The sequence below is a fragment of the Astyanax mexicanus genome, chromosome 2, assembly GCF_023375975.1.
Source record: "Astyanax mexicanus isolate ESR-SI-001 chromosome 2, AstMex3_surface, whole genome shotgun sequence".
Classification (NCBI taxonomy): Eukaryota; Metazoa; Chordata; class Actinopteri; order Characiformes; family Acestrorhamphidae; genus Astyanax; species Astyanax mexicanus.
In genome coordinates this window covers 35,686,049-35,815,188 of record NC_064409.1, presented here as the reverse complement: position 1 = coordinate 35,815,188, position 129,140 = coordinate 35,686,049, and the positions used below count along the sequence as shown (strand labels likewise).

Genomic DNA, 129,140 nt, shown 5'->3' with positions numbered 1-129,140 from the left:
CCTTATTTTTTCCAAGAGTAGGTTTAGGAGAAAGATTTCAAAAAAACAGTTAAATTTTACTTAAACACTGTTAAGATCTGATGTATATTTCTTCAGGCAAAGAACAAAAAAAGATTATCTCATTTGAGCTACTCAGTGCTTTTAGGTCTGCCACACAAACCAGTACCAGAGACAAACACATTACAGACATTACAAACAGTGCTGTCTGATTACCCAAAACATTGCCCCAGACATAAATGAATCCCAAAGACCTTTTTTTACTTTTTCTATGTGTTATAGAATTCCCTTTCACACCTATTTACACCTCAACGAGAAAACCTACAAAACAAGAACAACAACATTCTTCAGAGAAACATGGAGTATGCAGGCCTAAATGGGTGTATCAACAGCTTACGCAGTAAATCTTACATTTCATTACTACCTACACACACTATGAGTAGTGTTTTAATACTTACAGATTTACTGTGTACCAATACTTGTAGCCTACCTATATTTTTGAGAGTAACTGATTTTTCCCAAAAGGAAGATATGGTTGAAATATGATACTTTGAAAAGGCTCAATTGTCACACCACTGAATCCTAATAAAAAATACTGTTTTTTTATATAGAAAGTGCAAACAATTATTTTATTATACACCATCAGATTTAACCCATACAAGGTTACCTGTAAATTAACTTTTGTTTCAGCTAGTACTTGATCAAAATGAGCAGCATTGCCATACTGCAAACAAACTAGAGCAGTTTGTCTTAATGGTTTAGTTACACTCCGCTTTATTTTCTTATTCACTTCTTCGTGGTCAGGGTTACAGTGGGTCCGATTCCTAACACCTTTCACTCACGCCTTTGGGCAATTAAAAGTGTAGTAGGTAATTTGTCTCAAATTACATCCTGGTACAAATTTTAATCCCTTTCCAGACTCAGTTGCAAATTTTCTCCCAAATTCCAAATAAAAATTTTGTCATTTCGCACATTTATTTGCAGAAAAAGAGAAATAGTCAAAATAACAAAAAAGATGCAATGCCTTCAGACCTTAAATAATTAAAAAAAAAGAAGTTCATATGCATTTAAAATCACCAATACTAAAACTCAGGAGTTTCAACATTCGATTCAGCTTAGTTCAGCTTTGTTTGATGACTTGTGGCCATCCATCTTCCCCCTAATTACATACCAGTGGATTTCAATACGGTTCAGGTCTAGAGATTAGAGATACATGAATATGAACTTGTTTTTATATATATATATTAGTGAGAACCACGCCCTCGTTTGATGAAAGTCCCGGAAGGACACGCCCCCCGGTGAGCTGTCAGTATTGGGAGTCCACGCCCCCTCCAGACTCTGAGTGCTGCATAGCTCCGGTAGCTCTGTGTGTCGTGGCAGATGTTTTCACTCAGCTCAGTGAGGTCAGTCATTTCTCCATCTCTCTTTATTAACTAACTGTGTTTTTAAAGCGCTCTTATCTGAGTTTCGAGTTTTATTGCTGTTTCTTACCTGTTTATCGGTAGCTAGCGAGTTAGCAAGCGAGCTAACGTTAGCTAACTACGTTTAGCTGAAGCGGGTCGTTTTAGTAACGTGTCGTTTATCTGAGTTACTCAGCTGAATCTGGACCTGTTAGATAACCGGGTAATATAACTGTTTACAGGCGTCTTTGTGTGGCTAGCGTTCATACACCTGTATAAATATTCTAGAAATTAGTCATTATTGTAGACCGACAGTTAGCATAACTAGCTGTGTTACACTAAAGCTAGCTGTGTTAACGTTATACCCAGGTGCTGCGCCGAATTCAGCACCCTCCCTCAAGAGGAACTGCAGATGAAGTTTCTTTTTTATTTTCTCTTATGAGTCAGCGTAGTTTAGAACAACATCTTGGGCATCTTATTACCGTTTTTGGCGCGTTTTTCTAAGTAAAGTTTAGACCAATAAACTGCACGGGGTTCTGAATTCGGCACAACACCGGCACATCGGATAGCAGGCTAGACCAGTTCGACAGTCCTGAGGCAGATCGATTATCAGCCGTCCCCCCGAAGACCCCAACCCCAGATATCGCTAGTTTCAGCTGCTGCTCTGAATACGATTTTTAGGGGAGGTAGTTATCAATTTATTTAAATTGATAAATAAATTCAATAAATTGATGCAGATACTTCGTATTGTAAACTGCTTAACACTTAAACACTTGCAAGTTGTTATTAATTAATTGTTACCTAATAAAATCACTAGAAATATGTTAAGAAACGTAAAAGTCTACCATGATTCACGGTTCTAACGGGATAAAAACTTCTCTCATCCAAAGCGGGTCTTATTCGCTTTATTCTCTTGGAGTATATCGAATTAAACCTCCTGTTTTCCATGATAATAAACCAAAAGTACAAATAGTATAAACTTTCCTAATAGCGTTCATTTCCACCCGACCAAAAACACTGGAACTCATGTAAAGTCGTAATTACGACCTAAAACTCGTAACTAGGAATTTCCGAGGAGGCTGTGAGCGGGTTATCCTGTACTGGTTGGACTGGAGCCACTGGTACTTCTCTACCTACAGAGACGGAGTGACGGGGCGCTTCTGTTAAATAACCGGACAACCCAGCCTAGCTAATTAACTCTAGTTATCTAAGATATATTAACTAACGCTTACTAACTTGATTTGAGACTTCACTGTGTAACATTTATAATCTGGCCAGCCCCGCTCTGTCCAGCCCCGCTCTGAGTATCAGCATCAATTAAAGTAACAGTAGTTTATTATCAGATTAAATAGTTCAGTGTGCAGGTAAGATACTGGGAGTGATTAAGTGCTGGCAGGTTAAGCAAATTAATTAAATTATTCAAATTACTGCGGTAATACGATGGGAATAAAATGGGATAATTTAGTTTGTACACATTTACATAGTTATAGAAGCTGACAGATCTCAGGAGATACACATCTGCTTCTGACAGAAACCTGTAAATAACTTTGTATTGATTTCATATTTTACACTTCCTAAACTGAAATTTGAATAAATAAATAAAACGAAATAAATAAAGCTAAATAATACATTTAAAACTACATGTAAAAAAAAATATTTTAATGATGCAGTTTTTTTAGAAATTAAAAAAAAAAACTAATTTGCTATGTAAGAATCACTCTTATATTTGAAAAAAAAAAATAAAGATTTTTTTAACACTCTCACCCAGCCTTGGTATGACTATTAGGTTAACTACCTGCTCTTGTAACTAAACCCATTATGCTAATTTGTTTTTTTTTTGTGTGTGTGTTTTAGGTGCTGAAGTCTTGTTTACGCAGTCAAATACGTGTGCACAAAAATGATGAGAACAGGAGGTTAGTTTTGTTTTAGATTTATCAGGTCTCTGACCGGCTGGTTAAGTGTAAAGTGGGATTTTAAGTTGTTGGTTTATCTTTGACTCAGCATGCTTATGTTCTTTTCTAGGTATTTTAAAATTGGCAGCTTTGGTTTCTGTCTTCGTCTTGGCTCTGTTCTTGGCCTTTGAGCTACTGGAAATAAACCTGAATTTTAAGTTGCCACAAGTTTTTGGTAAATATAAATTATTCATAATTATTTTGTCCTTTTGTTTTCCATGTGTATGTTGCAAGCTTGTATTATTTTATTTTCTATGACAGATTAGCTACATACTTCAAGAATTGTGAATAAATATCAATGATTATAAGGAATTAGTTAGATATAATCTTTTTTTTCCATTTTATCTAATGCTTGTCTGATTAAATAATTCTCTTTTTCTCTGCAGAAAGATCTGTACCAGAGGAAACTTGTGAGTAAATTTAACCCACATCAGTGCAAGTTTATTATATTCATACACCTACCATATGCAGGATTTTAAGGAAAACTACCTTCAGTAGGCCATAATTAAAAATAATAATAATAATAACTATGAAAATAAATTAAACCAATGATATTTTTTGAAACCATTAATCAGTGGGTTGTGGAAAGGTGAAGAAAATGTGAACACACAGTCTAAATATAATATAGCTTTGGTAGTCATGAAATATATTTCACAACCACCAACTGATTCATGCTGAGATGAAAAAAACAGTTGTTTGTGGAGTATATAGAAGATACAGAATGTGTAGGTTTTATGTTGATTTGTAGTTTTCACACCAGGATACATCAAGGATAAAAGTCAGTCATGCAAATAGAAAATTTTCTTCTGGAGCTGTAAGTGGGCATATTGCAAAATAGGTGTTAACAGGATCTTGGTATGATGACTATGCAGTTGGTGTAAGGTGTGGTTTGTCGTGTTTGCTTTGTAATGTGTATTAGGTCTTGATGATTTTGGATTGTATTCTTTCAGGGAAAAGAGGTTAGTGTTAATAGACCTATTGAGTTCGGTAATTAGTACATCGTGTTTGACAACATAGTAGTGTTTTTCAGGCTTAGTTGTATGTACAGTTCAGTGATTGACCTGCACTCACTTGCTTGTTTAATTAAACATATTAATTCACCAGTGTGTTGCATTTGAACAGTTGTGATACTACCAACAAAACATAAAACTGGATATAGCACTAGCGCTCTGTGAGCAAATTTGAGGAACAGTTATAAATGATGATTAATTGGAAAAGTAAATGCATAAACTGTGCATATTTGTCTAAAAGTGTAATAAAGGTAAGCCTATTCATTCTCCATAGCTACAAAGCAAACACGGTATAAATGTGGCCTGTCGAAGCCCTGCCCTGCAGACCATTTCTTCTTCAAAATGGCCAGCGGAGCTGCAAGTGTAGTTGGCCCCAAAATCTGTCTGGAAGACAATATGTAAGTACATTTTTTTTCTGCTTTTAATTTATTACTTCTAGCTATGCTGTAGGTTTTGTGTTCATTTTGGATTAAGCTGTTTGTTTTTGAATTAGAATTAAACATTTAAACATGAAAATTTTTGTTTCCGTATAAAAACATGAAAACCATGCATTATCATTTTTAAATTTTTTACTATTAAATTGAAATGTTGCAATAAATTTGTTGACAGATTAAGGTCTGGGGGAATTATAGGCAGGTTGAGAGATGTTGTTTCAAGTCATACTCCAATTCCAACCTTATTCACAAGTTGACCCTTAATGTTGGTAGTACAGTTGTGTATTCACTTACTTCCTCCCTTTTGCAAACATGCACCATGTAGTGGAGCACAGTTAAATATATGTAAGCAGGCTTGTAGACTTGTGGCGAGCACTGCAAAATCGAGGGAGGAGCTAGTATTAGAACATTTAATGCTCTTATATGTTTGGCTGTGGATTCTTTTAGCATTGTTGGGACTTGGATCTTGTCTCCCAGTAGTGATTACCTGAAAATTATCAAGTGTACCAGCATTAACTGTATGTGTGACTTTAAGGAAAGAATGTACACTGTTTATTCTTTTTCTGAACACCCCTGGAAATGAATACATCCAGCTACTTAAGGTTGCAACCATGGGGGACACAGATGTGCTGAGGAACTCACAACTCTGTAGAAAAGTAATGTTGATAAAATTGGACTCTATGGAGCAGATAAACATTAACCAGTTGGCACCCTACCTAATGCCAGGTATGGTCTATAGGGATACAGAGTCCCCAGCATTAAAATGTAAAGCAGGAGAAGAACTTTCTCTGAAGTAATTTTGGTCCATCCAGTAGTTTTGAGATGGGGTGGTGATCGTCCAACATCCTGGTCTCACTCACATTCTTGTGACTAAATGCAATAAATCCTCATGCCAATGCCGGATTTTAGTAAAAAGCTTTTTGTAGACAGTAGAGACAGTCCAACAAGAGTAGGAATAAATGTGTTTATTAATGCTTGTGATTTAGAAAGAAACAATAAATTAGCAAATGTTCCAGTAGAGAATTTCTTTATGACTTTTATTTCTTTCACAGTTTTGTAATTTTACATTTACTCTTTATGTCCACAGATTGATGAGTGGGGTGAAGAACAATGTAGGAAGGGGCATGAACATTGCACTAGTCAATGGTAGAACTCTGCTTATTTGTTACAAAGTTCTGATTTTGCGTGAGTGGCCATCACTTAGTTGTATTGAATTTAATTTGTTTTTGTTGAAGGAAAAACTGGTGAGGTCGTCAAGACTGAGTTTTTTGACCTGTGGGCTGGTGGTAAGTATTTGCTTCCTTTATTATAACTCTAATTACCTTATCTTTACTTTCTGTGTTTAGCGTGTGCTTTAGCATTGTTTTATTTTGTTGAAAAATGCATGTCCCTGAAAGTACTGTCCTATAGACAGCTCATGCTTAGTACACTTTTTCTGTCACAGATTTACATTTACGTTTACATTTAAGGTATTTAGCAGACACCCTTATCCAGAGCGACTTACCACAGTGCTTTGTTGTTACTTCAAATTATCCATAGTTAGTTTGTAGACTAGGATACACAGAAGAGATACACATAGCTTGATCATGTTTAGAACTCCCCTGGAAGTTTTTTTTTATAGATTAGTTTAAGAACTCTTTGAAAAGGTCCTGGGCTTTTTTCTGGCTATCACAGCCTTTTTCTGGTTCTCGGATCAAATGCAGCAAATACGGAAATATCAGATTCACTTTCTTAGTATCCTTCTGCTCATTTATGCACAATTAAACCAGAATAAACAGAGAATTAGAACTAAGCTGAGTTGGACAACTAAAAGAGAGTGAGGCAGAGTTACTGCTAAGATTACCAGATTGATTCACTTTAAGGCCACAACACTTTTTAGTACTTTTTAAAGTATTTTGTATGTGTAAGGTGCACTTAGATGTTCACTCAAGAAATTTCCAGAATTTGCGGACTATTACTTTATGCTATTTTGTAAGAAGGCAGGATTACACTAGAGAAAGAAATGATTTGACAGTCTTAGGCAAAACAGGCCGCTCATTACATGAGGTATTGGAGTTGTAGTCTAGTTCTATGCAGTTTTTTGTTTATGCACTAATTCATTGCAGTTTTATGCTAAATGCTAACAGTGGCTACTCATGGTGCTGTGTTCCTTTCTACTATTCTATTCACATCTGCTAAGCAAGTGCTTGTAAATGCATAGTCTGAAGAAAAACCTTATTGCATTTTATAGTCATCCAGTAGAGCTTTGCAGAAATTGTGTATTAAAAAGGACTGTAGCTGCTGGAATATTAGCCTTTTACCTTAATGGATTTTGAAGCCTTTTTCTAATATTTCATGTTGTGTCTTTCCCCATTTTTCTCTCTCTAGATGTCAACACACTTATCCAGTTCCTAAAGTCCATAGAAGATGGAACAGTTGTTATGATGGCCACATTTGATGACTCAGCTTCAAAGTGAGTGTTTTTTCTTATTCCTTTTAGCCACGCTTAGAATTGATTATAAATACTGGGGAGACAAAAAGTTGATCCGATTCTCTAACTAATCTAGCTTTAAATCATCCCTGATTGTTTAAAGTTCTTTCTGTAATTTTACATTTAAAACTATGTGAGGCTGAATTTAAAAGAAATCAAATAAGGTGAAGAGGTAAAGTTGGTAAGACAATAATTCATTTTATTTTATAACGTTTCAGAATGTGAACCTATTTTAAATTAAGTTTAATATTTTCATGTTTCCTTTCTAATCAAAAGGCTTAATGATGAAGCAAGGAAGCTAATATCAGACTTCGGCAGTTCACAAATCGAGTCACTGGGCTTCAGAGACAACTGGATCTTTGTTGGAGGAAAGGGGATCAAAACAAAAAGTCCTTTTGAACAGGTAAATTTGTAGAATCAATCATTACATTTTTATTACAGGAAGATGTGGCTAAGACGTGTGTTTATGCGGGTTTTAAAATTATCAGTTCCTTGAGACCCGAGACCTTTAATGGAAGTGTTATTTACGTTGTTGGCAGTTTGATATATGAAAGTTTCATTAAATTAAATTAAAAACCTGTTTAATGTCCTCAGTACATCAAGAACAATGCAGAGACCAACAAGTATGAAGGCTGGCCAGAAGTTCTGGAAATGGAGGGGTGTATTCCTAGAAGACAAAGCTGAACAAGTTCTAATTCTAGCCATCTTGGACCAAGTGACCTACAGTCTGTGTCTGCAGTTAATTGAAGCTAAGAAAAAAAACAGTAAGCTTTTATTTTTGTTACTGTTAAGCTTTCTCTTCTGTGTGAAAGTAGTTTTTATATTTCTAAATTGATATAGGCAGTAGTTTAAAACTGCTGATTAATCAGTCTACATGATTCAAAGTTTGGATTTTTAATTGTGCAATTAAGTACCCACAGTGCTGAAATGTAATTTTCTTTTTTTTTGTGAACCTGCTACCTTATTATTGGCTAAGTGTATTTTTGCAACATTTCCCACTAGTTGAGTGTGCTGAGAAACCAAAAAAAAGGTCTTTAATGTATTTGCCAGGTGTTTTAATCTCAGTGTGACATTGCTATCTGTTTTACGTTTCTGTTCCTTTCATCTTTATTGTAAAAGTAGGCCTATTTTCATATTTCAGTAACAGTAACATATTTCATGTTTTGGTAACTTTGCAGTCATGTCTTTTTATGCAATGTTGTGAAATGGAGATGGTTTAAGGAAGACAAGGATAAGGAGTATTACATGCAGGGCGTGGTGTGGGTCTCATTGCAGTGAGCCAGGTTCATTGAATGGCTCTATGCCAGGCAAACTGTGCAAAAAGTGGATAATGCAATCGGCTACATTGCAATCATCAGGTAGGCTTCTCCCTTTATTGGTGTTTTGTTGAATTGAGCCAGGACACTGCCAGGGCATCCCAGATCTACCCATCTGCAAGCTCACTTCACAGACCCATAACTTAACCAACATCATACATACAGAACCTCGCTGTCCTAACTGATGATTTAGGGCGTTTTCACTCCTGTAGTTCAATTCTCTGGTCCGAATCAGTTAATGAGTTTGTTTACTTGGAGCGTTTTATCGCTCTGTTCGGTCTGGTTTCACATAAATGTAAACGCACCACAATGCGCATCAATAAACCACGCGAACAGCCTGTGTCATCTGATTGGTCAGAGCTGTCTGACACCGGAGTACTTTAAATATAAATATACGAAAAAAGCAAATACAGCAAAAAGATTTTGTGTTCCAGCGCAAATATCTATGCTTTAACACTGAACGCTGAAACGCTGCACTTTAAAACACAGTGTTTCTATGTGCAGCGTAGATTTATACATAATAAACAGAGTCACGTATTGGTTTGATGTGAAAGTTCATGATGTATTTTGAAATTGGCACTCCTTGGCTTTTGTTTTAACAGAAGCTGCTGCTTTTTTGCTGGGATTTATTGCAGGTTGGTTAGTTACTAATTTGTTTTGTACCTTTCGCAACATTAAGGCTGCTTGACATTGACTTTTTACACATCAGCTGTATCTTAAGCTGGTCCACCACATTCTCCACCCCCTGTTCTCACATGCTTGAAAGTCAGTTCAGTACATGTTCTTTCTATTAGTGTTCAGAGCACGTGGGAGGAAATGTCCACTTTGATCTAAAACCTTGCTCCTCAAGTGGTTGGTCCTTAACACAGTGACCTACTGCAGATCACCAGCTGTGTGATGGTTGTTCAAGTCCTTCTCTAACTGCTTGCAATGTTTGACCAGTGTCGTGACTCCAACTTTAACTGTGATGGCATACATAGAGTATGTGAAAACAGGCGCATATTGGCTGTATTACTAGGCCCCAATCCCATTTCTCTTTTTTGTACCTCGACTCCTTGTTTTCGAATGTAACTCTGTTCCCAGGGGAGAAAAGGGAGAAATCCCCTCCCTCAAGAATTGAGAAAAACCTTTAAGTATCCAATACAGATATACAGCTGTGGAGCAATAAAGTTCTAGTAACTTTATGTTTCTGTTCCACCTTAAATTATGGTAATATAGTGGTTATCATAATCTGTAATTGACAACAATACTTGATTATTTGTGGGTTTCTTTGGTCGTTTGTGATGCCATCTTGCTAGTGATTCTCACAGCCCTCTGTTTTGAATGTGCCTCTGAACAATTCTCAGTTTGAAGGTTCATGTAGCCCTAAGACTTCGCTCTCCTTCTAGAATTAGGAACAGAGGGGTGAAATGGGATTGGGCCCAAATCTTGCCTATGCACCACAATAATACCATGATAATGTCAACTATTGTCTGCAGAAAACATTTATGCTTTGTTTACTGCATTTGGTTGCACTTATAAGTAGTGCTCATGTCTCTGTCTTGCTGTTTTCTCATATTAACTGCTCTAAATAACTATGCACACCACTGTGATGCCGTACAGATCTTTTTACAGTGGTGTGAGAAAGTGTTTGCTCCCTTCATTATTTCCCTTTTTTTGACATCGTAAATGTTTCAGATCATCAAACAAATTTAAAATTAGTCGAAGACAACACAAAATGCAGTTTTTAAATGAAGGTTATTATTAAGAGAGAAAAAAAATCCAAACCTACATGGTCTTGTGTGAAAGTGATTGCCCCCTAAACCTTATAAATGGTTGGGCCACCCTTAGCAGCAACAACTGCAACCAAGCGTTTGCGGTAACTTGCAATGAGTCTTTCACAGCTCTGTGATGGTATATTGGCTGCACTCTTCTTTACAGAATTGGAGGGTTTTCTATCATGAACCACCTTTTTAAGTCATTCAGTCATTCAAAGGTGGACTTGCTGGCGAGTTTTGTATCAATGTTCTGCTGCACAACGCAAGTTTGTTTCAGCTTGATATCACGAAGAAATGGCCGGACATTTTCAACTTTTGTCTCATCGGGCTGATCAAGCCTTAATGTTCTTTTTGCTCAGCAGTGTTTTTTTCGTCTTGGCAATGCAGGCAATTTTTGCCCAGTCACTTTCTGATGGTGTAATAATGAACAGTGACCTTAACTGAGGCAAGTGAGGCCTGCAGTTTTTTGGATGTTGTTGTAGGGTCTTTTGTGACCTCTTGGATGAGTCCTCGATGCACTCTTGGGGGGGTAATTTTGGTTAGCTGGCCACACCTGGGAAGGTTCCCCACCATTCCATGTTTTCACCATTTGTGGGTTTAACAGTTTATGACACAGGGGCATGTGGGTTTGGATTTATTTCTCTCTTAATAATGAAAAACTTAATTTAAAAAAATGCATTTTGTTTTTCAATTATGTTGTCTTGGACTAATATTTAACTTTGTTTAATGTCTAATCTAAAACATTGAAGAGTCATATATAAACAAAACATTTTTTTGAAAAGAACTCATGATGGGGGCAGAACTTGTTCACACCAGTGTACACATGAACAAAGGAAATAAGTTAAAGGAAAGAGTATGAAGAGATTAATTTCATAATGTTTTTTAATATTTTGGGAGGGGGGATGGGAGTTGTATGTTATTGTTTGTAAAGTTTGACAATCTTTTTTTGATGTTAGGTGTTTTTATTAGTTTTGGCTGAAGGCTTCTGTAATGAGTATATAGTCGTTGTCACCCAAAAACCTTGCATCTGAAAAATGAAAAATATGTAAGAAAATCTTTAGCACAGTGAGCAACAACACTGCCTCTGCTGTGGCACACTGGCTGGGGAAGCACTCCACGCTACACCAATAAGAGTCCCTAGGCAAGACTTCTAACACTGCAATCGGCTAGCTCTGTAGCATGATTTAAATATCAGATAGAGAGTCAGAGTCAAATACAGTAAATATACATGAATAAAATGTTTTTATTGTCAAATCCGTTTAGAATGTTTGTACTGGTCCACATTTTAGGAAACTTTTGAAACATGGTGTGGGTGATGTTACCCTTTGATATTGGCACAATATTTCAGGGTATTTTATTAGCATTATTATTGGCAATATGAAAAACACATTAATTTAATGAATAATCCTCTGTAACAAAGTAAATGTTAAAGTTCTATACAGTATACACAGTTTTAAACATGCATCAGAAACAAAAAATACATTTTCCAAAAAATATTAAGTGCAGATATTTCCATACTACTTTGTGACACAGTATATTGTGTGTGTGATCTGGTATGACACCCACCCCTATTTAACACAATGTCCAGATTAAAAATGAAAAAATAAAAAAGGATGCAGAAGGTTTTTGAGTGACCGTGACAATATGCATTAATCATCCACTGTTCTATTTATTTATTTATATTTATTAGATTTGCTTAGGTTAATAGTTCCAGTGCAAGTGTAGTGTATACCACTGTATTACTACAGAAACATTAAGAGCATGCTGTAGTAACGGGTGATGTGATGGTTTATTCCTCTCACACCTGAATGTGAGAAAAAGTTTGCCCGGTCTGTGTACACATGCAAACTAACTCCAATATTGGCTTATAGGAAAAATCTGTCTGGGTAGTACTATGCAAGCAAACTACAGGAACGGAACTCTTCCATAGTTGTTCTCAAGCACAGTCTCTGGAAACCCATGCACTGCACACTGTTTCTTCCCATGCATGGGGTCTTCTATACTGTAATTGAGAAGATCCACTCTCCTATAAACATTTAAACTTTTTGAATCACTGTAGAATTGTTATCTGAAAATGCTGTATGTCCTCTTAGTTTTACAGCCCTGCTGCCAAATGCAGTTATTTTTTTAATTAATGTGAGTGATCTGTTTGCTCTCTGTAGTATTTTAATGATTAGATGTGTAATTTAAAGAATTATCTGTCTAAATGCTGTTTTTTTTCAAGTGTTTTCTTTTTAATTCAAATCAGAGTTTGGGCTTTGACTGTGGATCACATGATCAGTAGAACTGTTCATGTATAATGATTTATTTGATCATTTGATAATGAAGAAGGGTAAACTGTTTTTGTAGCTAATGTTCCTGTGCTGTGATATTGCAGTGTCTCCATTCAAGCTCTGTGGCAAGTTTGTTAAGTGTAATCTCAAAACTTGTATCATGTCCAATTTTGTGCCTTCTGTTAAAGCCACTTTTTTGGTACATCAGTAGAATATAACACATGGAAATCTGATTTGCATTTAGTTGATGGAAAATTTGATTTGATTCTTAATTCTAATGAGAGAACCAGTGATGTGCCTTGTTTCACCTTAAACCAGGGTGTAGATTCAAATACGTGGCTGCAGGTTTTCTTTCCATACAGGTAAAAACGCTTTTGTTTCCTCACTGATCATGTGAGCTCTGGTAGCCACCCCTGCGGCAGACGAAGAATATAGGGTCAGACAGAAGCTGCATTTCAGTCCTCACTCAAGTCAGTTACTTTTTTAGGGAATATTGACTTGTAACCCAAATGATTTGTTGTGAAACCTTTTGTCTTCATTAAATATTTGTATCAACTTCTGTTGTTGATTCTGTTGTTTTAAATGCTAGAATAATTACTATGACAGAAATGAGCACATGGTTTACATAGAAATTCCCATTGTTCTGTGTAAGTCTATCAGTTAAATTTTCTGAGAATTTAAAGCTAAATTCAAACATTTTTAGAATAAGCAGGTTAGTTTATACATCAGGTTTTTGTTACAAGATGCAAAAATGGAAAAATCTAAAAATCATGTAGAGCTCATTTTCTTTCCACCCTTCCTTGTTTTTCCTGAAGTTCAGATTGTGAGGAGCACAAATATTTAAAAAAATGTCGGCTCAAACAATTAAACTGAAAATCAAACTGATACAGTGGCTTGCAAAACTATTTATACCCCTTGAACTTTTTCATATTTTGTCATCTTACAACCACAAACTTAAATGTATTTTATTTACATTAGAGACAATAGCAAATAATTTTCGTTCCACTTCATAATTATACATAGATAAAAAAATTTAATCAAATAAAAATCTGAAACGTGTGATGTGTAAAAGTTCACCCCCCCCCCCCCCCCCCCAATATCAATACTTTGTAGAGCCACCTTTTACTGCAAATACAGCTGCAAGTCTTTTGTAGTATATCTCTACCAGCTTTGCGCATCTAAAGACTGAGATTTTTGCTCATTCTTCTTTACAAAACAGCTCAAGCTCATCCAGGTTGGAAGGCAGGGTCGTGCAGAGACCTTTGGAGGGGCAGGGGCTCAAAGTCAAAAGGGGGCACATCCAGCACAAATTTGAAACACTATACAGAAACACACCTTACATTATAACTGGTTGATTTGTGGTCTTACTGTGGTGTTACTCTTATCTACAAATGAACAGAAGTCACGTAGAACAGTGTTTCTAAACCCCGTTCCTGCATATTCCCACTATTATTCATATTCTACAGCTTTCTCTGCTTTAAAGGCACTTTAATAAAGTACGTGGTGGTATGATGTATTTAATACACTGCTGGATATACATAATGATTGATCTATGAGCCACAGGGGGCTAAGAGATTTTAACAGGTAAACTCAATAAAGAATTGATAATTAGCTGATTTAAACTACCAACATAAAGTATTGTAACTTACTAAATTCTAGCTATCCTCTACATCCAGCTTCTAGCAAACTAGTTTGATAAATTGATTTTCATTTATTATAGCTGACAGCAAGTCCTGCAATCCTAAATTAATAAACCCAATTTGAAAAAATTAAATAGTTATTGGCTGGACAGGCAAATCAGGGCAAGTTAAACATTACATTTATATATTTCTCTCAAATCTTGACTACCTATATAAACTAGCTAATTCCAAATTTAATTCCTAACTGACTAGATACAAGCTGCAATGTATTATACACACAGTGAGTTTGATCCGTGTCTTTTTAGGCAGATATCAGAAACAATGTCATCACAGTTTATAAGGTTAGCCTACCGTTACCTTTCTTTTAGGAAAATTGCTGTATATCCAGATTAGTTTTAACGTCAGCTGCTGCTGCACCCGCTGCCTAAACTCACACTGTGGGGGGTTTCCCCACTCACACTTACTCTCCTCCATAAAACCTGTTTTTCCTGAAAGGCGGGACTTTATCCTTGATCCTTGAAATGAATGGGAAAATACTAATACACATAGACGGCGGGGAAGAGGGGTAAAATATGGATGTAGAGCGTTTAATTTTTATGTCTTGCCACACATGCCTAATGTGATTTAAGACTGGGCCATTCTAACACATAAATATCCTTTGTTTTAAACCATTCCACTGTAGCTCTGGCTGTATGTTTAGGGTCATTGTCTTAAATCTCCTTCCCAGTCTCAAGTCTTTCGGTCTCTACCAGGTTTTCTTCCAGGATTGCCCTGTATTTAGCCCCATCCATCTTTGCATAATCTCTGACCAGCTGCCCTGTTCCTGCTGAAGAAAAGCATCCCCACAGCATGATACTTCCACCACCATGTTTCACAGTGGGGACGGTGTGTTCAGGATGATGAGCAGTGTTACTCTTCTGCCACACAAAGCACTTTGTATTTAGGCCAAAAAGTTTCTGCAGCTCTTCCAGAGTGACCGTGAGCCTCTTGGCCTCCACAACTTTATCTCCGACCTGTCTGGTGAGTTGCTTGGTCTCCATGATGCTGTTTGTTCACTAGTGTTCTCTAACAAACCCCTGAGGTCTTCACAGAAAAGCTGTATACTGTATACTATACTGAGACTAAATTACACACAGCTGGACTCTATTAACTTATTAAATAAGTAACTTCTGAAAGCAGTTGATTGCACTGGATTTTATTTAGGGGGTTCAGAGTAAAGGGGGCTGAATACTTTTCAGATTTTTGCTATCTGAAGAATAAGGAGGTATTTGAGATTCTGTGAGAAACATTCATGGATTGTGATGTCAGTGTTCTATAAGGTTTTGTTTTCATGTCGGAGAGCATTTTCAATAAACTTCATTTTCAATGGGCAAAAACCCTGAGTAAAGAAAAGCCCACATTCTTGTGAATGGGACATCAGCTTGGTTTAGGAAAACTTTAGTGAAGTGAAAGGAATTATGGCTGAAACTGAGGACTACAGAAAAAGACACGTGCCTTTTCTTGAAACTATAGGCCTACACTTCACCTAATGTGATATATAGGCCTACAGTTGCAAGAAAAAGTATGTGAACCCTTTGGAATTACTTGGATTCCTGCATAAATTGGTAATTAAATGAGTTCTGATCTTCTTCCAAGTCACAACAATAGACAAACACAGTCTGCTTAAACTAATACCACACACAAAATATATATGTTTGCATATATCACACCTCCCTGAACTTATTTTTTGCAACTTGGGATGTCCGAGTTAGCTATATTTTACCAGCAAATAAGATGTTCCCAGTCATTAGGGTAAACTGCACTGCAAAGTTTTAAATTAAAGGGGGAAATTAGCCTCCATGTATTGCTAATGCTACTTGTACCTGAGTGTAAATTGTCCCACTCTTCAATTCTTTTAATCAACAAAAAACAAGTCTATCCTTGGTTGAAGCAACAGTGTTGAAGAAGGCAAGCACCACAGAAATGTGCAGGAATGAGAATCCCAGGGTTGGGTAAATTCTGCCTCTCTTTAGCTGATCAACAAGCTGTTTACTTTAAATGTGGTTATAGTGGCCCAGAGTCAGTCAGCAGTTTTTGCTTATTTCTCTGCTCCACCACCCCCACCAAACCTGCCAGTTAACAAGCGAGTAAGAAGCAAAAGAACAAAAACTGCAGGAAACCGGTCCTCCGGGTTTAGAGTGAAGCCTACTTTGCTTAAGATCATGCTCTATATGGACCAAAGTACTGTCATTTCCGGGATAATGAGTGCATCTGACTGTAAGCCGCACCCACTTATTTCAAAAAGAAGAAATAATTTTTGTAAATATATTGGCCAAACCTGACTATAAGTCGCAGTTGTCCACATTATCATATTTATATATACTGACAAAAAGATGTTCCACAGCAACCTTTAATTAAAAAGCCTCTGTACACAAATAACATTACATACTGCAAACAGTGCCTTGACATGGCAGGTTTTAAAAAGTGCCTACAAATCACAAAATTAAATTCGTAATATTACAAGAGTAAAGTCATAATATAATAAGAATAATGTAACATTACGAGAGTAAAGTCGTAATATTAAAATGAAAAAGGAGAATTATTATTTGGGCAGCCAGTTTAAGAAGCTCTGAGGGGCTCATGATCTGTTACAAGGCTGCTGTGATTACTATTAGTTAGCTACATTTATAACCTGCTGCTTATTAATTAAACTACAGTCCAAGCAGTTAGCCTTCTTTTTCTATTTAATATTACAACTTTATATTCACAATATTACGACTTCAAACTCTAAGTCAACTTTTTTTTTTTTTTTTAAAGAGTGGCCCTAAAACGCTGGCATAGTCTCAGTGTCACGTTCGTCTCCAGGCAAATTCTCATTTGAGCTTGTGCTGTCCAGCCTTTTAAACCCTGTTGCTGATAGTGGATTTTTTGACACTGCTTCACGCTGTCAGAATCCACTGACAGTCTCGAGCAAAAGTTGCTCTTCCCATGCGGCTGCTTTTCATCTTAGCCTTACAGTTAGCTCGGAGCGCCACTTTAGCTGCATAGTTCACGCTAATGTCAAGTAGCTGCAAATACTTTGTTGTCCTGACGAGCCCTGGATTAATCTACACACTTATCTCTCCTGAAAACTGTTTATTTCATCTGATGTCAATAGGTTCATGGTTGTGTTCCAGAAAAATCCTTTTTCTCTTTTCCTATTTTGTGCTTTGTGAATTTCAGTGCATGAATAAATGTTTTTATAAAGAAGAACATGATTCCTGTGGTTTATGATGTACAGAGTGAAAGAGAGAAGAACAGGATACAGAGGGCGGATGCCACCTGACACTAGGCAGCATGTAAATAGGACCTGATGACACTGCAGATGCAAATTAGTAATAAGATGGTTACTTAAGCTGGCTATGACCCTCTGTTGTTCATGTGACAGGCTGTTCACCCCTAAGAAAATGTATAATAGGACCAGTGCACCCCTAGAATTAGAATCCACTGTGTGCTCTGTCTCTTTCTGCTAATGTAAAACCGAATGGACACTTCCTAAGTTTGGTATCTCATTACTCCGAGAAGATACAGTAATTTCACTTAATAGTTATATCACTAATTCTATGGAATATGTTATTTACAGATTTCATGGTTTTATTTGATAATTCTTTGAGTTCTTGGTTGTATAAGCCTTAACTGTTGGACGACAATCTTATAAATTCTGCTTTGTGGTACACCCCTCAGGTCATCCTGAGCAAACTAGTATGACCAGGCCTGACTATGCTGGTCAACCAGCATGACCAGTAGCACCAAATTAGTCGACCAGCATGATCAACTATGACCAAAATCAAATGCAACAAACTGGTCAGGAGCTGGGGGTTATTCCACAAAGCAAAATATCTTTAGCTATGTGAATAAACCCTGCTGTATGATTTGATTTGCTTAAATTCAGTTGCACAAAAGATGCTAAACTTAAGCACCACTCTGTTACAAAGGCAACAGACAAACCTGTGCTGCACCGGGCAAAAATTGAGGCCTAGCTCAATAAACTTGGCAATTTAAAAAATATATACACACCTAATTTTACGCTACTTTCTCCTCAATTTGGAAGGCCAATAGCACAATCCACCTTTGTTTTAATTTCCCATCATTCTGCATATCTGGCCCATTTTAATATGACACGTTAAAGACTACACAATTACTGGACAATAAGCTTCCAACAGGATTTTGGAGGCCTTATTACTAGCCAATCATCATGAAAATTGACCATTAGGTGTCATTATTTAACAAACAAGTATGTCCCAGAAATGTTATCTCAGTAAAAATAAATAAATAAATACTTCAACAATTAATAAAAATTTAACCGAAACATATTTTACAAAACGTAAAGATTCTCTAGAGTTCTCTGTAGCCTACATGCAATTATAGATGTGTCATCGGGTTTTAACACAGTAGAAAATTATTACACTAAAAATTTCTAAAATTAAACTGTGGCATAACTAAAGGTTGTAGTATGTTTATCCCATGCGTCACTGTAGATCTTGTCATACAGCAGCAATTTAGTGGTTATAATAATGTGTTGTTTATAATGCATGTTTATAATGTGTGAAGTGCTAAAAAATTTAGGAAGTTATTAGCCAATCATTGACTTTCACATCTCTGTTTATAAGTGTCAAGTCCTTATATTGAACAGCTCTGTAAACGTTTTATATCCATACTTTAACAGAGTCCCTGATCGTCTTTGCCCCACTTTAGTGATTCTGGTTGTTTTCATTAATTGCACTTTGAGAAATGGAAAGATCTTTGAGAAACTTTATTTTGTTCTCGGATCCTTCATTTTTAGGAAATGAGAATGACTTGCCTTAGTTTGTTTTTTTTATAACTTTGCTTTCATATTGACGTGTTTTACGTTGGGGAGGTGGAGTCCAAGTTCTCCCAAAAATGCCAAGTGGGCCTCAGGAGTAATAATTTAAATACTTCTTAACCATGGAGAACCAAAATTTTATACTACATAATACGATGAAAAATTTCATTAGAAAGACTGACTTGCAAATCACAGCTTGATTGGTACACAAGCTTATGTAATGTAAGAGGGATTTATCACAGGCCATTTTCCTGGCAGGAGGGGTTTTATTAGATACTGTCAACTGATAGGAGCTTAATCAGTGTTCCAATTAATACACAACCAATCACAAACTTTAGCTCCAAACCCAAGTAACCCAATGACGATCTCATGATTGCCTTAAAGAATCCATGCCAGACTGAATGAGATGGGTGTTTTTTGTTCTGGTGGGAAAGCCTGCAAGAAGAGGAGCTGCTGGTCACTGTGGAAACGTGCAGGACTAACTGCAATATGGCTGCAACGATTAGTCGACATTACCTGCAAATTAGATTACAAAAAAATATATTGCCCCAGTGTTGACTATAAGTGCACTACACAAAGTGCTGGGGACTGGAACACATTGGAGAAGGGTTAAGGGCTGCTCACAGATTACATACTCCCTAACTTAATATCAACACATTTCATTTTTAAACAACTTCTGGGCAATTAAAAGGAATTTCAGCTGTTTCTATTCTATTTTGAAGTGATATCCACAGAAAATGGAGATGGCGAGCATGGAAGAATTAATCACTGATTAATTTACTAATCAGAAAAATAATCATCATCAGCATAGCTAACTACCAAATTAAATATTTGTTGCAGCTCTACTTTTAAATACTCCAAGATTTGTGTTTTTCATTTTAATAGTGTGAGATCCGGTTGGGCAAGACATGCTGGGCCCAAAAGACAAAGCCTTAACTTCTGACGGACAGCAAATTCAACTCTCATTATGACAGATTTATTCCATTTCTGATATTGAACAATCTTTTCAAACAAATCTGAAAAAATATCTAGCAAAATATAGATACAGTTACAGTTAACACTGCCATGTATAGACCCAGTCTATACACAAATGAAATATGCCTTTATTCTTTCTTTTGAATTCTTTTTTTTTCATGTTTGCAAATATAATCAATCAGAATTTGTGGCTTTGGGAATAATGTGCATCTTCAGCCTCAACCTGGTACTTTCTCATTTGTCTCGGTTCTTTTCTTCTTAAAAATTAACTCAGGGTGTTCTCAGGGTCATTAAAACATCCTGCTGTAGCTGGAAAATAAAATAAGTACTATTAAGATGACTCTAGGGTAGAGACCATTACAATCCTCATTACGTCATTTCAGAAATATGCATGGTCTATACTTGTACAATAATCTTAAAGCATAGAAGAAATGACAAAACAGTAGAATACTAAAAGCTGTCCACAACAGAAATTTGAATTTTAACAATACTTCCCTTCTCAGTATTACTCATGCACTCAACTTGTTAACTGCAATGCTGGTGCCAGAACTACAGGTCTGAAGGAGCTTTACACTGAGCAAAATAATGAATTACCCAGTGATGATTACACACTTATGGCACTGGTTCCTAATCCTGGTCTTGAAATGACCCTGGCCTGATTTAGTGTTTAACATTCTCAAACATTAACCACACACAGCATTTTTTGTTGTGGCAAACACATTACAGTGTTCAGGGTTGTGCTATTACAGGACCAGGAAAGAGAAACACTGATCAAGGTTATAAACAATTCAGTTCACAACCTTTGCTGCATCAGGACTTCAGATTAAAAAAAGAAATTAAGAAGCTAATTGAAACTAATTTACTGCCACCGTCCAGAGAAATTCATGACCTGCTACAATTCAGAGAAAAAAAAAAGTCTTCTTTTATAGATTAGCACACGGGGGTAAAGCCTGTGTTGCGAAGACTATTATAATGGTCTAAAAAAAATCTACACACAGAACCAGTCCAGACACAGGAACAAAATTGAACAGTTGAAAGCAGTATTTTGGTTGCTGAAGATCACATAAATTAGAATCTCTACAATATGTAAAATAATGTTGGTTAAAGTGAAAAATAAGATTCTTTAGAACAGTATACAGAAAAAGAAAAGAAGGCATCACATACTTTTGGCTTTGGAAATCAACCTATTGAAAATGTCAGATATAGAAAGCAGAGTCGACTGAGGCTTCATACGCCCGAGGCAGAGAACTTGAGAACTTACAATGACTGTTACACTGCATTAAAGGTGCACAGGTTTCAACATTAACACACCTTGTTAAGTGCATAAATAAATAATGCAAAATCCCTATTCTGTATTCCAACAGATTTGGTACCATCTTAAAACAAAGTTGTGATATGATGAACCAAAACAGACCAAATGTTCCAGAAATAAATGATGGTGATGGCCACGGTGAAGCACTGACAAATGAGCGTACTATAGCGATAGACAAACTGTAAGGAGACAATCAAATGAGCAATTGCTTTAACACCAGTCTGTGCTTAGGGGACCAAGCATTGTCCTTGCAAAGATCAAGGACAGTATAACATACTTCCAACTGTCTTGCACGTGCTTGTGGTATACAAAATAGCTCTAGTTGAAATGTGTACTTTGCTGTGAACATACAGGAAGAATGAACAATTTATTTACATAAAGAAAGACTGTAAGTAGGGCAACTTCTTTCCTTCCTATGATTGTGATGATTGATTTAGAAAGAGTTGCAACTTAAGGCTGATGTAATAAACATGTGTATCTCAAAAAAGTGCTTTTTAGGAGACGTGCCAATCTGTTAAACATTTAGAGAAAATACATACAGGCAGAAAGTCTGCCAATTTAGGGGGGGTGGTGGAAAGACAATTCAGTGTTAGCGGACAGCCTACAAAAGATGCCAAAAGAAACCAGATGTTTGTTATATGCTTGATTTATAATGCTCTGCATGCAAAAAAAAAAAAAGTACGCTCCACTATCAATGCTAGATTATCAAATGGATCAAAATTTAAATAAAACAGCAAAATTTTCATTATTGCACACAATGAGGAGAAGCAGTGACAATTTCAGATTTGGAATATTAACCCAGAACCCCCTCTTAAAAAAAAAAAAAAGAAAAACACCCCAAAGCACTTGAAAACACTCAAATATCTGTTGGATTCTGCTAGATTATTTGATTCGTTTTTAGAGAGGGGAAATAGGTTTTAATTAAAAAATTATCAAGGAAATTATTGGGGCACTATTTTATAAGGACAAAGATTTAAATAATACTTTTGAGTTGTGCTTAGATACAGTGAATGCTTGCATAAGTGCTCATTAAGCAATGTTTTGAACTTGATTCAGAACCTGTTGAGGCATAATTACTGAAGAATTTAAGAAACCTGTGCATTCCTATGTGAGCGCCTTTATATCCCAGTTTCAACGGTCTGCTTGCACGTGAAAGCTCACAAATGAATAAAGAGGGGGAAAAAATTAAATTCATAGAACAATCCTTAATGATCCAGTAACTGAAAGATCACTGCTACATTAAAACTGTGCATATTTCATACAAAGTTAAAAGGATTAAAAAGACTAACTCCTCTGAGCACTGTTCTGGTTACTGGTTGTGTTACGTGCCCCTCGCCTCCTCTTCCTGCAATGGCGGGTGCTGATTGGCAGTATCCAGGTCCAATAAACATGGCAGCATCATTTATTTTTAACACCAAAAGTGGTATTGAGGTTTTGGGGGTTAAGAATGGAAGCGGCAAAAGTGGGTTTGACCAGGCTTTTGTCTGGCTTTAAAATAACAGCCTTCAGATCGGTCCATTAGGTGTGATTTCAGAGGGCGCATCAACTCTGCAAAAGAAAAAACAAAAAAAGACAATGTATATAAAAAAGAAAAATTACACTCCTTCCCAAACATTAATATGGCCCACAACAAAATTCTATTCTATGGCCCGAACAAAATTAAACGTTTTTTGCAGGTTTCCATTAATTAATAGCCTACATACATCTTATTAAAGACAATGGTATACATACGTCTTATTAAAAAAATATTTGTTTAAAATGCATTTTAAAATTTTAACATCCTAGCAGATTTACTAACAAAAGCACAATATTGTTCCTGATCATTTAGTCTTTTTAGGCTGAATACTCATTTTTGGCTGAATAATTTAGGTTGTGGCATTTAGATCTTTTAGGTCTAATTGACAGAGGTTTACATTTGTACAGCATGAGTAAATAATGAAATTTTGGAAATATCTTTTTACAGAGTATCATGTTTATAGAATATATAGACTAATACCTCTTGTCTGTCACAGTGGTGTTTTCTGAATCTCCTTTGGGTGCCTCAGCCTCTGTAGTTGTTGCAGACTCTGTGATCTTCGGAGACCCATCTGTAATAGTGAGCTTCTCCATAGATTCAGAAGGTGCCTCACTAGAAGGACACAAAACAGCAAATTAATATCAAAGACTAACAATTAGTTGCCGAAATCAGCAGGATCAGTTTTAAAATATAAAATGCTTACAATGCACCAGTATACAATGTACCTCTGGGTTACAGCTTTCTGACTGGTAGGGGCCTTGGGAGAGCCCTCAGTCTTGTCATTTCCTGCCTCTTCTTCACTGTCGGAGCCCCCAGAGGAGCTGCTGTCTGAAGCTACAAGAGGAGCCTTTCGACCTTCCCATTCCCCTGTGCCTGGAGAGGGGAGATGCATTAATTTACAATAACTGGCAAACATCATTTACAAAGATCTATGAAAAGGGAAGGAGGGGGGGCTTACCTTTTTTCTCTTGGTTTTGCTCTGGACGACTTTCCGAATTAGTGGACTCTGTGCTGCTGTAACAGAAGTCACAAAAAAAAAAGTGTACTCAGGGATTAGTTCTGATAAGATTAGCATTTCTGAGCAAAATAGCAGAAGACAACAACTACAGGCAAAAAAAAAAGAAAAGAAAATATAAACATTGCCACATTAACGTGGAAGCACCCAAACAGGTTTCACACTGTACAGCCAGACTCAGTTTACCTGCAGAAAGGCTGAAACTCAGTGAAGTTGGCCCAACCAGTGCCCCGCTGCTCCTCATTACCCTGCTCAGGGGCAGAGGCCCAGGAACCAGAGGAGCCATCCTCTGCCTCACCAAAGCTTGCTGTCCAGCCAGGACCTAAACCAAACAGACAAAAAACAAAGAATTTCAGCATTTTGTTTTGTTTTTAGATCTGAGCAAATGTAACCTAAGGTCTAAAATTGCCCCTGATGTTGCAGTAGCAAATCACACTTCATAATTATAGGCATTTGGTGAGAAAAGGTTTTAAGCGATACATACTCTGTTGTGTCTGTGGTGACCCTGTTTTCTTGCTAGTTGCTGTTTGTGTGGAGGGCTGAACTGCTCCTTCCTCTTCTTCCTCTTCCTCCGAGGCCGACCCGCGGCCCCGCTGCCCATTCCTCACAGGACCCTTAGGTGAGCCGTCTGAAGACAAAGACACCCCAAACCTGAGAAAGTGTAGAAAAAAGGATTAGCTATATACATCCTGGGTACACATATCGTCTAATAGATAAATAATTAGCAAAAGTAATATTAAAAGTTTATTGTTGAATCATAAATAAACTTTTGTTTTAAAGCAATAACAAAATACCTAGACCGGGATTTCACTTGAGTTGCATAGTTTATCTCTTTATCCTCCCAAATGTCTTCTTCCTCTTCACAGTCATCAAACTGCTGTATTTTCTCTTTACAACATGCCTCAAAGGCAGCAGCATTGGCCTACAATTACAATTGCATTTTTAGGCACACTAATTACAACATCATCAAGAATTGAATACAAACATATGTTTGACATGGGCACAGAAACTTACACTGTTATCATCTGCATCAATATTAAAGTTAATCTCAGCAATACGATCAAAAGTGGCACTGAAAAACAAGAACATATAATGTGTTGAAATTTACATTTTAACTATTAACATATGTGGGCACAGCTAAAAAGTGGATTCAGACTTATTTATTCTTAATGCAGGAAATCAAAACCTTGCACAGAGATGCATCAGAATCTTGAATAGAGATCTTGCATTTAGTTTGACATTCAGCCTGGATTAATTAATATATATATATATATATATATATATATTTTTTTTTTTACACGTGTCAAATTTTTAAAATATTACCAGAATAGCTGAGCATGTAATCGTTGTAAAGCAAAATGTTTTCCCTATTAATGCCTAAAGTTTAACTTACTTGATGTTTTCATCATGTTCACTGAATTCCTCATCATTAAAGCCAAACTGATCGACAAAGTTGGCAGTCATTTGTTGGATCTGATAATCAGAGAATGCCTGTAAGAGAAACATGAACTATGAATGAAGAACAGGAAACAAAGAGCTTAAATGGTCAGCTCCCAGTATCACGAGATATATTGATCAGAAACTTAATTCTTGTAAAACACTCACTGACTGGTTTACCTGTTGGATAGACAGATCATTGGGGAAGGGGCTCTCCATGTCATCATCTTCACTGGAAGAATGCATGTTATGCGTGCTCACCTGTAACCATACATGACAATGTTTAAAATTAAGGCTTGTGGAGCCAGTCGGTATTTTTTTTTGCTACAATTTACTTTGCAAGCAGATTGTTGTGTATTTCAATTAGAACAAGTGCTTAAAGGCTTATCCTGGGCAAAGATGTGACAAATACAAATCAATTACAGAAAGCTTTGATTTGAGCAAAAAAAAAAAAATCTTAAATAATATGACTTGTAAAGTGAAAACATGCTGGTTCTGTACCAGATCCACAGTGTTTCTCCTGTTCGTTTCTCTCAGGGTTTCCCCAACAAAACTCTCCCAACGCCCTCTGCAGTCCTCAGGCAGTTCTGCAAATAATCAAGAATAAAGCATACTGTGACTACTGTAACACATGTAAAAAAAACTTACTGATATGACTAAAGTGCAGACTTTCAGGTATTATTCCACAGGTGGGTGGGGGTGTTCATATTGCATGAACTAATATATAGAGGTGACAATAAGTGCACGTTAATTAGTTGTAAAACAGCGCTTGCTGGCTTAGTTCAGTAGTTAGCTAACTACCATGGAATTGTGACTGTAAATCAGACAGATATTGTGTCACATCATATTAAAAAGCCCTTTTAAAGGCTGTTCTTCAATATGAAACTAATTTACAGTAATAGGCCATCTGACTGGTGAGTTTTGATGTACTTAATGTTTTGGCTGCCCTGTTGTACTTTGGTCATACAAATGAGGTGGTTTGCAGAAAGGGTACCCTCTATATTCACTGCATGCCACTGATATACATACATATACATACATACATACATATATACATACACATATATATTTATACATATATATATATATACATACATATATACACATACATACATACACACACACACTTGTACAATCAAACACTTTTGTCTTCAACAGTCGTCCAGGTGATCTGACATTGCTGAGCTCCTTCATTTCTGGACACTCCTTAAGTTATCTCTCTAATGGGTTTGCTTAGTTTTTGTTACTTAATGATGACCTGCTTCAATTGCTTTGTCACCTCTGTGGCCTGCTTGACCTTCCATGAACAGAAGCAGAAGACTGAAAAATACTTAACTGCAGACCTTGTATGTCCTGTAATAAGTGGACAGGCCATGCTAGACCATGAAACTGCTAATCAGTCAACTGAGGGGGGGCTGGGAGCCATTCCAAAAATATCTATATAATATATATATATATAGATACAGATATAGATATAGATAATCTATATAAGTCTCTAAGTTGAATGTCTACACTTCAATCTGTCATGACAGATGGATTGTTTCATTTTAAATCCACGTCGGTGTTTCACAGGGAAAAACTATATATTTGTGTCCCTGTTCATAAAGTTGAGGCAGAAACTGTGTAAAAGCTACAAAGATAATGAACTTTTGCACACACTTCTGTGAACATACCTTTAATTAGATCACTAATTTGGGACTGCACCTGTCCTTTCTCCAGGTTCTGAACCACAGTGTTGGCAATTCTTGTCAGATGCCCCATGTTACCTCTTCTGGTGCCACCATCAATCCTACAGACAAGATTAACAGTTAATACATAACAGGAAAAAAATGGATCACCCAATACAGACATCTACACTGACTTATGTAAGAGATTTATGAAACTCGTACTGAATTCTGTCGTTCTCCTCCCAGGCATCCAGGATCCTTTGCACCAAGCGGCACTGCTGGAAAAGCTGCAGAATGTATAGATTTTATTTTATTAAACCTAATATAAAAATACAAAGGCAAAAATACAAATAGACGTAAATTGTTTAAATTAAAGTTTTTATTCTTATTTACTGCTACAAACCATGTACAAATATCAATATCTGACTTTATGCTTTAGTGAAATATTTTACAAGTTTAAGAGGCTAAAGACTAATTAAACAGCGCACAGTGTCCCACAGTAAACACAGCAGAAACTTACATTGACCACCAAGGCATCTTGGATGGATGTGTGTGCTGGGTCTGTGCTGCTATTCTGGACTGAAGTCCCCTCCTCTTTCTGGCCATCTGACCCTGGATCGTGATTCTGAAGAGTTGGGGTCTGGAGACCAGTGTGAGCAGAGTGGTTCAGAATTGATGCCACACACAGCTCCACTTGGAAGTGCAAGAAGTTATTCCAGGTGTATTTAAAGAATAAATCCTGTAAGCAGAAATGTAAAAAGTCAGTACTTTATAAATAGTGTTTTATTTTCAAAAGGAAGTCTTGCCAACACCACAGCCTAATTCCAAAAGGAGACATGCATCTTTTATACATTAGGTAAAAGAGAACAGCAAATAATGTGTGGAAGGAGTACCATGGGACAAATACAAAAGAAAAAAAAGACATGGAAGGAAGTCTGCAGCAGGCATAACAAATATAAAACAAGATCTTGTACTGTGGAGTGTGTGTGTGAAAGAAATGCTTAACCCTCACCAGCAGCAGGTCCATGGTGTTGAGCCTGCAGAGCTCCTGGCAGATGCTGTGGTCACTGGTCTGCAGCAGGGAGGCCACCAGTCTGGCCACATGAAGGCGGGCGTTCCCCAGCGGTTGCTCCAGAACGCCAACGGTTGTGAGTATTGCACTTTTCTGCTCCATGCCACACAGGAAACAAGCAGAAATAAATTGGATGTACTTTGAGGAGGTTTAAACACTGGACAGTCCAAAAGGAGCCACACTTTCATGAAGCCAATACACGATGTAAATATAAAGCTCCTTAGTTCTATATATTAAAAATAATTTTCTTATGAAAATTCTATTATGTGAGCAATGAATGGGTGTCTGTTTTTCCTACTTGTACCTAACTTGCATTAAGGTTTACTAGTACGCCCCACACCCTTGAGGACCATCACCCAAAATTTAATTATAGCTTTAGTTAAATATCTAAAACACCTTAGGAGGGTCCAGAAGGAGTTGCTGGAAGTCTTTCAGATGAGGCTCAATAGCACGTAGAATACTGCCACTGACAGTGTAAGACCTTTCACATCCCTGAGAATACAATTCCATTAGACCCTCCAGCCTGAAATAGAACAACAAAGTCCACATTATTTCCAATTAGTAGTGCGTGTGTGTGTGTGTTATATATATATATATATATATATATATATATATATATATGAGAGCTGATGTGAATAAAATGAGAAGAAAGGGAGAGGTGCTTGTAGTGTAATGTGGACCAACACCAGCTGTTCCACTCACCCTGACCTCCTCGTCTCCAGTAATGTAAGAAGCACTTGAGTTCCATTGACAACAGAAGCTTCGCTCTTCTCCCCCTCAAACATGGTTTTCAAAAGCTGCGCCACATTCTCCTCTCTATTAAAAGAAGAAAAAAGTTCATTGAGAATTTTTATGATAAAAAAAATATATATACAGACATCTTTTTGGACATTTAGCCCTATCAGTAAACAAGTACTTTTGCATTATAATATTATACGAGGTGTTTAAAACAGGGGTAGCCATTCACTTCACTAACAGATTACAGTGATTTAGAGCCAAACAATTTGTCTTAACTTGATCATAAGTTTGGAAAATGACAAGCGAACTTACGACTCTAGGACTGCCAGTAAAGGGTCCGGCTCCATGGCCTCCGGCATCTGATTGGCCTGGTCTCTACTGAGACGGATGATGTCGCAAAGAGTTTGGGACGCATTCGATTGTCTCTGTAGCAAACAAGAAAGCATGAAAATATAAGCTGGTGAAAAACAGCAACGAACAGAATGCATTTATTCTTTTTCTGAAAAGAAAAAAAAATAGTATAAACACCAAAAAGAAATAAATAAATAAATATTTAATAAATATCAAAAGTTGCAGGATTAGATTACATTTAGCAGGTTTCTGAACCACTCATAGTAAAGTTTGGTGAGCTTGTTCGTCAATTTAAATTTAATTCAACAACAGGACATAACCAGGGTGCAAATTAACTCATGCCTTATATCAACACACAAATATGACCTCAACAAAAAATAAACCAGTGACTGTCTCACCTCTTCATCTCTCCCTGTGTGCATAAGCTCAGTCAGCCTCTGTATCAGCCGCTCCTCATTCAGCCACTGAAAACATAATACACTTCTTTATACTCTGGGCCCATGCCACATTAAGCCTACCTTCAAAACGCAAAAATACTGGACCCAGGTGCTTAAAAGGTCACACAAGTTCAGCAAGTTTAATTTTGGCATGGTCAAGTGCATTCAGGGGGAAAAAAGGCAGGAGAGAAAAAGTGCAATGTGATGCAAGACAGTGCACCATCACCTCTGCCAAAAAAGTACACAATACAGTATGTAACTGCTGAACATATGGTCAGAAGTATACAAGAAACTGCAAATAGTTAAAAATGGTTGAATTCAAACGCACTTTTGTAGCCTTCAACTACAAAACCACATCACAAAGGGTTTACAGGTAAGGGATTGCGCCTTTAATAAATTCAAACATATTCCAAAGAATATTCCAAACAAAATGAAATGTTAGACTTACAAAATGTAAAGTAACTGGACTAGAAAAATGTTTGCACCCTTACATTGAGAACCTCTTGTCTGAGAGGGGCCGGCTCCACGCAACTAATGAGACGCAGAAGTAGGTCCATCATGGCTGATGCATCTATGTGGTTCAGCACCAGACTGATAAAGTTGTGTTTTTTCCTTAGGAAGGAAATCACCTGGAACACAGATGCAATCACAAATCAATAAATATACTAAAATAACCAAGAGCCAGTGCTGTGCAGCTGACAGGATGATACAGTGCATGAGTATAGTAATAAAGGAACTGGAATAGAGAGAGAAAATAGTAAGAAGGCAGTTTTAGTGTTAAAACTAAGTACGTTAGACTAGTAAGTGACAATTTGCTCTCCAATCCAACACCTTTTCTGTGCATCCAGTATCAAAGGTCAGAACTAAGGCTAGTACTATTGACCATTTTTCTACTGATCAATCTATCAACTATTTAATCAATTAGTTGAGCAATCTGTTTTTTTGAGACAAATTACTTGCTGATAGTTCACAGGGATCAAACTGATAAAAGTATAATGTCATTGGAAAATTAAATAACATCCAAGTCATGAGTACCTACCTGCTCTGTTTTGCGAGCTATTAGGTTTCCGATGGTCTTGCTGAAAAACGAGGCCAGTAGAGGGTTGAGGGGTGGGTCTTGCTCAAGGAAACAATAAAGTTTCTCCAGCAAAGACTCATCTCCACCCAGCTTGTCATTAATAAGGGAAACATCAGAAGTGAGGAGTTCACAGGCAATATTTGGAAACCTAGAAGAATTAGAGACGTCAATGTTTATTCAAAAATTTGTGAGAGCTGCATCTTCCCGAACACACAATATATTTACTGCAAAAACATAAATGTCATTGTTATTTTCTAAACTGTAAGACATCAAGACTTATTGCTGTACAAATGTTATTTAAAGAGTCATGTATTAACTAGGATTAATGCTACATTCAATGCTTGTGATCATTCATCTTCCTCTTGATTATGTTCCAGAGCTTTTAAATTTGATGAAATCAAAGAAACTCATAATTTTTAAGTGGTCTCTTATTCCCCCCCCCCCCCCCCCCCAGAGCTGTAGATCAGTAATTTCCATGTTTAAACAACATCTGCACATTAAAATGCCTTTAAAATCTCATGTTCAGCTTTTTCTATCATTTTTAGAGATGGAGGACATAGTTGAAATAATTGTTGACTAATCGAAAAAATAATCATCAGATTAGTCAACTACCAAAATAATCATTAGTTGAAGCCCTTGCATTGACATAGATTTCATGTTTGAATACAGAAACATTAACAGTCTTGTAAGCTAGCTAGAATAAATAATAAATTGTATTCTAAGTACAAATGCAATACACAAATTTGTAGAATACTGTGAAGAAAATCAACATATCTTCAGGTTAAAGATGAAAGGTTTAAAAATTTGTTTAAAACTGGGAAAAAAGTGGGGAAAAATGTGTTGCAAATTTGTGTATTTTAAGAGATTAAAGAACAATCAAAAATCAGGAAAAATGCTATATAAAAAGTGTTTAATTATCAGTTACAATGGAATTAAGAAATTGCAGTTAACACAGCTACACAAATATCATCTTTATCCTCACCAGTGACAAGTTCTGATTTAGATCACATACTGGGAGAAAAGGGTACATAATTTAATAGAAAAAAACACTACTTAAACTGTCAAACATGGTAGTGGGACAATCAGACTTGGTCTTGAATATCAGCCAGTGATACTGGAAATTTTCACTGGATATAAAAGTATCAAAGGGGCTCAATTAAATACCAGCTAATTTTAACAGTAAACTTCACATCTGTATAGTAAATTCCATAAAAAGAGAATAGAAATTCATAGAAATGAACAGCAAGCTATTAACAGTAACATTTTTTGAACAGGGTTCTTTAACCTCCGCATGCCACTGTATCTAGAGAGAGGGAACATGACTCAAGATTATTCACTGCAATGCAATACTGTTGCCGGTATATGGGCCTGTTGCATATGAAAGTTTAAGGAGGCTTTAGAAGACAGACTGTAAATCTGCTTCCTAGAACTGCTACAATTCACATGTACTCTACAATGCCTTACTTGAAGCGTGTTTTTTCCTCCAGGTCAGAAGGGGGCTCCTCTGTGATGAGGCTGACCAACTCCTGCATGCAGTGATCCTGGGAAAGGAAGAGCAGCAGTCTTCGGTTCTGGGCCTTGCACTCCTGCAACACATCTTCCTCCTCCATCAGCTCCCGCAGAGTCACGTCCTCCTTGTCCAGCAGCTGGTCGATATGGGAGGTGGTGTGCAAATCAAACTTCCAGAACATGGTGGCGGTTGCAGGAGGAAGCACAGGACTGGAAAGTAAAAAAAAAAAAAAAAAAAAACAGAGACCTCAAATATTTAACTCATCATTAATCACTTTCATATCACTTATGCATTTGTTAATGTAATGAACTAAGACACTTAAAATCTCCAAAAATAAAAAGGTGCTTTATTTACTTAAATGCCAGAATTCCTGGAATAGAAATATGTAAATTGATCATTAAATGTTACCTTAGGGGAAAAGTTGAGAATGCCCACACCCAAATAAGTTGTGAGGTGATATCGTGTGAGTAAGACTAAACACTGGCAAGGCAACGTGAATAAACATAATTTAAGAGAAATTAAATAGCGTGTGCTAGATGCACGAGACACTTAATTTCTGAGCATTTAACATTCCTCAATCCACAGTGTCACGTGTGTATCAGAAATACATCATAGAAGGCATAATCACCCTCCACGGACAGTGTAGTGGGCTGTAATAACTAAACAGCAATTCAACTGCTGAAATTGTTTGTGTGAACAGACAAAACATTCTGGCAGAAATCACATCCAAATTCAGTATAGGAGTTTCCTAGATGCATGTCCTGCAGGTTAGTGAAATGTTCTTTAACTTCTGTGGGACATAGCAAAAGTCATGGGACACCATACTAGTTCCTGTCCCATGTCAAGTTTTATGTCCATATAAAATGTGGTATAATAATATGGACAACTCTGAAAGTATACAGAGAACAGCAGTAAAAAAGAACGGTAGTCAAATGCCTACTAAAACAGCCCTAATGAAAGTGTAAAGGAAATGCTAACAGCTAATGCTTATAGCTACCAGTGGAGTGAACATGCCTTAGTTACAGAAATGTATTGTTGCATTAGTGATTAAGTTACAGAGACTTCATCACTACACTGCCATCTATGGCAGTAACTTATGAGCCAGCTGGGGCAGCACGGCATCAAGGCAGTGACCTTTAATTTCGGACACAGTCCATGTGTGCTTCTGATTGTTTGAATGAAAACCTTCAACCACACTGGACCTTCACAAACACCATTGATCTCCAGTGCAGTAGGGTAAAACAACCAAGCCATACCAAACACCATCTGTATATAATCATGATCAGAAAACACTTTTGTAACGACTGCTATTTAAATGTGTGACAAAAGAGACATTTTAAGCTTATTCGGTTGCTACATCTGAAGCACTTCCTCCTTTACTTTTTAGTATGAATTGATCAATGACACTGACTGCAGACTGTTTACACACAGTGTAACTAATGCCTTTGCGATTTTTCTCTTGCGATTCTCTATTTAATTTTGTACAACTAAAACAAAAATGCAAATTTTTTTACAGCTTTACCCTCATTTTGAACAACAGTGAAAATTTGCTTTGCAAATATGGCATTTTTTTTTACGAAAAACATTAGAAAATAAACATAAACATAATTTTTGACTGATAATAAAATAATATTATTCAACAGAATTATTCCACAATGTATTTTACAACCAGGCTGTGTGGACCTATTTTACTGATCCCATAGTTACTCTGTAAAAGTAATTTTTATGCTGTCATCAACTTGGCACTACAAAGTCAGTTCTTGGTGCATAGCAAGCTTAATTAAATTTAAAAACAAAAAACAGTTACGTAAAATGTTACGTAGTTCTACCACTTCATATGAATAGCACAAATACCAATATTCCCTTATTTATCTTTTTGTAGATTACATGTTTTTTAAGGAATACAGTGATTTACCAGCAGATGAAATTAGTGAATCCTTAATTACACCTCCTCCACAAGCACACAGGCATTTGAGTGGTAGAACGCAGAGAGCACGGAGCGTCCTGGCATTAATCAGCATGGGGTCCACTTCCCACCAGGGCCTCCTCCTCAGAACACACGCCTTAGAAGGACACTGGAGACCAGGGGTGAAGCGGCAGAGAAAGAGAAAAGAGAAGAATACATATATGAATTTACTGTTTGGTATAACTTGACCATGCCTGTTTGCAGAGATCCCACATTTACAGCTTGTGCACGCACGACAAACCAATTTGAGAAATGTTCCTCTTACACACAATGTTCTCTACAACTGTCACTTCCTTGCCAACAGTAAACACACATACACATGCGCACACACACACACACACATTGAGTTCCTCTGTACTAGGTTATGCAGTATGCAGTCTTCAGAACATACTAAATTTGTTCTGTGCATCACAGTGCCTTAACTCTCTTCCAGGCAAAAAGATTACGCCATCTGACACGACATTTATGCCAAATTGACGCGTTCACCCCTCACTACAATTCATGTGCATATGGCTCACTCAAGACAGCAGCTGGTACATGTTTCCTTAAGCATTAAATACCCTAGTGATGAAAAATAAATGGAACAACGCTTAAAACTGGACAAGGCCTTCTCACTGGTACACAGCTGTAGAAGGCACAAAAAAGTCAGTTGGGAAAAGTGACCAAAAAATGTAGGAGAGAGAAAAAACTGTTTCCTGCTTTTATGTGGACATCATACACCACACATGCAGAAATGTCCATCCTGCAAATATCACAATACTCAGCTCACTCCAACAGAAACCCCTCAAGTGTCCCCCCGGTTAACTCCTCCTGTCTACTCTAAACAGGAAAGAAAACTAAAATAGAACAGAGCTGTGGTGATTTAAACAATACAGGCCATAAGGCACGGGTCTAAAACAGGGCCAATATGTTGAGATGCTGAGCGAGAGGATTGTGGCGGCACTGAGGAGCAAAACAAGTTGCAATTTATTGCACAACTCAGCAGGGTCCAGAGGCAGCTAGCTAGCGTACTTGATACACAGCAATTCCACTGAGCCCTGGACCGCTGAGCTGCTGTTTACGTGCCACAAAACTACTGAATACCAAAATACCAGCTACTATTCACTCATTCAGACAGACAGAGAGTGTGGGCTCGTTCTACAATATCTGCAGAGAGAATTCACTAGTTTAGGTTGTTAGTTAGTCTAGCTAACACTACTTTTTTTAAGCACCTTCCTAGCTAAGAAACGTTGGCCAAGTTTTTTTAAAAACTTGATTCTAGCTAAAAGTGAACTGCATTAATTAACTTCCAGCCGTTAGCGCACACCCCTGAGAATATAACAGTGCAGTTAAAACTATTGATTATTTAAACGTAGTATTTTCACTGATTAAGCCTCAGTTCAGTGAGTTTGTCTGGACTACATGTTGAGCTGTGGATGTGAGGCCTGTTGAGACTGTGAATCCGACCGTTAGCGTTAGCTGAGTAGAGTCGGCTAGGCTAGGCTAGGCTAGTCGTTTCCAACTTTAGGAACAACAGACCGAGATATCGGAATTTAACGCGCTCTGTAACTCCGCTCACCACAAACTACACCGAGTCCGCCCCGTCTGTAGTCTCCGGGCGTGTGTGAATGTCTGTCGGTGTACATCAGTTAACAGTTTTCGTCCTGTTTCTGCCGCTGCAGGACTGAGTGAGTGAGTGAGTGAGTTAGCGTTAGCTCTGTTAGCGGAGCGAGTCTCCGCGGCCAAACTCGAGTTTGAGCTGCGCTCCTCCAAACCGCCCCGCTCTCTCTCCGCAGAATAAACCGAAACCCGAGAGCATGTCCGGGCGGGGAGCCTGCAGACCGGGCCGAGCTCACAGCGCCTCAGCCCTGCCCGAACTCACCTCCTGCAGCTCGCTGTGGAGCGGAGTGTCTGCGCAGCGCGGAGGAACCGAGGTGGTTTGCCTGTGAAGCTCCGCTCCCCCCGCGCTCAGCCTCGGAGTTCTCTCCCGCCGCCGACCCTCAACAAGCGGCTATCTCCCCAGAGGACGGCGCATGCTGCACTGGACCTCTCGCTTTGAACTCAGGGACGGGTCACGCAGCTGCCCGGGTCGCTGGACTCCGCCGCTCACACGCGAGTCGAGAGAAAATCGGTCATATTTTCGATTCAAAATGGCGAAGTGTGACGGGGGCGCGCGCTCGCTCTCAGGTTATTTACTGTAGGAAGAGAGCGCGCGCGCTCCTGTCTCCTCGTGCCCCTCCCCCTCCTCTGCGCGAGGGGGCGCTGCCGGGGCCGCTCCTCACATCCATAATGCAGAGCCGGGTTATGACTGCGAACAGCTAGAGGGAGCCCGCGAGTGAGTCTTCAATGAAAAGGGGTGAATGGAGGTAAACGACTAAAAGCTTAAATTAAAAATGGTAATTAACTACTCGCCCGGGATATTTTATTATTATAAAAAAGTGGACTGAAGTATTTCTCTAAATACTTAAAGAAACTTTACCTGTATTTTTCTGATTTTCTTTCACAAACGATTTTTGGACAACAGTTCCGCTAGCTTTCCGCTAACTAATGTAGGTGCAGTGATGCAGCAGATACAACCAGAGACAGTTTAAAAGGCTTATAACTGTGGTGTACAAGCTTTAGAAGTGATGTCTTTCACACTGAAACATTTGAGATTGTGTAAACGAGCCTAGTTTTCAGTATTAAAAATATTAAACATTCATAAATAATATTTTTTGTGCTCAATTTTGCTCCATATGATCCCCTTCATTTTAGGCTCGCCCCCTGGTGGTCAGACACTCCCGGAAGAGTGTCTAAAGTGTGTGTTCTCCTCTGTAGAGGGTCTGTGGTGAAGGCAGTGAGCTGCTGTATTATTATAGGAGTGAGAGGAGGGAAATGGGATTTTTACTCTGGGATGGATCCGTTTGACGGCCCCGGACCCCGGCAAGAAAAGCTGGAGTCGGCGGCGACCAGCGCGGGGGAGCCGTGTGTGCCGTGGGCGCGCTTCTCCGACTGGCTGGAGTGTGTGTGCGTCGTCACCTTCGACCTGGAGCTCGGGCAAGCCATAGAGGTAGATAACGAGGACGGGCAGTATAGAGTACACCGGGGCTGCTGCTGTAGATACTGTAGCTACTGTACTGGAGAAAATCAAAGACTGCGCCCTAAAACAGCCGTTTTTGTCTTACCAGATAAACAGAGCGGTGTCAGAGCAGTTAGCTGCCCAAGCCTGTGCTCCTGTAGATGTTGGGTGTTGTGTAGTGAAAACAGTAAGGGTTAGCTAGTGTGGATCTGCACCTGCTTCACCATCACGGAGGACTGGATCCCAGTGAAGGTTGTTCGTAGGTAGGCAGGTTATGGACACAGCTGGAGCACAGCTGTCTAACGCCTGAAGAAGCGTCTCAGTAAATCACAGAAATAACAGAAACAGCACTGTTTTCTAGCTGTTCTTTTCACCAGTCTTCCTCACAATCTAGTTAAGGCTGCATTTTTAGTTGCGAGTTAATTTAGTCCGCTTCCACAGTTTCTCAGTGTGAACCTATGGGGATAAACCAAAAGAGACATATTACTTAAACGTGATAACCTAGGTTAACTAACTTAGAACACGGTTTGTATTATTTTTATACAGAAAAACGAGACTTAATTTCTAGTCAGAATAAAATAACCTTTCTAGACCACGCCTACACCCACCCGTGCACACGCTTTTCTTAAATCCATATTATTTTTCATAGTCGAGCATATAATATAATAATTGAAATAGGTTATTTGTGTAAAGTAGTATTTTCCACATTGTGTCTGTATATATTTTCTCTATTCATATTTTCATTTACTTCAGTAATTAAAATTTTACAACACTAAAATAATCTGTATAATGCGCAGCTAGGTGGCAGCAATGACTCACACTATGTAGATTCTTTATGTACAAAAAAAGTCAACCTTTTCTTTTTTTTTCATCTTACAACCAAAAAAACTATTTACTTGAACGTATTTAATTGAGATTTTAAGTGATAGACCAACACAAAATAGCACATTAGTGTGAAGTGGAACGAAAATGATACATGATTTTAATAACAAAATTGTAATAAAGTAAATATCTGAAGAGTGTCATGTGTGAAAAGTATCAACAACCCACCCTATATCAATACTTAGTAGAGTCACCTTTTACTGCAGTTACAGCTATAAGTCATTGTAGGGTTTGTCTCTAACAGCTTTGCACATCTGGAGACTGAGATTTTTGCCCCTTTTCTTTGTAAAATGGCTCAAGCTTAGCCAGGTTGGATGGAGAGCATCTGTGAACAGCGTTTTTTATGTCTTGCCACAGAAGCTCAATGTGATTTAGCTCAGGACTTTCTAACCTATGAACACTATGCTCATGCTATGTTTTTCAGTGTGAGAAGCAGTGTTACTTTTCCGTCACACGTAGCGCTTTGCATTTTGGCCAAAAAGCACCTTCTTCCACATGTTAGTTGTGTTAGTTGCAAACATCATTTTTCATGTCTTTCCTTCAACAGTGTTTTTCTTCTTGCCACTCTTCCATAAAGGCCAGATTTTTTGGAGTGCAGGACTTATATTTGTCCTGTGGACAGATACTCCTACCTGAGCTGTGGATTTCTGCAGCTCTTCCAGAGTGACCATGGGTCAATTGGTTGCTTCTCTCACTATTGCCCTTCTTGCTCAGTCTTTTAGTTTGGGTGGAGAGCCATGTCTTGGTACATTTTTTTGGTTAGTTGTAGAATACTTTTTCCATTTTTGGATGATGGATTTAACAGTGCTCTTTGGGATGCTCAAATCTTAGAACATTCTCTACACATTTTTAAAGTTTTATTTGATTACATTTTCAAAACCATGTATAGTTTTCATTCTACTTCACAATTGTATGCTACTTTGTATTGGTCTATCATTCTAAATAAAATAAATTTAAATTTGTGGTTGTAAGTTGACAAAATGTAAACATTTTTGATAGGTATGAATACTTTTGTAAGTCACTAAATCTCACGTAATGCAATTAGAAAAGGTATTAAATTCTAAATGTAAAATAAATGAAGAATATTTTATATAATATTCAAACTCAAAGAAAGTGCATCATTGGTACAGATTAGCCAGAACAGTAACTGCTGATTTTAGTGTTGAGTAATGTGAATGAAGTGCCATTACATTTTAAAAACATAAAAATGACTTTAAAACAGGTGTTAGTATAATATGCAACTAGGAGGCAGAAACAACTTAAGATTTTGCATATAATCTGTGTTTTTGGTTGTTGTAAGCCATTCAGATCAAATGGTACTGAAGTTGCATTACATTCAAATCTTATGAGTGGTGTGTCTATGTTGGTGTCTATGTACCTAAACCATTCACAATGAACGATAGTTATGTAAAAAATTGTGTTAAATGGAAAAAAAAATCTTATCATCTCATACACATTTTATTCTCATTAGAACATGCAGTGCATCCAGAGAGTATTCAGCGCTTCACTTTTTCCACATTTTGTTACATTACAGCCTTATTCCAAATTGTATCATATTAATCTCTTTCCTAAAAAATCTACACAAAATACCCCATTATGACCATGTGAAAAAGGTTTTTTGAGAGTTCTGAAAATGTAATAAAAATAAAAAACTAAGAAATCAAATTTACGTAAGCATTCACAGCCTTTGCCATGAAGCTCAAAATTGAGCTCAGGTGCATCCTGTTTCCTCTAATCATGTTTCAGGTGCATCATGTTTCTACAGCCTAAATGGAGTTCACCTGTGGTAAATCCAGTTGATTGGACATAATTTGGAAAGGCACACACCTGTCTATATAAGGTCCCACAGTTGACTGCATGTAAGAGTGCAAACACCAAGCATGAAGTCAAAGGAACTGTCTGTAGACCACCGAGACAAAATTGTCTCGAGGTACAAATCTGGGGAAAGATACAGAAATATTTCTGATGCTTTGAAGGTCCCAATGAGCGCAGTGGCCTCCATCATTCGTAAATGGAAGAAGTATGGAACCACCAGGACTCTTCCTAGAGCTGGCCGGCCGTCTAAATTGAGCAATTGGGGGAGAATGGCCTTGGTCAGGGAGGTGACCAAGAACCCGATGGTCACTCTGTCAGGGCTCCAGCATTCCTCCGTGGAGAGAGGAGAACCTTGCAGAAGGACAACCATCTCTGCAGCAAGCCACCAATCAGGCCTGTATGGCAGAGTGGCCAGGTGAAAGCTACTCCTTAGTAAAAGGCACAAGGCAGCCCGTTTGGATTTTATCATAAGGCACCTGAAGGACTCTCAGACCATGAGAAACAAAATTCTCTGGTCTGATGAGACAAAGATTGAACTCTTTGGTGTGAATGCCAGGTGTCATGTTTGGAGGAAACCAGGCACTGCTCATCACGAGGCCAATACCATCCCTACAGTCAAGCATGGTGGTGGCAGCATCACGCTATGGGGATGTTTTTCAGCAGCAGAAACTGGCAGACTAGTCAGGATAGAGGAAAAGATGAATGCAGCAATGTACAGAGACATCCTGAATGAAAACCTGCTCCAGAGCGCTCTTGACCTCAGACTGGGGCGACGGTTCATTTTTTAGCAGGACAACGATTCGAAGCACACAGCCAAGATCTCAAAGGAGTGGCTTCAGGACTACTCTGTGAATGTCCTGGAGTGGCCCAGCCAGAGCCCAGACTTGAATCCGATTGAACATCTCTGGAGAGATCTGAAAATGGCTGTGCACAGACGTCTCCCATCCAACCTGATGGAGCTTCAGAGGTACTGCAAAGAAGAATGGGCTAAACTGCCTAAAGAGAGGTGTGCCAAGCTTGTGGCATCATTTTCAAAAAGACTTGAGGCTATAGTTTCTGCCAAGGGTGGTTCTACAAAGTATTAAGCAAAGGCTGTGAATACTTATGTAAATATGATTTCTTTGTTTTTTAATTTTAATGCATTTTCAAAACTCTCAAGAAAACTTTTTTCACATGGTCATAATGGGGTATTTTGTGTAGAATGTTGAGGAAAGAGCTTAATTTTAATACAATTTGGAATTTGGAATAAGGCTGCAACGTAACAAAATGTGGAAAAAGTGAAGCGCTGTGAATACTTTCCGGATGCACCGTAGAACACTTCTCAGATGTTGAAAGTGAGACATTTTACCATTTTGTGAAAAACTTTATTGCATTTAGCAACACATCTAAAAAAATAAAGCCTGAAAAAGTAAAATGTGTACTAATAAAACAAAAAGTTTGGAGGAGCAATTTTCAAATAACTTGCATGACTGGTAAACTTCTACCTATCTTTGCTTACTCAATCTGCACAGACCAAATTGTGTCTAAAGCTTAACAATTTTAGAAAATGTTCCTTAACTCAAAATTGACTTTGGATAAGCCACTATCTACAGTACATAACATCAGCAAAATATTTAGAAAAACTAGAGAATCCCTTTGGGCAAGAAAAAAAAAATGGATACTGGTGGTCTCCGGGCCCTCAGATGGCTCTTCTCTACTGGCATGATTCTCTACTGAAAATCACTGCATGGGTTTAAAAAAACATTTGGCCAAAGCTGATTTGTATTGTTTATGGTATTTTTACAAATTAGACCACAGAGCTGTACTGTTGAGAGCCTAATTGTTTTAGAGCTTATTGTGTATTACTATTGTACAGTTCATTTTTAATGTATTCAATGAGTTTGTTGTCTGTTGTGCTGCTATTTTATGTTAAATATTATGTTTCATGTCCTGAAACAATTATTTAGTTTTTTTTGTATTGATATTTAATGTTTGTTGTGAGAAGGAATGACATTCATGGTCACTATTCATGGATGTAGCTGATTAGCCACCAAAGGCTCAAATGTGGAAGAGTTATTGCCCTTAGTGAAATATGGTAGGTGTGGTTTAGTGGGTAACAACACTGGCTTCACTATGGCAGACTAGGGTTTAATTCCCTGGCCGCTAACCCTATGCTAATAAGAGTTCTTGGGTAAAAATCACATTCACCTTCTTGTGTAACATGACTTAAATGTCAATTGTAAGTAAGATGAGTAAGATCTGAATGTGTGAATGTATGTCTTACACTTTCTTTGTCTCTGTCTACCCAGCTGGTCTATCCACATGATGTGAAACTGACAGAGAAGGAGGTGAGTGCAGATTTTACTAGTTTTTGGCAGGTTGACTTGTACTGTACAGTGTATTAAAGTGTCTTTATTTTTTTTTTTCTTCTCCAGAAAACAAGCATTTGCTACTTATCCTTTCCTGATTCCTACTCAGGTAAGGTGATGTTTAATGAAGAATGTGGGACTTGTAAAATATTTATGAAAAGGGAAAAATATGCCACGAAACATTATGTTAAATAATTTACAGGCTTCATCTTCAAATTTAGTTTGTTGTTCTTCGTTCAGAGACACTGAGATAAATGGAATTTAACTTAGTGTTACAAAAATGTTACACTTTATTCATAATAATAACTAAAAGATTCATTCAGTTTCTTTGAAATAAATTGTCATGTATTAATGTTGTTGCTCATAAATCTCCAACAGGCGCTGAAGCTCGAGTTTTCACAGGATGATCTCTGTTATGAATGACTTCATAAGTGAATTTTTTTTTTCCAGGTTGCCTTGGAGACACACAGTTCAGTTTTAGGCTGCGCCAGTCTGTGGGGCGTGTCAGCGGCTCATGGTTTGGAGAGGAGGACAAATACAACAGAGATGCCCCACTAATATTGCAAGTAAGTAACATTAGTTAATATACAGTGAAGCTCATCATAACACATCAACTGAAAAGCATGAAAAATGGAGTTGCCCTGTTGTTGTTCTCTTTATATTATGTAGTTGATTTAGATCAGTCCAGCAGTTCATGGTCACTGCTTCTCTGTGTGCTTTTATTAGAAGGAGCTGGCACATTTCTATGGCTATGTGTACTTCAGACAAGTAAAAGATGTCTCGGTCAAAAGGGGCTACTTTCAGAAGGTGAGTGTGTGCATACTCTTATATCTGATCAGTTGACATTAGTTCACAGCTGACACCATGAAAACGGTACAGAATGTATCTAAGATTAGACAAAGTTGATATCGTAGTAAAGAAATGATGTTGTTACATAAACATAAACATACAATCAGTAAAGAAAATTGGATTGGATGAACAAATCACTTTTCAAAGACATTTCTTCAGTTTTATGTGATAAGTTTTATATTAAATACAGTGCATGAAATATATGTGTATACTGAGTAATAAAATACAATAATACTCGTGCACTTTTAAAGTAATGTATAAAAGAATAGTAACTCACACAACAGAATGTTCAGCTAAATGTTTTATCTTGTTCCAGTCGCTGGTCCTCGTTTCTAGACTGCCGTATGTGCAACTGTTCCAGTCACTGCTGCAGATTATTGCCCCAGAGTACTTTGAGAAGCTAGAGCCTTGCCTGGAAGCAGGTGAGCACAGCTAGACTGCTGTTTAACTTGTCTAAACTTAGCTGTCATTTTATCTGATCACAACCCTCAGAAATCATTTTGAAAGCATAGTTTGGTCATTGTTTAGTCTGTTTCTGGAAACAACAAATAATTAATTTATTGTTGTTCAAGAGATTTTTCTAAAATGTAATGACATTCACAATATTGAACTTGTAAATCTGTTGCAGTGTGCAATGAGATTGACCAGTGGCCCCCGCCTGTGCCAGGACAGACCCTCAACTTACCTGTGATGGGTATTGTCATGCAGGTAATGTCTCTCTGTAGCTTACTGTAAGAATTGAACAGCTTCTATCACTGACTGAAGGTTAGGTGTCATTACTCTTATACTCTTTAATATTATTGAATTTCTGTCTGAAATTGTTTTTTAGCTGAATGGTACGGTGGCCCTGAAGTGCAAAACAAATTAACATGTCAGAAAACAAAATTACAAAAACTAAAACACATTTACAAAACTTAAAACAAATTTACAAGACGCAAAACACTTTTCCCAGCACTGAAACACTTTTACAAATGCTGAAACACTTTTACCAGCACTAAAACACTTTTACAAACGCCGAAACACTTTTACAAACGCTAAAACACTTTTACAAACGCTGAAACACTTTTACAAACTCTGAAACACTTTTACAAACGCTAAAACACTTTTACAAACGCTGAAACACTTTTACAAACGCTGAAACACTTTTACAAACTGCGATTTCTGACGGAAAGGGAGGGTCTAACACACAGGAAGTGCTTGATGCGGACCCTCCTTGTCAGTCAAGCTGCGTTACGATGAGAGAGTGGAGTTATGGACACTAAACTATGTTTTGTGGCACGTATTTTAGCAGCAGCAGTAAATACTTAAACTATCCCTGTCCTGTTGCTACCCCCGCCGCGGGGTTCACCTAATACCCCGGGGGTTCAGCTAATGCCACGCGGCCATCAGCCACTGCCCCCGCCGCGGGGTTCACCTAATACCCCGGGGGTTCAGCTAATGCCACGCGGCCATCAGCCACTGCCCCCGCTGCGGGGTTCAGCTACTACCCCACGGAGTTCAGCCACTGCCCCGCGGCCATCAGCCACTGCCCCTGCCGCGGGGTTCACCTAATACCCCGGGGGTTCAGCTAATGCCACGCGGCCATCAGCCACTGCCCCCGCCGCGGGGTTCAGCCACTGCCCCCCGGTTATCAGCCACTGCCCCCGCCGCGGGGTTCAGCTAATGCCACGCGGCCATCAGCCACTGCCCCCACCGCGGGGTTCAGCTAATGCCACACGGCCATCAGCTAATGCCCCCGCTGCGGGGTTCAGCTAATACCCCACGGAGTTCAGCCACTGCCCCGCGGCCATCAGCTAATGCCCCCGCTGCGGGGTTCAGCTAATGCCCCACGGAGTTCAGCTAATGCCCCGCGGAGTTCAGCCACTGCCCCGCGGGGTTCAGCCACTCCTGTACTGTATTACCTGAACCCCGCGGGGCAGTGGCTGATGGCCGCCGGGCATTAGCTGAACCCCGCGGCGGGGGCAGTGGCTGATAACCGCGGGGCAGTGGCTGAACCCCGCGGCGGGGGCAGTGGCTGATAACCGCGGGGAAGTGGCTGAACCCCCGGTGTATTAGGTGAACCCCGCGGCAGGGGCAGTGGCTGATAACCGCGGGGCAGTGGCTGAACCCCCGGGGTATTAGGAGAACCCCGCGGCGGGGGCAGTGGCTGATAACCGCGGGGCAGTGGCTGATGGCCGCCGGACATTAGCTGAACCCCGCGGCGGGGGCAGTGGCTGATAACCGCGGGGCAGTGGCTGATGGCCGCCGGGCATTAGCTGAACCCCGCGGCGGGGGCAGTGGCTGATAACCGCGGGGCAGTGGCTGATGGCCGCCGGGCATTAGCTGAACCCCGCGGCGGGGGCAGTGACTGATAACCGAGGGGCAGTGGCTGAACCCCCGGGGTATTAGGTGAACCCCGCAGCGGGGGCAGTGGCTGATAACCGCGGGGCAGTGGCTGAACCCCTGGGGTATTAGCTGAACCCCGCGGCGGGGGCAGTGGCTCATGGCCGCCGGGCATTAGGTGAACCCCGCGGCGGGGGTAGCAACAGGACAGGGATAGTTTAAGTATTTACTGCTGCTGCTAAAATACGTGCCACAAAACATAGTTTGGTGTTCATAACTCAACTCTCTCATCGTAACGCAGCTTGACTGACAAGGAGGGTCCGCATCAAGCACTTCCTGTGTGTTAGACCCTCCCTTTCCGTCAGAAATCGCAGTTTGTAAAAGTGTTTCAGCTTTGTAAAAGTGTTTCAGCGTTTGTAAAAGTGTTTCAGCGTTTGTAAAAGTGTTTCAGCGTTTGTAAAAGTGTTTCAGTATTTGTAAAAGTGTTTTGCGTCTTGTAAATTTGTTTTAAGTTTTGTAAATGTGTTTTAGTTTTTGTAATTTTGTTTTCTGACATGTTAATTTGTTTTGCACTTCAGGGCCACCGTAGAATGGTGTAGCTTGTGTATTACATTCTAATATACACTCACGAAAATACATTGTTTACAAAATACACAGTAAAATTAGCAGTGCTGGATCAACACCTAAAGAGTTAACTTTAACACTCCTTCGGAGCATACATGGTCCCACTCTACAGAGAGTAAAAATTTATATCAGTGTTAAATATTCAGTGTTAATATGACACTGTACAGTGTACCATTTACTCTGGCTAGTGTTGTTCATTAGTGTTATAGCTACACCTAAAGTGTTAATTTTACACTACTATGGAGTATATATGGTCCCACACTACAGAGTGTAAAAATTACACTGATATTAGTGTTAAATGTTTAGTGTTAATATAACACTGTGCAGTGTACTATTTACTCATTCTAGTGTTGTTCATTAGTGTCATAGCAACACCTAAAGAGTTAATTTTACACTACTTCAGAGCATATATGGTCCCACTCTACAAAGTGTAAAAATTACACTAATAGCGGTGTTAAATGTTCAGTGTTAATATGACACTGTGCAATGTACTATTTACTCATTCTAGTGTTGTTCATTAGTGTTATAGCAACACCTAAAGAGTTCATTTTACACCGTTTGGAGTATATATGGTCCCACACAACAAAAAGTAAATATTACAGTATTAAAGTGTTAAACTTAGTATTAATGGCATTAAATAGTGAAAATGAAATAAAATAAAGCCGAAAACATATCCTTTTTTATTATTCAGGTTCTTGGTATTTTTATTTAAAATGCATTACATTTAAACACAACAGGAGTAATTTCAAAGACAGCCTACTGCGTAGTTTAAGGTGGACCAGAAAAAAAATCCAACTTAAATGGTAGCTACAGAAGTTATCTAGCTTGCCTACATGCTGGGACTTCAAACGCCAGAATTTAATGACTGTGCCAAAAGAACTTTTTAATTTTGCCTCAGCTAGCCAGCTACTTAACTTTAGGTTGTTTCTTGTGATAAGTTGCCTGTTTCACTAAAGATAAGGCTAGCTTATTAGATTAGCTAACCTAGCTTTTTCTGGCAGGAGGTTCCCCATTTAACCCAAGTAAAAGCTAGCTAACGCTATGTTAGCTGTTTCTTGAGCACACTTTCCCACACTTTTTGTTTAACTTGTAAGAAGTCTTTTGCCTCAGGTCAGCTAGCTGACCGGCTAGGTTAGCTGTTTCTTTTAAGTCCCATTTTCATATCAGCTAGCTGAGCAAGTTTAGTTGTTTAAAAGAACATAGGTTATTTTTTCTCTTCAGCTAGCTTGGCTAACCAGTTCATTTTGTGAAATTTCCAGTTTCACCTTAGCTAGCATTACTCAGGTTAGCTAGCTAGCTAACTAACTAACTAAAGCAGCCCAAACAGGATTCCACAGGATTTCATTCCACAGGATTAATGAAAATGCATTTAAGCAATATTTAGAATTAAAAAACACATTTAATACACAGTAAAACAGTACAAAATATATTTAATGTCACTATTTATCAAATTTGAGGGTTTGAGGGAAAAAAGACACACCTGCTGCTATTGCTGAATCACAAAGAAAAGGGCAGCTGACAAACTTTGAGTGTAGCAAAATTTGGAGGCGGAGCTTGTTAGACAGAATACACTGGTAGGAGTTGAAATTAGTTGACTCTGGAAAATAATTCCAACTTTATGTGAATTGTAACACTGAGAGTTGTTAAGATAACACCCAGGTGGTCAAAAATGTTTACACTGTGATTTTAACACTATAGATTTTACTATGTAGTTGTACCCTGAAGGAAGTGTCTGATTGCAATGACATTCGGGTGGAGGATAAAGGTAACCAGCTATGATTGATCTTCATATACAGAAATAGTGTGTAATGCATGTGCAACATAACATGCCAGACATCTCTAGAGGTATAGTGGTGTTCTTTAATAATTTGTCCTAAGCAGCTTGAATATTTCCACACAGTTCCTGCAGATTTTGCTGTAGAGCTGGAATGTTGATGGCACGTGCAATGACATGCCACATGTTTTTTTTTAATTGCCAGCATTGCATAGCATTTACATTTGCAGAGGTGCCAGTATATGTGTGTGTGTGTGTGTGTGTGTGTGTGTGTGTGTGTGTGTGTGTGTGTTCAGTAATGACAGACCTCTTTAACAGGCTACGGCATAGGCTGCAGCTTAGGCTATGACATAGGGTCTGCGTCTATGATAGAATATGTACAGGCTAAGTATAAATTAACCTTAAAGGTGCACCCCACACCATAACACCAGGCCTTCTGGATATGTGACACATGACAACAAAACCATTCATCCACAGTGCCTCCACACATGGATTAGTTCTCTTAGTCCTCTCTACCAAGACAAAAGGAACAATTGTCACTGAAAATGACTTGCTACCAGTCACTTCTTTCCTGTCTAGAGTGACTACCCACCAGGTTTCATATCTGTCAGTTGATTCCTTGTGTGTGCAACATTTTTTTGACATGGGATATAATTAAATAAATATCTTATATATAATAAAACACATTTCATTAATTCCTTACTACATAACTATTTTAAATTCACAACTTCATGTTCTAAATCAGAAAAAATGTTTGCGTTTTTTCACCCCCAAGACACTTTAAAATGATATCTGTGTAAATAAATATACTGTTATATTTATGATCGATCTAATGCTCTGCTTCCAGGTCAGAATTCCTTCAAAGGATGATAAACCAGGAGGAAGTCCTATACGGCAGGGACAGAAAGAGGTATGAGCTCAGCTCTCCGTTTATTAGGGATATGGTTATCAGTGATTAGCTAAACCAAGGTTGGAATATTAATGAAGGCTTATCTCCTTGTTTCCCTTCTGTTACCTTGTTGTTTAGAATCTACTTCCTGCACCCACGGTTCTTCCCACCATCCATGAGCTGGATCTGTTTAAGTAAGTATGAGACATATTGGTCATGCTTGTTTAACCATCAGCTGCTTATGTAAGAGAAAATAAAGGCACTAAAATGACGTCATTACTCTCGACTGGCCTAAACTACCTTTGACCTGATTAGGTGCTTCCAGTCCATCCTGATTCACCTGCAGATGCTCTGGGAGCTGATGTTGCTAGGAGAGCCACTGGTCGTCATGGCACCCTCTCCGACCATGTCCTCAGAGACGGTGCTGGCCTTAGTCAGGTGTGGATATTGGTTCAGAATTGCCATGCCATCATTTATTGATTCATTTACCTAATTAAACTCAATTGTGATCTGATATGACAGTATACTCTACATGGCCAAATGTATATGGACACCCCTGCTTGTTATTACCATCTGACAGTCAGACTGATAAATCTGGGTTTGGTAGATGCCCAAGAAAAACACCACCTGTATACATAGTGGCAGCTGTACATGATGTATGTAGTGAAGGTTTAATAATACACTGGTTTTGTTTTTCATTTGTGGTTTTTCATTTTAGGTGGTAGGGTAGGGTAGGGTAGGTAGATAGATAGATAGATAGATAAGGTAGGTAGATAAGGTAGGTAGGTAGGTAGGTAGGTAGGTAGGTAGATAGGGTAGGTAGGTAGGGTAGGTAGATAGATAGATAGAGCCAGTAGCAGTTACACAACACAGTAGAAACAAACAATACACAGTACAAACAAACAATAAGTGTAGTAAAATACGAGAGCACATTGAGGGATATAAGACTCTAAACTATACAATTCTAAACTGACACTTAAAAATATATACATAAATATATAAATACAAAAACTATAGGTTAGGTGCGTAGTGTAGTGTCCAGGAGTGCAAATGTACAGGAGGTACAGTAAAGTGTCCAGAATTAATTGCATTAAGTGTCTTAATGCAACAACATATAAAAAAAATGTATAGTCTGGAAGGTGACATTTCTAGTTTAAGGTTAACTGTTGTACTGTGTACAAAGTGAGCCACATAAAGAGACTGAGTGTGTTTTCATGCACGTCATAAAAAGATTACTGCAAAACATCACTTTGTCAGTAGTAGGGATGGGTGATATGGCCCTAAAACAATTTTGAGAGACATGTAATACCACAAGTATTTTTGTAATAACAATATTATTGGCAATATGACAACAACGGAATAATTGATCATTTTCAAGACACTACTAAAGAGGCAGTGTCACTATGATCAGAAGACCTGAGAGAGCACAATTGGCCTTGCTCTCTGTGGGCGGGTAGATGGCGTTCTCTCCCTACATCACTTCTAAGGTGATTTCGGTCAGCACAGGCATCTGTTACCTGATGTATCTGAGCCAGGACGCTGCGCTTTCCTCCAAATGCATGGGCTGCTCTGTAATGACACATCAGCAGCTATTTGAAAAGAGGTGTTGGCTGATTTCACTTGTCAGAGAAAGCATGAGCTAGTTTTCACCCTTCTAGTGTTAGAGCATTAGTAATGTTGAGGAAAGTGCAGTTAAGTGGATGAAAATGGGTTCAAATTTAAATAAATAAATAAATAAAAATGCATATGACTGCAACAAAATAAATGTAGTAAAATTTTGTAGACATATAACAGTTTCAAGCATTCATTAGAATGTAACTGTACAACTGTAACTCAACAAAATCTACCACAGTAAAAAAGTGCAGAATATAGTTTACATGCATTTAAGTTGCAAACGTAAAGTTATACAAGAATGTCCTTAAACCTTGATAGACTGCTTTCAATTTTTTAATTTTATGGATTTGATTTTGTGTCACTATTTTGTCACTGTCATGTTTGCCTTGTTAAATGTTCCCCACGTATTTCCAATACCAGGCTCTACTTTAACTCATGCGCAGACTAAGAAATTAGAGGATACTCTGGTTAAGTGAATATGTGGACTGAGAAATACACTTACTGAGCTAGAATCTGACTTGTTAATCTGATTTTTAGACCATACTCTGGTCTACGAAATTTGAGTATTCTGTTTAAATGACTGCCTTAATAATCTGATAACTGTAGTGATCTGATTGTAAACAGAATTGTTAAACCTTTAGGATGTTTAGAACACAGACTGGAAACAGGCCTTAACGCCAAATATTATTGACCTCTGATGTCATTAATGCATTTGGCTGAGTAACAGCCATTTAGGATGTGCAATGCAAGATGTATCATGATACGGGGGTCACAATCAGTATATTGCCTTGCTTTAAGTAAGAACAGTAATATCTGAGTACACCTAGCAGCTGGACTTTAAACACAGTAAATATTTATTTAGTATATTTTAATATTTATTAAATATTAATGTGGATTTGAGCATCATTACAGTCAGCATATATTATTTTTTCGTACAACCCTAATCTTAAAATATAGCAGGAACTGTTTTCAGAAAAGTGGAGGGTGTCAATGATGGTTTTGAAATGAGCACATATGAATGTGTTCCTGGTGTTCACATACATTTGGCTCTTTGTAAGGCTGTTGTAATTATTGCATATGGTAAAATATACTGGTTCCTCTTTTGCTTTTTCAGCTCTATCAGCCCACTGAAATACTGCTGTGATTTTCGGCCTTATTTTACTATCCACGATAGTGAGTTTAAGGAGTACACTACCAGGACTCAAGCACCGTAAGTGTCTGTGTGTGTGTATGCAGATTGGATAGAGTAAATGGTATATAACTATTAAACAATATTATAACTGATTGGTATATTGAATTATATTACAATTTAACTGACCTTAGTAGTTTATTAGTGTTTATTGGATAACTGAGTATTCCATGTATTACTCCCTGCCTTTGTTTATTGGAACAATATTTTGTACCTTTAGAAAAGGCCTAATTTGTTGCCTTTCTTCTTATATGATTGTGTTTTCAGGCCTAATGTAATTCTGGGTGTCACTAACCCCTTCTTCATCAAGACCTTTCAGTGTTGGCCCCATATACTACGTCTTGGGGAGCTGAAGATGTCTGGTAAGAAAGACAAGAAAGACAAAGATCATTCTTTGTGGCTTAAATGATTCTTTCTCCTTGCAACATTATACCTGATCACCCTCTTCTTTCAGGAGATTTGCCAAAGCAGGTCAAGGTTAAGAAGCTGGCCAAGTTGAAAACACTGGACACGAAACCAGGTACATTTAAGAGTATTAATATACAATGTCTTGCAAAACTAATCATACTTCTTGAACGTTTTAACATTCTGTCACTTTACAACCACAAACTTAAATGTATTTTATTGAGATTTTAAGGGATAGACCAACACAAAATAGCACAATTGTGATGTGGAACGAAAATGATACATGGTTTTCAATACTTAGTAGAGTCATCTTTTACTGCAATTACAGCTGCAAATATGTTGAAGTATGTATTTACCAGCTCTGCAGACTAAGATTCTTCTTTGCAAAACAGTTCAAGCTCAGCCAGGTTGGATGGAGAGCAACTTTCATGTTTTTCCATGGGATTTAGGTCAGAACTTTGACTGGGACATTTCAACACATGAATATTTTTTTATCTAAACCATTCCACTATAGCTCTGGCTGTATGTTTAGGGTCACTGTTTTGCTGGAATGTAAATCTCCTTTCCTAGTCTCAAGTCTTTTGTAGCCTCTACCAAGTTTTCTTTCAGGATTGCCCTGTAATTAGCTCCATCCATCTTTCCATCATCTCTGACCAGCTTCCCTGTCCTTGCTGAAGAAAAGCATCCCTACAGAATGATGCTGTCACCACCATGATTCACAGTGGAGATGGCGTGTTTAGGGTGATGACCATTGTTACTTTTCCGCCACACATAGCGGTTAGCATTTAGGCCAAAAACTTCAATATTGGTCTCATCTGACCACAGAACCTTCTTCCACATATTCCTGCAAACGGAACTATGATTTAGAGAGGCTGAATACTTTTGCACATCACACTTTTCATATTTTTATTTGATTAACATGGTATCAAACAGGTATCTCTTTTTACTTTACAATTATGTGATGCTTGTGTTGGTCTGTCACTTGACATCTAAATAAAATACATTTAAAAATCTTTTTAAGGGTTTAAGGGGTATGAATTCTTTCGCAAGCCACTTTATGTATTTTTTAAGTAATAATGAATGTTGTACATAGTACCGGTAACAGTGACGTGTTTATGTCTGTCTGTGTATTCACATTAAGGTATATACACAGCGTACAAAACTTTTCTACATAAAGACAAAGCCCTCATCAAGAGACTCTTAAAGGTAGGGCAGAACTGAGAATGGAAAAAAAAATGTACATATTGAGTAATGATGTTGTTCCCAGTGTCATCTCTCTGTTTCACTTTCACTGACTTCATAGGGAATTCAGAGGAAAAGACCTTCAGAAGTGCAGAGCGCCATCTTGAGGCGGCATCTGTTAGAACTGACCCAGAGCTTCATCATTCCACTAGTAGGGACACTTTTTTTTTGTTACCTCGCACCTTTTTCATCTCTGATTATTATTTGCAAAACTGTGATGTATTGTATGTAGTGAAGGGGTTTGTTGGAAATATTTTATATAAAGACGTTAAATAGAGAGTAGAATCTTGCCTTACAATTTACCTCACACTTGTGCTGTTTTAAAGGAGCGATATCTGGCTAGCCTGATGCCACTGCAGAGATCTGTGACTCCTTGGAAGGTAATTTGATTGGTTCATAAATTGACATTGAAATCACATTTGAATAGGGATTATATAGTCCAACATTTAGAAAACAAAGAATAAATAAATAACACAGTTTTATATCTCTCTTAGACTCCTCCTCAGATCCGACCCTTTAGTCAGGATGAGTTTATGGCCACTCTGGATCACGCTGGGCCGCAGCTCACCTCTGTCCTCAAAGGGGATTGGATGGGCCTTTACAAGTAAGACACTATTTTTTTTTTTTAACTATTCAGCTCATAGATTTATCCGACCACATTTTTGAAATATTTAACTGTTATGTTTTTTTGTGGACAGTATTTATTAATTTGGTTGAGTGTCTTGCACATTTTTCTGGATCTGCAATTATATTATTATTATTTTTTTCTTTTTTAAGGCGATTCTTTCGGTCCCCTAACTTTGATGGCTGGTATCGTCTAAGACACAGGGAAATGACTCAGAAAGTGGAATGTCTTCATTTAGAAGCTATCTGTGATGCTGTAAGTACCGATCCAAAATCTTTTCACTTCAGAGTATGACAAATACATAAATTTTGTATTATATATATTTAGGCACAGTTTGTCACAATGTTCTTGTTAACTTTGTTTCCTTTCATATAAAAGTGCATAAAAAAAAAAATTAAAAAAAATCCTAATTGTCAACATTAACACATTAGTGCATGCAGTTAATCTGGAAACTTTTATTCACGTAAAAAATGACAGCCTGGTGATGCATTAGCAGTTTTATTTAGCAATATAACACAGCAAAGCTTACTGTTGAGTTCTGTAAGTACTGTTGGGTGCATACAAACACACACCGCTGATGGTAAATTTCCTTTTTTCAAGCTGTTAAATGTGGAATTTACTTTTTTCCATTAAAACTCACAGTTAAACTCACTAACTCAGCACATTACAAAATTCTAGATTAAAAAGCATCAGAACTACCCTGAGATATTATAATACAGTAAAAAAGGATTTATTCTGCCAGCTGGTAATTTCACAACACCACTATTACTGTCCCCTTCACAAAAACAGTTAACTACCAGCATTTAAAAAAAATATAATCCTGTTTTTATGCATGATTTAGTCACCGAATATTGGTGTGATTTAATAAAGTAATTTTTAAGGGGTTGGCATCAAATAATACAAATCAATGTGTTTCTAGCACTAACTATTTTATTCGTATTTAAATACCCATTACTAAAAGCTTATTCTTGAGGAAGAAAAATCAGTTCAGTTCTAAAAGTGTGATAGAATTCTATTGTGATTAATTAGATAAATGTTTTTTTTTAATCGATTGACACCACTAGTTTTAATACAAAACATGTCCTGCACTGTTGTCACTTCCTCTGGTGGGAAAGCTGCTTCAGTGTATTTAGCAAAATATGTCAAATTTCTTATCATATTATTTTGTAGAAAATGTAAAGGACACACCAACAGTGTTTCAATTATTAGTCCAAATATTTTATAGTGATATTAAGTTACTTGCCTGTTATTTTTATGAATAATAAGAATAAAAAAAAAAGTATAAATATGTATAAATAATACACTTCTGTTTTATATAACAACTGTCTTTTTTTCTACTCTCAGGATCTGCTGAGTTGGACCAAAGACAAGTCAGAGGTGGAGATTGTTGACCTTGTTTTAAAATTGCGGGAGAAACTGGTTAGTGAAAACATGGTTTATTTGTCCTTGGATTTAACAATTGCACTAATAGAGAAATGTATCTCTGAGACAAAACCACATCTAACATAAGTGGTTTTAGTGGTGTAGTTCGGTGCTGCAATTTGGCAAGTAAATAAATACTTACAATAACTTTTTGGGAAGCAAGCTAAGACCATGTGTACATTGTAGTTTGGCTGTACTTAAAGATGAGTTGATAGAGATTAATTAAAAAGTAAATTTATGCTTTTAAATCAGATACAAATATTTAATGTTACGGCAGTGATAGGCAAGCAATTGTATCATCATTAAAATATTTTTTTTGTTTTTCTGACAACCTTATTGCTGAATATCAGTAATTATCGAAAAAACAACCTGAAGTGAGTTTGTTTCTTTATAATGAGGCTGCTTTTGTTTTCCCACTTCAGTAAGAGTTAGATGATTAATGTTTTGTTAAGTCTGCATCTAACACATTTGCATAGGCGAGGTTATTCATATAATACAGTACACACACTTACACTTGTAGCAGAGTGTGCTTACCTTCCTTACCTGCTGTTTCGTCATAGTAGTCTGATTATAGTTTGTCTGAATTTGGATGTAAAAGGTGATTTGTGTTCTTTTAAATCTACTTTTCTCACCCTGCACCTTCCACAGTAACACTTTGTGCTTCACTCAGTGCAATTCTTAATGCTTTGTTGCTGCAACAATGTTATTTGTGGTACAGATACTGTAGTTCTTCATCAGTGTCCAGTACATTTCTTATTTTGAACAATGTTTTATTTTATTTTCTCTCTCTTTCCCCCCTCTCTATTCCAGATGAGAGCTCGCAAGCATCATCTTCCAGTGAAGGAGGAGTTGCATGAGAAGCTGGAAAACTACATTCAGACTGTAATCAGCTCTCTGCCTGAGGATCTGCAGACAGTACTGCACAAACACTGATAGAGATGCACAAACCCACAAACATGCTGATCAAAAGGGACCTGATATCTAATAAAGCAACCAAGCTACTTACAAGGATAATCAATCGCAGTTACCAGGAGACTGACTGAAAAAAAATACAGACACACGACAGTGCTGACATGAACCAGCACCAGCAAAGCACCTGAAAGTTCACAGGTACCAGTTATTTGACATACAGGTAATACTTGCAAGACGTTGATTGTCATTATACAGTACATGAAAAGGGATTTTTGTGGGATGTTTTCTGTACAGTCGTGTTTGATCTAAAAAAAAAAAGATAATAATTTTCAGTTGCAGTGATCATTAGGTTTTCATACCTAGTCTGATCACGGTCTGTGGAAACACTCTGGGGACACAGGATTTTTTTTTTTTTTCAGGCTGCTTTTGTGATTTTTGTTTTATACCTTCTTGATAAAATGTCAAAAAGAACAACTCTATATTACTCTGTGCACACAGCAATTAAGTCATGAGTGAGTTATGCTGCTTATGGTACATTTAACAGATCTTATGTTTTCTCAATTTTACATGATTAATACATCAAAGGGGATCATCATTGTCATGCAAAAAAGAGAATATTTCTGAAATGTTAAATGTATGTTTCACAAAAATGGGAAATATTAATATAGATAGTTGGCTCTGACATTTTCCTTGTGCTATTTGGATCTACATTAATTCTGTTTCACTCAAAGTAAAACAAAGCCCCAAAACTCAAACTCTGAGAAACTTTTCTTTTTTTTTTTTAAGAAAAAACAATTTACCACAGTGGTAATTCAATTCAATTTCCTTTTAACCGTTTCACCTGAATTATCTCCAGTGATAAAAAATGTAAGAATGCTGTTTCTCTAATACTCTACTATAAAATCTATATAGCAAATAAACCCAATTAACTAAAATATTTAAAAGTTTTCATTTCCATTGCATTTGAAGCTTGTGTGTTATGTTTTATTATTTCATAACCATCCCTAAACAGTAAAAAAGATGATTAAAAATGTTCTAAATCACATTGCATTATTACAAATTAGCTCTTACTTTGCCTCAATGGCTCTAGTACTTCTGTTTTTCCAGTGCAGTGGGCGGGGCCAAGTTACTGTTTTATTGGTTTATAAACTTGTTCATTGGCTGGTTTGTTGTCTATTCTGATAGACAACAAGTCTCAAAATGCTTTGTAGTCCCAAACTAAGCTTAATCTCTGTCTGGGAAACTGCCCCTATATAGCATATGCTAGTATACCAACAATATTAGTATAAATACGAATAAACCATACAGTAGTTATTATAAAACAATCTTAATGTGCTGTTTATGAGTGAAGCTCAGAGTAATGGTATAGGAAAAGTATGTTAGATTAGGATAAAAGAGCACAGTTAATAGAATATACAGGTTTGCTTCTCCTTTGTGAGCTTTAGTCACTCACAGTATGGATTTGTTAATTTGTACCAGCAGTAGTTGATTGGATAATGATCTATCTATTGAATGTTAACTGTAATAACTGGCGTTCCTCAACACATGTAAAATAGTATATATATATTTTTATTTGTTGCTATTTTGATGTTTGTGTTTTTGAACATATAACCAGTTTGGGGCAGTTTCCCATTTAGGGATTAAGCCCAGTCTTGGACTTGACAGAATTTCCAATAGAGGTTTTTCATTGAAAGGAAAATATAGTCTATGGCTAGGTCTAATCCCTGTCTAGGAAGCTTTCTGAATTAGGGTTGTTCCTTTAGAGCTGGTGTTTTAATCTCTCGGTTGATCACTTTTGAGGACCCCCCTCACATACCCCTGTACTACGCTATGAAACCTGTGAGAAAGGGAAGAGTGTTTCTTGTGCACCACAGCACCACAACATTTGGTCACACGCAGCCAGTCTGCCTTAGAGAGACTGTACTCAGTATGTATTGAAACTTCACCAGTTCGAGTGTGGTGGTGACTGGAGCTTGTGAGGACTTTGCAGTTGATTTTTTTTACCCTTAGTTTGAGCACTGAAGACTGATGACAATATTAAGGAACTCAACAGATGTCAGATGATTAATAAAGGCGACATCTGTGCCCAGGGCAAGGCCTTTTCTAGCACAGCAATTGACCAATTTACCTCTTATTGCCATGATACAATCCTCCTAAACAGCAGTAAACCAGTAATATAAAAACACACAGTAAAAGACAAATGCAGTAGTGACTTTGATACACCTCACATGACACTTGAATTTCAGTCTCTGAGCCTCTTTACTAAAGGTGTCATTTAGTTGGTTTAACATTAGTGTCCTTTTTCTCAATTCTTCAACTTTTGTTTTAGCACTTTTTTATCTTGCATGTGCCACAGCTTCTTAAACAAAGCATTGAAAAAGGATAATCATTATCTAGATATTTAAAAATAGAGCTATATAAATATAGCCTGCCTTCGACAGAGGTAGCACAAAAATGCAAGGCGTATGAGTCAAATTAGTCAATTAGGCATCTCGACTACGTAAAACAGGTTATATCTGTGGATGAGTCTCACATTATGATTTCTAGTTTGTCTGTTTATCTGTAGTTTAATTAGTCATTTTAGTATATGAACATTTATCCACATCTGTATTTTATGTTCCTGAAAAGAAGGATCGCACCTTCACAAATAAGCTACTTGAATATTCTGTAAATATTGCTTTGTAGGGTTTGAGTGTTGTCTGTCTGCATAAGTGAATGCCTTACTTGGATACCATGGAAATCTACAGTTCTGCCAGCAGAGTGTTTATAGCAGTAGGTAGATTACCTCTTTGACAATTCACTTCAAATTTAAGATGCACCATATAAAGTCATGCGCATTTGAACACTTAAATTATACGTTTTTTTTTTTTTTTTTTTTTAAGTTAATAAATAATCTACAGGCAACAGGTTTAATCATGATATTCTCAGTGAATTTTAGAGCAAATTTTTAATTAATTTGCTAAATTTAACATATTGGAATAAAAATATTTTTTTTTTGTACACGTCACATTTCCCCAGTATGTTAAATTAAGCAAATGAACAATTATTGTGTATAACATAAGTGTGTTTTACCTGCAGAGGGTTTGTACTTATTTTTACTTTAACAAAACATGTAATTTCAGTAGGAATGGCCAAACCTTTAGACATGACTTTATCTGCAAACTTCCGTTAGTATGATCTGCCAAATTGAAGCCAACCCTATAAGACATTGTTAGACGTGAACTGAGCTGAATGTAGAATTCTTAAACCATCTCGAATGTATGTTTTAGTGTCTGAATCATGAAGTGCAAAATGTCAGTAGACTGCTAGTATATGGTTAATCCAATTTCCCATATATGCAGGGTTCATACACTTTTAACCTATTCATTTCCATGATTTATTTTCATGACTTTTCCATGTCTTTAAGGCACATTTTCATTGACATAAAATAAAATATCAGTGCAGACATGGACAATAAAACCTAATATCAACTAGAACTATAATCAAAAATGATTACAGTAGGCCTGAATCTGAAAATAATCCTGACACACAATCTTTAATAATAAAATGTGTGTCGGATCCTGAGAGCTCCCTTGTGTAGGGCTAAATGACTGAACTAACTCTGAACTGATGTATTTGTTAGCTCAAAATAGATTTTCTTCATTGATAAACTGAAACACAAAGATTTGTAGACCAATTTTCCAAAACTTTCTGGGTATTTTTAAGGCCTGAAAATTGCCATTTTCACATTCCATGACTTTTCAAGGTTTTCCATGACCGTCCAAACCCTGTATATAAAATCTATTTTTTTTTTGTTTGTTTTTTTACTTTGCATCAGTTCTTTCATATTTATGTAAGTATTTATATTATTTATCTATTTTTTAATGTTTACTGTAAGAATGTCACTCATGGAAATTGAGCTCATGTTTGGAATTTATTGTATGGATGTTTGAGTGTGCTCATCAATATGTGATAGAATAAAAGCTGTTACCGATCAGTGTCACAGTTCATCATGTTTGGAAAGCAGCACAAACATCTGGATAAGGATAGATGATTGTAATTTTAATGTCACTTTTTTAAATAAACAATTCAAAATATACACTCTGATAAGACACTCTATAACCCATTTTAGGTACAAATCAAGTTTCTGTACAAAAACAGGCATTAATTGCTTTTAATTACAGAAGGTGCGACATTGCAGTTATGGAACATTTTGTAGGCCAATGACAGTGGTGGTGATGGAATGAAAAAATACAAGGTCTAACAGCACAGCTGGGGTCAAAAAAACTTAATGTTTAGTGTTTATAGTGCTCCATCATGATTCCTAATCACCTTACAGATCATTTGATAATAGAAGAGAAAACACAAAACTGCAATGCTGCAAAGGGAACAATGATAACATTCCATTTCAACCGCAATCTGTATAACAGTATGCATGAAAAAAAGGGAACAACTGAGCATGTATAGGAAAAAAGTCTCCATGTCTAAATTATTTATGTTATTTAGGTTCTCAGGTCACTGCAGATCGCAGCATACCTGCCTGGGCTTTCTTTGGTCTTTCTTATTAAGAAACTACACATTTGTGTACACAAGTTCATACTGCAGTGGAGGAGGTGAGCAATATGACAAGATTTTATTGTTACTGTGATGAGCAACATCCTCACTGTCCAAAGAAAAGCATCTATCTCTAAAACAGCAAGTTTACAGGCGAGTGATAAACCTTCTTAACTTTCAATGTAAGTCAAAGTTTATTTCACACAGTGAAAGGGTCAGTTTGTGTGTTTAAATTATGTAGTAAAATAAACTGCCAAAAATGGAAATACTGCCTGACATGCTTCTCTGAGAACATTATGGAAATTGGCAGAACCTAAAGAACACTGACCAACTACATGTTTTAATACAGAGAGCATAGTCAGTCATATTTAACTGGACCAAGTGCAGCAAATGTTGAACAAAGATCAAGAGTTTTTAAATTCAGCTTTTAAAATCTGTTTCACCCATGACATTTTTTTCTAAATATTGTTATTTGTCTTTTCTTTTTTTTTTTTAACCAGTTAACCCTCCCCTATGTAGTGGTTATATCTAATATAGGAGGAGAAAGAATAATGGTCCTCTCTCTGCTTTTTAAATATCTTCATTGCCATGCAAAACCTGGTACCACTTTAAAATAAGGTTCCCTTATAAAGGGTTCATAAAGAGTTTATAAAGAAGTTTGTTAATGGTTATAAATTAAGTTGTAAACACTTAAAAAAACATTAATAAACACTTACAACACAAGAATAGAAAGAACAGTGAAAATAACGGTTTTAATATAGCTAATAAAATAATATAGAAAGTCAGTTCAGTCATTTAATATATTATAGTTAAACTAATAAAGCTACTAATAAAAAATTTAATGCTTACTGATGGAAAAGACAAATACGTTAAGAACCTTGGATAAACAATTGTGGAATCACTATTTGGTACAAAACAAGCCACTGCTGCCCTTTATATGTATATGTTGTAACTGCTTAGTAATGGTTTATAACCTAATTAATAACCATTAATAAACTTATTTATAAACTATTTATAAAACCTTTATAATGGAGCCTTGTTTTAAAGTGGTTCCCAAAACCTTGTATCACCAGTCTGAATTTCACTTTCTTATATAATCTGAATTTGGCAGCTTTTTTCTTTATAGAATTTCAGGCAGAAATGCTCCAAAATTACTTTCTTTTAAAATAAGTTTTTTTCCTTTACATGTAGTGAAGCTGCCATTTTGGAGATGCATGGTTTTGTGTACAGCAATGATGATATTTCTAGTAAAGGTCCAGGAAATATCTGTGCACGTGTATGGAATGTAAAGGGCAACTCAAACTTTGTGATGGTTGCAAGCTTTAACACAACAAAGGAGGTTAACTGCTTAGTACTAAAGTTGGTATTACCCTTAAGGAAAGTGTGCAAACTTCACACATCCACCCATTAAATAAACCCATAATAAATAAACAAATCTCCCATTTTTAGCTGAATAAAGCTACTTTTTCTGACTTTAAACATTATCTCATCCCAGCTGGCCACCAGCTCTGTGCTTGGTGCTTCACCACAGCCTGTTTTTCTTGAGGGCTGAAGTGAAGGATGGTCAGAATGGCTGAGAGCGTTTGCTGTCTCCCTCTAGAGTCCTGCAGTGTCAGGAACCTGTAGATGACGTTCTTTAGATACTCCAAGTTGGCGCCGTCTCTGCCCTGGTCACGGATGCGCTTATCCAGCTGTGCTCGTAGCTCAGCCACCTCCTCCTCGTGCCTCTCGCCGTTAGCGATCAATTTTGCTTGTAGTTGATGAACATCTTCCTCCAGCCGATGCTTCTGCTTGCGCACTGAGGTGATGTCGACCTCCTTCCTGGCCAGCTGTTCAGCGTACAGCAGTAAAGTGGGCTCATTTGGGCTAGCTAGCTTCAATGTAATCAAATCGCTCTCTTCTTGTGAATCAGCACCCCCTGCATCCTCTCCACCAACTCGGTCAGCTGTGCCATCACTTGCACTATGCCTCCGAAGGTTAATCATTGCTGTGGCTCGGAGCTGTTCCAGCTCAAGGTCCTTCTCTGAAAGAAGGGCCATGGTGCGGTCCCTTTGCTTGTGTAGCTCTTCCTCCAGGCGCAAGAAGTTCTCCCTGTGGTGAGCCTCCAGCTTCTCCAGCTCTTGTTTATGGGCCTGCTGTAAAGTCACCAATCCCTGCTGACGTTCCTCCAACTCGCGCTTGTGCTGAGCCTCAGCTTCATCCGAGTGAATGCGCAGGTTGATGTATTTCTCTTTCAGTTCAGCCAGCTGGTCACGGGCCTCCTCGAGCTCCTTGGCCTGGTTGCCGTCTTTTGCATTCTTGTTCTTGAGAACCACCTGCGCCCTTACTTTGTACCTCTCAAACTCATCCTTCAGCTGCCGGAGTTCTTGCTGGTAGTACAGAACAGAGGCCTTCTCTCCATCAGAGACCTCACTGCCCTGCCCTGTGTCTCCCTCTAGAAGCTTCTCAATCTCCAACGTTTGGTCCTGGGACCTCTGTGCAGCCAGCTGTAGCAGTTTCTTCACTTTCTCCAGCTTGTCCTTCAGCACATTCACGTCCAGGGTTGTTTCATCAATGCCAAGGTCTGACGTAGTGGTCTTTGCACTGGCTGCAATGGCTAGAGTCTTGTTCTCAGTGTCCAGCTGAAGGATGCGCTCCCGTAGCCTCTGAGTGTTCTGTTGGTCTTTCTGTCTGGCCTTCTCGCATGCACCCAGCAGCTCTGACAGCTCAGAGACCCTCTCCTCTAGACTAGCCACTCGACCTTCCTCCAGCTGTGCCTGCTCTCGCAAACGCTCATCTGCCTGAGCAACCTGCAAATATAAAATACACATAAACAGCAGCTACAGTTTACCAGAGGAAAATGTTATCATAGATTTATAACAACACTAATCTATAACTAATCACAATTAATCACACCTGTTTTCTTTACTTTACTTTAATAAAAGAATGAATGACAAAATGGAATTGTGTGTCAATCGCTCAAAAACGAACAAGAAGAACAAAAAAAAGAAGAATCACATTTAATCCATGTTTCAGAATATAAAGATAATTTACCATCAGAACTCGAAAGTAGTGATGCTGTGCTTATCTTGCTAATGTAAAAAATAAATAAATAACTGATTAATCTGAAAAATCCTGATTAATCCCACTTGTCTTTCACATAAACACATTGTATTATTGGTGCCATTATTGTTTTTTTCTTTCTAATATTGCATTAAACCACAACAATATTCTGTGACTAAATCATGGATAAAATCAGTATTACATTTTTAAATGCTGGTCCTGAACTGTATTTTTGGGAAAGGGACAGTAATAATGGTGTACAGTGTGGTTAAGGTCTGGCAGACTTTTTTACTGTATTATAATATCTCTATTATAATTCTGATGGGGGAGAGGGAGGGAGGGAGAAAGAGAGAGAGAGAGAGAGAGAGAGAGAGAGAAGCATAAACTCTAGTACAAAAAAAGGCAATCTACCTTCTGAACCTGACAGTAAGTGTTTCTGTGTTATATTGCCAAATAAAACTGCTAATGCATCACCAGGCTCTGTCAACTGTGTCATTGATTCATTGTTAGCTACATTAGCAGAGCTTTTTTATTAAAAAAAGTATTGTCTGGTCGCTGGCATTTTAGAGACATTTGCAGTTGGCCAACACTTACCTTCCTAATCTCGTGCTGAATCTGCTGGTTAAATTGTGCCTTCAGGTCAGCAATCTCTTGCTGCAGCTCCTGTACCCTTGGATCAGGCTTATTTCTCTCAGCCTCTGAAGCCTGCAGACTCTTCCTCAGCATTTCACACTCCTCAGCCATCTTCTTCACCTGTTCCTCATAATCTAGTCCCCTGTCTGCAGCTTGCATGGTTTCCACCAAGGTTTCTCTAGCATCCTCCAGTTTAAGTTCAGCATCTTGTCTTAGACTTCTTTCCTCTTGCAGTAATTTCTGAAGCTCACGGAGCATGTGGGCATGATCACCTTGCTCCTGCTCCCGCTCGTGCTGCTGTGTGATTACGCGAGCCTTGCTCTCTGCAAGCTGCTCCTGCAAAGCCTGAAGCTCATTCTGGTACTGCTTGTGTGCCTCCTCCATCTTCCCCTGCATCTCCTCAAGGTCTTGCTTCATCTTCCGCTTGTCTGCTTGGAAGGAAGCCTCCATTCGAGACTTTTCCTGAGTGACCGTGGCCAAAGAGTTGGTCAAAGTAGACAGCTGAGACTTGAGTTGAATCACCCGGCGATCTACTTCAGCAACTGCTGAAGCAACGGGCTGATCTACACCTGCACTGCTGCCGGAACTGACGCCACTCTCCGAGCCACTCTGAGTGTCTTCTGACTGCTGGATCACTGATCCTTCTCCAAGGCCACTCTGATCTTCCTCTAAAGGGTCACCCTTAGTGCTGCTGCTGGTCACACTGGTAGCCGTGTCAACAGAAGCTGCTGTGTCCACACTGTCCTCACTGTGAATGGAACAGTGGTCATCTACAAGGTCAGTAGGTGGTGGGCATTCTGCTTTGCCAGTGCATCCACTGGAAGGTGGGTCATGGCTGTGTAGGGTTAAATCCACCTCCTGGGACACAGTGAGGACGTTCAGACTAGCTTCCAAAGCTTCCTTCTCTTTCAGCAAACTTTTATACGCTCTGACAACATCTTTTAAACGGGTCTGATATTGGATAAGTTGCTTCTTCTGGGCCTCAATTGTGTCAAGCAGGTCTTTCTTGCTTGGGCCTCCACCAAAGCTCATTCCAAACTTTTCCATTGTGAGGACACACTTAAAGTGCTTTCATAGTAAGAGCTGCAAAATATGTAAACCTGCAGAAGTTTAAAACAGAGGGAGAATGTGTCAGTAAATGCAATATTGGCTTGTTGGTTAAATGTTTAGTTACTACTATAATGAATGCTCCAAGTTAGTGATTATAAAACCTTCACATTTCATCATATTTTGGATATGTTATATGAACATATAACATATAATTGTTCTCTTCTCTTAACCCATTTAATTTAGATTTTTTTTTCGCCGGACATAAAAATATCCAAATCCAAAATAAGTTTTATGACAGGTCACAAATGTGACTTTGCAGCATACATTTTACATTTACCTTCTATGTACTTATCAAATAATATACATAACCCAGGCTAGTTATCACTATTTTGGAACAGAGCTCAAACAAAAAAATTACCATTAAATGTATGATGCCCATCATCCACTTTTATCTAATAATAGTGTACCTGGTATGTATCCGGAATAAATAAAGTATATATTTTTCTGTTTAACTACTTTATCTGTAAACTTTATTTGATTGTGCCGATTCAGTACTGTGATATATTTGTATATATACTTTAACAAAATAATTATTTTCCTTTTTCTAGTAAAGTAGGCAATTTGGAGAAGTTGTGACAGCGGTGACATTTAGTATTACAAGTGACAATACTTATAAAATATACTTAAGCCTTATTATAAAAGCACAAATTTGTTTTATTATACAATTTTTTAATAAATATATTAATTTTATCCTGGGACAACAATAATTGTTATAGTATGTAACTGATAAGCATAGAGATCATATTACAATAATAATTTAGGCACATTTCAATTTGTCTTTAGTGTTTAATTGTGCAGCTTAGACAATTATACTTCAATTGTATTAGGCAGAACTATGCAGAACTATGAATGTGTTTAAGTATGTATACTTAGATTCACTGTGTTATCCCATCAGCCACTATTATTCCAAATACATATATCATTACTCAATACAGCCATTACTTTGCATATTGCAATCAGGGTTTAAACAGCTCTGGTTATGTGCCTGTTTATATCTGTCCAGTCTCATTTATTTTTACTTAAGTTCTGACCATAGTGCAGCCCATACTTATACAATATTTCAATGTCAGCTACTGATTTACTGATTAAATCCAGCAATGACGAACTGAACTAGGTAAAACAGTAAACACTACAGCACATGGCACCCAAAAACCAAACACTGTGGAACTGCTTTAAAATTACTCCAGAGGCTGCATCACTATCACACACTAATCTGCGAATTACAGGAAAGCATAAACTACAACATCTTATAACTGTGGTTTCTACTACTGAAGTCAATACTGTTTTATTAAATCTTAATCCTGAGGTAACTTAGATAGGTTAGGTTAGTTAGGTTAACCTAACGTTAGGTCAGTTACTGCAAGCGGACCTCCTTATCATAACAATTAGCCCGCGAGCTAATCCAAACGGCTAACAAACAAACCCAGCAGAAACCCGGCGACCCCACTAAAGCAGCCGCTCTTTAAACATGTGATTTTTTTGTACTTTACTTAAACTGATTAAATACCTGAGATTTTGCATAAAGCGCGAAAGTCTCTCAGCTACGTGTCAAAATAACATTCCGTCTCTTCCTGCTTCTCTCCCACTCACAGGAAGTGACGTCCTGAAAACGCCTGGTGGCCTGTGACCCTATACGTAAAAAAAAAAAAAAAAAAATATATATATATATATATATATATATATATATATATATATATAAAATAATTAATTAAAACGGTAAATAAATATTTTAAATGAGAATTATTTCATTTAATTATTTATGTATTTATTTAAATATGAAAACGAAGCATAAATAATTAATATATATATATATATATATATATATATATATATATATATATATATATATATATATATATATATATATATATATTAATTCATTTATTTATATAATATTGTCGCAAATAACCCTCCATAGATTGGACAGTGAAGGAATGTAGTCGGAAAAATAAGTTATAATATATATACTTATATGCCGCCTAGCCTACCTAATGGCGAAGCAGCTGGTGTTATGGTAAATTCAGTTCCCCCTTTTCCCCCTTCACTGCGCATGTTGAAATCATGATGTAGCGCAGCTCTGATAGGTTCCATAGACCACTGTCATTATTTTTGTAGGCGGTGCCATGTTGTTTATGTCCATATTTGGGGTTCCGTGTCTAAGCGGTTCATGTGAATGGCGAATTTGAATAGGCTTTTTAAAAACTGGCCTCTATCACATTCTATCACATTCCTAATTATCACTGGATCCTCTTAATTTCGAGATCATTTAAGGGTTCGCGTTTACTTGAAGTTTGGTGGGCGTGAGATTTGGAGGGGGTGGGGGTTGTTTGGTGGTGGGGGTGCACACAGTTCCTCCTCAGTTGTTCAACTGGGGGGGAATACCATGTGTGGTGTGTAAGAGTGTTAACTTGCTGAGGTGGGTGTGTCACACGCTCAAAGCATGAGATTTGAGAACACTGTTAACAGCAGCTCAGATCAGAGACCAGTTAAATGCCACACAGAGTTCTAGCAGAAGACCCATCTCTAGAACAACTGATAAAAGGGAGACTGCGCAAAGCAGGCCTTCATGGTCAAATAGCTGCTAGGAAACCACTGCTAAGAAGAGGCAACAAGCAGAAGAGATTTGTTTGGGCACAAGGAATGGACATTAGTCCAGTGGAAATCTGTGCTTTGGTCTGACGAGTCCAAATTTGAGATCTTTGGTTCCAACCGCTGTGTCTTTGTGAGACGCAGAAAAGGTGAATGGATGGATTCCACATGCCTGGTTCCCACTGTGAAGCATGGAGGAGGGGCTATGGTGGTGTGGGGGTGTTTTGCTGGTGACACTGTTGGGGATTTATTAAAAATTGAAGACACACTGAACCAGCATGGCTACCACGGCATCCTGCAGCAACATGCCATCCCATATAATTTGCATTTAGTTGGACGATCGTTTATTTTTCAACAGGACAACGACCACAAACACACCTTCAGGCTGTGTAAGGGCTACTTGACCAAGAAGGAGAGTGATGGAGTGCTGCGACAGATGACCTGGCCTCCACAGTCACCGGACCTGAACCCAGTCGAGATGGTTTGGGGTGAGCTGGACCGCAGAGTGAAGGCAAAGGAGCCAACAAGTGCTAAACACCTCTGGGAACTCCTTCAAGACTGTTGGAAATTTTTTTTAGATGACTACCTCTTGAAGCTCATTGAGAGAATGCCAAGAGTGCAAAGCAGTAATCAGATCAAAGGGTGGCTATTTTTCCAGAAACTAGAATATAAAACATGTTTTCAGTTATTTCTCCTTTTTTTGTTAAGTACAAAACTCCACATGTGTTCATTCTTAGTTTTGATGCCTTCAGTGAGAAATAGTAGATAGTGTAAAGTATAATAGACAGTGTAAATAGTCGTGAAAATAAAGAAAACGCATTGAATGAGAAGGTGTGTCCAAACTTTTGGCCTGTACTGTACATCACCTCTTTACAGAAACATAATTACATTTCTTAGTTAGGTAGTTAAGCACACCATGCTACACCAATAAGAGGATCTGGACAAGACTTCTAATACATTAACATAAATAGGATTTGGACTCACAATACAAAAAACATATAGTTAGAGAGTGGGGACAGGTAACAAATGCTATTTCTTCAGTGTTCTAAGTAGGTTATTAATGTTTTATTATTAAGTTATTTTGTGTGCACATTTATACATGTAATTTCCTGGGGACAGAAATGGCACCGATTCGGCGGAATATGCCTTAAAGTGAGTGTAAAGTGAGTGAGTGAGTAAGTGCACTACAGAGGGAACAGACAGTCGTTTGGGACTGGGCCTCACTGAAGACGCGCTGACGTCATTTCTTCCGCGTTGGCCTGGCCGTGGACGGAGGTCAGCTGCAGAGACAGAGAGCGGCTCCACTGCTGGAAACACCGGCTGATTTATTCTGTTATCAGCTCTACATCTCTCTGATCTCCTGACCATGGGAATCACCATATCCTCCCTGTTCTCTAAGCTCTTCGGGAAGAAGCAGATGAGGATACTGATGGGTGAGCGAACGGCTGTCTGTCTGTCTGTCTGTCTGTCAGAGCTCTCGGCTAATGAAAGCGAGACCCTCTGATCATCACAGCCCTTTTTACACATTAACACCATTAACACATACGAGCACACCGCTAATGCTTTACTCACAGCCTGATCAGCACATAGTCTCTTCTCCTTTACTATCAGTCAGACCGACCCTGAGCAGCAGGTCAGCTGTAGAGCTGTAGATCTGACCTGCGGACAGTTTAAGTGTCTCCTCCTGTTGTTTTATTGATGCCTAAAGTAATTTAATACTCGATCCTCAGGTGGGTCGATTTACCTTTACTCGCTCCCTGAGCACAGCCTGTTCTTTCTGATTTAATTAAATTGTTTAAATGTAAATACCTTTACTCATACGCTCCTGAATATTCATGAGATAATTATACACATCTACCCTTTTATTCCCGTCTATTCATTTAGTTCCTTGCTTATTTTCGGGATTAATTTAACCTAAAGAGCCCATGGTAATTAAAAGCTCCTTACAGCACTCTGTCCTCACTCAGAAACTCCTTCACTGATATAAACTGAACATAGCCCACTGATCATCAAAATTTGAAATCCAAATATGCAAACTATACTTGGATCAACAAATAGAAAGGCTGCAAATGCTGTAAATATTTGCCACCATTTCTTATGCCCCGGTATATCATAAGTTACACTGCCTGGACAAAAAATAGTCTCCACCTGCATTTAACTAAGTAAATGATGGGGGTTGCTGCAGTTGGGGGATGGGGTGTAGTAATGTAGTAACTAGGGATATACTAATAAGGGAACTCATGCAGATTATAAAATATGTCCACAGGTGTTTTTCTAATTAACTCAGATGTTGCCAATAAACCTATCAGAAGCTTCCAAAGTCATTATATGATCATATGGGCTGTGCCAAATTGTTCAGTCATAGTAATCTTAGCGTATGTAAACTTTTGACTAATAAAATGCGCACAAAATGATGTCGCTCTCATTATTCTGGCATTTGGAAAATATAATTTAGGAATTCTAATTGACCTAAAATGGGAAAGGTTTATTCTGATGTCATGTTAGACAATGAGGAAAAACAAGGTTAACCTCTTTTAAAGCCAGCTTTTTTGTCAATTTTCTGCCTGATATTACATGCCTAAATATTAAGGCTACCTATTCAAGCATTACATAAAAAGGGTTCATATTTGATAGGAAACATTACTGAAAATCTGAGAAAATATTTATTAAATATTTATTTAAATCTGCAACTGTAGATAATAAAACATAAAGTGAATAAAAATTATAGTGGATAAAAATCACAAAAATGGCACTTTCCTAAGCTTCGTTTTAAAATCTGTATTTTTGTGAATACAAATATTTTAATGTGCTTCAGAACTTTAATTTTGTTACGGTTGTCTAGTTTTTATGTCTATTTTCAAACATTTTTAAAACAAATTATTAGGTGGAGTAGAGGGTGAACTGGCAGCATCTCCTGTAGGAGAGTCTCTAAAGGCCTCAAATTCTTCAGAATGTAAATGGCTTATTTTGCTACAGAGAAAAAGGGTTTTATATAACCTACACATAAGTTCAGCAACCCCTCTGTTAGATGTAAGATTGTTGGTTGGTTTTATGATGGTTTAGATAATTCACAATTCAAGCAAACGCCAAAAACAACTTTAAACTTCAAAGTACTGAAGTACCAAATTGCATTGTAGTGTTTTGGTTCATCCAGCATTTGTTAGCATGGGCCTTTCAAAACTTTGAAGAACATACTTCTGGCATCCTTAAAAAAAATGTTACATTACAAAAACTTACATATTATTGAAAATAATAGTGTTTCATATAATTTCTTGTTGCCACCTCTGTACTTAATGTGAACTGAATATTGCTTGCTAAACAAGTGATGCTGTTTGCTTTTAATATTTCTTAATATGTTTGCTTTAATTGCAGTTGGTCTGGATGCTGCTGGAAAAACTACCATCTTATACAAGCTGAAACTGGGAGAGATTGTAACCACTATTCCAACTATTGGTATTTATTTTTTTATTTGTCTGCTAATTTACTATTTTAAGTCGCTCATTTGTGGCATTAAAAGAATGTAACATGGGTTTATGTGAGAAATAATATAGCCACTGGAGTGAACGTGAGGGGTTATGGATATTTGATTCATATTTTCCACAGAACAGGAAATGACTCTCTTGTGTTGCAACATCTTGGAAATACTGTTTTGTAAATGTATTTACATGAAACACATAGTTATAGTAGAGCCATCTGTTAACGGGTTTTCCAAAAATGTGAAAAACCCTTTAAGAACCCCATTGGTTATTTGACTTTACATAATTCTATATACAACAGTTCCGTTACTAAAGAACTTCATTCAGAGTACATTTGACAAATAGTACATGGCTTATCTCCTTATTATTATACATGTAATGTATGTGAATACATATTGTTAGTAATGTAGTTGTGTTGTTTTTTTTGATACTGCTTAGGGTTCAATGTGGAAACTGTTGAATATAAGAACATTTGCTTCACTGTGTGGGATGTCGGTGGCCAGGACAAAATCAGACCGTTGTGGAGACACTACTTCCAGAACACACAGGTATGCTCCATGGCAGCAAGAGGATCTTCAAGTAGGATGCCACACTGATCTACAGATGCTTTTTTTTTTTTTTTTACACAACTTTTTTGTTTGGTCCGGACTTTCTGACTTGTTTTGGACCAAAATATCAGGTGTTAAAGGAGTTTTGAACCATATTCCTGACCAAAAGGAACAAATTTGATCAGACCAAGAGAGGTAATTTCCCTGCGGATCTGAAAACGTAAAAAAGTTATTTCTAAATAGTTTGGACTTTTGCACCAGTAGCAGAAAGTTAAACCAGGTTACTCCTTTTCAGGTGCATAAGTATTAGGTAGCAGTATAGATGCAACCGATTACCTATGTGTGACCTCTGTATCTACTGTAACTGTAGATCAGTCCTTATTTATAATGAGAGTAATCTGCTCATTTTGCTGTGTGACATGCATGCACTCGTAGGGAAGCAGAATTCGGCACATCCTCTGGAAAGTCATCTTGCCTAACTGACAACAGTTTACAAATCAATCACTGCCAAGTATAGGGAAACACTGGTCACTGTTCATCACTCCACTTACTAAACTGCAGTGTAAGACCAAAACTAACTGGGACAAATATATAGAATGTAACCAATGCATTAACTTTGGGACAGACTAGTCTAGTCTGTTCTATTAGGTGTATTAAAAAAAAAAAAAAAAAACGACCTTTAATACAATTTTTCTTGTGTTTCAGGGGCTTATTTTTGTAGTGGACAGCAATGACAGAGAGCGAGTAGCAGAGTCTGCAGAGGAATTGTCCAAAATGGTAAGTTCTCTAAATGAATATTAAAAAGGACTACTCCTGGTAATAGTCAGAATTAAAGTTTTCTTAAATCTTAATGATAAAAAATGCAAGTTACTCTAACAACAATAATAATAATGATATATCACAATATTCTTGTTCTTAAAATTCTTCGTAAAATATAAGAATTAAATTGATTAAAAATTCTTTTTGGCACATTTGTAATATCCGCCCTTTTAAATATTCAGTTACAGGAGGATGAGCTGAGAGACGCAGTATTGTTGGTATTTGCTAACAAACAAGACTTGCCCAACGCCATGCCAGTGAGTGATTTAACAGACAAATTGGGTCTGCACAGCCTGCGGAGCCGAACCGTAAGTGTTTTTTTATTCTATTTAACTTTTTACATTTTAAATGTATAAATCTTAGAAATCTAACTATTATGGGTAAACTAGATCAGCATACACGGTTTACACAACATACACTGGTTTTAAAGAAGTCTTGAATTAAATCAAGGTTCTTTAATTCCAGTCCTGGAGGGCTGGGCTCCAGTAGCTTGGTAATTTCATTGTTCAAACACATCGACTAAATCCAAACGAACAGATCTGTGGAGTCAGGTGTGTTTGCGGAAGGATAGCACCAAGCTGTGCTGGACCCAGACCCTTCAGTACTGCTATTATAGAACCCTGATGTTTGTTTCTGTCATTTTGCACCCGTGTTACAAAGCTGACATTAAACATTGTTCTAAAAGAAACTATCTTCACTTAATTAATATATTAGAAACTCCTATTCTGCCTATTTGATTTGTAAATGCTAAAATGTCCTATTAATATTAAGGGTTTTATAAGTATTTGTGAACATTTTAAAGTTAATCATCAAGAAGGATTCATTTTAAAACAGGCTATGTATGCATTTACCTCTTTCCAAAATTCTGTATATCAATTCTTTCATTTTTATTTTGACACTTAATTGGTGTACAAGGTGAATAAAGTGTTTTGTATTTCTGACCTTTAAATTATCCTGCGATAATAATAATTATTATTATAAATAATAAGCACATTAAATGTGCATAAAGTAATTTTTCTAAATATGTTTTATTTAGGCCTGATTGCTTTATTTGAAATACATCTACTAAAAAATGTAAAAGTGAAAGTTTTTTTTCCATATTTCATGTACTCTCCAACGTCCTCATTTTTTTTTCCTGTGTATTGTATTTCATTTCTTCTTCCTCTTATTCTCTCTGACCCAACAGTGGCATGTTCAGGCTACATGTGCAACCCAAGGCACAGGTCTTTATGAAGGACTGGACTGGTTATCCAATGAACTGTCAAAGCGCTAAGACTGGAGAGAGAGAGCGTGAAAGAGACCACACTGGAAAAAAAAAACGAAGAGGAAAAACAACTGAAAGAGAGTGAAAGGAAATAAGTGGAGAACGAAGATGTGCTGGACAAATATTTCACTTTTGGAGGAAAGTATTGTTAGGAGTATATCTGCTGGGTAGCATTTGGATGAACTTTTGCAATCAGTTCCTGTTTTGAAACATTTCTTTCTCATTTTTCTTCCTTCCTCAAGTGGCACTCCATACAGAAGGGTCTTAGACTGTTTATTTATGCCAATATAACCTTCAGCAGTACAATGTTTTAAGTTGCATGTTTTAAGAAAGACATAATCTTCTGTGTTTGTGAGAAGTCTTATTGTGTTTTATGGGTTTGGGTTGGGAGATAACTGGCTGTTCATTAAAAAAAGACAGAAAGGAATGATTGGAGGCCAGGTTGAGCTCCTACTCCCCAGTCTTGAATTTGGTCATTCCACAATGATTCCTTTGAAGGCCAGATTCATTCCATTAGTATATAAGGGCCTTTAGTCACATTAAAGGCCTTCATGATGCAATAAACATCTTTTTTTCTCTTAAACTGCAGTTTGTGGTGTATTTTTTAATGATATCATAAAACAACAACAAACCCATTAAAGACTGCACACCGGATGTATGTGTGATTTACAGTGTTGATCATGTATAAAACTAAGCCTAAAGATCATACATCACTGGAAAAAAAAGAAACCACTAAGAAATGGAGTTTCTTTGATTTTACCAAATAAAAACCTCTGGAATAAAATCAAGAGAAAGATGGATGATCACAAACCATCATACCAAACTGAGCTGCTTGAATTGTTGCACCAGGAGTGGCATAAAGTTATCCAAAAGCAGTGTGTAAGACTGGTGGAGGAGAACATGCCAAGATGCATGAAAACTGTGATTAAAAACCAGGGTTATTCCACCAAATATTGATTTCTGAACTCTTAAAACTTTATGAATATGAACTTGTTTTCTTTGCATTATTTGAGGTCTGAAAGCTCTGCATCTTTTTTGTTATTTCAGCCATTTCTCATTTTCTGCAAATAAATGCTCTAATTTGGAAGAAATGAACAACAATGTTCATTTAATTCAAACATATACCTATAAATAGCAAAATCAGAGAAACTGATTCAGAATTAAGTGGTTTCTTATTTTTTTTTTCCAGAGCTGTATATAAGACTTGATTGTTCTGGTGGTCATTGTTGTGGTCTTATTTTTGTGATGTATTATTGAACTATATTGATAAAAGCATTGGGATGCCTGCTCATTCATTATTTTGTCTAAGAACAAGAGTTTTAAAAATAGCTTATCCTGCGTTTGTTGGAGTAACTGCATTACTGCCCTTTGCATTGCTGTGAGGATTTGATTGCATTCAGCAACAAAAGTGATAGTGAGGTGAAGTTGGATGATCAACGCACCACCACAGGGATGAGGGAGGCCACCTATAGTGCAGGACATGGGTTCGTACCAGCACCATGCTTTTTTAGATTATCAAACAAACTTTAATATCAAACAAATATAACTTGAGAAAATATATAAAGCACTTTTTAAATGATGATTTCATTTTGTAGGAAAGAAAAACAATCTATGCCTTTCTAAAAAGTGTTTGCCCTTTTCCTGGCAATATTAAGACAAGCATGATCTTTTTGCTCAGCAGTGGTTTTCGTCTAGGAACACTGCCATGCAGACCATTTTTGCCCAGACTCTTTTTTACAGTGGAGTCATGAACGCTTACCTTAAGTGAGGCAAATAATGCCTGCAGTTCTTTGGATGTTGTTGTGGGGTCCTTTGTTACCTCTTAGACGAGTCATCAGTCAAAGGGAAGGTCACAGTGTTACAGTGCTAAATGATCAACTCACAGCAGATTATTTTATAATATTTTATTCTACCTTTTAAATCAACTCCAACAACCCACAGAATGGGCTCAGCACTGTTAATAAAACACATCACGTCTCAGTTACTTCCGGGCTGACCCATCTAAGAAAACCATTTGCTTGCTTCCCCCTGCTACCCACCAGCACTTGCAATAATACTTTACTCAGAACATGAACATAAATTAGCAGAAGCAATATTAAACAGCAAAACCGAGAAATTAGTTCATGATATTACTTTTAAAAAGCAGTAATTTAATAAAGGTTTGTTAAATACAGACATTAGCTACTTTCACTTCTGGAAGAGCTGGAACAAACAAAGAATAAACAGCCTGATCTTCAGGGCTGTATAGATCATCAAACCCACAGAGAAAATTACACATATCTATAATAATAAAAGATCAGTGCCATCATCCTCAGAAAAAAGCAGAAGTGCCTCTGGATTATGTGGACAACTGGACATAACCCAAAAGATGTCATATACTTATAAAAGGGGAGCTTAATCAATTCAATTCGTTTTAAAAAGTAGTTCAAATAGGTTTTGCAAAAGTGAGACGCTGTTACAGTCACTGTGAAAATGTCACAGATATGTGCAATATTTCTGTGAAGTGTGAGAACAATTATATAGACCACATTTTCATGCCATTTATTACCACCAGTTGTGGGGGAAAATGCAACTAGAAAATGAATCCCTAACTGTAGACAAAAAAAGCACACTATAAGAATTACAGTATGACTCTTCTTAACTTTACATTGTTATCATGTTATATATGTGTGTTATTTAAACAGATGGCACTTTACAAGCGTGTGTGTAGTCCGTTAACTTGTAACGGCACCTCGCTACTAGACATTAACAGGTTCCCGTTGGTTGTTCTGCCGTTTCACTACAAAGACTTTCTGTCCAGAAATCGTCACTGCATAAATATAGTCCTCGAACATCACTGTGGACAAAAAATACAAAGAGTGTGATATTACAACATTATTATTTGTGTAAAACCAGTCATTAACTATGCATTGAATCAACTAATGATTTGAAACAGGATAACTTTAAGCAGGTTGCTCTGTGGTTTGGGCAGGTTTTGGACAGACCTTATCATTCAATGTTTTTATTATTTTGTTTTTCCCTACGTTGTCATTCAGACTATGAAGGAACACAGAAGGAATCATGTAGTAAACTTAAAAGTGTTAAACAAACCAAAATATTGTGTGAATCGTTTAGATGGGTGCTGTTAACTTGCAATTTCTTGCAGTGCAACAGAGGTAACTTTTGGTCTTCCCTTCCTGGGGTGGTTCTGATGAGAGCCAGTTTCATCATAATTTTTTCGATGGTCTTTGCAACTGCACTTGAGGATACTTTCAAATTTCTTGGAATTTTTCAGATTTAGTTCAAGTATTCAACATAAAGTATTTTTATCTTTACTTAGTTGAGTATTTCTTGCCATAATATGGAAGAACTATATGGCTATTCACTTTAAACATCTGATACTCTCAAACACATTAAGAGGCAAGAAATTCATGTAATTAACTCTTGACACGTTCAGCACAGCTGTTAACTGAAAGCCATTCCAGGTGATTCTACCTCATAAAGCTGACTGACAAAATCCAGCCAAGATGTGCAAAGCAAGAGCAAGAGTGACTCTGAGGAATCTAAAATATAAAACATATTTTGGTTTATTTAACACTTTTTACTAAATAATTCCAAGTTTTTCTTCATAGTTAAATTTAGTATTAATCTACAAGGCAGATAATTTTATCCTGATAAAAAATACACTAAATTTAATGTGTGTCCAAACCTTTGACTTTCAAACCTTTGCATATACAGATGAGGCTCAAAGATGACCAACAAACTTTGCAGCACCAAAGAGCTTCTCTCTCTAACTTTACATCTACACGGTGAAGCAGCTAGGTAGAATTGTTTAATAGAGTGAACATAGAGTGTCATACCAGCGAAACACACACTAACACACCATCACCATCAGTGTGATGCTGAGAATGATAATCTGATCATTGAAGAACAGTGTGAAAGGAGGCCGACACAATATGCAGAGAAACAGATGAAAAACACAAGCCATTAAACTAAGCTGAACTGCTTGAATTTTGAAGTGGTCTTTGAGAATCTGAACCCTGGTATACAGAGATTTATGGTCATTCAAAATCTCTAACCTGACATGCGCTTGAAAGGTGGCTCTGCTGCTCCATGAAGCCTGAAGCGACAAGCTGTTCGGACCATCTGCATGATAACCCCTGCGGTGTGCTCATCGTTCTCCAGCTCTCCTGAAGACTGAGAGGGAAAAAAGCACAGAAAAAGCCTCCTGTGAACTCTCAATTTAATGCTTATGTTCTTCAGCTCTGTTAAATTTGCTACAAGTGAAAAAAAGTCATTTTTTTGTGTACATATAGTAATGAGTAACACTTACTGCAAGTACACCATCCTCACTGATCACCAAATATCCTATCTGATCAGGTATTCTCTCCAGACCCTGAGTCAGTGCTGTGGTCTTCAGTGGAGAGAGGGAGAGGGAGAGGAAGAGAGAGAGACAGAGAGAGAGAGAGAGAGAGAGAGAGAGAGAGAGAGAGAGAGAGAGAGAGAGAGAGAGAAAATAGGACCAGCTTTATAACATTAAAACAACTTCAATCTCCAGAAGACAAACAGTGAATAAAGACACTATGTGTAACTACTGGATGTGATGTGTTGTTTAGGGGCTGTTTCAGGAGCAGCAGAGAAGAGTGAAAGAAAACTACAGAACTACAGTTATTAACAAAACACACACAGCTGACAGCTGACTACACACCCCGGAGAGCTTCTACCAACAGAACACACATCAGAGAGTCTCTATTAAAGAAAAATCTACTATTTAAAAGAGAAAATAAAGCAAATTCACACACCATGGTCGGTCCTCCCCTCAGGTCAGATCAGGAACAGATACAAACGATTATTATTTTCCGTCTTGTGTCTCTCACGTGACGCTGGAGGCTTCTTCTGTAGTGGTGAGTCACATGGTGTGTGAACACATCGCCGCCTACTGACATAAAATCATCTCCTACTACTACTTTGTGAAGTATCTTCAGTTTTTTTGTTCTACGTGCAATCAACTCGAAATAAAATAAAATAAATCAACTAAAATAAAATAATAAACTAAACTAAACTAAAACAATAATAATAATATAATATAATATAATAATAATAATAGTAATAAACTATAGTAAAATAAACTAGTAAAAAAAACAAAACAAGCAAAACCAAATAAGAAAATAAACAAAAATAAGAAAGAAAATAAGAAAGAAAATAATTAACTTAACTAAACTAATATAAAATAAGAAAACAACAATATAGTAAGAAAAAAATAATAATAAATAAAGAAAATAAAAGGAAAAACTAACTAACTAAATAAAAATAAATATAAATAAATGAAAAAAATAAACTAAAATAAACAAAATAAAAATAAATAAACAAGCAAAGCTTAATAAGAAAATAGATAAAAACAAAAAATAAATAAAGAACACTAAAATAAAAAACAAAATATAAAAAAAATAAAATAAAATCTAAATTCTATTTATAAAGCACATTTTACAACAACAAACTCTGACCAAAGTGCTGTCCAGTAATAAATAAGTTAATGAACACATATATATGTATATACATGTATATAAACATATATTTGTAATCATCTATTTATTTGGTGGGTGTCCCTTATTTTCATTTCTGATAGGTGGCGACCCTTACTACGGAAGAACACTTATTATATTTTCATTATGTATGTTCAAGTAATCATACTGTAAGAAATTTAATGAATGGGACGGCAAATGTATGAAAATTGCCTATTTGGTTGTATATAGATCAGAATTTGGTCCTATAAAACAAGAAAATCAAAGAGTTATCATATCAGACCACTAAATTAATAAAGATCCCATTCTCATGTTATAATAGCTAATGTGATATTACTATAGCATTCTGGAATAATGGGACGTTAAACCTAGAAAAAAAATGCCCATTTGGTTTTGCATAAACCAGATTTGGAGTTCTATAAAACCAGCTAATCAAACTGTTATTAAAAGATACCATTACATTCTCAAAGAAGCCTTTCTATTCTACTAATGACATAAGTATCAAGTATTACTGTAGCATTGTGGAGTAATGAGAGCTCAAACTAAGGAAAAAAAAGTGGGTTGGGGCACCACAAAGAATTTTGCCTAGGGAGCCTGGATGGCTAGCCCTGGCCCTGGGTCTGTGCATTCTGGAGTAATGCCCTGAGTAGTATCTGGCAGCAGCAGTGCTGGTGGTGTTGAGTCTGATCTGAGATCAGTCAGCTATTTTAGCTCTGCTGTGGAAGGTAAAGCGGAAGTGCTGGTCAGCTGACTGCAGCATATGATCCAGGGTGAAGACAGCAGCAGGAGTAGGCGGATAGATTTCTGTCTGTTATTTGCTGATATTTCTTCTCACCGCCGCGATCCGCCATGGCTGGACGGGGTAAGCTGATCGCAGTGATCGGGGATGAGGACACCTGCACGGGCTTCCTGCTGGGGGGGATCGGAGAGCTCAACAAGAACCGTAAACCCAATTTCTTGGTGGTGGAGAAGGACACCAGTATCACAGAGATAGAGGAGACCTTCAAGTAAGACCTTATTTTCCTCCTCCTGAGCTTCACCAGCGCCGCGCTCTGTTTCAGTCTTATCTCACCGTCCTCAGTCTGAAATGTTTATAGAGGAACTGATTTAAGCGTCGATCGTTTCCCCACTTTAGCCGTATTAGCTATGCCAACTAGCATGCTAAGCTAGCTTTATAGGCGCAGCTAAGAGCAGTAGCTAAAGGGTGCTAAACCTGCTTTAATTTACTGTTACTTGTGGGTTCGACCCATGTGTCTTTAGTTTAGTGTAACATATAGATATTTAATTAACTATTGAACGGTTAAAGAACAAATAAACTAGCAATATAAAGGCAGCTAGCCTAGCTAAACTAAAATAATCTGGGTTAGCTATTAACCTGTATGTCAGTATCCATATATACAGAGTATAGCAGTATTGTGAAGAGAGGGCTCTATAAATAAACTGGAAGTGCTTATTTAAGCATAACGTTGACATAGGTTGTCGATAAGTTAAAATGTTTTGTCAAAACCATTGTGTGTATATATATATATATATATATATATATATATATATATATATATATATATATATATATATCAATCCCCTGACCTAAACCCAACTGAGATGGGTGCAAATTATCCAATACTAAGTATCTTTTTTTTAAAGAAAGAATGTGTGCCCTTGCATTCAATAACTACTGTGACCCCTCTGAGCAGCTACAACTTCAAACATTTCTGGCAGCCCATTTGGTGTATAATTCTGCACAATAATCTGGGGAAATTTTTGGCTATTCCTCCTTACAAAACAACTTGAACTGAGTGATGTCTTGAACAGACTTCCTCTTTCCTATTCTGCCATGTACAAAGTATTTGCTTAGTGTTTGCCTGATGGAATCATGACATTTCTCAACGTGGTCTTTTCATTTTAATGGAGAGAGCTGCAGCCTGCCACAGTGCACTGTGTTGCACCAAAAGCAGCTTCATTGTATTTCTAAAAGCGTTCTGTAGATGTTAACCACAGCAGTGTAAATAAACATGCTGGACAGTGTAACACAATTAAAGATGATGTCCATTCACCCTATTGGTTCCCTGCATAATGTTATATAAGATATTTGTTGTAGATCAAAATCTGGTTTACAAGTATCATTTATTTTGTTTATTTATTGAAACAGGAGTTTCCTGGCTCGCAGTGACATTGGCATCATCCTCATCAACCAGTTCATTGCAGAGATGATCCGCCATGCCATCGATGCCCATATGCAGTCCATTCCCGCTGTGTTGGAAATCCCGTCAAAAGAGCACCCATACGACGCTTCCAAGGACTCCATCCTGCGCAGGGCCAAGGGCATGTTCTCTGCAGAAGATTTCCGATAAGAAAAAGAACTGAAAGAATTAAGACCTAGACATGGCAGGAGATGGGAGAGGAATAGCGCTAGATGAAGAGCAGCTGATATTTGATGGATTTCTCTCCCATATCTTGCCTGAGTTGGTTTAAATACAGAATACTTCTGTAAGTGTTAATGTGTATGTTATTTAGTGTCTTTGTCTGTTATGTTGGATAAAGTGAAATGGGGTAAGTGTGTACCAGTGATCGAACACCTAACTGGATTGTGTAACTTGTGATTCTGTGATTCCAAATATTTTTTCAGTCACATTTAAATTATAAATGGTATATGTAAATTATAAAATGATATAATCTATAAATCTGTAAGTTTATTTATTTAGACTGAGCTGTCAAACATTCCATTTTACTTACAGCAACTTCCATTTAGGAGTGTATAATCAAATTATGAACAAATATTAATATTTATACAATTATTAATCAAATATTATACATATTATTATATACATATATTAGGTGACCTGATGATAATACATCCTGCTTTGTTTTGTTTTTGTATTTGATTAATCCTTCAATATTACTTCATGTCCATACATATGTGCGTTAACTTATTTGTTAATAACTGCAAGAGAGAGTCTCATGTTCATTAAAGAGCATATGTCAAATCTGGTTTCATTGTGACAGTTTTTTCTTTTCTCACCAGAAATTTGTGCATTATTTTGATTTCTTCCTAGGCCCTAAAATAGATTGGATGGATAACTTTAATACTTTCGGATACATTTCGAAAGGAACTGATGCAATCATTGGAGAAAGGAAAAAAATAGCTTGTTCACGAATAAGAAACAAAATGGTCTGCATTGTGGTGCAAAATATGGTGTAAAAATATTCTAGATCTTTTCAAGACATAACAATGAGATGTAGTTGGATCAGGTTGCTTCTCTTCAGTAAAGCAAAACCCCCGGCAATACCACATAATACATTCATACCAGTGCCACACACAAAATTAACACTACTATTTTAGTGTCATTCCTGTATGGAAATGAACACAACACAACACTTACCTGTCCTATCTATGCATTGTATGTGAGCACCAGTATGGAGACTGACAAAGCTCTTGCTGTGATTGACAGTGATATGCATGTATCTAGAAGTTCATCTCTGTATGCTCTTCTTTCATCACTGATGATATTGCTTCTTTGATGCACTTTGCTGCACCAAGTAAAGAGGAGCCTAACTTTACCTACACTACACAAGCTGTAAAACTGGTTTTTACATTTCATGGGAGGCACCAACAGATTCCAAAAACCCATTTCTTTCTCCCCTGTGTTTGGTCAGCTCTACTGTACTGTAAATAAAAACATGAACACTTTATTATATAAGAAAACATCACAGCTTTGTTTATACACTTGTCCATTATCAGCTTCACTGATTATACAGGAACACTGTAGTTCTACGATTACAGACTGTAGTCTCTCGGTTTCTCTGCACACTTTATTATCCTTCTTTCAGACTGTTCTTCGGTGGTCTGGACCCCATAGGACAACCACAAAGCAGGTATTACGTATTTGGGTGGTGGGTCATTCTCAGCATTGCAGTGACACTGACACATGATAAGGATAATGGTAAACATACCTTTATATCTTTTTGCAAGTTATCTCTTCATTTATACTTGTACCCACCTACAGTTCCTGTACTTAACATTCATTAGGGCAGCATTCATAGGGTACAATGATTTGCACGATGCGAAAATGGAAATCAGATATAAACACAGAATACACACGTAAATACACAGAATTAGAAAACCTAAAAACAGTGATGGCACTGTATACAGGTGCTGGTGTTCTGACCTTCATAACTGAAGACCAAAGTAACGTATAGACATCATACACACAGGGTTTGAATTACGGGGGGTATTGACCCCCCCAATTAAGACTTCAACCCCCCTAAAGGGGTAAATACAATAGTCTGGGGGGTCAAAACATTTAAATATATTTCTTACATATAATGTTAAATACTACAAAAACAATACAGTATCTATGCCTGGAAGAATATTGTAATACGATTTTTAAGCACCCCTAAAGTGGATCATACCATTCCGTGTTAATAAGCGTTACTCTGATTTACCTGTCTGCTGCCTCATTATTCGCCAGGTGGCTTGTGTGTAAGTTAAGGTACGCGCGCTGCTCAAGCTACAGCGTTACGTGTAAGTAGCTTGTTATCTACTTAGCTTTTTTAAATATGCACTTTAAACAAACTTTTCCTTACATAAATAACTCAACATGAACTTGCTGCCCCACCTTAATGCTGCTAATTTACCATTCCGCCTTAAATTCTGCTGTCGCGGCACACAGGCTTAGCGCTTTTAAGGTGGAACAGAACATTCAAATAAGAATCCACGTCCCCCCCTTCTCAGTTGAGACTACCAACTATTGTATTATATTTACACGCGTTAAGAAACACTTGACCCCCCCAATTATCATTGTATAATTCGCACCCTGCATACACATTATATTAAACAGCAGAACCTACCTTATGTATCATTCTGATATCAAAAATCAGCAATTAATTAATCTTGAAAACAGTTAGCATCCAAGCTAACATGTTCCAATCATTGGTGCTGAGTTCGGCATTCAGCCACTGCCTGCATTCTGGTTTTCTGAGGTGAATAACTAAACACTTATTTTTTTGGACCAGTATATTTGGTTTGTTTCCAATAATAGAGAACTGTATGTGTAAATGAGAAGGTTAAAAACAGTCAAACTGACCCAATATTACTTTTTTCTTTTTCACATGTCTCTAAATGTTGGTGTAATGAAGTCTCAATACTACAGCTCACACTGGAACAAGAAGCAAAGGACTTGTTACTCATGATTGCCACTGAGTAACACCACCACAGTAAACCATTTTTTTCCCTGTCATTACAGACACAAAATCATATCTCTTATAATGTGTATCTACTAGGGGTGGGTGATATGGCCCTAAAATAATTCCACGATTTTTATCAGATTTGTTACAGAAGTCAATAATCCAGAATGTCATGATACTAATAATGCACTCCATTTATCTCCATATATCCAGGACTGAAGACAAATGAATTATACTGGGCACTGGATACTGTCTCTAGTATCTAGACATATAATGGGAAATGAGAACATTGTGAGAAACAGCAAAAAAAAAAATAGTACCCTGATGTGATAAATAGGGGTGGGTGATATGGCATGATATTTCAGGGTATAATATCATTCACAATATTAAAAAATGTTGGTGATATACGATATAGCACACCCCTAGTATCTACAATTCTTTACTATCTGCTAAACAGAGTATTAGCAGTAATTTTCATTCTCCAAATGATTTCTCCCATTAGGGAATCCTGTCCAGTGTCAAATTTGTACATGTGCCACATCCTTTGGCTCAAGCCAGTCAGTTCAGTAATGCTTCAGTTTACCTCAATAAGGTTACCTTAAATGTAAGACAGAGCTGGTTTACTTTTTTTCTAGTACTGAAATAAACTAAAAAAAGTTATTTGTCAGGTCAAACAAAGTCAACAAAAGTTGGATTTGATATTTAGCATATATCAGTGATCTTTACAGAAGACATCCAGTAGAGTTATTTTAGATGCTCATGTGTGTTAGCAATGTAAAGAGCCTGGAGCAGTAACCCACAGACTTTTAGATGCAGATGTGTGTGTCTGTGTGTGATCAGCATAGGTGTCGGTCAAATTTCCTGGTGAGAAAATAACAGAAATACTTGTTTTCTGAGAAAAGTGAGAGTTTGTAGCAGTGAAAGCAGGAGAAAACCAAGGTCATTCACACAGAGCAGCAGGGTAACACTCAAAACCCTGGTTATAGACATGTTCTCATGGCAAGTTAACAGTGAAATGTGATTTATTGGGTGGCTCTGTCACTGTGAGGGGCCAGCAATGTCCATGACATCGAGACAGACCAATTAATCTGCCCTAATGTTTTTGTTTTTTATGTGAATACGTGTGTCCTTGTTGTGTCCATGATAAACACTGGTCAGGTCCGTGAGAAATATCTGTGGAGATAAACAATCATTGTTTCAGTGTGGGAGTGATTATAGTGTATAAAGGTGATCCAGTTGTCTGTTTCAGCCCCATTTGGTCACTACGTTTCCAGCATGCTCTGTACCTGGCCTTTCAGTTTACTTCTCCTGGGTTCGGTTTTGGGATCACCCCTCTTCCATAATCGCACAAAAAATAGTACAAGGTAAGAAGACACAATGACTATGAATATCTACAGAACATATTGTGATGTCTGTTTGAGAAGGAGTAGTATGGATGCATGAAAAACATTAATGGCAATTTCTATTTCTTTTTGTAGTGATCATGTTGTACCTCCTCATGCCATTAACCCACAGGACAACTCATCCAACTCAGTTGTGTAAGTATAATGCTGTTTTATTCTTCAAGTGAATTGAACACTTGTATTTACAGTGAGATTATCTGTTAAAAAACTGCTGTTTATTGTTGATGTACTCCTTTAGCAGCATATTCCAGTATCCTCATTATCTTTCTGCAACTTTTCTGAAATGTGTTCATTTAAAGGCACTTACAGAATACTCAAATACTCAAGTTGGCTTTAATATTCACCCAGCATCTTTTAACAAATGTAGGAATATTTTTAAGCTCAAAAAAGTGATTAAAATATAAAAAGTGTAATTTTTAGCAAATTACTTATTTAACTTAATTTGTGTCAGTCCACATGGAAATACTGGAATTCCTATAGACCAAAACAACAAACTAACAAACATTCCACACATCTATAAATAATAGTCAATTAAAGATACAAGACATTCAGTGTAGTTCAGATAGTTTTAGCGTAGGCCTCTAAACAGAGTACATAATGGCAGCTTTATTAAAACATTAAAAGTGGAATTTATCAGCCTCAAGTGTTACTTAATGCAGTTTTACAGTATGCTTTAAGCATTGATGAAGTAGTGTCCTGCTTAATTTTAGTAATAATAATTAAAGCATTTAAATAATTTTAGGAGCTTTTTTTTATTTTCAGGAAAAGTCAAGTATTTGATTTAATTTTTTAATTTTGGATCTTATTGGTTAATTCATCATAATATCAGACCCATTTCTGAATATTGATACCATTTTTCAAAATTGAATCATACAAATTTAGTGACCAACCTATTCATGTTTGAATTTTGTAAATTCTTATTGTGGGAACATGACTAAATATTTTAAAGTTAAAATCATGATTTAACACTATTGACACAACAACAATTTTCCAACTATTATTAACATTTTATCTAGAAATCAGGTCAGAACAGTTTTTATGGAACATAAAACATTAATTTAAGAATTAATATTTGAATGGTCAAATGGTTGGAACAGACTTAGTCTATCTCAAGCATTCTTACATTCTGTAACCAAGGTGAGATGAACAAACACACAGAAGTTTAGGAACTTCACGCGTTAAAGTGAAGGGCAAAGTGCTGTAAGGAACTTTTCACAGATTTTACTACTATAACAAACATAATTATGGGTTCTTTTGAGATATTTTACCCAATGTGTAATTGTGTAATTTACTATGAAAAACCTGGAAAAGTAAAAGTTATCAAAATAGATTTGTTTTTTGCTCAACTATGATACATTAATGTATTTTAAACATAATACTTAAAACAAGCAAAACATTTTACTACCATGAAAAAAACTATTTTACAAAAATATTTTAAGTAAATGTTAAACATTCTAATAAAATGTTAAGTCATTTTACCTGACATTTTTGTAAATAAGCAGGTAAACATGTGTTTATATCAATGTTTTTCATAATAAAATCATACACTGTACTTACTTACTTCTGCCAATAGATCTCAGTATGTATGGAAACACATATGAAAGAAAAAAGCAAATAATTTACAACAATTCCACAGCAGGGGTTTTGACATTTAATTTTTTATACTTTTAGAAGTCACAGTAGCTGAACAGTGAATAATGAAGTGTGCTGTGAGACACAGTCAGAAATAACACATGAATGTACACTGGTGACTAACGAGTGATTATGGCATCTGCATGACTTGGCATGTGGTGATCATTTTTCCACAGTGGCTGTGAGGGCCCCTCCTGTGGTTCCTCCCACAACTATACTGTTCTAGATACTGCAGAGTGAGTATACTGTGCACTGCCATATGCAGAATGCATTGTCATGTGTTATTCCTGTGTGTTTGTACAGATAATTTTATATATTTATTAAATTCCTCCATGCTATAGTTGATCAGATTACTAACAGGAGTCTGTGTACAGATGTAGCTGGAACAAAAACATGCAGAGAACAAGACAGTAATGTCAATAGACCTCGATTTAGACCTTGACCGTGATTATCATGCTATCAGGCTTCACCTTGAACATCATGTCATCTGAGAAAGAAAGTACTAGCTGTGATATTTTAACACAGCACACAGAGGGTCCTATTGAAGGCCACTGGTGTCTATCTGTGTGGCAGATCTAAATGACAGGTTTTGTTGGGTGTTGCTGGTATGCAGAGGTCAGAACTTATCAAAAGTGTTTGAGGGAAGACTATCAGCCGCTCACTCGAGCACATGATGAGAATATGTTAGCACATCCACAAATATTATCTTGTCTATCATTGACTCATGTTGCTTCTTATGACAGGGTTTATGTACCAAAAACAGGAATAATTTGGAAATAAGTATTTCCCAAACCAGTTCTTATTCCTTACAGTCCCTTACAAAATTAATCAAATCTGAAATGGAAATGACCACTGTTTCGAACAGCAGCCTTACCTAAAAAAAAACTGTCCTCCTTCTATCATTGCCATAAAAGATTGAAGCTAAACTGCTTCTCATTCACTTTTTATCTAAAATCAAGGCTATTAAAATTAGTTTATCTTATTTCTCTCTCTCTCTCTCTCTCTCTCTCTCTCTCTCTCTCTCTCTCTCTCTCTCTCTCTCTCTCTCTCTCTCTCTCTCTCTCTCTCTCTCTCTCTCTATACAGAGAGACTCTTGATATTTCACATGATTTCCATCCTAAAATGTTATCATATAAAGGAAAATGAAAGCAATAGAGATGTTTTGTATTGTTCATTATTTTGGTCATTGTAAAAAAAGTATTTTGTCTTTCCTGCACTGTAACAACGGATACAGTATAATAGTTTCAATAATTTACTGGAGAGAAATTTGAGATTTTTTAGAAGTGCCAACTTAAATGCAAAATGCAGACTTTGCAATGTTAATTTTTTTTGTATGTAATGGATAATGGTTAATTTAAATAACTGTAATTATATACAAACACTAAGATACAGCATCAGTTTTAAACAACCCCCAGTGGCTGGATTATACAAACTGGAAAAGGAAGATCACTGAAAAGTAATTGCAGGTTAGAGTGCATTTTAAGTTTTTAGTCATGCTGATCATTTAAGAGATATCATGTTTGTAATAGCTCATCTCTGTTCACAGATAATTATTTCATCAATTATTTTGTTAAATTTAATTTTTGCTCATGGTGGTGCACTGAATTAATTATTTGTACTTTTTATTAATCTATTTTCTAACCTTTTTTACATTTTTGTGCTACATATTTATTTGTGTAGTTAATTCGGTCCTTTGTTTAATTATAGTAGTACTAATAAAAATAATGGAAATTTTATTTAACAAGCATAATCATAACTGCCTCATAAACATTTAATATGTGTCACATATATACCATGCGCTGACCTATCTTAATGGGTAGTAGCGCATTAAAACTAAAAACACTTGTGAAGCAGCTGAGAAGCAGTTGTGTCACTGCTGATTTGGGGTGCATATTTTTTTCTGTATAGAAGGCTACATTATTATCAAAATGTTTTCAAGATAGCAGGTTACAACAAAAACAATCCACCAAGGTCTAGATGTCATTGTCCTCATCACTAGTTAAGTAAATATTACATACATTACTTCAAAACATTGTAGCATATGCAGCCTGCAGATACAGATCATATTAGTTGGAAAACAAATTAGTAAGTGAATTTTTATGTAGATCAGAACTCACTTTTATGCTTATTGCAAGCTTTTCATAGTATATATTTTTTTACAGTATTTCCTCTGTATATATTTCTACTTAAAATGAAAAGAGTAGGCTGGTACTTGAAGTGCGTGATGTGCCTGTGAACAGTCTGTTTGTTTTTACAGCAAAGTTTTTAACTTTCAAGTTAGTAAGTTTGTTTTAAATCAAATGAACACAGGATGAAGATGACAGTTGTAGCTCCAGGATGATGATGCTTTTTTTTTTTTTTTTTACGTGATTTTACGTGCCAGGGTTTCATTGCTTGCAGACAAAGATATCCCTAATGGCCTCCAGGTGTTTATAAATAGCCGTAGTGCTTGTACATTTTCTGTACATTTGTAACATTCTACAACAAGTAAACTTATAGTCTTATTTATATGACAGCTTATAGTCTTGCTCAAAATAATGATTAAAAAAGATCTATTTAAGTAGAATACATGAATTATCTGTTTTTAAACAGCTTTTAGTTACACTAGCTATTAAAAAGGTTTCTGACTGTAGTAAATTATGTAAATTCATATTGGTTCTTATTAGGTAATTCTTCATAATATCACATAAGAGCCCACACCCATTTCTGAATATGGATATCGATTTTAAAACATGTTTGAATTTCTGTTATTCTTATTGTGGTTAAAATCATGATGTACCAACAACAATTTCATAACTATTATTAACATTTTATCTAGAAATCAGGTCAGAACTAGTTGTATGCAAAGTAAATCATTAATTTAAGAATTAATATTTGAATGGTCAAATGGTTGGAACAGACCAAAAAAAAAAACACCTTTAAAAGAAGCTAGTTTATCTCCAGCACTAACCCAGCTCATTTATTATTCTTTTTTTACATAATACTAATAATGTATTTAGTAGTCACAAAAATACTTTATTAAGTAAATGTTAAATTGTCTAAGATTGATTTTTTTTAATCAGACTCAAAAAATATGCCATTTTTTTTTCTTCTCATTTTTGTTTAATAAGCAAGTAAACATGTGTTTAAATTAGTGTTTTTCAAAGTTTACAAGGTTTTTTCTCTCTCTTGTAAGGCTGCTGATTTGGAGAAAAGTGTTTTTCATTGGACAGCGACGTTATGTTACTAGGTCTCAGTACACATGGAAACACATATGAAAGACAAAAACATACTGAAAAAGTATATAATCTACAATAATTCTCCACATATCTACAAATAATAATCAATTAAACTTGTGTGACTTTCAGATTTTTTTAGCAGAGGTTTTGACATTACATTTTTTATACTTCACAGTCACAGTAGCTGAACAGTGAATAATGAAGTGTGCTGTGAGACACAGTCAGAAATAACACATGAATGTACACTGGTGACTAACGAGTGATTATGGCATCTGCATGACTTGGCATGTGGTGATCATTTTTCCACAGTGGCTGTGAGGGCCCCTCCTGTGGTTCCTCCCACAACTATACTGTTCTAGAGACTGCAGAGTGAGTATACTGTGCACTGCCATATGCAGAATGCATTGTCGTGTGTTATTCCTGTGTGTTTTTACAGATAATTTTATATATTTATTAAATTCCTCCATGCTATAATTGATCAGATTACTAACAGGAGTCTGTGTACAGATGCAGCTGGAACAAAAACATGCAGAGAACAAGACAGTAATGTCAACAGACCTCGATTTAGACCTTGACCGTGATTATCATGCTATCAGGCTTCACCTTGAACATCATGTCATCTGAGAAAGAAAGTACTAGCTGTGATATTTTAACACAGCACACAGAGGGTCCTATTGAAGGCCACTGTTGTCTATCTGTGTGGCAGATCTAAATGACAGGTTTTGTTGGGTGTTGCTGGTATGCAGAGGTCAGAACTTATCAAAAGTGTTTGAGGGAAGACTATCAGCCGCTCACTCGAGCACATGATGAGAATATGTTAGCACATCCACAAATATTATCTTGTCTATCATTGACTCATGTTGCTTATTATGACACTATTTGGGTTTATGTACCAAAAACAGGAATAATTTGGAAATAAGCATTTCCCAAACCTCTTCTTATGCCTTAATCAGCTGCCATAAAAGCTTGAAGCTAAACTGCTGTAGGCCAGACACACTTGCTCATTACTTTAAAAAAAATCTAAAATCAAGGGTATTAAAATTAGTTTATCCTACTTCTTTTGAAGTAACAGTCTTTTCTTTCCAAATCTTTCTCTCTCTGTTAATACAGAGAGACTGTTAATATTTCACATGATTTTCAATCCCAAGTCTTTTGTATTTCCTGCACTGTAACAACAGGTACAGTATAATAGTTTAAATAATTTACTGGAGAGAAATTAGAGAAGATTATAAAAGGTTTAGAGAAGGTTTGTTCAGAAGTGCCATTCTAAATGCCAACCCCTTAATAAGCAATATTTCTAAAGTAACCTTTTCACATAGTCTACTTTACACACAACCCCGAATCAAATGTAGCACATGCAGGGGGAGAAAGCACGCACACATGCATGTACACCCGCTTATGCCAGCACAGTCATTCTGAATTTTTTGTGAGTCTCCCTTTGTAGGTGGCAAGTGTGGCAGCAGTTTATTATTTTTCATCCAGGGTAAAAAAAAACCCCAAAAAAAACAAACATATACAAATTTAGAATTTGCCTTTTCTAAGATATGACCAAAATGGATAATGGTAAATTATGAAACTGTAATCATATACAAACAATAAGATACAAACTCAGTTTGATGAAACCCCCGTTTAAAAAATAGCTGGATTATACAAACTGGAAAAGGAAGATCACTGAAAAGTAAATGCAGGTTAGAGTATAACCTGGCATAAAGTGAATCTGGCAGCTGTTCTTTATATTGTGGCAAAATTTCCAGAGGTGTCAAGTAACGATATACAAATACTTCGGTGTCTTACTTAATTAGAAATGGTGGGTATTGATACTTTACTGGAGTAATTATTTTTTAGCAAAACTTTTTACATTTACATTGCAAAACTTATATTTTCACGTAATCATCATTAAAAAATAACTTTATAAAACCCAATCCAGATAAATCTCTCCATGATGGAGTGAATTTAATTGATGAGACGTATACACATATACCATTCTGACACCCTATTGTTTTTCACATGATCCATTACATCTGCACACGTTATGTCCCACTTCAGCAAGAACATAGCAGATGTATGTAGCCTAGTATGAGTGCAGGATAGATTCCTTACATAAGTTTTACTTTTATACTTAAAGTAGTTTTTAATCCAATACTTAAGTAAAAAGTTAACATTCTACAACAAGTAAACTGATAGTCTTTTTTATATGACAGTTAACAGTCTTACTCAAAACAATGGAAATGTAAGTGGAATACATGAATGTTCTGTTTTTAAACAGCTTCTTTTTTTAGATAGCTAATCTAGCTATACAAATTGTTAATAACTGGAGTAAATCATGCAAGAAAAAAATGGCAATAATCTATCATCCCTCCTACCAGAAAGTTTTTTAAAGACATTTTCTGTCTGCCAAAACACAAAGAAGTACGTTTCTAAGTACGTACTTTTCTAAGACTACTATATAAATATAATATACAGTGTAGTATAATATATATAATCTTTACTTTTAATTATGCTAACTTAGTTTGGCAATTTCCCTGCATAAACATGCATGATATAGATCTGCATTTTGAATGTGTTAATGATCAGGTTTAAAAAGTGTATTTAAATAGAAACTGGAAACTGGAACCCTGGCATGTTGTTCCAATACAACAAAACGTGATGCTCCTCTTAAATTCAAGTAACAATTTCTTTTCTTCATTTTTCTTAGTATGCAAAGTCCCACTGGAAGATTAAGTCTGTAAGTTGATCTTTAAATCTTTAACACTGATCTTCAGTCAGTGAGTAATTGATTTTCTCAAGCTGAGTTTAAACATAAAATAAGAGAAATAATTCTGTGATGAAATGTGATGATCACAGCAGGATCTTGCCTCAACCATACAGAGGCTGCTTATTACATATTGCCGTGCATCACCTGTCCGAAAAGCTGCAGACTGGGGATGAGAAGGCTGGTTACACCTGGGACCCTTACGGCGTAGGGAAGAGATAAGGGCCAAAAAGGAGGAGGAGCCTTATGTCACATTTGTTGCTGAAACGATCTTCTGCATGTATCTACTGACTTAGAAAGCAATAAAATAATATTTACTCGTAATGCAATGATTTAAACACATAAAGCTTGTTTAATATTTACAACTCAGTATATTACAACTGCACTATATTGCATTATAGACTTCCTTACATAAGTTTTACTTTTATACTTAAAGTAGTTTTTAATCCAGTACTTTTACAATTTTACTTGAGTAAAAAGCTTGAGTTGATACTTTTTTAAACCCTAGTATCTATACTTCTACCTGAGTAATGAATGAAAATACTTTTGACACCTTTGAAATTTTTTTTAAATTAATGAATAAATAAACAAAAATACCTCAAAACTAATTAGAATGTATATTTTACTGAATGATTTTGGAGATACAAGGTTTGATGTTAGTTTTTAGTCATGCTGGTCTGCAGTGATCCTGCACTACAAGTTGTTATTTCAGAGATATCATGTTTGTAATAGCTCATGTCAGTAAATATTAAATTAATTATTTTGTTTAATAAAAATAATTAATTGTTTAATAAAATTTTTAATTTCATGTGAATATACTGAATTAATTATTTATACATTTTATGCATCTATTATTTATCTTTTTCTATATATTTATTCCGGTAGATAATTAGGTAAAATGTTGTAGTAGTAGTTCTAATAACTAATAAAAAATAATTAAAAATTAATTTAACAAGCATAATCGTAATTGCCTCATAAACATTTAATATGTGCCACAGATATACCATGCGCTGATATGTTGAGAGTTCAGATGTCAGGGTACATAACTGTTTTCAAAACATTTTAGTGTAGCACATGCAGCCTGGAGATACAGATCAAATTAGTTGGAAAACAAGTTAGTAAATTAATTTTCATGTAGATCAGAACTCTGTTAAACTGTGATGTTTTTTGCAAGCTTTTCCCTATTCATTTTTGCAGTATTTTCTCTGTACTTATTTCTCCTTAAAATGACAAAAGTCGGCTGTTCCTTGAAGTGCGTGATGTGCCTGTAAACAATCTGTTTGTTTTTACAGCTACATTTTTAAACTTCATAGTTAGTAAGTTGGTTTCCAATCAAATGAACACAGGATTAAGTTGTTGCTTCATGATGAGGCTGCTTTTTACATGAGTTTCATTGCTTGCAGACAAGGATATCCATAATGGCCTCCAGGTGTTTAGATACAGCTGTAGTGCTTGTACATTTTCTGTACATTTATAACATTCTACAACAAGTAAACTTATAGTCTTATTTATATGACAGCTTGCAGTCTTCTGTATATATTTTTACTCAACATGACAACTTAAAATGCATTTTTAAACAGCTATTAGCTAAACTAGCTATGAAAAAAGTAAATAAAAATGTTTCTAACTGCAGTAAATCATGTAAAAGTAAAAAAAAAAAGGAATTTATCTATCACCCCTCCTGCCAAGATCGGAGTGTTAATTTACACATAAACTTTGGTAATTAACTGTTTTGTAACTTACAGAAAATAGAGTTCTTTTTCTGGCACTACTGTTTTTTTTTTTTTAAATATAGGCATACTGTAGTTCAGGGTTGCCCAGTTGTAGTCCTGAAGAGTCTGTTGCCAACATAGTTTGGCTATTTCCCTGCAAAAAAAAAACATGATTTATATCTGTATTTTAAATGTGTTAATGGTCAGGTTTAAAGAGTGTTTAAACAGGGAACTTTAACAGAGGAACCCTGACATGTTGCTCCAACACAACAAAACACGATGCTCCTCTTAAATTTAAGTAACAAATTTTTTTCTTCATTTTTCTTAGTTTGGAAAGTCACTCTAGAGGACAGTAAGTTGATCTTTAAATCTTTAACACTGATCTTCCCTCAGTGAGTAATTGATTTTCTCAAGCTGACTTTAAACATTGATTCTGTGATGGAATGTGATGATCACTGCAAATGTGTGTTTTTAAGGATCTTGCCTCAACCATACGGAGGCTGCTTATTACCTACATGCGCCCTGCATCACCTGTCCGAAAAGCTACAGAGTGGGGATGAGAAGGCTGGTGACACCTCGGACCCTTACGGCGTAGGGAAGAGATAACGGCCAAAAAGGAGGAGGAGCCTTTTGTCACATTTGTTGCTGAAACGATCTTCTGCATGTATCTACTGAGTTAAAAAGCAATAAAATAATATTTACTATTAATACTACATTTATAACATTCTATAATATTGTCAACATTACAGTTGCTGGACAAATATTACACCACAAGAGGGCACCCTCACTATCTAACATTTAAATTACTACATGTATGGACTATTAAAAAAGTAAATATGACAACAATCAGAGTTTAAGGTTATGTCTCTTATAAATAAATAAGAAACCACTTAAAAATTATGAATTTCTTTCATTTTTACCAAATTGAAAACCTCTGGAATATAATCAAGATGAAGATGGATGATCACAAGCCATCAAACCAATCTGAACTGCTTGATTTTTTTGCACCAGGAGTGGCACAAAGTTATCCAAAAGCAGTGTGTAAGACTGGTGGAGGAGAACATGCCAACATGCATGAAAACTGTCATTAAAAACCAGGGGTCATTTCACCATTTTTTTTATTATTATTATTACATTTGCAACTGTCAAAATATAATAAATAAACTTACCTAAACTTAATTTTTAAATCAATATTTTACTAAATACAATTCAAACATTTCATGTTCTCCAAACGTTTTATTTTGTTATGTTTTTTTTATTTTTATCCATTTCCAAACTTGCAGATTTTGTGGATGATTCTTGTTACTGATCTAAAAAAATTTAAGTAAGGTAGAGAGTGGACAGGCGGCTTCAAGTGTTCTGTAGGAGTCTCTAAAGCTCTCAAAGTTTTCAGAATGTAAATAATTTATTTTTCTGAAGGGTTTTTTATCATCTGCACGTGTTCTCCACATATGGGCTCAAGCCTGGTAAGGGGTTAAAGCTATACATGCACATGTTGAATTTTAAGGGGTTAAAGCTATACAAGCACATGTTGATTTTTTTTGTAAACCAAAAGTGTTAAACCAATTATATATATACTACTACCACATTTAGATTTGAGGACAGATCTGCACAATCTGTATTGTACTGATTTTGAATCAGTGTTCTCAAGTCTCACGCTTTGAGCGTGTGACACACGCACCTCAGCGAGTTTACACGCTCACACGCCACACATGGTATTTCTCACGCTTGCCAATCCATCGGCTGTATATTATAATGTACTTTTGTTGAGTAGGGTGACCATATTTTTATTTGGGTAAACCAGGACACCTGGCTAAATGACGTCAACACCTAATTTGCATAATACATGTTTTTGAAGCTGTAAAGGATTAAGGTTGTGGGAGTGAAAAAAGTGAGTAAAAAACACCCTAAATATGTTAGAAATTATGCAAATGAACAACTTCTGTTGCTTTTTAAATAGGCCGTCACTTTTTTACAGTAACTTCATTTTTACGTGAATTACATAAATGAGTTTTTTGCCGTGTTCTTAAATGTTATTATAAGAGCAGCAGTTAGACTGAACTGTTATTCCACGTTTTTTAGGTTTTTTTTTTTTTTTTACGTTTTCTTTATTTTTAAACCTATCATAGACAAATTGTTCATTGGTTCAATAGATATTTAGCTTTTTACAAAGAAGCAGACACTGTGGACGAGGTGAGTGACAGGCTATGTAGTGAATGAGGTGAGTTACTGAGACTGGGAGTTTAATTGCTCAAAACTGGAAACAAATTCCAGGTATAACATCAGATAAAAATAAAACTGTTGAACAAAATGGTTAAATGTAAATTTGCTGTAAATGTCTTTTTAAAAAAGACAATAGAGGGGAATGGTATAAACATAATTTTATGGCTAGCTGTTATTTTTGCACACAAATTAGAGAAGGTTTGTTCAGACGTGCTATTCTAAATGCCAACCCCTTAATGAGCAACATTTCTACAGTCAATACTCAACCTCAAATCTTACGAGACACATATCACAGGCAGAGCAGACTGACTGCAGCTGCGATACACACACACACACACACACATTTTACATACACCATATACATCTGCTTGGTACACAACCTGGAAAAGGTACTGTAGATCACTGAAAAGTAAAAGAAGGTTAAAGTTTATTTAGAGACAGACGAGACACACTGAGCAATTAGTCTAAACAAGCACAAGATAAGCAGTGTTTCCTCTTTGCTTCCCTACTATTTAAGTGTAACAGCTGTTTTCAATATGTTCTAATAGTTTAACAAACATGGGTATTCTTGTATTTGCACCTTCTATCAGCCTTTAATTAGAATATATTTTTAGAGGGAGTGGTCTGAGTGGTCCGGAGGACTAAGTGGCTGCCACTATGATCAGGAGGATAATTCCTGGTCATGCAGCTTGCCATCAGCTGTCAGAGTCTGAGAGAGCACAATTGGCCTTGCTCTCTTTTGGTGGGTAGATGGCGCTCTCTCCACACATCACTAATAGGATATTGTCAATCAGCAAAGGCGTCTGTGAGCTGATGTATTGGATGCTTACCTCCAAATGTGCTGGCTAATAAGTAATTCTCTATCAGTAGCAGTTTGAAAAGAGGCTATGGCTGCCTTCATATGTATCGAAGGGCCATGTGCTAGTCTTCACTCTCTTTGTGTTGATCATTACTAGTGAGGGAGAGTACAGCTGAGCAGCTGAGTCAGTGGGATAATCAGCACAGCTAAATTGGGGAGAAAAAAGAATAATAAAAAAAAAGACTGCAGATTTATTTAGAGGAATAATCTAAACTATGAAACTACTTACACTGATTGAATGAGTTAGCTGGCAGCCAGCCAAGACTGGAGCAGGATATCTTGGGCAATATGCATGCTAGTTTAATCTCACTAAATATTTATTTATGGTCGTTTAGTCCGAACAATCTGTTCGTTTTTAAAAAGCAGAATTTTTAACTTTTAAAGTTGAAAATTAGTTTCAATCTGAGTTGTAGCTTCATGCTGATGATGCTGGTTTTTGGGCATACTTATATTTACTTATACTTATACTTATGATTATACTTATAGCCACCAGTTGTTCAGAAACAGCTGTAGTGCTTGTACATGTTTTAAAGATTTATAACATTCTACAAATAGCAGACTGATTCAGCTTACGGTCATACACTGTAAAAATGAAAATGTTGAGAAAACTCAATATTTCAAGGCAACTTATGGAACTACATTTTTTAGTTTTAAAGCCAACTTTTAAGTTTTGAAGAAAGCCACCACCAGTTGTGCCAACTACATTTCTTCAGTTTAGAAAAAAATATTTTTTTCATACCTATAAAAAAGTCAAATCTTGGGTATCACCAACTTAAAAATGTACTTTATGTTTTTAGTTGGCCTGATTTAAAATCAACAAAAAAATTAAGTTGAGTCTATGACACATTTTATAGTAATCAAATTCATGTTGTGTCTGTCCCCTGGTTGGGTGTTAGGAGGTGGGGCTACAGACATAATCAATATATACACCTGTGTATGTGTGCTTTGGCCAGGCCTTTCTTTTTTTCTGTTGTTTGCTGCAAGCAGTTCAGTTTCTGGGCCTGTTTGGTTTGGTTAAGTTTGGCATTATGCTTTAGTTGTTTTTTGTTGATCCTTAGATTTTCTTTGTCCACCTTTTTGTTTATACAATGTCTGAAAATGTACTTTTTTCTCATTTTTTCAGTAATGTATATTTTTTGCTATTCAAATACTCTGTGTCCTCCATTTATTTGTCATGGTGTGGAGCCAGTCATGACAATGTAGATGGCCAAACACTACATATTTTGTTATTTTAATTTAGCAACTGAGAATTGACGCTTTATGACTGTTTAGTATATGTCTTATTGTCAGTCATGACAAAATGTCAAATTTGACCAGCTAAAACTGGCCAGTGTACTGTCACACATTTAGTAACATAAAACATAGTAACTTGCTCTTATAGCCTTCAACACTGATACCAGGCAATAAACTATTATATAAAACACACAGTATATAAATCCTGGGAAAAGACAGCAGCCTGTGGAGAATGACTACACACTGATGGTGAGTGAGAGGTGGGAGGAAATGCTCAATATGCGAATAGCGGGAGCAACATCAGGAGAAAACCCCTGCAGAATTGCTCAGTAGAGCCTGTTTAACCAAAGAGTCAAACTGAGCATGTGCAGAGTAGTTGGCTTTGACTACAGTTTGTTAATTTTGCCAACAAAAAATATTCAGTTAGGCCAATTTTTAACAAGAAATTTAATAATGTTAGTTGAGGCAATTAATTTGCTATAGTTAACAGTGAAATTCAATATTTTTTGTTGACTTAAAAATCACATAAAAAAACTATATATATATATATATATTTTTTTTTACAGTGTACTCAAAACAATGTTACACCACAAGATGGCACCATCATTACATCACATTAAATATGTGCCCACTACTTAAAAGGTAGATTATGACAACAGTCATTGTGCTTAAGGTTATATATACTGGAATCGTGTAGATATTTTCTGTCAGATTTTATTGTAAATGAGCTTTTCGAAAGGAAAGATGGTAGAAGTTACAAGAGCAGGAGAGAACAAGACCAGCACAGACTGACAGATCATCATTAGGAAGCACATAGACATCTATGGACGGTAAAACATCAGCAACAGTGGTACAGTGCCAATTCTAAAATAGACCACAACAATGAGCACAATGATAGTGGGAGGGTGTGTTGTATCTATGCGAACAATACACTATATTAACAAAAGTATTTGCTCGCCTGCCTTGAGTTTGTTGATGTAAGGATTGGATGCAACTGCTCAGCCATGGAAACCCAATCCAGAAAGCTCTCTCCGCTTTCCTGTTCCTGAGCTAATCTAAAGACCACATAAAGTTTGAAGGTTTGTATTCATTGACTCCACAGTAAGTTGTTGAACTTTCCACACTATGATCCTCAGCCTTCACTGACCCCGCTCTGTTATTTTACATTGACAGTGCGAGTTTCTTTCATTCTCAGTCACTTCCTCTCTTTATATTATCATTAACAGTTGACTGTGGAATATTTAGTAGTGAGGACATGTCTCGACTGGACTTGTTGTACAGGTGGCATCATATCACGGTACCATGCTGGAATTTACTGAGCTCATCATAGACAGAAATGTCCCAGAATTTTAAGGTTTTAGCAATTTCTGTTAAAGATAATAAAAAATAAGGATACAATTAATGTAAGACTCACATTTTAATAAAAATAATCGAAACAAAGCAAAAATATACAAAATATACCGAAATATCTAGACCTAATATTTTATAACTTCCTTTTAACAAGATGCATCCTAATCAATAATTTTTCGTAACCAATCCCAGACAGAATTCAGACAGACTGCTGGTTATATGTTTAACCACTCCTCTTGTGAGAATTTGTGGTATTTTATCAAATTTGTTGGTTTTGTCAAAACTCATCACTGCCAATGAGCCTCAATTACATTAATTATATTTTTTATCTAATTAGAATTATTTTGGTTTCTAATTTTATCCCTTTGTCTCCTTAATTTGGAAAGCCAATTGCCCAACTCCATCTTCAGTTCTCTATTTATCACTAGAAATTTTCCAACACTAGGAGGTTAAAGGTCACCTTCCGCGAAAATCCGATTTTTCTTGTTTTTTGTGGAATACAGTAGGTCTCTCCGAGTTGAATGTGTACACCTGCACATTAAACTGTTTTGCAGCCCCCATTGTCTGCAGGAGCTAAGCAAAGAAATCCCCCCTCCCCCCCTCCGAAAAACGGGTGAATTTTGAATTATCTTTCTGCCTACGTAGGCAGAAACTCACAGACCAGCCCACCTTGGCTCGAGAAACTCCCAGAGGCGGAGCTGAAGCGACGCAACATCACCGCTCATCAGTTAGGAGGTGGGAGGCAGTGAGCGGCAGAGCGGTGGAGGGGCGTCGCAGTGCTCCTAGCCAATCAGAGGAGAGATATTTGCATGCTGTTTGCATGTATGAATATTCATGAGCAAAGCTGGAATCCGGTCATTTTGGACACACCCCTAAAACAGTCCATTAAAAAAGAGCTATACAGAGACACCTGAGCACTTTTTTTTTTACAAAAACGGCTCACATGTCATTCATTCATACTAGAGACCACAACTAGACATTTTAAAATGAAAGAAAAAACGACGGAAGGTGACCTTTAAAGATTAGCACATGCCTTCTCAGACATTATAAGTCAGACACAGCCTCTTTTCAAACTACATCAGCTGCATTGGTTTATTGCATTTTACGCCCAAAACACACCCATGATTAATTAAGACAATTAGTACATGACTTTTGCATGTTTCCAGCTGCACAAGGTGTACTTTTCCCGTCGTTACGATAGCAAAGACACACTAACACCCCCTAAATCAGGTTGCGCAGTGTGTTGTTGACGGCTCACCTATAGATCGCTACAAATAGTGTAATTCCCTATGTGACCCATCAGTGTGACTTCTGTTGTTCTCTTTTGGAGAAAAATCTTATGTCCTCTCTTTTCTCATCTCCATTCTCCTTCTGTCTGTTTATCTGCCCTTGGTTGAGGCACATTACTCACAATAAGCACCAGTAGAGGACAGAAAATAGCTGTTGGTTGGTGAGCATGCCATCAGACGGATATTAAAAGTCTGAGCTTTATGGTGTACACAATGCCCAGAGGGTAATAAAGCTTCGTCTCCAGTCCTTGTGTGATCTTTGCACATGGTTAGCATTGTGTCAGCCTGAGGAAAAGTGACACTTAAGCAGACGCACTTCTACTTTAGTTTTCAAAACACAGTGAGAGACGCATTTGGGGTTATTTCTGTGATGCAGTTTGAAAAGGCTGCAAACTCTCACACTTGGGCTGTGAGACATTAGCAACTAGCTCTAGTCTCACACTCTCATACCACACTCGTCAGTTTTCACGCAATTCTCAAACACACAGCCCCTCGCTAATCTCTAAAATAACTTCAGACTGAATTTAACTACCGATAAAGTTTTCAACATCTGCTGCTTCTGATCTCACTGATTTAAACACACTCTGGACTGGAAACGGTGCTTTTTACTGGTCTGAAAGAGAAAATGCACTTACTTGCTAGTCAGTCACAGTCAGTCTAAGGTACATGGAGCAGTACCCATATCAACAACAACAAAACTGAACAAAGAGTGCCAAACAGTACTGATGGGTCAGTATCAGTATCATCACATAATGGGTCTTTTGTGTTCTTAAAATAATTTCATATAAACACTGTGTGGCAATATCTTGTTCAGGATTTACTCTAAATAAACACACTAATACAGAGTGCAGAGTACAGAGAATGTTATTTGGATATTTTAAATATTTTAAAATAATTTTGACATTTCAATTATTGTTTGAGCTATTTTTATATCAATATTAAGATGAACATGTCCAGGAAATTCCCCTCTGTCAAATTACCCCTCTGTCAACAGACTGATAAGTTCAAATTAGCATTAACATTAACCAGCATAGCTCAGATCTTTAGCTAAATATCTTAAGTAATAGCCTTGATAACCCAATTATATACAGTATGACTCAATACTGCAGTGTTGAAATTACTTAAAATGTCTGTGGTTAGCAAACCTTACTGGAGCTCAGTGATTACCTGTTCAGTATAAAAAACTGTCTAGCTTGCTTGTTTCCATAGCTGCAGCACACTGTTTGCGTGCTGTTGTGTTTTATACCTGACAAACCGGGGTGTGGCAATGGGACAGACTGTTGTTTTGTACCAAACAGATTAAATAAGAAAATACTGGCTGAAGCTCTGATGACAAGAGATGACATGGCTTAAACTTGTTGGACAGATGCATGACAGAAAATAAAAAATGATTAAGCTTTGGAAATAGCATTTTGTACAGTATAAATTCTAATTAATATAAATATACATAGTTAAAAGAATACATATTAAGTAAGTGATACATTGTTCTGTTAATATCCCTGTCAATATTCGTTCAACACAGACTGACATAATCAGAAACCAGACGATTGTTAATAAAAGCACTAAATCATGACTAAAAATGCACATACCCAGTTAACAAACATATATCTGTTCACTGGCTTAATGGATTTGTCACCCACATAGCACCCAGATATTTGGCTTCTAGTTCTAACCAGACAAAAATATGTTTTTAGTATAACAACTGAAAAAAATATACATTGACTATAGATCTAATGTAAAATAGTTTAGAGGAAAATGTTAATGTTGAAACAGAAAATTGTTCACTTATTTTTTTAAATTTAAATATAAACATTAATAAAGTATAACAAAAGTAGAAAAAAGGAAGGTAAACTAAGCAAATTACACTGCTGGAGGAAAACAAGATGTAAATAGCAGTGAGCATGTTTAAATAAGTACTGTATATTGTTGTTGTAGTATTTTAAAGTAATATTGTATTAATTAAAAAAAAAAACTAAAAACCCTCTCCTTTTATCTTTCTCTGATTTTTCTGTCTTAGTTTCTCTCTCTCTCTCTCTAAATTTGTCATTTCTCTGTCTCCATTTCCCTATCTCAAATTTTTCTCTTTTCCTTTCTCTGTACTTCTTTCTCGCTCTCTCTCTTTCTCACTCACTTTGTCTGTATGATTGATCTTTCTCCCTGTCTCTGATTAATCTCTACAAGTCTGATTTCTCTGTCTCCCTTTCTATTTCTCTAATTTCTGTTTTTAACTTTCTCCCTTTGTGATTTCTGTCCTTCCCCCTTTTTCTCTCTCTGAATTATAACTTCTATTCATGTCTGTCACTGATTTCTCTCTCTATCTTTCATTCTTTTCACGTTTCTTCTTGATTTCTCTTCCTTTCTTACACTAATTTCTCTTTCCCCTTCCCTCCTCTCTTTGATTTCTCTTTCTGCCTTTCCCTGGTTTCTTCTCTCTCTCTCTCTCTCTCTCTCTCTCTCTCTCTCTCTCTCTCTCTCTCATTTCTATCTTCTTTCTCCCACAGCTTGAGGAAACAGCAGGGGGCTTTGATGGATTTTAATGGTTTGGATTACCTGCCCTCGTGGCAAACGACAGATTTTCATGGTGAGGTGAGGTCACCACAAAGTGGATTAAGAAATTCAGTGTTTGTGCTGCAGAAGCGAAGCTGCCTTCTGTCAGATCCACAAAACAGAGCCACCCTGCCAGCAGGGTAATTTCATGTCATTATTGGAGAGATAAAATAATGTTATGTTTACTTTATTTATATATTAATATTTAAGTGCCCATATGTGCAGTTAGCACTGTAAAATCTTCAGTTATTATCATGTAAGTAATAATTCCTTTAATGCAGATTAAAAAACAAACAGCATAAACTACTTATCTGACACACAATTACAATTAATAATTATACATATTTAATATTCTAAGTCAACAGTTTTTTTTTATTATTTTACAAAGTCTAGAGAAAGGCAGAAAAATTATTGTCTATTATAATAATATGCAGCACACCAAAGATTAAGCAGAAAAGTGTATTCAACCACATCTATTTTTTTCAAAAAAAGTTCAATAATGAACAAACAAACTTTAATATCAGACACAGATAACCTGAGTGAATACAAAAACCAAACAAATCTGGTTCTATGTAAAAAAAGTAATTGTCCCCCTTTATTTGAAAGCTGAGTTTAATTTCTTGAGCCACACTGAAGACAAGAATTAAGAAATCACTTATATAGAACTTGTCTGATAAAAGATCTCAAAGGCAACACATTCGTCCTTGATCTAAGAAAATTCAAAAACAGATGAGACAAAAAGTCATTGAAATCTCTTAGTTTGGAAAAGGTTACAACACCAATGTTCCGTGACAGGCCTACTTCAAAATTACTCCAAAAGGGCATGGACAACTCATCCAGGAGGTCACAAATGAACCTATAAGAACAGCTTGCCTATGGAAGAGTCGCAAGGCAAAAACACTGCTGACCAAAACAAACACAAAAGCCTGTCTTACATTTGCCAAAAACATCTTGATGACCCTCAGAACAGACACATAGTTAAAAAAACTGCTTTTTGTATTTACACATGTTCCGTTTAGCCTGATATTAAAATGTGTTTGTTATTCTAAAAAATGTTTATTATTATTATTATTAATATTAATATTAATATTATTATTATTATTATTATTATTATTATTATTATTATTATTATTATTATTATTATTATTTATGCACAGCTTTTAAAGAAATCTGCCCTGATAATCCACTGCCAGCGATGGCCACAGTTTATGACGCGTACTGCACACCTTTATCACTCCCATCATCTCTCCTTTTCCCCTGTGTCCTTTATAATTGCCCTCCTTTTGTCATCTGTCACTCACAGTTGTGAGCGGTGGAGCTGAAACAGCATGATCGTTTGGGTTTTATAAAGAGAGCCTCCAGTCTGACTTCACCTTTGCCTTCTCCAAACCCAGCCACTGACACGTATGTATCGACTCCTATGAGTCACTGGAGCCTTCTTCATTTTCAAAAGAGCAAACTATAGCCTCTCCTCACGCCCACACTGAATATTCTCCAGCCTGCTGCACAAACCGCTCTCGCTGTGGAGATGTGCATCTCCAGACAGAAAAGTGCGCACCTGTTTCTCTTCCAATTTTCCACTTCCATTCTCCACTGGTCTTGGCTACTCTCCTCCTTTCCCCCCCTCTCCACCTCTCACCCTCCTCTCTGCACCACTAAACTCAATCTACTCTGTCTTATGACTGATGCTTGCCATAATTGTAGAGAAATTGGGCGAAAAATTAGGGAATTTAATGCGGGCGTTTACTTGTTAAAATTCAGTTCACAAACCAGCAAGCACTGCGGGTAGCGAGCAGCTCTCCTGGCAGTGATCATGCGAATGAGTCTCTTTTCACACTTCCTACCTGTCATGTGTGCCAAATGTGAATTAGCAGTGAAAAGAATAAAAGAAGCCCTTGATTAAATGAAGTGATTAAGTGATTATATGAAATCAAGAGCATTAGCAACCCGTATTTGCTGCTAGCCGGTTTTGGAATGTCTGAGTTGGTCTTTGATGGTTAAGGTGGTTGAAAATTGATCATCTAAACTAGTTTACTGATTAATCAGGTCTTTACTAGTATTGTGTATGTTATCCCTGTTTGATTTTGGTTATGCAGACAGGATAATAATCTCTTTTAAAGAGGTGATAAGAATATAAAGGAACTTAACCCTTTCATGCATGAATTATTAAATCACTGATGTGGATTTTTTTTCTATGTATTTTTTTACTCACAAGAAAGACCTTAAACACATAGTAAGTTTTTTTTTTATTATTATTATTTATTTTGTCGGAGATACACAACTGTCCACTGTAGTGGACACCATACACTAATGGGATAAAATGCAATTTAGTAGAAAATGTTCTATTTCATGTTTATAGCTCAAAGAAACAATATATTATGGGAACTATTCATATACAAAAGCTTCAATGTAAAAACAGCTTAGATAAAAGTATCAAGGGTCTGCTCGCATCAGCACATTTGAAGAAAATAGTTCATTAAACTTGGATAACAATGCAACAGAACTGAACATGCTAGCATACATACACTCACTCATACACTCAAACTTTAAAATATAAGTAATAACAAAAATAAAATCCAGCCTGTCCCACTGTGGAGATGTGCAGACATTAAATAGGAAATTAGCATATATACATAATTTAAAAAGTAATTTAATAAAAAAAAAAACATACTTCTCATTGCTCAGGCAAGCAGTTGGAGAAATTTCATTATGATGTTTAATCTAAATGTTACGCTTATTTTACCCTATTTTTTACCAGTAGTTTACTATTGTTATATTGTTATGATGGAATATAATATAAATAATATAAATTATAGCATACTTACAATTAACACATTAGTTTATAATAATATTTCCATAATAATACATACAATAATATATAATACTAATACATATATACATATAATATGTATAAAAATACTACAATAATTTAATACAATAATAATAATAAAATATCTATAACAGTATTATAATATTAATAATATATTAAAATAACAATAATTAGAGCTCCTTATAATCTAAATGTTACCATTGGTGCATGACATCCACTATAGTGGACAGTTACATTTTGACACAGAACCAAAAAACTATATTACCATTTTTTATGAAACTTTCATAAAATTGTTCCTTACTTTATTCTTAATAAGAAAAAAAATATATACCTGCATATTTCTTGCAGAATAAAAAGATTTGAACGATATTCCAGAGGTCATATTGTCATTTTCACTGTTGGCCGCCATCTTGGATTTCTGATGCATTATCTCAATTTTGAGAATATTGATTAAAACATTTATATTTTACACAAAGAGTGGGTTTGAAGACAGCACTCTGGTGGTTTGGAGTATGTATTGTAAATCATTTGTTTTTTAAATGAGTTTAAGTATGCGTCCACTGTAGTGGACAATATGCATGAAAGGGTTAAATGTAATGAAAGACCCAGGCCCAGATAATATCAGTCCTTTAGTGTTAAAATTGATCATGAGAGAGCTCACTTCTGTTCGGCAAGTAGTCATGCAGAATTCTGTTGACTCACACATGATAGTACCATTAATATAGAAAAAAACATTTATGGTTTAGATCCGTATCAGTATGAATACAACATGGTTGAAGCACTGAAGACGCAGTAGCCACACTTGCAGGCCTGTCACTACAAGGCAAGCAAACCAGTCTATTTTATTACGGTGCCTTTACATTGCTCCGTCACGACAACGCACAGCGACGGATCCCATTAATTTTCAGTGGGAAGCGCCGCCTCCTTCAGTAGCAGTCGCGCGGTGCATCATGGGTCCGATGCGTCAAGAGCGGGGGATGCGATGCGATGAAAAGTTGAGCCGAGCTGAACTTTATGCAAATGAATCCGTCCAACGCGATGCATCTATCCAATCAGAGAAATATTAATAAAAATAATAATAGCTTGTATGGCATTTAAATTTATTAGAATGATTTAATTGGACGACGCAGGGAACGCCTTTGTCATGCCCACATGCGACCAGTTGGAGGGGGGCAGTGCGACCATGTGTGTTGTCGTGACGGAGCAGTGTAAATGCACCGTTACTGGTTATGAATTGAATGCAATGAAACGGTGTGATCACCCCTTTAAGTTCTATGATGGTCAATGCAGGAACGTACAAGGACACAGTTACTGGAATGCCCCTAAAGGTGACCACTAGTTTGTGATTTCACCAACCAGCAAAATATAAAACTTTATCAATCATGAAGCAGAGATATCTACCAGGCAGCCAGAAAAAGAAAGAAAGATAAAAAAACAAGAAGAATAGAAGAAAAAAACAAGACAGTGCTAAGTGATCATTTACATTGGATAAATTGGGTGTAATATAACAGCAGGTAGGCTAGCAACAAAGTATATGGGCCTGGAAGTCAATGCTAGTAATAAACTAGAACAGAAAATTTGGTTACACGCTGTAATATGTTATATTAATATGTTATAATAATGTTATAAATATTACAGGATAAGGAAATGAAGCCCTGTTCTAGATTCACTGTTTTTTGTATTTAATGACATTGCTATAGCCTAACATTCTTAACTTTTTTTTTGATGAAGGTGGCATAGCCTCTCTGCTATTCTATCTATTCTACCCTGATAATCTACCAATGGTGGGTAGGAGTAACAGAAGATGATTCCGTGCATCATATAACCAGACTGGAACATTGGGACAATTTGTAGTATCCATGAATGCCAGCTGTTCAATGTATTTAAAGCATCAGGTGCATCTGTTTAGTTCTCAAAGTAGTAAGTCTGTGTACTAAACATAAACATTAGCATTGGGACATTTTAAGCTGGAATCCTTAAAAAAAAAAAATTGGGGGTGGGCCGAGTAGTCCAGTGGGTTAGCCATCAGCTGCTGGCACTCAGAGGGAGCACAATTGGCCCTGCTCCCTCTGGGTGAGCATATGATGCTCTCTCTCCCCACATCACTCCTAGGGTGATGTCTGCAGCACAGGGCGTCTGTGAGCTGATGTATCGGAACCGAGCCGCTGCGCTTCCCTCCGAGAACGCTGTGATGCTGCTCGGCAATGCTGCATCAGCAGCAGCTCTAAAAGAAGCGGTGTCTGACTTCACATGTATCAGAGGAAGCATGTGCTAGTCTTCAACCTCCCGGTGTGTTGGGGCATCACTAGTGATAGGGGTAATGAGTGGTTTGGGTAATTGGCCATGTAAATTGGGGAGAAAATGGGAAAATAAATGATAAAAAAACAAAAATAAAATAAAAATCAGAAAACAATGTATATATAGTAACTAATATGTGTGTACATTTTTTGAAGTAGGTTGGATTTTATAGTGTATTACGTCATTTGCACTTTCTTTATATGTTGGTTGTTATGGGATGGTTGTGTTTTTTTGTGCAAATGTTCAAATGTAACATTTCTATGTGTGTAGTATATGCAACATATGTAAGCAGTTTATAAAAAAATACAAAAAATATTTTATTGATACAAACTGTGGGTGACCTAAGACAGTGTGTCTTTAATGTAGTTCCTATAGGCTTTGGGTGATGGTCCGACTCTCCAAATAGGTCTCAACCCAAGCCCAACTGACACCATAACTCCACTCTTAATTCAGGGTCTAACTACTTAAATATAAAATGGGGCAAGAACCAGAAAAATGTTTACAGAAACCAAATATGGTCAGTTACCCAGATGACAGATGACAGATCAGCAGTGCTGATTGACACAATCTAAAGGAACCTTTAGTTTATGAGGCTGGAACATAATTTGGAGTACTGTCTAGGGGCTTTACTAATTACACCTGTGTCTGGAAAGTCCAGACAGCATGCTGCATAAGCGTTTGCACAGAAAATATGACAATATTACAATTTTATTAAGAAATTATTCTACATGGCCCTGCAGACTTGTTCATTTTCTTTTTAAAACATCTTGATAAACCTAGCACATAAGCGAGAGCATGCTAGAGCTTGGATTTTTCCTCTGCATTTAATACTAAAACCTGATATCCTTCTGGCGAAAAAGGCCAACTATTAACCATTAACTCTTTCTCATTATCTTTGTCATTTATTGTTATAAGGAGTTTCTAACCATCAGTGTACAGAGAGTAAGGATAAACAATGTTGAATCATGTCCTATTATTAGAGCACTGCAAGGATGCGTGTCTCCATTTTTATTTACACTGTATACAAACGATTACATTGCTCAAGAATCAAATCAATTCATAACATTTTCAGATCATTCATCATTTGTTAGCCTTGGAATCAGGGAATGAAACAAGAAATGCTTGTCAAGAAAATGTAAATAGATTGACAGACTGATGCAATTCATCACTTAATAACTTAATAACTAATACATGAGAAGAATAGTAAAGATATGTCAATATAAAATATTTGGTAGCATATATAGATGTAACACTGTCTTGGAGTAGTCATAATGATTTTCTTCATATGGTGCAAACAATAGGTTTTTTTATGTTGTTATGTATTTCAGTAATTGAAAATGTGATGAAATATCGTGTGACTATATGATTTCAATAAAGTTAAAGCCTAGGCTGATCAGACTGATACACATTTGCTTCAAAGTTGTAGACCAGCCTTTTAAAGATCACATACTTAAGATTATAGGAAAGGTTTTTTTTATCTTCAAATAGATGATTTAGAGTACAATCGATGAGGTTCAGGACTCCTTTACCCACGGTCAGTTATGCTGCTGGATAGAACACATGGTGTGGATGTTTGGGTAAAAGATAAATATGATTATTTGTTTTTTATAATGTATTATGTTTTGTATAATTATAGAGTTGACTCTAGTAATAGAGCCTTTGTAGGACACAAATTTCCGAAAACTCTAACAAAAAAAAAGTGTAAATTTATTGCATTGTTGTCTGTGGGCATGCACATCATTGCTTTTCTTGTCATGCTGATTATTCTGGATGACACGTTCGGACTTGCTGAGTATAATGGTCGTCCAGCTTGTTCACTTTTATCATGGTTTTAAACCAGCTAAACCATCAAACTTAAACACCCTGGTGGTCAAAATTTAAGCTGATCAAGCAGCTTAACCAGCTTAACCAGCTGGACTATCTTCAGCTGGTCATGCCGTTGTTTTTAATGGGGAATAAAGACCTTTTAAAATTGAATTATTATTGATGCTTTAATTTAGTCACAGACTTGAAGGCCATGTCTAAGAAATTTGGCCCTAATCATTCATAATGAAAACTTTATGTAATAATCAGGGGCGAAGCCAGACATTTTAAACATCTGTGGCTTAGCCCAAATGTCCAGATTTATTTTTCCCATCATAACATTGAGAGAGTGCTCAGTGTGATGCTTGCTCGACTATCTAAGGATCATCTTTGTGCTAAGAAGCTTTTGGGAAACCCCCCAGAACTCACAATATGTGTCCACTAGCACTTTTTTTCAATGCATGTCGCCATGGCAGATCTCTTGGCTTGCCGAGCAGGTTTGCATGTGACATTTTTTAATTCAAATAAATTAACAGATGCAGTCAACCATATTTTATGATTATTATGTTTTAATCAATTTCACCAAAATCTATAATCTTATTATGCTGTTTTCAGCTCCTCTTCTGTGGTTAAAAGGCACCTGTTCTGTGTGTGGTGCTCAAACAAGAGAAGCCTACTTTCCCTGATTGGTTGGATTCATTTTTTAAAAAATTGAGCTCTGTTGGACTTTTTCGCCTTATGGCAAGACAGCGTTCAACACAATCCAACCCAGCATGCACTGCAGCGGTGCATGCGGTGGCTCTCTTCATGGAAATGAATAGGATGTGTCAAGGATAAAGTGCTAAGCATGAGGTTAACTGTTAATTTTGTTAAATACTTCATTCACTCACTGTTGGCTCACCTGAAACATGTTTTCACTGTGCATTGTTGAATATTAAAGCTGCTGAATCTTTTTTTAACGTCCTTTTTTGTGGTTGACGGCTGTTGTTTCCTCATGAAAAACATTCTTATAACTGTAGTTAAGTTAGCTAATGTTAGCTACCCGCTACATTTTATGACAGGGTGGATCAATAGGTGGTGATTTATTACTCTCAAACTTTTGGGGCAATGGGAGATAGTGAGACGAAATGACTTTTTTTGTTGTTTTTGTTATTTGAAAAAGATTAGCTGCTTTTGAGAAAAATCCAGGACTTGAGCACCATGAGCCACTACTGATGCTCATCATATTTAATCTATAACTTTGAAAACTTGAATTTCTGTGGCTATGTTATGGACTGGACTCCTAATAATTTCAGTAGAGGTAAAAAACTGTATCCTTGTATTTACACAGAGTTTACCTGTACTCCTAGCAAAAAGGTTCTATACAGTATTAAAAGGGAGTTTATATATAGTGTTTGTCACATTTGCTACGGAAATTTGCTATATTCCTTAAGAAAACCAAAGTTTAAATGAATAGAATCATTGCTAATCCTTCTTATTATGCACATGTTATGCTGCTGCATAGACACTATTTTGGTAGCTACCAGTCAAATAAGTTGTAATAAATCATCATGGTTTTTCATCTCATTTATATGCAATGTTTGAAAGCACTTTGTCACAAGTTTCACAGACAAACACCTGTAAAGAAAAAGCACAATCAACAGGTTCATGTCCATTACACGTAATGATTAGTGTTTGAGGGGCGAGACTCAGTAATACGGATTGCTGGTTGAGGCGGTAGACCATGGACTATGATCCCCGTTAAAAGATCAAGGCACTAGACAGAGAGATCCCTTCTTTCTTCTTTATTGAAGGTTGTTGGTCACTTTACAAAGTGTTTGTGTATGTATATGAGTGTGTGGGTGTGATGTATGTATGGCGTGTGTGTGTGATGTGTGTGATGTGTGTGGTCTGAAACATAAAGGAAATGTAATACAATGTATTAGACTACTGATATTATAATATTGTTCAACAATAACACATTAATAAATAAACTGTAATGTAGCATAATACAGTGACAGAGGTGTAATGTTAGTCATTATACAATTGCCAATACAATATTAGCAGATACTTAACAGCATAATGTTATGAGAATAAACAACGAATATTTACAAATTCAAGCAGTTCAAAGTAAGCTAGTCACACTCATAACAATAAACTGTGTAACAATATTAACACTACAAACAGTACATTCATCATTATTAAGCCATCAAGCATTCAAACTTAGCTGCAATGCTAACAAGAGACAGGGCTAAACTACTTAGCTGCAGGCTTCTTAGCTAACTCAACAACAACATATATTGTAATTAAAACTAACACAAACTGCAATATTAATCAAAATATCCATAACTAAGAAGGTGGAAATCACTCACATTTCCTCAAGAACGCACACACGATATGAGAAACACGCAAAGAAAGTCCCAGCAGCTTCAGTCAGTTCACTGGCTGCTCTATTGCTCATCAGTGTGACTGGGCATGCCCAGAACATGTCCTGACTGCATATCTTGACTGCAGTACCGCTGTTTCACCAGTAGATGGCATTCCACAATTGGGCTTTCCCACAATTAGCACAGCTTTTTTCAGAACAAATGAATATTTAAATAAATAAAAAACAGGTTTATTTACTATGCTCCATTCTTTCTGTGGACCTCTGGGCCTGTGTGGCTCTGTATGCTCTTTCCATCAATAATACTCACACAGCCTAAGCTGTCATTGATTCCCACACACCCTCACTCTTATTGCCCCTGTGGAGGGATGATAGATAAACATCTGAAATGTCTGGGATTCAGTTGTTGGACTGGCGGATGAGCTCTGCTGTGGAAATAGGCGCACAGCAAAATCCCCAGCATCAAATTTTTACTCTCAGAGTATTGACTTAACTCTTGCACTACTTATTTCTGTCCGTCCGGGTCTGTATGAACACTGTAGGTGATGAATCAACAATGGGGATTTTGAGGCGTGACTATATTTAGCTTTTTGAAAAAGCTATTTGTCTCATAGCTTGCCTCATCACCCTCCCCTCAGGTGTCTGCCACTGCACCCGGACAGTCAAGGGCACGAGAGCCAGTGCAATCCATTTAACGTGCTGAGAAGACTGATGGAATCTGCTAATCCATGTATATTTGTCCAGGAAATTGACACATTTGTAAACGTAACCGCTGTGGATGGAAAAATCAGGCTCTTTTTTTGACAGTGTAAAGATACTGCTATAAGCATGGCTGCCCCTCATCCAATTTTTTAATTAGCTGTGTTTCTGGCAGATGCTCAGCTACTGAGCACTCAGCAAATCAGAGCCAGTGGGTTAACTGATCAGAAAAGCAATCACAGGCTCACTGCAACGTACTGATGAGATGATTATCTGCTGGGCTGGAAGGTTCTGGGAGCAATCAGTTGTGGTGGGGAGGGAGGACATGAGCAGGTGGGATGGAGACGTAGCAGTGGGTGAGATGTAAACATGGAGCATGATGTGGTCTGGAATACTGAACATCTCAACGGTGCCAGTCTGTTTAGTGGAACTGGATCCAGACCACAGCAAGAGATGGCCAGTGCTCAGGAGCTGGAGTACAGTGAGAGGACCATGCAGACTCACCAGATGTTCACCAGAACTAAATAAAAAATACATGCATGCAAAGAGCTATATCTTGAGTTTGCATGGGTAAAGCTGCATATTTTCATTTTAAGATTTATTGGAAATCATTAAGCCATTGATTTTCTTTATAACCCCAAACCACTAGCTGTCAAAACAGCATCAAACCATTAATGACCCATTGTTTTATTTGACAGGTAATCGGATGCTTTTCTTTGTTTTCAGGCCCAGACGTGACACTGGTGTCTGTAACCTGAAATCACATTTTAAAATAAAACACAAGCAGGTTTACTGTATATAGAAGTAAGGACTAGTTCTATCTCTAGAAATGTACTCTCTGTTTGGTCATGCACTTCAAAGACAATCGGCTGTGTTGTGAACATAACTGTTCACTTACTTGCCTATGTGCTACATGTGTTCCTTGAGGCTTCAACTACAGGGCAGCTCAGGCAATTACTTCTGTACAAAACACCTTGTTGGCTCCACCAACCCGACTAAAGTATTTTCAAGCATCTTCTGCTGTGTGCAGACGTAGCGGTCTCACAATTTTTTCTATGTTTCCATTTCAATTTACATGTATCCACATGTTTTTTTTTTATAATTTTATTTCTATTTTTGTCTAATTTTCTCCCCAATTTACATGCCCAATTTCCCAACCAACTCATTAGGACTCTACCCTATCACTAGTGATGCCCCAACACCAGTGATGCCTCCTCCTATACATGTGAAATCAGCCATTGCCCTTTTTTCAAACTGCTGCTGATGCAGCATTGCCAAGTAGCATCACTTAGTTCTGATACATCAGCTCACAGATGCCTTGAGCTGATCGGCATCACCCTTTAGAGTGGTGTAGGGAGAGAGCGCCATCTACCCACCCAGAGAGAGCAAGGCCAGTTATGCTCTCTCAGGGCTCCGATAGCCGATGGCAAACCACATGAACAGGATTCAAACCGGCGATCTCCTGAACATAGAGGCAGCACTTAGCCTACTGGACTATTCAGAGCTCTTCTCCACATGAACTTTTAAAACAATGCTGATCTCTTACCAGCTGGTCAGGGATGCATTTTTGTTGCTATGCAGACAAGAATATATCATACAGCTGCAGCTAGTTTTGTGCATCGTATTAAATGCTGAAAGACGTACACAACCAACAAGAAAAGAGTAAAAAAAAAAGAGAAGAGAAGAGAGAGAAACAAAGAAGATACAATACAACCAGAGAGAGAAGACAAGATTAAGCTTTATCAGAAATCCCTTTATTCCTCATTTGTAGAAGCAAAAAGAGAGGACCGAGCTGCTCAGTCCGTTTTAAGTTTGGTTGTGATTTAGTTTGTTTTTATGATGCTAAGAGTTCTTTTCCTGAGATGTTTGTTTTCCCACCTGTTCTTCCTTAGTGGAGAATCATTTAAGTTGCCCAATCGCTTTTACAGATAATTATTAATATTACATTACAGCCCACCTTCTTTGCACATTGGTTTCATATAGGCAGGCCAACATGGAACGCATGAACAAAACTTTTTGTTTCCCAACTGGGCTTGCCATACAGGCCCTACATAGACATGATTTATGGGTGGCTTGACACAAATCAATTTTATTGCAAACAAACAATCAACAAACCTTTCCCTGAAATTACATAACATTATATTTATAGACAGCTTTCACTGATGCATATATTAAATCTAAATGCTGCTATAGGTACACCTAGCTCTATGCTACAAATAAAAAAAAGAACAAATTCTAAAATCTTTCCATATTGCTACAATTTTCATGTTTAATTATTATTGCAAGCAGATTTGTGTAAACAAACACACACCAATGATAAACCCATTCAGCATATCCATAGAGTCAACATCTGTTCTTGTGCTAAAAGATAAGGGGAAAACTTGTGTTCCCGTCAATCATGTCTAAATCAATTTGCTCAAGGGAACCATTGACTGACACTCTATAGGACTGTCAATATCACAACTGTGGGGAGATGGTAAATGGAAGTGGAGGTGAAACAAGGTGAGCCCTATTTTATGAAATCCTTACAACAAGGCCACTTTAATTAAATTAAATAAATATTGGGAAGGACTAAAAGAATAGAGGGGCAGGGGGGTTAGTAGCTAATGGGATAACGTATTTATTAATATTATAAAGATTAGTAAAGTATAACCATAACCATTAAGGGTGTAACAGTACAGAAAATTCATGGTTCGGTTTACATCTCGGTATAAACCCCATGGTTCGATATGGTTGGTGGAAAAAATAAAGAGGCTGGGCATTCTGTATAGCCTCACCTTTATTAACTTCATAATAACAATGGAACTTCATTATAACCATGTTTTGTTTTTTGGGATTGACTTTTGTAACAGGGCTTGAGCTCTTTTATTAAATGCTTGAAACCAGGGTTCACTCATACTGTCATCATGAGAGGCACCAACTTTTGGAACTTGTTGGAAAAAACAGTGAACCTGATTGTGGTGCTTCATTAAAAACAAAAACAGCAGCATTACGTTAACTGTTTAAACTACATATATTTTTCCTAAGCATATTACTGAATGCATTTTCGGTATAATAAATTATATTAGTGGTGTCAACCATTAAAAAATGAATTCAATTCATGATTCATTTTTAAAGCTGTATTATTGTGAGAGGACAGTAAAAAAGTAGAGTGGTTTAGGTCTGGCAGACTAGATCATTTTTTACTTATCATAATATTGGAGAGAGAGACAGCAAGTGGGGGCAGCGAGAGAGAGAGAGAGAGAGAGAGAGAAACAGAGACGGAGAGAGAGAGAGAGGGGAGGTGCACCAACCTGCACCAAGAACGAGTTCTGTTTATTCTGGTGATATTATTTCCTCTTTAATCCCCTCATCATTCCTAACTGGTACATTTTACTCTTATATTGCACTATTGTCTTTTGTCTCTTGTCTCATGCATTTCTATATCTGTGACCTTGTTGTATTGTACATTTAGGGTCTTCATGCACACATTAATAGCCAAAAGTGTTTTTTTTTTCCGAAAATTATTTCTGCCAGAAAACTGTTGCAATTGCACATTTTGTGATACATATGTTTACACTAAAAACGATTAAAAAGGATATTATTTTATGCAAAACTCCAAAAATGGGGCCGACTAAATATTGCCACCCTCAAATTTTGCAAGTTGCTCCAGATCTCTCATATTTGAAAGGGGGCATTCTCCCAACAGCAATTTTAAGATCTCTCCACAGGTGTTTAATGGGATTTAAATCCAGACTCATTGCTGGTCATTTCACAACTCTTCTTTGCTTTGTTTACATCCATTTCTGGGTGCTTTTTGAAGTATGTTTGGGGTCATTGTCCTGCTGGAAGACCCAGCTTTCAGACAATAGGCCCTACATAGCGACCCAAAATCCTTTGGTAATCTTCAGATTTCATGATGCCTTGACCACAATCAAGGCACCCAGTGCCAGAGGCAGCAAAACATTCTTTCGACCTCAACCATACTTGACTGTAGGTACTGTGTTATTTTCTTTGTAGACATCATTCCATTTTCAGTTAACAGTAGAATGATATGCTTTACCAAAAAGCTTTATCTTGGGTTCATCTGGATGCTCATCCACCATCTGGACTTTCCTACATTACAACCTTTTATCAAATTTCCTCTTCCATCCACCTCCAGGGAGATGAGCTACAGTTCCTGAGGTTGTAAACTTCGTGATTATGTTGCACATCATGCACAAATGTAAATCAAGATCTCTGGAGATGAGCTTGTAACCTTAAGATTGTTCATATTTTTAGTAAGTGTAAGTAAGTGTTATAAAGTACTCAGACAGCTCTCTGTTTCTCACATCCACACACACTCCACACACTTTCACACATATGCAACCTGAACCTACATGCTTTTAAAGTGGAAGTCATAATAATGAGCATCACAAGCTGAAACAAAGTAATTCACCCACACTTTTGAAAAGGAGCCAAGCATTTTGTGTTGTTCCTATATATGCAAAGTAAATAAACATGTGTACAAAAAACATGTACAATTGCAGTCATTTCTGAAAAGAAACTCAGGGGTTCCAAAACTTTCATTCAGGAATGTAGACTAATTTGTAGGCTATTTAAGGCAAATAACAAGAGTTAGTGTTACCAATACAGGATTACTAAAATGTTGGCTAAAGATCCACATTCAAACAAATACAAGCTGACCTACAGACACAATGAACAACCGTGTTATTTTACATTCTCTATTGTCATCCAAGCAAAATGTAACACTATGGAAAGAGACTTAAGAAGACAGAGTGTAGATTGAAAGACCCTAACTGAGGAAGCCACAATCCTACTGGGAGAACATCCTGTGGACAATTGAGAAAGGTAATGCCTTTTTTAAGGTAAAGTTCATTTTTGTAAAAGACGATGAAAAAAGAACATGTTCCGCATGGTCAAACATGGTGGAGTTTCAAAGATGTTTCAGGGGCTGTTTTGTTGCATCCAGCACTGGACAATTTGAGAATTAAAGAAGTTAAAGGACTAAATTAAATCACTGAATTAAATAAAAGGACTTTGGAGTACAGTGTCAGAAAGCTGGGTCTCCATGGGTCTTCCAGCAGAACAAAGTCCAAAAGTATATCATAAAAAACGCCTGAAAATAGGTTTAGAACAAGTGCAGTAGATTTCTAAAGAGACCAGCAATGAGTCCAGATCTAAATCCTATAGAACACCAGTGGAAATATCTTAGCAGTATCTCAGCAATATCACAGCAATTGGTAGAAGACACCCTTCAAATCTGAGAGACATGGAGCAGATGTCAAAAGAACAGTGGTCGGAGAAGTAGAGAGGTGTAAGAATTTTAATTTCCTGAAATCTTCGTGAAATGTTATCCGATCTGACTTTTCTCTCATATTATTATTCTGGAAAAAGGGATTTTTAAAATAAATGCCAATATGGGTGCCAATATTTTTATACATGACTGTGTAAATATAAATTTGTGCATTGTTATTTAAAGACCAACTCCATATATTGTTACTAAAGTGTATGTTTTTCTTAGGTTTGTTTCTTTGGTCCGAATCAGTTGATGGACTTGGAGGATTTTTCCTCTTGGTTTGGTTTGTTTTCACACAGGCACAAATGTAAGTGCAACAAAATGCGCTCTAACAAACCATGTGAGCACATTCTTTCCTCTGATTGGTCAAAGCTGTCTTGAGAACAAGAAAGTAAATACAGCAAGAAGGTCCTATCTTCCAGACCAGCATGTATAGCTATGCAGTCTGAAAACAGTTTTGACAGGAGCAGCAGCAGAGAGTGGCTGTGACCGAAATGGATCCCTATTTACTATTTAGGGCACTATTAAGTATGTCAGCCATTTTTCTCTAAGTATCCAATCAAAAGGAAATATTTCAGAGCTCAGCTTGTGTGTTTATGGAGTTTTAAACACGGCTCAACCCCTCACCTGTGTTTATGCGACCAGTGTTGGCTCATGATAATGATAAGGTAGTGTCCAAATTCACTCCTGTTTCACCACTACTTAGTGAACTACTTAGTGCATCCCTAAATAGCGCAACACTAATAAGGGAGTAGGGAGCCATTTCAGTCAGAGCCAGTGATTATTCATAGCTATGGTAATGAGCTGGCTAATATATCAGGTTAAACTGCACCTGAACAGCAGTGTAAGTTAAATAAAAGGACTATATTTGACAGTTGGTTCGGCTCGAGACCGGATCACGTTCACACCACAAACTAACTGCTCCAGAATTCATTTGGAACTGGACTGAGACCACCTGAGCAGGTGTCTGTACGTTTATTTTGGTGTTACAGATTACAGATGTCACACATCCTCAAACAAACTTCACCAAGGATGCGAATGAACCAGACCTGTTTTAACTGGACCAAATAGTGCTAGTTGCATTTTCAGTTGCAATTTCCGTATTCAGTATCAATATTACCAATCATTTCTCCTTTTCTCAGTTACCTCCAAGTCAATGAGGTCTATTGCTTGTGTCCTTTCCTGCCCCCATTCCTTTCTACTGCTCCTGTACTTCCCTGGAAGAAGGCAGAGAAATGGAGAAATAGAGAGGATGAGGAGGAATTGAGAAAAGGGGCAGTAATTGGGGAAATGGGAATGGCGAATGCCTTTATGATATGATGTTGAACACACAGTGAACAGTTTAGTAGCATTTTGAGCATATCTGAATATTGAAGGAGGTGTGTCCTATCACAATATATATTTTGACTACAGCCTTGGGCAGCACGGTGGCACAGTGGGTAGCGCTGGTGCCTCACAGCTAAATGGCCTGGGTTAGATTCCCGGCTGGGTTGCTGGGGTCTTTCTGTGTGTAGTTTGCATGTTCTCGTGGTGTCCTGGTGTCCTTCCACAGTCCAAAGACAGGCTAATTGGAAATTGCCCCCTAGGTGTGAATGTGTTTTTGTGTCTGTCTGCCATGTGATGGATTGGCAGCCTGTCCAGGTTGTATACTGCCACCCCATGCTGGCTGGAATAGGCTCCAGGCAGACCCCCAACCCCGCACCCCCCCCCACTCAGGTATTGACGATGGGCGATGGATGAATGGATGGCTAGATCCATTGTTTTAAGGAATTCTCAAGAAAATCCTCACATCTTGACACATATGCAACCTGAACCTACATGCTTGTATATATATATCTATATATATATATATATGTATATATATATATAGTACATATATATATACAGTGAGTCCAAGAAGTATTTGATCCCTTGTTGATTTTCTTTGTTGGCCCACTAATAAAGACATGATCATTCTATACATTTAATGATAGATGTATTCTTACATGGAGAGACAGAATATTAAAAAGAAAATCCAGAAAATAAATCTAAGGAATATATATTAATTGATTTGTATTTCATGGAGTGAAATAAGTATTTGATCCCTTAGTATTCATTAGCAGTTCTGGCTTTTACAGACCAGTTAGACACTCCCAATCAACTTGTTACCTGACCTGAAGCCACCTGTTCTCACTAATCACTTGTGTGAAAAACACCTGTCCACAGAATCAGACAGATCACACAGATTTCAAGTCTCCAACATGGGTAAAACCAAAGAGCTGTCACAGGACCTCAGAGTCAGAATTGTTGACCTTCACAAAGCTGGAATGGGCTACAAAAAGATTAGTAAGGTGTTGGATGTGAAAGTAACAACTATTGGTGCAATTATCAGAAAGTTTAAAGAGTATAACATGACAATCAACAGACCTCGGCCCGGTGCTCCAAAGAAGATTTCGCCTCGAGGGGTGGCAATGATGCTGAGAACGGTCAGAAATCGTCCTGCAACCACTCGGCAGGAGTTAGCAAATGACCTGAAGGCAGCTGGGACCACAGTTTGCAAGGAAACAATTGGCAACACTTTGCTCAACAATGGATTCACATCCTGCAGTGCCCGAAAGGTACCCCTGCTGAAGAGAGCACATGTGGAGGCGCGCCTCAAGTATGCCAATGATCATTTGAAAGATGAACCAAGTTATTGGGAGAAGGTTTTGTGGTCAGACGAGACCAAAATTGAACTTTTTGGCCTCAACTCCACCCGCCATGTGTGGAGGAAGAAAAATGCTGCCTATGACCCCAAGAACACTGTGCCCACCGTCAAGCATGGAGGTGGAAGCATAATGTTTTGGGGGTGTTTCTCTGCCAAGGGTACAGGGCTACTTCACCGCATCACTGGGAAGATGGATGGAGCCATGTACCGCACAATCCTGAGGGACAACCTCCTTCCCTCTGCCAGGGATCTGAAAATGGGCCGTGGTTGGGTCTTCCAACATGATAACAACCCTAAACATACAGCAAAGGCAACAAAGGATTGGCTCAAGAAAAATCACATTAAGGTCATGGAGTGGCCCAGCCAGTCGCCAGACCTCAATCCGATCGAAAATCTATGGAGGGAGCTGAAGGTCAGAGTTGCCAAGCGACAGCCCACCAACCTTCATGATTTAGAGAGGATCTGCAAAGAAGAGTGGGCCAAAATTCCCCCTGGTGTGTGTGCTAAACTTGTGGTTAACTACAACAAACGTCTCACCGCTGTGCTTGCAAACAAAGGCTTTGCCACTAAGTATTGAGTGTGTTTGGCAAGAGGGATCAAATACTTATTTTCCTCATTGAAATACAAATTAATTAAAATATATTCTTTAAAATTATATTCTGGATTTTTGTCTTGATATTCTGTCTCTCCATGTTAGAATATATCTACCATTAAAAGTGCAGAAGGATAGTGTCTTTATTAGTGGGCAAACAAAGAAAATCAGCAAGGGATCAAATACTTCTTGGACTCACTGTATATATATATATATATATATATATATATATATATATATATATATATATATATATATATATATATATATATATATATATATATATATATATATATATATACATATATATAGTACTAGTCTCATAATCTGACAAATTTTAAAAATAAGGCCCTCAAGATCTAAAATTGCTCTTGACAATAATTGAACTGAAAATATTATTAAGAGGAGAAAAGCGCTTGTTCCAGTAAGGACACGCCCCAGGGCAGTCCCTGCTTCTTTTGTCTAGAAGGTCATATTTCAAATTCACAGCCTATTAACCTTGAATAAAATCAGCTAATTTCAGACTGAATGTTAAAGGCCATTGTTTTATACATTTTGCTGCAAATGGTCTAACAAATTTCAGTTATAGAAGCATTCAAGTGTGAAATGTTTCTAGTGAAAAATTATTATTAAAAAGCTGCAAGATGCTGAATATATTTTTCATTAAACTGTAAAAACTCTTAATAGTAAGACTGAGTCTAACAGATCTTTGCAGGTTAAGGTCACAATGTCCCTCAAACTAGAATAAAATGTGGCTACAACCTAATTAAAAGCCTAACTAGAACAAACCATCCAGCCAGCTCATTGAATCAAAATGTAAATGCAGTTAAATGTCAATGAAACGTTTACTGGAGCAAGGTTTTATCCAAGACATTCCATCATAATGGAGTGCTAATGAAAATGAGGTTGGCAGTCACTGGATCATTCATCCATATCCACACTAAAATGATTTACTGTCTACATAGCCAAGATCTTGTTATTGATAGCATAGTCTCTTGGTCTAAACACTGCAAAAAAAAAAACTTAAGTATGTGAAAGATTTTCAGCAGGTGACAGATAACAACACGCAGGAACGTTTCAAGGCATTTGGGGGCCCAGAGCAAAAAAATATATATATAATTCTGATTTTGATATTTAGAAGGAATCCAGTTTAATAGCAATGTTTATGTTTAGTACACAGATTTACAATTTGTAGCTTAATATAGCAGATTTTAACATTCTGCTGTTTGAGAATTAGACAAACTCACCTGCTGCGTTAAAGACAGTGAACAGCTGGTGTTCATTGATACTAGTCTAAGTCTAATGTCTAATGTCTAATGTTCCAGTCTGGTTATATGATGCATGGAATTATCGTAGGTTATTCATACCCCTATTTGATATATAGAGTATTACTGTAGCATAGCAAGCATAGCATACCTTCTTTAAAATGAACTAAAAGTTAGGAATATTATGTTATTATGTCATGTTAAAGGGTAGGGGAGCATTTCCCCTCTTGGTTTGGTTTGTTTTCACACAGGCACAAACCTAAATGCAACAAAATGATCTGTGTTTTCCTTGTCCTGTTAATATAACAACACATTACAGTGCATATCCATATTATCAGCCTGTTCCTACAAAGTTCCACTAACTGTTCTAAGTCATTAGTATTATTGTCTGATGGGCAGGTAGCTTGTAAACAAATATTAAGGGGTGCTCACACAGTTTGTCATTGCATTTATTTATAACAAGTAACTGTTTCTGGGCCCTTGGCTAGCTCAGGACCCAAGGCAATTGATTGGTTTGCTTGCCTTATTACAACGGGCCTGACAGCAGGTCATCTTCAGTGACGAGACGGTCAACAATTTGTCCAGAAGGCCTGGTGTTATGGTGTGGGGTGCAACTTTGTTTGATGCCAAATTGCCTTTGGTTTTGATCACATGCACTTTGACGGCTCAACATTACGATAATAAGGTCCTGCAACCAGTGACCTTACCTTTTCAGAACACACTCCAGGGCACTTTTCCCACAGGACAATGCACATATTGCTGCCTTCTCAAGAGCTTGCCTTAAAGACACAGATGCTATGCCATGGTCAGCCATATGCTATTGGAGGCACTCCACTGCTCTCACGAAATCTGACAGAACAATGTGAAAATATTCAAGTTGCATGGGATGAGTTATTGCAGATACCATTAGGATCCTCTACAATCCATGCAGAGATTCTGGCATGTTACACATGTGTTACACATTTTTTACACACTACGTCTTCGTGTGCAGTTATATAAATATTGCCCATATCAGTTTAAATATTAGGTAACATAAAGTGGTATGAAAATGTTTGGGCACACCTGATAGTTTTCATGATTTTTCTTTATGAACCATTGCTTGTTTGGAACAGCAAATTCAGTTAAATGTATCATATAGCAGATAAACACAGTGATATTTGTCAAATTAAATTTATAGGATTTACAGAAAGTGTGCAATAATTCGTCAGGTGCTTAAATCTGGTCACCCCAACAGAACAAAGACATCAATATTTAGTAGATCCTCCTTTTGTGGAAACAACAGCCTCTAAATGCTTCCTATAGCTTATAATATGAGTGTGGATTCTGGTTAAATGTATTTTGGACCATTCTTCTTTACAAACCATCTCCAGCCTCTTCTTGTGTAAAGTGCGCTAAATAGTGAACGATGCACAGTGACTCCATCTGCAGCAAGATGATGTTGTAGGTCTTTGGAGCTGCTCTGTGGTTGACTATGACTGTTCTCATCATCCTTCTCCTCTGATTATCTGAGATTTTTCTTGTTCTGCCGCTTAACTAGAACTGTGTCTGTGTTCTTTCATTTCCTCACTATGTTCCTCAGTGGAAACTGAAATCTCTAGTTTGAGCTTTTTATATCCTTCCTTTAAACCATGATGTTGAACAATCTTTCTTTTCAGGTCATTTAAGATTTATTCTGAGGCTCCAATGTTGCCACTCGTCAGAGAAGATGCAAAGAGGAGGAACACTTGCAGTTGGCTCCTTAACCCTTTCTCATAATTAGATTCACCTGTCAAGGTGAATCTCAAGGGTCAAGGGTCAACGAGCCTAACAAACACATTTTGTGTACCAATAATTAGTGCTTAAGGTACTCAAATCAATAAAACTACAAGAGTGCCCAAATTTTTGCACCTGCCAAATGTTTTGCTTGCTTTCTGTAAATCTTATAAACTTAATTTCTCTTCTCAAATATCACTGTGTTTGTCTGCTTTATGATATATTTAACTGAAATTACTGATCCGAACAACCAGTGATTTATAAAAGAAAATCATGAAAATTATCAGGGGTGCCCAAACTTTTTTACACTACTGTAAGTGTTTAATGATCAGTGCAAAGTGATGAGTGTGACTGCTAATTCTAGTTACAGTACCTAGAGGTGTCAAAAATGTGTCAGTTTCATTTTTTTTCCCCAGAAAACATGCTGTCAAACATGACTTGACTTGAGATATTGGTTGAGCTCTCCTTGTCTTCTGCACCTGCAGCGACAGAGTGATGCTGTTTGCAAATTGTTCTGCTGCTAATTAATTCCTTGTGTGGAGCGCAGAGATCTGTGCTTATTAAAGGCTGTCCTGCCTGCTGCTTAATTAGCTTTGACTGGGGCACGGAGCGAAACAGTGCACCTGATTCTCGCTCGCCTCTGATCTACTGCTTTACGTTCCTCCTTTATTCTGAAACAAGATTTTGTAAACTGATTCTGAGCCGCCTTGGGGTGAAAGCATTGCTAAAAGTAATTAACTCCTGGTCCTTTCTTTTAGAGGCGTCTGTTTCTAATTTCCCATTCCTTAATCAGAGACAGGCTGCCCAATCAAAGTGCCTGTGTTTTTTTTCCAGCACTGATCCAGCGGGGGAGCAGAGAGACCTGCTGAACCAGAAACAGTTCTGATAATGTACAACTATAATTAAAACAGTCTGAGGTCGGTTGCAGGATGATAGGAAAACATCATAACATCACATTCTTGTGATTGTCATTGTCCTTCTATTGTCCTTGATGATGCTGTGCTAGCAATCCTAGCCCTCCTGCCTGGGGCTTCATGTAAAACCACACTTAGTTCCTCCAAACCTAAATAAAACAGATTGGGCAGCGCTTACATTTGTTTTTATTACTGGAATTAGTTACATAGCACATTTATTTAGTGGTACTGAAGCTTTTTAATGTTAACTGACAGTGCTGATTTAATTTAACAATTGTCTCTGTAACTGAGTGGAAGAATAGAGCTGGGAGATCAATTGATTTTATCAATTTATTAGAATTTACAGTTAAGGACAAAGGGCCCTATCTTACACACTGCGCAAGGTGTGTCGCGACGCTCATTTCTACCTTAGACCCCACAAACAGCCTATTCCATACTTAGTGCCTGCGTCATTGGGTTTGGGGGGGGTGGAATCGGGGGGCATGTCTTACCCAATATTAGGAATAGGTTGATTTGTCCCCCACAAATATGATACCACAGAAATTGTTTAAAATAAACTTTTATTGTGAAAGCGCATTTGGTAGCCATTGCAATAATAACTAAATATGTTGTTATATAATTTAAAATATTAGATGATAACTTCAGTAAGAGTTTATATATATATATATATATATATATATATATATATATATATATATATATATATATACCAAAGGCGCTTGTGAATATATCTACACTGATGTGCGAGGTGGTCTGGAAGTGAGGTGTTTTGCAACGTTGTCAACAAAAAACACAGGTGTGCCACTGTCTGATTTGAACCCTGACAGCAGTCAACCGCCAGGCATTCATTGCTATCTTGGCAATGCTGCTTGTCTCAGCAAATGGGAAGTGACTTTCTAATCGATTCATTTCACATTATGCCCCAAACACATCAATGATTAATTAAGAGAATTACTACGTCTTTTGTCCGTTTCGAGATGTGCAAGACATACGTTTTGTGTCCGTACAATACCAAACACACACTCCCTAAATCAAGCTGTGTGATGTTTCCACCACTGATGCTCCTCTTTGGGCTGCTGTCATTTAATGATCTTAGCCCCTCCTTCCACACACTTGCCCTATACACACCAACAACATTAATTAGGAAACAGCTATTAAAAAAAAGACAGTACTTGTACCCAAGAAAAGAGCAACTTCCTTCATGATCAGGAATTGGTTTATTTTGTGGCATCGGATGTGGAGCAAACAAGTTCTCGTTGTAAAGGTGTGTTTGAAAAGGAAGCTGCACAAATATATTCCAACACCTTAAACAGAAGGATGCAGCGGAGTGGGAGAAGTGCTGCTCCCAGCGGAATGAAAACAGCTGCAGCACTAGCACACCATCCAAAGTAAAGCAAGCAACTGTCCCTGATATGTTATTTAGCTGTGTTTTGTTAAAATGCTCTTTTAGGAACACTCAGGGTACCGTAAGGGCCATACCAAACCTTCACCAGAACCTCTTAAGGTATTTAATTGTGTGATTTTGTCTGTCTACTGTTATCTTCAGCTTTTCACAGAAGGTCTGCTTCCAGAACCTCTTAACAATTTTGAGAACTGCTTTTTCATGAAATTCTGCGTCATATTGTCCACAAACATTTCTCTATTTTA

The 129,140-nt window shown here is 37.0% G+C and overlaps 8 protein-coding genes across 9 annotated transcripts; 5 read left to right on the top strand and 3 right to left on the bottom strand.

Annotated features, from left to right (window-relative positions):
* Positions 1-1,321: 1,321 nt before the first annotated feature.
* On the top strand, positions 1,322-13,164 carry fam3c (FAM3 metabolism regulating signaling molecule C). Its single transcript, XM_007245004.4, has 10 exons — positions 1,322-1,400; positions 3,252-3,310; positions 3,420-3,524; positions 3,736-3,759; positions 4,634-4,757; positions 5,881-5,939; positions 6,029-6,079; positions 7,161-7,245; positions 7,540-7,666; positions 7,858-13,164. Exons 2-10 carry the CDS (start codon positions 3,295-3,297, stop codon positions 7,945-7,947), a joined length of 681 nt encoding a protein of 226 aa, XP_007245066.2. The 5' UTR covers positions 1,322-1,400; positions 3,252-3,294; the 3' UTR covers positions 7,948-13,164.
* A 6,861-nt stretch (positions 13,165-20,025) lies between these two features.
* ppp6r2a (protein phosphatase 6, regulatory subunit 2a) lies at positions 20,026-36,308 on the bottom strand. 2 transcript variants are annotated; one of them, XM_049474276.1, is made up of 24 exons: positions 36,007-36,308; positions 34,095-34,254; positions 32,134-32,388; positions 30,631-30,817; positions 30,083-30,220; positions 29,553-29,618; positions 29,116-29,228; positions 28,768-28,881; positions 28,462-28,588; positions 28,006-28,158; positions 27,514-27,732; positions 27,216-27,280; positions 27,000-27,115; positions 25,828-25,913; positions 25,507-25,587; positions 25,283-25,380; positions 24,904-24,961; positions 24,684-24,811; positions 24,374-24,540; positions 24,076-24,211; positions 23,833-23,888; positions 23,600-23,747; positions 23,355-23,486; positions 20,026-22,906 (listed from the first exon to the last, which is right to left on the bottom strand). In XM_049474276.1, exons 3-24 carry the CDS (start codon positions 32,358-32,360, stop codon positions 22,864-22,866), a joined length of 2,658 nt encoding a protein of 885 aa, XP_049330233.1. In that variant the 5' UTR covers positions 32,361-32,388; positions 34,095-34,254; positions 36,007-36,308; the 3' UTR covers positions 20,026-22,863. The 2 variants fall into 2 exon arrangements, with proteins under 2 accessions (XP_049330233.1, XP_049330234.1); XM_049474277.1 differs by having other exon boundaries at positions 23,833-23,885.
* A 618-nt stretch (positions 36,309-36,926) lies between these two features.
* dennd6b (DENN/MADD domain containing 6B) lies at positions 36,927-60,067 on the top strand. The gene is made up of 20 exons (XM_007245007.4): positions 36,927-37,173; positions 42,168-42,206; positions 42,294-42,336; positions 42,678-42,793; positions 42,954-43,034; positions 43,393-43,498; positions 43,705-43,784; positions 48,644-48,706; positions 48,824-48,879; positions 49,001-49,123; positions 51,414-51,509; positions 51,756-51,850; positions 51,943-52,008; positions 53,035-53,099; positions 53,197-53,286; positions 53,462-53,515; positions 53,630-53,739; positions 53,913-54,015; positions 55,105-55,179; positions 55,993-60,067. The coding sequence occupies exons 1-20, from the start codon at positions 37,018-37,020 to the stop codon at positions 56,113-56,115; spliced, it is 1,740 nt and encodes a 579-aa protein (XP_007245069.3). The 5' UTR covers positions 36,927-37,017; the 3' UTR covers positions 56,116-60,067.
* A 47-nt stretch (positions 60,068-60,114) lies between these two features.
* Positions 60,115-67,024, bottom strand: gcc1 (GRIP and coiled-coil domain containing 1). Its single transcript, XM_007245008.4, has 3 exons — positions 66,920-67,024; positions 64,264-65,402; positions 60,115-63,416 (listed from the first exon to the last, which is right to left on the bottom strand). Exons 2-3 carry the CDS (start codon positions 65,347-65,349, stop codon positions 62,109-62,111), a joined length of 2,394 nt encoding a protein of 797 aa, XP_007245070.3. The 5' UTR covers positions 65,350-65,402; positions 66,920-67,024; the 3' UTR covers positions 60,115-62,108.
* Positions 67,025-69,239: 2,215 nt separating this feature from the next.
* On the top strand, positions 69,240-74,691 carry LOC103041847 (ADP-ribosylation factor 4). The gene is made up of 6 exons (XM_007245009.4): positions 69,240-69,434; positions 71,374-71,454; positions 71,916-72,025; positions 72,731-72,802; positions 73,027-73,152; positions 74,031-74,691. The coding sequence occupies exons 1-6, from the start codon at positions 69,368-69,370 to the stop codon at positions 74,115-74,117; spliced, it is 543 nt and encodes a 180-aa protein (XP_007245071.1). The 5' UTR covers positions 69,240-69,367; the 3' UTR covers positions 74,118-74,691.
* A 1,306-nt stretch (positions 74,692-75,997) lies between these two features.
* On the bottom strand, positions 75,998-79,017 carry lamtor4 (late endosomal/lysosomal adaptor, MAPK and MTOR activator 4). The gene is made up of 4 exons (XM_015604727.3): positions 78,890-79,017; positions 78,421-78,501; positions 78,167-78,284; positions 75,998-76,944 (listed from the first exon to the last, which is right to left on the bottom strand). Exons 1-4 carry the CDS (start codon positions 78,890-78,892, stop codon positions 76,847-76,849), a joined length of 300 nt encoding a protein of 99 aa, XP_015460213.1. The 5' UTR covers positions 78,893-79,017; the 3' UTR covers positions 75,998-76,846.
* Positions 79,018-80,351: 1,334 nt separating this feature from the next.
* Positions 80,352-82,597, top strand: atp6v1f (ATPase H+ transporting V1 subunit F). The gene is made up of 2 exons (XM_007245010.4): positions 80,352-80,616; positions 81,759-82,597. The coding sequence occupies exons 1-2, from the start codon at positions 80,459-80,461 to the stop codon at positions 81,958-81,960; spliced, it is 360 nt and encodes a 119-aa protein (XP_007245072.1). The 5' UTR covers positions 80,352-80,458; the 3' UTR covers positions 81,961-82,597.
* Positions 82,598-84,064: 1,467 nt separating this feature from the next.
* zgc:193726 (uncharacterized protein LOC561161 homolog) lies at positions 84,065-96,689 on the top strand. The gene is made up of 8 exons (XM_049474275.1): positions 84,065-84,131; positions 86,043-86,157; positions 86,272-86,331; positions 88,005-88,064; positions 91,356-91,415; positions 93,742-93,771; positions 95,839-95,862; positions 95,987-96,689. The coding sequence occupies exons 2-8, from the start codon at positions 86,069-86,071 to the stop codon at positions 96,114-96,116; spliced, it is 453 nt and encodes a 150-aa protein (XP_049330232.1). The 5' UTR covers positions 84,065-84,131; positions 86,043-86,068; the 3' UTR covers positions 96,117-96,689.
* The last annotated feature ends 32,451 nt before the right edge of the window (positions 96,690-129,140 follow it).

Bases quoted from the DNA above. Each gene is read 5' to 3' on its own strand.
- fam3c (XM_007245004.4), top strand. The intron at 3,760-4,633 runs GTGAGTAAATTT...CATTCTCCATAG, and splicing joins ATCTGTACCAGAGGAAACTT to CTACAAAGCAAACACGGTAT. The intron at 6,080-7,160 runs GTAAGTATTTGC...TTCTCTCTCTAG, and splicing joins TTTTGACCTGTGGGCTGGTG to ATGTCAACACACTTATCCAG.
- ppp6r2a (XM_049474276.1), bottom strand. From the start codon at position 32,360: ATGTTCTGGAAGTTTGATTTGCACACCACCTCCCATATCGACCAGCTG. The intron at 28,159-28,461 runs GTGTTTTAGATA...GGCATGGAGCAG, and splicing joins TCCTTCTGGACCCTCCTAAG to AAAAGTGCAATACTCACAAC. The intron at 23,487-23,599 runs GTACATTGTATA...GTGTCCTTCTAG, and splicing joins CAGAAAGCTGTAACCCAGAG to TGAGGCACCTTCTGAATCTA.
- dennd6b (XM_007245007.4), top strand. From the start codon at position 37,018: ATGGATCCGTTTGACGGCCCCGGACCCCGGCAAGAAAAGCTGGAGTCG. The intron at 42,337-42,677 runs GTAAGGTGATGT...TTTTTTTTCCAG, and splicing joins CTTTCCTGATTCCTACTCAG to GTTGCCTTGGAGACACACAG. The intron at 43,499-43,704 runs GTGAGCACAGCT...AATCTGTTGCAG, and splicing joins AGAGCCTTGCCTGGAAGCAG to TGTGCAATGAGATTGACCAG.
- gcc1 (XM_007245008.4), bottom strand. From the start codon at position 65,349: ATGGAAAAGTTTGGAATGAGCTTTGGTGGAGGCCCAAGCAAGAAAGAC. The intron at 63,417-64,263 runs GTAAGTGTTGGC...TTATATTTGCAG, and splicing joins TTCAGCACGAGATTAGGAAG to GTTGCTCAGGCAGATGAGCG.
- LOC103041847 (XM_007245009.4), top strand. From the start codon at position 69,368: ATGGGAATCACCATATCCTCCCTGTTCTCTAAGCTCTTCGGGAAGAAG. The intron at 71,455-71,915 runs GTATTTATTTTT...GATACTGCTTAG, and splicing joins AACCACTATTCCAACTATTG to GGTTCAATGTGGAAACTGTT. The intron at 72,026-72,730 runs GTATGCTCCATG...CTTGTGTTTCAG, and splicing joins ACTACTTCCAGAACACACAG to GGGCTTATTTTTGTAGTGGA.
- lamtor4 (XM_015604727.3), bottom strand. The intron at 78,285-78,420 runs GTAAGTGTTACT...TTTCCCTCTCAG, and splicing joins GTGAGGATGGTGTACTTGCA to TCTTCAGGAGAGCTGGAGAA. The intron at 76,945-78,166 runs GTTAGAGATTTT...TTTTGTCCACAG, and splicing joins ACCTTTCAAGCGCATGTCAG to TGATGTTCGAGGACTATATT.
- atp6v1f (XM_007245010.4), top strand. From the start codon at position 80,459: ATGGCTGGACGGGGTAAGCTGATCGCAGTGATCGGGGATGAGGACACC. The intron at 80,617-81,758 runs GTAAGACCTTAT...TTATTGAAACAG, and splicing joins GAGATAGAGGAGACCTTCAA to GAGTTTCCTGGCTCGCAGTG.
- zgc:193726 (XM_049474275.1), top strand. From the start codon at position 86,069: ATGCTCTGTACCTGGCCTTTCAGTTTACTTCTCCTGGGTTCGGTTTTG. The intron at 91,416-93,741 runs GTGAGTATACTG...CATTTTTCTTAG, and splicing joins ACTGTTCTAGAGACTGCAGA to TATGCAAAGTCCCACTGGAA. The intron at 93,772-95,838 runs GTAAGTTGATCT...CATTTTTCTTAG, and splicing joins CCCACTGGAAGATTAAGTCT to TTTGGAAAGTCACTCTAGAG.